The 125,272-nt window shown below is 40.1% G+C and overlaps 10 protein-coding genes and 1 long non-coding RNA gene across 14 annotated transcripts; 3 read left to right on the top strand and 8 right to left on the bottom strand.

Annotated features, from left to right (window-relative positions):
* Positions 1-7,700: 7,700 nt before the first annotated feature.
* On the top strand, positions 7,701-18,279 carry si:ch211-154o6.3 (uncharacterized protein LOC563854 homolog). The gene is made up of 13 exons (XM_063486456.1): positions 7,701-7,951; positions 12,488-12,606; positions 13,052-13,281; positions 13,622-13,745; positions 14,007-14,128; positions 14,605-14,691; positions 14,882-14,971; positions 15,265-15,353; positions 15,990-16,212; positions 16,312-16,434; positions 16,856-17,021; positions 17,764-17,852; positions 18,013-18,279. The coding sequence occupies exons 1-13, from the start codon at positions 7,862-7,864 to the stop codon at positions 18,117-18,119; spliced, it is 1,659 nt and encodes a 552-aa protein (XP_063342526.1). The 5' UTR covers positions 7,701-7,861; the 3' UTR covers positions 18,120-18,279.
* A 476-nt stretch (positions 18,280-18,755) lies between these two features.
* On the top strand, positions 18,756-27,788 carry pianp (PILR alpha associated neural protein). Of its 3 annotated transcripts, XM_063486457.1 has the most exons (6): positions 18,756-18,920; positions 19,426-19,482; positions 19,681-20,072; positions 20,456-20,534; positions 25,422-25,568; positions 27,109-27,788. In XM_063486457.1, exons 2-6 carry the CDS (start codon positions 19,472-19,474, stop codon positions 27,209-27,211), a joined length of 732 nt encoding a protein of 243 aa, XP_063342527.1. In that variant the 5' UTR covers positions 18,756-18,920; positions 19,426-19,471; the 3' UTR covers positions 27,212-27,788. The 3 variants fall into 3 exon arrangements, with proteins under 3 accessions (XP_063342527.1, XP_063342528.1, XP_063342529.1); XM_063486458.1 differs by lacking the exon at positions 18,756-18,920 and having other exon boundaries at positions 18,933-19,482; positions 26,249-27,221; XM_063486459.1 differs by lacking the exons at positions 18,756-18,920; positions 25,422-25,568 and having other exon boundaries at positions 18,933-19,482; positions 26,249-27,221.
* A 1,410-nt stretch (positions 27,789-29,198) lies between these two features.
* On the bottom strand, positions 29,199-48,509 carry cops7a (COP9 constitutive photomorphogenic homolog subunit 7A). Of its 2 annotated transcripts, none has more exons than XM_063487824.1 (8): positions 48,411-48,509; positions 41,959-42,081; positions 37,222-37,297; positions 36,420-36,508; positions 35,398-35,600; positions 35,201-35,306; positions 31,111-31,280; positions 29,199-29,801 (listed from the first exon to the last, which is right to left on the bottom strand). In XM_063487824.1, the coding sequence occupies exons 2-8, from the start codon at positions 42,079-42,081 to the stop codon at positions 29,762-29,764; spliced, it is 807 nt and encodes a 268-aa protein (XP_063343894.1). In that variant the 5' UTR covers positions 48,411-48,509; the 3' UTR covers positions 29,199-29,761. The 2 variants fall into 2 exon arrangements, with proteins under 2 accessions (XP_063343894.1, XP_063343893.1); XM_063487823.1 differs by having other exon boundaries at positions 31,119-31,280.
* Positions 48,510-49,807: 1,298 nt separating this feature from the next.
* Positions 49,808-58,432, bottom strand: LOC134637604 (C-type lectin domain family 4 member E-like). Its single transcript, XM_063488059.1, has 6 exons — positions 57,988-58,432; positions 56,106-56,216; positions 53,183-53,317; positions 52,929-53,080; positions 51,538-51,659; positions 49,808-51,264 (listed from the first exon to the last, which is right to left on the bottom strand). Exons 1-6 carry the CDS (start codon positions 58,076-58,078, stop codon positions 51,102-51,104), a joined length of 774 nt encoding a protein of 257 aa, XP_063344129.1. The 5' UTR covers positions 58,079-58,432; the 3' UTR covers positions 49,808-51,101.
* A 958-nt stretch (positions 58,433-59,390) lies between these two features.
* On the top strand, positions 59,391-62,643 carry LOC134636481 (CD209 antigen-like). The gene is made up of 5 exons (XM_063486481.1): positions 59,391-59,453; positions 59,541-59,735; positions 59,844-59,995; positions 60,083-60,204; positions 62,410-62,643. The coding sequence occupies exons 1-5, from the start codon at positions 59,432-59,434 to the stop codon at positions 62,570-62,572; spliced, it is 654 nt and encodes a 217-aa protein (XP_063342551.1). The 5' UTR covers positions 59,391-59,431; the 3' UTR covers positions 62,573-62,643.
* Positions 62,644-62,957: 314 nt separating this feature from the next.
* On the bottom strand, positions 62,958-83,479 carry cd4-1 (CD4-1 molecule). Its single transcript, XM_063486480.1, has 11 exons — positions 83,443-83,479; positions 69,855-69,978; positions 66,192-66,262; positions 65,940-66,095; positions 65,697-65,843; positions 65,106-65,342; positions 64,644-65,018; positions 63,690-63,935; positions 63,443-63,543; positions 63,281-63,324; positions 62,958-63,065 (listed from the first exon to the last, which is right to left on the bottom strand). Exons 3-11 carry the CDS (start codon positions 66,247-66,249, stop codon positions 63,035-63,037), a joined length of 1,395 nt encoding a protein of 464 aa, XP_063342550.1. The 5' UTR covers positions 66,250-66,262; positions 69,855-69,978; positions 83,443-83,479; the 3' UTR covers positions 62,958-63,034.
* A 711-nt stretch (positions 83,480-84,190) lies between these two features.
* LOC134636931 (uncharacterized) lies at positions 84,191-89,090 on the bottom strand. Its single transcript, XM_063487202.1, has 9 exons — positions 88,774-89,090; positions 87,834-87,874; positions 87,422-87,580; positions 87,196-87,333; positions 85,636-85,878; positions 85,484-85,552; positions 85,252-85,388; positions 85,062-85,126; positions 84,191-84,845 (listed from the first exon to the last, which is right to left on the bottom strand). Exons 2-9 carry the CDS (start codon positions 87,859-87,861, stop codon positions 84,770-84,772), a joined length of 915 nt encoding a protein of 304 aa, XP_063343272.1. The 5' UTR covers positions 87,862-87,874; positions 88,774-89,090; the 3' UTR covers positions 84,191-84,769.
* A 4,925-nt stretch (positions 89,091-94,015) lies between these two features.
* On the bottom strand, positions 94,016-98,546 carry cd4-2.2 (CD4-2 molecule, tandem duplicate 2). The gene is made up of 7 exons (XM_063484866.1): positions 98,519-98,546; positions 98,055-98,189; positions 97,829-97,966; positions 95,586-95,828; positions 95,469-95,501; positions 95,192-95,293; positions 94,016-94,703 (listed from the first exon to the last, which is right to left on the bottom strand). Exons 1-7 carry the CDS (start codon positions 98,544-98,546, stop codon positions 94,687-94,689), a joined length of 696 nt encoding a protein of 231 aa, XP_063340936.1. The 3' UTR covers positions 94,016-94,686.
* Positions 98,547-103,610: 5,064 nt separating this feature from the next.
* Positions 103,611-104,120, bottom strand: LOC134637194 (uncharacterized). Its single transcript, XR_010095086.1, has 3 exons — positions 104,018-104,120; positions 103,830-103,934; positions 103,611-103,717 (listed from the first exon to the last, which is right to left on the bottom strand). It is a non-coding gene; the product is annotated as an uncharacterized LOC134637194 (long non-coding RNA).
* Positions 104,121-111,177: 7,057 nt separating this feature from the next.
* LOC134637722 (uncharacterized) lies at positions 111,178-114,201 on the bottom strand. The gene is made up of 7 exons (XM_063488226.1): positions 114,145-114,201; positions 113,345-113,385; positions 112,893-113,051; positions 112,667-112,804; positions 111,690-111,932; positions 111,538-111,606; positions 111,178-111,416 (listed from the first exon to the last, which is right to left on the bottom strand). The coding sequence occupies exons 2-7, from the start codon at positions 113,370-113,372 to the stop codon at positions 111,283-111,285; spliced, it is 771 nt and encodes a 256-aa protein (XP_063344296.1). The 5' UTR covers positions 113,373-113,385; positions 114,145-114,201; the 3' UTR covers positions 111,178-111,282.
* Positions 114,202-117,504: 3,303 nt separating this feature from the next.
* LOC134635484 (uncharacterized) lies at positions 117,505-122,222 on the bottom strand. The gene is made up of 8 exons (XM_065471716.1): positions 122,161-122,222; positions 121,215-121,255; positions 120,775-120,933; positions 120,556-120,693; positions 119,749-119,964; positions 119,557-119,649; positions 119,340-119,444; positions 117,505-117,545 (listed from the first exon to the last, which is right to left on the bottom strand). Exons 2-8 carry the CDS (start codon positions 121,240-121,242, stop codon positions 117,505-117,507), a joined length of 780 nt encoding a protein of 259 aa, XP_065327788.1. The 5' UTR covers positions 121,243-121,255; positions 122,161-122,222.
* Between the last annotated feature and the right edge of the window lie 3,050 nt (positions 122,223-125,272).

Below are 125,272 nucleotides of genomic sequence, written 5' to 3'. Positions count from 1 at the left end.
TTATTTTTCATTAAAGTCCCAGCATTATGGCTTTAAAAGTTAACTTCCAAACTAACTTGTTGCCTTTTTCTAAATACCCATTTGTTCACTTAATGTTTTCCCCTTAATTTACTCTCTTACTTTAGCCATTTTATGTTGCAAATATTTTAATGAATCTTCTGTACTTGACCTCCTCCAGCTTTCAGTGGATACTGCAGAGGTCCATGCAGCAGGGGTCCAAATTGGACTAGACATACCATCTTACTTGGTCCAACTTGGACAGGCCCAGTGGCCCATAATGGTTATGGGCCACTGGGCCTCTGGATTACTGATTTGCCCCACTGGCCCCAATTTCTATTTTAGGTCTGTGGGATTTGGAGGCAAAAAAGAACCAGGAAGACTATAATTTGCCAGCTTCTGCAGGCCAACCAATGCCACCTGTTATCATTGTGCTCATTAAGACATTGCAGCTCACTGTAATAATACAAGAACAGTAAAGATCCCTCTTAAGAATGTTTCAAGAACTGTCATAGCTTTTGGATAAATGCATAAAAATCTTCCAAATTTAATGATTTTAAAAAAGTGAATATCTGGTAAAATTTGCAACCAATATGATGCTCACTGGAAATATTTTTTACCTTCTTCCCTACCTTTATAGTCATCTTGTAACACTGATATTAGATCACAAGGAGGACCACAAATTAAGTTTTTTACACCACAGAATGAAAATGGAAAAGTGCTTTAACAAAGTGAACACCATACAACAAAGGCGTCAAAGTCATTTTAGTGCGTGGGCCACATAAAGTTGCCAGGGTTGTTTGAACTTAAGCAGGCTGAACCACTAAACCATTTTCAAAATAATAATTTTTTCTTTGAATGTAAAAAAGTAAAAATGTTTTTCCTGTTTAGTATCTATAAAACTAATAAAGCTGGAATTGTGATTGTGATATCTATCTATCTATCTATCTATCTATCTCTCTCTCTCTCTCTCTCTCTCTCTCTCTCTCTCCCTCTCTCTCTCTCTCTCTCTCTATATATATATATATATATGTGTGTGTGTGTGTGTGTGTGTGTGTGTGTGTGTGTGTGTGTGTGTGTGTGTGTGACAGAAGAAGGATTGTTGAGTGTGAGAGAAACTGACCTGAAAAGATAGGATCATGGTGAAGCTTGAAACCTGGATCCCCCGTAGCCCGTTACCAAGACTAAGATGACTAAGACTAAGATGAACCGGCACATGGGTCAATACATGAGTGGGGCACAGAAAGGGATTGGCAAGAATACCAGAGGTGCAAAACACCAGCTACTGGTAGACCGAGCAATCAGCCGAGACCGCAAGACTGGGCTGGCCAACCTGTGCACTGCCTGGATTGATTACAAGAAGGCCTATGACTCAATGCCCCACACCTGGATCCTGGAATGCCTAGAATTGTACAAGATCAACAGGACCCTAAGAGCCTTCATCAGGAACTCAATGGGGATGTGGCGTACAACACTAGAGGCCAACTTCAAGCCCATAGCACAAGTCACCATCAAGTGCGGGACCAAGGAGATGCTCTGTCCCCACTGCTGTTCTGCATAGGCCTGAACCCCCTCAGTGAGATCATTGAAAAGACTGGCTACAGATACCGACTACAGAATGGACCAGTTGTCAGCCATGTCCTGTACATGGATGACATCAAGCTGTATGCCAAGAGTGAACGAGACATTGATTCACTGATCCACACTACCAGGATATACAGCAATGATATCGGAATGTCATTCGGACTGGGGAAATGTAATGATAATAACAAAGAGAGGGAAGGTAGTCAGAACTGAGGTGATCAAACTACCAGAAGGCAGCATTGCAGACATAGAGGACAGCTACAAGTACCTGGGGATCCCACAGGCAAATGGGAATCATGAAGAGGTCGCTAGAAAAGCTGCAACCACCAAGTACCTGCAGATTGTCAGGCAAGTCCTGAGGAGTCAGCTGAACGGTAAGAACAAGATCAACACCTACGCCCTGCCCGTGATCAGGTACCCTGCTGGGGTAATAGGCTGGCCAAAGGAGGAGATAGAAGCTACTGACATCAAGACAAGGAAGCTCCTGACCATGCATGGAGGGTTTCACCCATAGATGGACTGGCCATCGGGCATACCGGGCATTTGCCTGGTGGGTCGATTGTGATTTTTCATTTTTATGTGCCGATGATTTTTTTTTTTTAAGTAACGGTATAAACAATGAAAGATGGTGGATTGGCCAGATGCTGGCAGATGTGTAAAAATAACTCAGTTGGCCAGCAGGTGGATGAGGGAAAGGGGAGGCAGGAGGAGGAGAGACCCGAGGCGGCCGCCGGTCCGAGTGTCAGGTGAACTGAACTTCAGGTAAGACGTTATGACCCGCAGTCTATCTGGGTCAGATATAAACCAAGTTTAGGTGTAGTTTACTTTTGTTATGCTGACTTTTTACAGTCAGTTACAATAACTCGTACTGCGTACTAGCATGATGGAGTTTCTATACAGCTGCCAGCAGCTGGGTGGGTGCTATGATGTTACTGATAGTGAACTTTATTTTATTCATAAGGTTAGTTAGTAGAGTTGCCAACCGTCCCTAAAAAAATGGAATGGTCCCTCATTCAGTGAAAATATTACGCGTTTCGTATTGAGGTGAAAAGGAACACAGTTTGTCCCGTGCTTCAGCTACAATGGAAAAAGACACAAAGCTGGATTTCTTCTGCATCTTTACGCTGTCAGCTGCCTCTTCTTCTCTCATTCTGTCCCCTCCCTCTCTTGTTGCTACTTCAGTCATGAAAACTGATCAATGATCAGCTGATCAGCTTTTCTCTCTTGTTTGTTTATCTCCCACTTTGAGCCAGAAAGAGGAAACCAGTGGATGTCGCGCTAAACAACAGCAGCACGTTTAAGCTTGATCAGCTGTTGTTAGAATTTATTTAATATTCATTTCTAGTATCAGCTGATGTTTGCTGGAGCCAGAGCTGTAAAAGCTGCTGGTCATGAGTTTGGTTTGGATATGTGGTGAGAGGGAAACATGAAGATGAAACCAGGAGATGTCCTTACTGAATCATCAGAGCTGAACAGGTGATGGAGAAACAGGTTTACCTTTTAGGTCAGCGGTCCCCAACCTTTTTTGCGCAACGGACAGGTTTATGCCCGACAATATTTTCACGGACTGGTCTTTAAGGTGTCGCGGATACAACAAAATAAAACTAGTACCGGTACCGAAAAAAAGAAGATTTATTCATAACACACGTGAAAAGACCCAGGAAAACCGAGTTAACGATAAAAACGATAACAAAACAACGCTGAAAACCGATAAAAAAACTGAAAACCATACATTTCACACCTGAGCCTCAACTCTCCCGGCCCGGTACCAAACGACTCATGGACCGGTACCGGTCCGAGGCCCGGGGGTTGGGGACCACTGTTTTAGGTGACATGAATGAGTTGAAGGGAAGTTATGAAATGTTTCTGAGAGACAAATAACACCAGGATCCTTTTCTAAGTAGCTGACAGCTGGTAACTGTGCAGGGGCGGGTCTAGCAAAGTTTTGCCAGGAGGCCAGGTAGGGCATTAACAGGGAAAGGGGGGCACAAAGAAATACTTTTCTTATTCTTATTCTCATTTAAAATGTCTAGCTTTTATTAAATAATTATCTGAATCTTACAACAAAAGTTTTTATCTGACGTAAAATGCAATGTTCCCTCTAATTTTTAATGTGTCTGAGCGATCACACAAACTCCCTGAGCGATCCCTTGGACCACTGTGAGCGACATCAGACGTGTGCACTGTGGTCATGCCAGCATCTAATCCATCCAAGTTACATGGTTTATTAAAATAATCAAATTACAGCATTTACATTTATGTTAGACTACTTTTAATTAACTGCTTTAGCCCACTTACAATGAAAATGTAAAAAAATCTTGTTCATGACATGTATGTTAACACTACTGGAAGTAAAAATAACTTGAACTCCAAATTTGAAAACACAACTTTCTTTCTTCTTCTTCTTCTTTTTATAAAGCTCTGACTTGTATTATGACTCTGTGGTCTGGGAGAGAGCCCTGTAACTCTCTGTCTGCAAAATACAGTATATAATGACCAATGTTGGGCAATTAATTATATAGTTACTTCTTCAAAAAAATACCTCAGTTTGGCAAACAACAAATTTTTTTGCAGCAATTTTTTTTTTAAAACGCAGCCAAGGCGTTTTTAAATAAACATTATAAACTATTTACAGAACAATCAGCTGTTCTGCATCAAATCTGATGCCACACAAATTATTTGTGCCACTCCAGAAAATAATTTCTGTCCACTATGAGATAAAGGAGAACAACAGCCTGATACCTGCAGGCCTGACAACAGGAGATGTATCACTCCTGTAACACCTGTAACATTCAGCAGTCGCCTCATTGTTCTGACACACCAACAAAACTATTGACTACACTACACACTAACTACACAAGATTTGCGCTAAACGTCTCAAATCTCTCACATCTCAAAACACCGCCGTCACTCCTAAAACTTCCCCCCGTTTCTTAACAACTAGATGCCACTTTGCCATATCATTTTTTGATTGGTCCACATGGTACATTTTTCGACCAATAGGAAAGGCTGTGGGGGGGACGGGTGGGGAGGTTGTTTTTGCTCACAGGCGGAGACTGCTTTCCAGGGTTTTCCTTATAAAACGCCGTTTTAACCGTTTCTTCCCGCAGTAAATATAAACAACGATATTATTCAGGAAGAAAAACAAACATTGCATATATTTTTTTTAATCATAACTCTGGTTTTACGTGGCCTATCAACACAATTTAAAAACTGGTATAAAGTTCACACTTTTTCAGTCAATTGTTCCGTCTGTCCTGCTCACATCTCCAGTGGTTGTACATGTTGTCATTAACGTGGCTTCACTCCACATCATCACGCCGCTTTGCTAGCTAAAACACCGGTGTCGGCACATAAGGACGCTGTCATAGCCTGTCAACTACGTTGATTAGCTGCGTATATACGAATGTGAATCGCATCATTGGCTGGACTATGGGATAAGGTGGCATCGTTCTAATCCCATACGGGAGCAGCCAGTCACTTACTGACGAACACTTTAAAACAGAATTTTTGAAGTTTTAATTTTAATTTCAATTCAGGTTAGATTTTTTTTTTGTGCGCAACTCAGTTTTAATGTGCGCAACGACCGGGCCAGCAGTGCGCAATTGCGCACGTGCGCAGCTTAGAGGGAACATTGGTAAAATGTATAGAAATCATAAATATACCAACAAAACAGTGTAAATCACTGTCACCACAGCGTTTGTTTTCATTCAAAGGCTTTATGGCTTTTTCTATAATACCTGGTGGGCCGATATCTAGTCAAAATGCCCGGGCCGATTTTTTGTCCCAGTCCAGCCCTGGTTTCACCCCAAGTCCAGCACCCTGAGGCTGTACGCTAAGCGAAAGGAAGGAGGCCGGGGACTGGTGAGTGTCAGCACCATGGTCAAGGATGAGACAACAAACATCCACGAATACATCAGTAAGATGGCCCCAACTGACCGCATACTCAGTGAATACCTCAGGCATCAGAAACCCAAGAATGAGGAGGAAGAGGAGGACCCATCATGGAAGGACAGGCCCCTGCACGTTATGTACCACCAGCAGATAGCGGAGGTGGCTGATATCCAGAAATCCTACCAGTGGCTGGACAAAGCTGGACTGAAAGACAGCACAGAGGCACTAATTATGGCAGCACAGGAACAAGCTCTGAGCACAAGATCCATAGGGGCTGGGGTCTATCACACCAGGCAAGACCCCAGGTGCAGACTGTGTAATGATGCCCCTGAGACAATTCAGCACATAACTGCAGGGTGCAAGATGCTAGCAGGCAAGGCATACATGGAACGCCATAAAAATGGGAGACGCCCCCTAGGGTGGTGGAGAATGACCAAGCTAAGATCCTGTGGGACTTATGGTGGTACCTAAACAACCGGACATAGTGGTGGCAGACAAATAGAAGAAGCAGCCATAGTGATAGATGTAGCGGTTCCCAATGACAGCAACATCAGGAAGAAGGAACACGAGAAGCTCGAGAAATACCAAGGGCTCAGAGAAGAGCTCGAGAAAATGTGGAGGGTGAAGGTAACAGTGGTCCCAGTGGTAATCGGAGCACTAGGTGCGGTGACTCCCAAACTAGGCCAGTATATATGTATATGTATATATATATATATATATATATATATATATATATATATATATATATATATATATATATATACATATATATATATATACATATATATTAGTAGTATAAGAAACAAATTAATTGCCCAAGATAAAACAGATAATCCTGTCAGTTCTCTGGCAAATGTCAATGCAGATGCGTGGTGCTGGTCTGTGAGCACAGGTGAAATATGCACATGAGTAGTCTGCTGGAGGTCATTCTGTAGGGCTCTGTCAGTGCTCCTCCTGTTCCTCTTCACGTGAAGGAGCAGATACCAGACCTGGTGGATTAATGCCCTTCTATGGTTCTACGGCTTCTGCCACTCTTGAGTCCATGAGGAGGAGGTGGAGTACCTCTGCAACCTGAATGGGCTGCAGATATTGTCTCATGCATTAATGACAAGCACACTAGGAAAAAGCAAAATTAGAAAAAAAAGAAAGAAAAATAGGACACAAACTGAATGAGAGAGCAATGATCTATGGGCACCACATGCAAAATGAGTCTGTTGTGGGCCGTGCTGTGCTGTGCTGTAGTGTGCTGGAGCAGCAGAATGTGGGAAGTGGATAACAACAGAGTGAATAAACTGATTCGCTAGGCCAATAATGTTGTGTGTGTGGAGCCTGATTCTCTGACAGAGGTGTCAGAAAGGAGGATACTGTCTAAGTTATGGTCAATATTGCACAATCCATCACGCTGTCTTCATCTTGTGCTGGAGCGTGTTCAGGAAATACTCATTCAGCCACATGCACTACAGAATTCTACAGGAAATCGTTCCTACCTATGGCCATCTTTACAACTTTTCCTTATCATAAATTGGCTATTTTCACTTGCAATATCCTTTCTATACTCTGCATAGTATCATTTTAACTTTGGAATATTAAAATTAATATTGCACTTATGTTTACTTATTTTTTTATAGAGAGTTCACTTTTTTAATCTTTCATATTTATATTTAAAGTGACCACCTGTAACAAAACAATTTTCCACTGGGATTAATAAAGCATTTGGATAAAATGCATACCCTTTTTGGGGGGAGTGCTGTTTGTTGTTGCCTCTCCACTATTCATGTTGTCACTTTCTTTGCACCAAAGCAGGTTAAATGATCCACAATGGTTAGTGCTTCCTAACTGGACACATTGTTATCTCTGAATAATGAAGTTTAACTGACTTTTTGTTTCCTTAAATTTTTTATTTATTAATTTATTTTTAACCAGTGTCTTTCACTTGTCGGACGCTCAGAAATACAAGCTCTAGGGAGTACATTTGAATGCAGCACAGTTTTACAGCGCTATCCTCCAGTTGTCATGGTGACCCTCTGGGCCTGGATTTTGAAGAAGAGCTTCACGGAGTTATATCATTTCGTGTATGTGAAACCGTACATACGCATTACAGTGTTTTTAAGTAAGAACATGGTGTACTTTTATTATTTATTAACGGGATTAAGCGCCTCTTTCTGAACGGGCCACATGATGGCGCTGTAAGGACAGTAATACACCTCTAACACATCGTCAACATCCGGCGACACGTCTCTGAGACACCCTGCTAAGCCTCTCGATGCATCTTTATTTATTTAAACCGCTTCAGACTCTTTATTTAAAGGAAATGCTGTTTGTTTGACGCTCTCTTCCAACTTGAAAGCCAGTTTTAAAGTGTAGCCAACCGGGTTAGACAACGCCAATGGGGGAGGTGAGGAAGCTGCAGAAGAAGTTGAGACAGATTGAAAATCTGGAAATAAAAATCAATCTCACCCCAGAGGAAAGATTCAAGGTACAGAAACACTTCATTCGCCTTTCCCTCTTCATTACATCTCCGTGTAGCCTGTGTGTAAATCCTGAATAAATTTCCCTCAGGTGAAGCACGAGGTTATACCTGCAAGAGCAGCACAGACACACATTTAGCCTAAATTAAAAACATCAGATAGATATCGACCTGCTGACAGTCACTACAACAAAGCTGTCTATTCAATAGACCAAACAGTCAATGTAAGCATTAGAGGTTTGCCACGCAGTACAAGTCAGCTGCAAAAGGTGTGAAGTAAGGCTTCTTAAAACTAACAGTGTTTGCATCGTAAAGCCCTGATTAACATGCATTAATAATAACCGTGCAATGAATAATTTGACAGTTTTCGCCCCAGGAACAGCAGAAGATCACAGGTTGAGCCGAATGCATCTGGAAAATATAATAATCAGAAACTTCAGGAGAGCCTCTGCGTGTTAAAGACCAGAATGTGAATGCAATAAGAGAGTGGCCGAGCCCCACAGCAGTGATTTCCGTGTACTGAGGTGCCCCTGGTTCTGGCAGCAGGACTGTAAATGCATGCATGCATGGCGTGACACACATTTCCAGCTGAAAGGCGTTTGGCAGCGTTTTTCCCCAAACATTTTGCGCATAAACAATGCAAGCCAATATTTCAATTTCAAGACACACCTGCATTCATAGTTGTGGAAAATAGCCTGCACATCATCTGAAATAGGATCGTTCTTCTTTTAATTATATATTCTCAGATGAAGGCACTTTTAAAAGCACATGTAAAGGATCTGGACGGAGTTTGAGAATCTTCATTCAATGAAAAACAACCAGTGCTTCCCACCTGACCCCTCGGAGGCAGCTGATTTGATTTGTGCAATAACTTTAGTCTATTTAATGAATCCATGAAAAGTTTTTATCTTCTTACTACATAAGCATTTTATGAGTTGCAGAGCCTCAGGTGGGCTGAAATTTGGAGCTTTTTCATTTTTATATATAAACTCTATCTCGATCTCTCTCTATCTATAACTGTATATATAATAACATATATAAAACTAAAGTCTAAAGACAAACTTTGTACATCATAGTTTTAATTGCATGGAACCAGTTTAATCTCTGTGACATGGAGTAACACAAACAAGCAATGGCATCCTTCATGTTTGATTTGTTTTCTCATCATTTACTGAAGAAAACATCAAACATTGCATGCTGGGTAAACCTTCAAGAGTCATATCAACATTTGAGATAGCCAGTCAAAGCACGTGAAAGCTGTAATATTTACCTGCGTTTAGATACCAGGTTCATCTCCATCATCTCGCTGTGATTCCCTCTGTGCCAAAGGCATTTTCTAATACAGTCACATTTCAGCACTTACGAATGCAGGGTTTGGCTGTGAAATGAAGAAACAACATTGGTACTGACATGTTCTGTATAATCAAATTCTGTATAATTTCTTGGCTTAAACCTGGCCTTTATGGTGTAACTATGCATATTTCCAGCCAGCTATAGTTAGGGTAAAAAGTCTTTGTTACCTTACATAATAGAAGTTTATGCATATCTGTCCATTTAAGAAACAGAAATGGATGTTAAACTAAAATAAATGAGCCCTACTTATGTAAAATACTGGTTATAATATTGTGTTGCCAGAATTATGTATATGCAGCAAAACCCTCTGTAACAGTTTGGAAAGATATCACAAAGAGGATCCTGAATATATCTATTCTGAAAATGAAGTAGGACCTGGATCACAGAGGATCAGAGGATGATCTGAGATGAGCCAGCAGATTAGGGCACTACAAGTATCACAGCAACTGGATGCTTCCCGCCGGAGTTTTTTGACATTTTGTTTTTAATTCAATTTTGTTTCAAAGAGTGATTGTGTCAGTTTAGTTCTTTTTTTAGTTTCACTGTTAGCATAATGACCTTGCTTCCCTCTAAAGTTTAATAAAGTGAGTGAAAGGGACACGCCATCTTATGCAAAAAGAAAAATGGCACAAGATTAACAGGGAATGAGGCAACAAAATGCAGCAGGAACAACCACTGACATATTTAATGGTATCATTGAGCAAACCCAAATGATAAAGTCTAAAAAATCAGCTGATTATGAGGAAGTCAGTCAGGAGCATTTACACTTTACTTCATAAAAAAACTAACCAAAACATAAAGGTAATATGAAACGGTGACAATAACAAACATATTGTGCAAATTAAATCAGTTCTTACTTATTTATAACAGATCGTCTCTCTATTGCAATGTGATGCAGCGTCTTGACGGTGGACTTCTGCAGACTTGGGCGACCCACATAAAAGAGTAGCAAGATTTTCTCTGTAGTGTTGTTAAAATGCAGTTATATTCAGAGTTTTTAGTATTGCATCCTTTGCTTCACAATGTAGTGGTTTACACACTCGCCTAACAAGTGAAAGATCCTCAGTTTGATCCCAGGAGGAGAAACCAATCCCCTGGGGGTTACGTCAGCAAAGGCAGCCAGCATAAAAAAAACATCTGCAAAGCCACCTGCCGTGGCGACCCCTTGTGAATAAGGAAGCAGCTGAAAGTGGCTTTATTGTGTCCTTTACTTAATGTGATGAAAGTTTAGATAAAAAAAAACAATATAGGTAATACAGGGAAGATGATATCGACTTTATGTGCAGGAAAAGATCAAAATGGGTACAATTTCAAATCAATTACAGTGTAAATTTAGGAGTAAATGCACATGCTACTTCTGCAGTCTTTTAAAAAATAGCTTAAAAATCCCCATACTAACCAGTTTTACAACTCAGTTTGTTCCATAGGAGAAACCAGGAAGAGGAGCAGGTGCGTCTGACTTTATTTCGACTCTGCAAGCAAACATTCGTGGTTTAAACACATGTGTATTTAAACCAATCAGAGGAAGGAACGAGGCCAAGGAGAGATTCATTTATAACAGCCTGCTTTAGTCTTTGGACATATACAGCTGGCTTCTTATCACTTTAGAGAACAGTGTTATGTGCAGTTTTCACAGCTAGTAATAAAAGGTAAAGCACAATGGTTTAGAGTATCCAACGTAGTGGGATTCTTTCATAAAGAGCAGATCACAATAATCCAATAAAGGTGAAAAATGAAGTGTTACTTTGCCGTGTGGGAGAAGAAACTTAATTTTGATGTGCTTTCCCTGAGCATTACCATTTATTTCTCTACTTCGCTACATTTTAGAGCAGTGGTGTCAAACTCATTTAAGTTCATAGGCCACTAGGAGCCTAGTTTGATCTCAGGTGGGTCCTACCGGTGAAAGCACTTCATAGTAATCATGTAAAAGCAGACTTTTAAATTCTCCTTTTTTCTTATACAATGTGAAGATCGACTTTCTGAGCGCGTTTAACAAGCCACCCATTCACAAAACAGATGAAGTGCAACCTGAGATGTTTTAGAAAAATAAGTGCAGTTTTTCCACATTCTGTTATTACAAAGAAACTTGTAACTTTGTGATCATGGATCTTCATTCCAAAACATACTTCACCGTAACACGCCACAGGGAATGTCTTTGTTTATAAGAAGCCTGTAAAAATGAGAAGAATGGATCATGTCATGATCTTAGAGGTCTGAATCATTAACCACTTACAAAACAATTTTTATCCAAAAAAATACAATCTTCTTCTTCTTCTTGTTTTGGCTGCTCCCTTTAGGATTTGCCACAGTCGATCATCTTCCTCCCACCTATCCTTAGTATCCTCTTCTCTCACATCAGCCCTCTGCATGCCCTCGTTCACTACACACAGCTCCACATTCAGCCTCCTTTGTCCAGTATCTCCACTATCCCTCCCCTGCACAATTCCAAATCTGCTACCTCTAGCCTGCCCTCCTGTCCATTCTAGATATTTATATATATGTGCAGGCCACAATAGGTGGTCCAGTTGTGGCCTGCAGAGGCTGCATGTTTGATACCCCTGTTTTAGAGTGAAACGTTGTGCCTTTTCTTTAAATAATTGATCTGACAGATATATTTGCTGGTTACATTTTTAATTAGAAAAGTAGACGGCAGTGTGGCCAGCTAGATTAAAGTGGCACTTCCACAGCTGATAATCAAATATTACGATTATACAGCAACACTTTATTGTTCTGTTTTAAGAATACATTTCCCACAATGCAAAAGTGTGTTAGATGCACTGCGCCTTGGATATTTCCAAATGCCTGAACCCGTGTTTTAAAAATCTGTATTCCGCAACCTCCTGCTGGTAAAAACCACGATAATTTTGGTTGCATCGAAGCTCCGCCGAGAGCCACAAAAGATACAAACACTGATTTTCACAGGCGGAGTGAAACACTGACAAATAAATTGAGAAATAAAAACTGGGGGAGTGCTCCTTTAACCGAGGAACCAGCCACCTAATCTAAAATTGACACGCTTGATTCACTCATTCATGCATATTTCAAAGCTCACAATCTGACAGGAGTATGGTGTATGTTGTGGGCTGCAGTCTAATAAATCGAGACAGGCCGGGTATGTTGGTTGTGCATATAAACAACTTGTGGATTTAGCAGCTTGGTTTACAACCAATCTCGTGCCTCTTCCCTTCTCAGATCTCCAGGAAGGCGGAGCTTCGTTCCAGATTGGCTGAGCTTCAGCTGCAGCTTTCTGGCCCGCAGCAAACTCTTGGGATTGTGGGAGACGGAAAAAAGGAGAAGATGAAAAGACAAGTGTAAGGAAGTGAGGGAGAGGTACCAGCCACGGGTGGGGGGGCAGATGAAGAGAAACATAATTCTTCAAAAGCAACAACATTCACTTTGAAGCCTTTGATCTGTTTTGTATGTCTATCCAAACACATTGCAGGTCAAATACTGTCATGCTTTAGGAAATTTGGAACTTTCTCCTGCTCGTCATGTGTAAACATCATTCAGGGATGCCGTTGTCCTTATCGGAGCCCCTAAGGAGGGAAATCCGCATGTGTGGACATTAACATAAAACTGAATGAAATACGCTGATTTTCTCCTGGCAGGCAGACTAGGAGCTCTTACAGGAGTATTATTTTAGTTTGTATGACACTTGGAGATCCTCCACAGGTATCCTCACTGTCACCAAGCTGTGACTGTGTGCAGTTTGCATCTTGATTATATATTCAGCACCTGCTTTCTGCACTGGCACAGGGAGGATGTCCCTGAGGCCCTTCCATCACAGACGCCTCCAGCCTCCAAGATCCTTAAGGGAGAAGAGGAGTCCAGAGCTCAAGCAGCGCCAGCCCCGGCTGCCAGGCAGAGGAAGGCGGAGATGGGCAGAGAGCGGGAAAGGACAGCGGCGGCCAAGGTGTCAGATAACTGTCAGGACGTGTCAGGTGACTGCGCGGGCTCTGACGAGGAGCGGCTACTACGGCAGGAAGGTGGGATAATTAAGAAAAGTAGCTGGAGAGATTGCCGTTACGATTTGTCACTGGCAGTTAAAAGCACAAAGCGGTGCCCTAATTTGTGATTAACATCTAAAATCAGATTATTCTTCTTTGCCCCGAAGGAGTCCTAACAAGCTCACGAGGCTGCCAGTTTTAAAACCAACTGGCTGCATATGCTTCCCTGAAGACAGGGCCCACGTTTTGCATCCTTGGAGCTAATTTAGCCCCACGCTTTGCAGTGGCAGACTAATCCATATTGAAGAAGTGTGTAGATTAACGAGCCAGGGTGCTGATGAGTCAACACTGCTAATTGCACAAATCATTTCTTTTACAGAAGCTGAATTTACATCCCTCAAAGCGTCGTGGGAGAAGGCGAAGTTTCGCTTGAGGCTGTTGCAGGGTCACAGTGACATAGTCACCTGCGTGGTTGCTGTTGACAACCTGGTGGTTTCTGGGAGGTAAAGCAGGAAAAGAAGACTCAATTTGCATAATGGATATGCAAAGTGAACATTTCACCTAATTTATCACTTAATAGGCTCTTGCTCTCTCCCTCGCTGTCTGACATATATTTGGTTTTCTTCCTCCGCCTGATCACTTGGCGCAAATCTCTTGTGGTTTATGTGGAACGCCTTTTAACTTTGCTTGTTTTCTCCCCCCTCTCTCTTTCTTTCCTCCTGGGCCCTCCCTTTTTCTTCCCGTCCGTCATTCTCACTCTTAAGTCGAGATACGACAGTGAAGGTGTGGCACGTTCCCACTGCAACAGAGCACAAGAACTTAGGAGGTCACACCGGCGGGGTCACCTGTCTGGCAGCACCTCCCCCTGAGTATTGCAAGAGGCTGGGTGAGAAAACACACACACACATCCTAACATGTGGGCCGAGCAGAGCTGAGTAATGCCTCTGTCCTGCGGTTTGGTAATTATAGGAGCAGTTCATCAGATCAGCCCAGAGAGAGGTAACCACAGTGGACACTTTAGAGAGTTCACTGTCTGTCTGAAGCAGGCAGCCTTCCATCATTTGCACTCCAACACATCTCCAGCTCTCCTCCTACATCCTCTCCCCACCTGCTTCCCCAACTTAAAATACCAAGTCTAGAAGTGCACTGATGACGCAGCTCAGTCGAACCATAGTCTCTCTTACTAATTACATGGTTCCTTTTTAGTCATTTTCAGTCTTTGTCTTGCGGTCTCCTCTTTTTTATTTTGTGCATCATCACTTATTTACAGCTTTTTGCCAGCGTAATCTCTTTTCTCTTTCCGTCTCCCCTCCTCTGTCCCCATTCTGCTCTTTGTTTGGTCTGCGCGTACCCCCTCGACAGCCTGGTCCCTGTCTTTGTCCGACAAAGAGAGGTTTATCTTGAGTGGCTCAGTGGACTGCTATGTGAAGATCTGGGCCCTGAGTATTGGTAGGCTTAACCACACAAACACACACACACACACACACAGCGACATAGAGTGATATATATATATATATATATAGGTAGATGGAGCCTGAGGGTTGTGTGTGGGAAATGTGTGCATCGTAATCAATGTTTGCCTGGGTGACTGATAGCCTGCGCCCTGTCAGTTAAATTAGATTTTTACTGTTTCCTTCAGGGCAGTGTGTTAAGTCTATCTACACATTCAACGCTGTGACCGCGCTCTGCTTTGTGCCGGAGGAGGATGGCTACATCATCACTGGATCAGGTGTGTTTTCCTGAGGACAGTAGGTGTTGGTGACATATCTATTTTTGTGCATGTATGTGCCCATTTTTTTTGTTGTTGTTGTTGTTTATGGGACTAATATGCATGCAGAGTCTGACAATGTGGCATCATCTGCCAGTGAGTTAGGGAGAGCAGCTCAGAGTTATCGAGCTGAATCACAGAGATGGAGGCACACAGTTTAGGCAGCCAGGCTCAGGTGGGTCAACCGTAACCCACAATAATGACTGCCAGTCGCCTGTCAGCGCGTATTAACCTCACACTCTGTCACCCCGCAGACGGGGGGAAAGTTCAAGCCTGGAGCTGGGACACTTTCCAAAACTGCCAGTCAGTCAATGCTCACCAGGAAGCCGTCACCTCCATCCAGGTGGGTGGGTCACTCACCTGCTGACCATCACGCTCTCTTCACACGGAGGATGCTCAAGCTGTTTTCATTTTCAGCCTATTTTTAACTTGAAGAGTTTTTGTTTCCCTTCTGTGGATGTCTAATGTAGTTTTTCGAACTCTTGATTAGTAATTTGTGAAAAAGCCTCTTCCCCGGAAATCAAATGGCTATATTTCTTCACATCATCCTCACGCAAGCTTTCCTTGTTTATTGCTTTCAAATGGAAATCAAAGATATTTGTTAAGATGTAAGCTGTGGAGCTCGTCCAATTTTAGAGCATACTGTATATATTTTGAGCGAAAAAAGGCTTTTTTATGAATATTGAAACCCAGAGCTGGATATGCACATTTTTTTTTCAATTTGCAATCATCATAATATGCCTGAAGCATTAAAGCGTAGCACATCATTGTCATCCTCTTTGTTGTTTATCATGCAAAACGCAAAATCCATTTATAACCAGCAGCAGAAGCACAGAGACATTTTAAAACTGTTCACACACTTCTCTTGCATTTGCACTAACATGCATACACTCACTCTAAGACACGTGTATGCAGACACACACACACAGGGTAAAGACTTAAATCACCATGACAACTGTGTCTCTTGTGCCCTCTGCAGTCTCAGGGTCCGCTGGTGTTCAGCGGCTCGGCTGAGGGAGGGTTGTCTGTGTGGGAGAACCGGGGTTCGGATAGAGACCCCCTGAGGCTGCTGCACCACTGGAACAGCCAGGTGACAGGCTGCGGAGGGGAGGCGTGCGGGCGTCTAACCCTCAGCCCGCGGGGAGACAGAGTGTTCCTGGCTTATGGTCGAGCCTGGCTCAAGATCCTGCACTGGAGGACCGGTAGGCTGTGTGTGTGTCAGAGAGAAAGATCCAAAAAGGAAGGCAGATTTAGTGAAATCTGCATAATCCTTCCACCTAACATCTGTCCAATTATCACAGGAACGATGACCAGACTGACCAATCACAGCAGTATCACCGGAGTAACAGATTGTATTCACCAGACGGGAGGCCTCCTAATTGGATCCTGCTACGATCTGGCGAATGGAGAGAGCAGGCTAAATTGTGAGTCCCACATCCCTCTTTTTTACCATTGCAGGTGCTGTTGCAAAGCCCGCACTGCTTTGGTATCTTCAGAGAACCAGACCATTTTTTGGCACCTTTGAAAACCAATAATTATGCAGTGTTGCTAACAGAAGCTGGGATAATTACCGTGGGAAGGAGATCATTGTGGACAGAGTCTGGGGGCTGCATCCCGCAGCAATTCCAGCTTTGAGGCCAGCAGATTGGTGATGGTGTGTTTATGCCAGCTATTCTTTAGTGGAGGGGAAATATGCGGAACTGGTTCTAGACTGGGGACCAGTCCTGCATTGCTGGAAAACGAGCAAACTAATTTTAATTTACCGAGAATGTAAAAACGCAGTTTTACACACTTTATGTTCCTCCGTTGACCTCCGGTCCCATCATGTCTCTCTCCTCTCTCTAGTGTTCTCTCTGCCTCAGTGTCGGTACCTGGCCTCTCTGACCTGGCCTGACGCTCCCAGAATCATCTGCTTTGCGGCGTGGACCACTGGGAGCGGAGACCACCGATGGGTCACCGGAGGTCAAGACCTCATCGTTTGGGAGCAGCTCCCGAGTTCCGGAAGGCAAAGGTGGGAGCAATACTTGTCAACACCACTGGCTTAAAAAGATTATAGATCCAAGCTGCTCAATTATCTTCCTCATTTGAATATTCATTGTTTGTTCTGAGGTCAGCTGCACTGTTAATTCTAAAGCTATAATTGGATTTAATGTGCTAATGGGTTTAATTGATTTTGACACACACATTTATCTTGATATCATGCTTTTGGTTCAGGGGGTGTTAAATGTAAGGCGAATATAAGGGGCTAGAACCAGCCTGCCAGAGGGCCCAATCTGGTCCACTGGACGGGTTTGCAAAGAAAAGTCATGAATGCTTCCAATTTTTTGACGAAATCTCGGTGCAGTGGTACCAGCTTGACTGAACCGGGAGTAAAAATCTGTGAAAAGTTGAAAGTATTTCCAGGACACACCGAGTTTGAGGACTGAGGAGGTTGTTCAGTTGTGATTTACTCCACATATGAATGTTTTGTGCCTTTGTAGATCAGCTGTGTAAATTATAATGCGCATCTAATGAGAGTAGATTGAGTGAACATGCAAAATTGAGACGTATTTCTACAGCTGCACCTTTTTCCTCAGACATCTCAGGCTGTTTTTCATCTGTTTTCTAAATGCGAGTGTTGCCAGAGCGTGATCTGTAGGTTGCTATGCAGTAGTTTTACTGTTTGGTCCACTTGAGATGAAATCGGGCTCTTCTGTGAACTATAACGAGTTCAAAACGCCTGCTTTATTTAATTGCGGGTGTAAATGTTACAGGGGTGATGTCACGGCAAGGATAGACAGTCTAATGGATTCCTGTTTACTGGAGTCAGAGGGAGACACTGAAGATGACGAGGAGACTGATGGTACACACACACACACTGCAATTTCACACACATTCACATCTTCATTTGCTGCCTCACACGTTTAATGAGCAACCGTGGAATTGCCGAAATGAATACGGTCGTGTTAATTTTAGATGATGCTTGTCGTGAAAAATCGTTATGACCCCCTCGTCTAATTTAGATTACGAGGATAACGACGAAGGCGGCGATGAAGGAAAAGACAGCCGGTCCGCCGCCGCGGAGGAGGACACAGGGTCCGGCTCGTGGCTCCGCTGCGCTCTCCAGTGAGCGCCGCTTTCTCGTGCCGAGAACACCGCGGCCTGCAGCCATGAAGAGGAAATGAGAGGGTGGGAGCGAAGTGACAGCGAGGGAGGGTGCAAGGGTGTGAAGTGTGACAGACCGAGTATCAGTGTTGGAAGGAGAAAGTGAGCGAGTGTGCGTGTGAGCGCGATAAGCAGATTGTTTTCTGTGTAAATATTATTTTCACATACAATAAAGCTGTCACACTGTGACTCTCACCAACAAATTTGCATCTCTTTTTTTCTCTTTTTGTATTTCCGTCTGACCCCGTCTCCTCTGGAAACACCAGTTCCTTAGCCTCCTCTGCCGGCGTAAATGAATGTAAATTAAATTTTATTCCCGTCATTCCTTTCTCTCGCGCCTCTTCCTCTTTACTGTCTGTATTTCTGTCTCTTTTTTTCTCTCTGGGGTGTCCTTGCTGTCTTTGTAAACACAATTGGAGAGGTTTCTTTTTTTTTTAACCTCCGCCTCCAAAATGAGCTTATTAATGTCGTCCTCGGTATCATTTCTGTTTGGCTCGTCAAATTCATTTCTTTTTCCTCTGTGTCCGTTTAATTGAACCCTTTTAAAAAAAACACATAATTAGCATTTAAATCTCTTTCCTACAGTCTCTTGCCCTCCCCACGTCGCTCTCTCTCCCCTCTCTTACTCCACCAGACTCTACATGTCTCAGTCGCTAAGGCAACCGATGCTTTTTTTTCCTCCCTCCCTCCCTCACTCTCTCTCTCTCCCTGTATCTCCCCCTTTCTCTCTGTCTCCCTCTCTCATTCCCTCTCTCCACAGCCAGAGGTAGGCATGATAACTGATATGTGTCGGAGCGCGTGTGTTCGTGTGTCTCTGAGTGACATTTCTGTGGCATTTATGCAGTAGTTGTTGATAGGAAGTTATCTCTCTCTGCTCAAAGTGACTTATAGAGTGCCCGCTCCATGCATGACGACTCTAATGATGATTAATGTGCCGTGCTCAGGTGTGTGTGCGCTGTGGATGTGTGTGACAGGGCAGAGCAGACGGCCAGTGTGTACTTCTGGATGGTTTTTTTTACCATGCAGATGTGTGTGAACATGTGGCGGACAGTTGAGCTTTAAATTGTCATGCCCCGGGGAGTCCGCGTGTGTGCTTCTTTCAAAATGTGACAGAGTTGGCTTTTCGCCAGCACTCTTGCTGCTGTCTGTGTTTACATGGATTTTATGTGGCAAAACACAAGAAGAAGAAGAAGAAAGGAGGCGACAAAAAGCAGGACCCTCCCCCCTTTCTGGCTTTTATTCCTCTCTTGCCCCTCTGTTTTATCTTACAGAGAGAGATGATCGGAGAAGAGGAGTCTCAGTGAACAGAGTGAAGCGATGGAGAGATGGTAAGATGGATAGTTTCTGAGGTGGAGAGATGTGTGGGACGCAGATGCATAAAATGTCATTCTGAGTGATGGCCGGCTTGAGAATCAATGTCTAAGCTGTTGAGGTTGTGCAGGGCGGCCGCGGACAATGCATTTTCTCAGATAACTGTCCTGTCACTCCACCCTCTCTCATCCTTTCTCCTTCACCTTTCCTTCCAGCTCCATCTCTCCTGTCGCACGACTGACTGGCCTCATCTCTCTCCTCCTGGTTGCTTTGGTGACACAGCCCTCCACCTGTAACCGTGACGACAGAGAGGCCGAGGAGCAGGTGGACGCCCTGTCGGTCCAGCTGTCCGTCACCGCCCAAGTCACGCCCACCCCTCTGTGGGCGGTGGTCTGGGGTCCCACGCAGCAGCTGGAGGACGAGACCTACCACTTCCTCTCCAGCCAGGAAACCGATCACCTGTACCTGCACGGGAACCAGCAAGAGGCCAGCACCGCCACGCCTGAGAACTGGCTTTACCCCGACGAAAGCATGCAGCCACCACTGGAGCCCAAGAAGGGAGTGGAGGATGGTGGGACGGAGGCAGAGGAGACAGAGCCCGAGGAAGGTGGGCATCAAGAGATGAAGGATTTCTAAATAAAGGTGTCCATGAGTTGCAGTGAGCGAACACACTCACATGCCGGGAGTCCTCTAGGGAATTAGCTGTCATCAGGGTGAAGGCTGACACCCAGCTGCGTGCACCCGGCTGTGTCTGCGGCGGGGATTGCCTAATAAAATTCTCATCACTCACAGGGAAGAATTAGCCGCTGTCATAACTGCAAAACACAGAGGAGACGTCATCGGATGGGTGTGATAGTTGGAGGCTAGAGTCTTGCACGTCCAATTTGATGTTTCAGCTGGCTACACTGTTTTCTTCTTTTGTTCTGGATACAGTTAAACAATCTGAGATGAATAACTTCGTGAGTGTGTGTGTAAATGTGTGTGTTACAGTGGACCCACAGTTCTACGTCACCGTGACCATCTCCTCGCTGCTCATCCTGACAGCAGTCATCATTACAGCCAAACTCTGGTAGGAACCAAAATTCTCTCCTCCACCGTGTCGTGTATGTGTTTGTGTCCATGACCACGTAAATATGAGGTGGGCATTGCTGAGTAAGGATGAGGTGACTTTCCTTGTGTGAGCCTGACACGCAGCAGGGTGGTGTTACTGGATTCTTCTGATTAAAATACCTCAGGGCCTTTTTTTTTTATAATGGTAAGAAATAGAAACTGGGTATTTTCCAAAAACTGAAATTGCACGCTTCAGTGGAAGCGTATGAATGTAGCAGCATCTTGGACACTTTAATGTTGAGAGAGGTGTATGAGCTGCTAATTATCATCTTGTTTTTGTTCTTTATTTTAAAATCATGGTTCTTTCCATTAAAGCAGGGATGTGTTGAGGCCAGCTGAATGTTTGATTAAAACAGTCCCAACATGGGGATTTGTAACCCCACCAAGGAGTTGAAAGAAAAACCTGAGGCGTAATGAGATGATTAAAAACAAAATATTCTGCTACAGAAAAAAAAATTGTTTTCTGTCTTCAGACTTTTATCTCATTAATTACTAGATAATTGCACTTCATTAATATTTTAATAATTGTAAGTGGACTAATCTCGATTTGATGACCTGGTTGTTATCCAAAGACAGTGAGGAGAGGGTGCAGAAAGGCAAAATCGTAATCTTGGCTTAATCTTCACTGTAGGTTATACCTGACTCAGAAACTTGTCAGGACAGGTCATAAGTGTTAACAGAGTAAAGCATATGTAAAAGAAAAATGGGGTTGAAGGTCTCTGGAGGCCATAGACTGTGATGTCACCTGTGGGTTAACAAAGTCTTCACTTGTGCTGAGTCCTTGAGATGAGTGTTTTCGGATGTCGCTCTCTTGTTTTTTTAGCCACTAAGCAAGTATGCGTGCTAATAGGTAACACCGTGTTAATCACATGCTAGCCACGGGCTAAATCACAGCCTGCTTTATTGATTATTTTACTCTGAATGGGAGCATGATTTGCTAAGTAAAAAGGTCATAATCTTCTCTTAAATTAATAAGACCAAAAACAAACTCATTAGGATAGACTTTACATAGGAAGTGGACATACCTATGAAGCCATGATGTCACCCATTGCTTGGTGGAAGCTTCAAATTTAGCATTTTGGCTGCTGACCATTTTGGTTTGTGGAGCCTGTATTTGCTGTATTTGGGCAAGTGGACGGAGTAATTGGCTAAGGCTAACGAACTCTGGTTAGCAAGCTGAGCAAGTAGCATCCATAAACTGTATGTGAGCAACACAAAGACACAGACATCTGCTAATTAGTCTTAATTAACAGACTGATTAAAATACTGCTGTGTATTTCACTCATTAAAACTGAAGCACAGACTTGCACCGTCGCTGGAAGTTCCTGACGGTGCTCCACTAGAAACTTCCTTGTGATTACTTTGTCTGCTAGCATGTTACCACAGTCACCCACAGTTGACATGAATAACACCAGCTTGACTGCGGTCTCTGCATTTACTCTCTGAGCAGTAATTGCGAAAAAATATGATGGAGTTCACAAACAGAAAACATTCGCCTTCATTGTAAAAGTTGTGCCTTACTGCTCCACCCAACACATTTTAAACAAACAACTTCTTTTCTAAAGGCAGAATATCATTATTTCCGGTTTGCATCATTTACAGGCAACCTGCTGTTTTCCATGCAAACTGAGGGAACCACAGTAACCTGCTAACAACCAAAGCAACTGCAAGAAGTTTTTGGTGTAGCACTGTGTATCTCTATTTCAACCAGTTTTATGCTAGCGACTGCTAGCAACCTCCAGCTACTGCATAATACACATTTTTTTCTTTCAGGGCCTGTGCTCACACACTGGTGTCTAGGCTTGTGTGACTCAAGCTTAAAGGCAGCTATTGACTGAAGCTACCTGTGTTGCCACACCTTTTTAAGCCTTAAAAACATCAAAACAGTTGACTTATAAAAACATGTAATTGCTGTACAGTTGCTATAAAGGTTAAATAATCCATAGATGCCAAAACTGTATTTAATACAAGGCTGCAAATATGCCTTTTAATGGTGTAATGTTGGCCATTTAAACATAGAAGTCAGTGGGGACTGACTCACTTTTGTAACCAGCCTCAAGTGGCCACTAGAGGAACTGCAGTTTATGGACTGGCTTCATTTTTCAGCTCTGAGGTGAGCATCATTACCACTTTATCTTAGACTCCTGTACAGCCAGGCTTCCTCTTGGACCCAGATGACTCTCCCCCTGCTGGAAATAAATTAAAAATGCAGGTTTATGGCACCATCTATGGAACTTGTTTCCATCACTGAGTTTTTTCCCCTTTTCTTTCTTTCTCTTTTTTTGCCAGGCAGAGTTCATTTTGACTTAACTTTGGATTTTTAACTCAAACTTTTGAGTAAGTCAAAATTTTGACATATGGGTGTTTTTCATTGGCATAAACAAGCTTTAATAACCACCTAATTGTCTTTAATTTTGAGACCTATAAGTTAAATCCATCATAGAAAACCCAGATGCCTCATGTTTTATAGACAGTTTAGGAGAGTGCTGAATTTGCTTTTTTATGTAGTAGTATTTAGACTTTTGTTGTTGTTTTTTTAAATAAAGCGAGTAAGCAAGAGACACCATTTTTCCCCACACATGTGTGTAATGGGACAGATGCATGGGGTTTAGATGAGTGGGGGTTTTTTTTGAAGAGGAGACTTTAATGGCTGCAGATGTGTTTGCCCGCACACGCTGGCCTGCCCGTCTTGTCTGTGCGCCTGTCGCCGATGATTACGTTACGGGCCTTAATGAGAGCTGAGTAATTGCTCACTAATGACTTTATTAACAGCACTTGTGTTCCCAAAAGTCACGATTGGCACAGATGTATCATTTAGAGCCATTAAAGTTGCAGTGATTAAGCATTAACTATAACCAGTGATCTCTTGTCTTATAGTTTTGAGTGTTCACGTGGCGTCCCCGAGCGTATAGACGCAGAGTGGGTGGTGTGTGTGTGCATGTGTTATGTTTTCAGGCCGGGGAGGCAGGTAGGAGGTGATCCGTACACACATGGCCATTATCTCTCCGCGATGTAGTGAAGCACTTCTTCGCCTTGCTGATCAAACCAATAACGGCTCATTTATTTGACCGCTGGGACCCCTCTCTTCCCACTCTCACACTCCCCCCCCCCCCCCCCTTCTTGCACTCCTCCTCCTCTTCCTTACTGTAATCTCATCTGCACATCTTACCTGAATTTCTGTTGTATCACTTTTTTTTTCATTGCCTGTATCGGTATGATTTGTTCTCCCTCATATCCCCTTTTCACGCTCTCTCTTAATCTCAATTTTGCTCCCACACTCGTACATTATCTACCCCTCATTCCCCATCTACCCCTCCCCTCCTCGTTTCTCCTTCCCCTTCGGCTCCCTCTGGATTTTTTTCCTCTTCCTTTCGTTGAATACCTGTCCCCCCCCCCCCCACACACACACACACACTTCTTTTAGGTTCCTCGCTTTGTTCCAGTTATCGTCAGTGCCTTGCTCTAAAGCTGCCTGTCTCTGCACAGCCGGTACTTCTCTTATCTCCCCCACCAGTCTCCTATCTCTCCCAGCACCGCCAGTCCGGCTGCAGATCCACAGATAATCCTCCAGCTTGCCGTGAGCTGATACATGATAAGCCCCCCTTTCTCTCTGTTCCTGAGACTGGCCTTCGCTCTTGTTTCGATAACTTACTTCACCTGGCGCTGGCAAAAAAACAAAAAACAAAAAAAAACCCTACACTGCTTAGTGAATCCCAAGTGGTATTAGAATAGCGAGAACTGCAGGGATTCAGTCTGGAGACATGGCAGCAGCTCCTCTCTATAGACTGGCTCGTACTTCAGTGTCATAAATGTGTAAATAACACCATGTGTTAGAGGGAGAAAGTGCTGCGGAAGGAACGGGAAGGGGGTACAGATGGACCGAAATGATAGCCTATAGTGGAAATTGGCCACAGTCCAGTTCATTATGATTATAGAAGAGCGGCATATGTGCTCAGTGATTTTCCCAGCCCTAAAATCGTCAGTGTGGCTAATGTCATCAAGTGTGTGACGGTGTGTGTTTGTGTGTGCGCGTACAGTGAGAGAAGGAGTCAGCCAGGAAAGAACAGGTGTTACTGAGGGACGATGAGGGTGCACGAGGGCTTTTATGGCGGTGAGAACAGCTTTGTTGTGCGTCTAAGTGTTTCAAAGAGCCCGAACCTGCGCCTCTCAACTGCGTCTTCACCAGAACTCCCCTCTCCTTACAGGAGTAATGGCACGACACCTCAGTCACGCGCCACTGCTCCGTCCGTTTCTTCGCCTTGTTGCATCCTTCCCACCTCCAACCTTCTGACTCCCTCCCTCTCTCCCACATCTCACAGTGAAGTCTCCTTCCCCATTTCTCGCTCTGCCTCCCTCCCTCCCCTCTCCGACAGTGTTTTAATGAGTCCGATGAGTGCACTAATTCTCTCTCACAGTGGCAGGATAATGTGTTCGCTGATGCTAAATGGATCGACTGTTCCTGATGTTCTCTGACTTTGTTTCTCCCTCTGTGTCTTTCATTCTGATCGCTCTCCTTATCGTTCTTCTCCGCGCCTCTCTTCATTTCAATCTCTCTGTCGTTTCCTCGTATCCGTCTCGCCCTCTCTAACCGTCTCTTACTGTAATATCTGTCTCAAACTCAAACTAACTTTATTGCATCTGTTTATGCCCCCTGCTCCTCTTCTCGTTTGTCTCATCTCTCTCCCTCCTCCTCGTCCTCCTCGCACTTGTGTCCCACTCCACGCGAACTGCTTGCCTCTTTAACTCTTCATCCCTTGCAAATCTTGTCCCCCTACTCCCCTCCTCTTCCTCCACCACCACCACTTTCTTCCTCCATCTATCTATCTGACTATCCTTTCTCTCCCAGTTACGATCGCAGCTGTTCCCAGCATCCGCCCCCGCTTTCCCGTGGCGTAGCACCCCCCCTCTCCCTCGCTCTCCCTCGCTCCCTTGCTTCGGAGGACAGCCGGCAGACGCTGCACAGCACCTCCTCCTCCTTCACCGACAGGGAGAGGTAATGAGTCGCCTCACCAGCTCTACACGGCCCGAGTGTGTGCGCGTGCGTGCGTGTTTGTGTCAGTCTCTAAGCCGTATGTGCGTGTGCGAGTCTCCGTGCAACCCCTGGATTGAAGTTTTCTTCCGTGTCTGTGTGTGAAGCAGCCGTATTACCTTTTCGCATGCACTGTAAGGACGTACCTGGAGTGTAATTGGACGGTGGTGCTATTCTCTGTGGAGTATTCAGGCCTGAAGTGTTGGCGCTGCTCTAAGATGTATCAGTGTTTTAAACTCCCTCACCAGATGAGTCATCCTGGGCCTATCAAAAAAGGCGCCCAACCACCCTCCATGAAATGATGCTTATATTCGAGAGTATTTAAAGTTAATCTCAATCAGGATAATTATAGAGCTACACTCCAGTGCTCCCCCTCTCACTTCCTCCCCTCCCATCAGCTTCACCTCCACCTTCCTCTCCTCCTTCCTCGCTGCTCTTCCATTTCTTCCTCCCCCCCGCCACCCTCTCCGTCCCCCTGCGACGCAGCGTTCCTTTTGCATGTACACAACTTTTCCAGCTTCAGGCTTTTGTGCTCCACTTCTCCTCTCTTCTTCTGCCTTTTCCTTCCATCGCCGGGCCTCCCCAGCTTCTTTCTTTCCTTCTATCCCTCTCACTCTTCTCCTCTGTGTCTCTTGCTGTGTCAGGATCCCTGTTGTGAACCTCTGAGGTGACTGTTTTTCCATATGGTAAACATTTCTACGGGGCCCGAGGAGGAGCATCAACAAGACCGGAGGGTGCGCCCGCAGCACCGTTTTTATTTTCTCTAAACTGTGAAATGAATTCAGGGATCCCAGGTATCCAGCCATCACAAAACACTCCTGCTTCCCTGAGGTCTAAAAAAAACAAAAAACAAAAAAAGGAACATCTGAACTCATCTCCCTCCTTTCCTCCGTCCGTCCTTCCTTCCTTCCTCCTGGTTTGGTGTAAATTTCTTTTAATGTGGATCTGCGTCACTGTGACATGTTCTCCGTTTTCCAGCCTTTATTTGGCCCCGAGCTCTGCTAAGCTTCGACCCGCCACGACTAATTCACAAACAACCAGTTTAAACAACCATGAAGCATCCCATTATCCCCGAAATGCCCTACCTGTGCTTCCACAACCGTTCCCACCGATCCAGCCCCACATGTGAAGCTGTTTAGTATTAATGGCAATCCCGGCAGAGTCTTCTTTTTACATAACATGACACTCAAATTTGGCTCAGATTAACAGGCTTGTAGATGGTTAAAAAGCCATTCTGAGCACCTCCACACACTGAACGGGGCATTTCACAAAGCTGTTTGGCACGGCTGTAGCCAGCAGCCAATGTGTTTAACATGTCACGCTCCAAAAACTGCTGTTTATTCCCCGCTTTGGGCGCCCAAAATGCAAATAGTGTGGCTATATCCCTCTGCACTATGCAGAGGAGCCTGTTTTTGTTTCAGTTTTTCCTCATGATTTGTTCTTTTAATTATCTGGCCGACGTTCACCTTTTCTCGGCGAACCTTTTTTCTGCTGGACGCTGCAGAGGTACTTCAAATATTCAGGACGTGAATGGAAGCGAGGAACCGTTCCTGCTGAAAATCGATGTTTCCCAAAGGTTTGGATGGTACACTACAAAGACAGATTGATGTATCAGTGAACTGCACATGTGATCAAAGGACTGATGTTACCACAACAAGATGTTTTTCTTCTTTTTTTTCCCCCCTCTTCTTTTCACCCGACAGCCAAGTATCTCAATCTGGAAAACAAAACCACCATCGTTCCCTCTCACATTATTATTGTCATCATTTTTTTAGCTGTCTTGGGTGCACCAAAGGAAAGTAGAATATCAAGGAGCATCGTTTTTGTATCTCCTGTGAATCTGCATGTATACAGTAAGACAACCTGTGAGAGTTGCTTTGAATCTATTATTTATAAAATGTCTATTTTACCTATCAGTGAGTGATGTCTTTTAGACCCTTTCAAAGCCAAATGTCATTTTGTGTCTGGCAACTTTTCTAAGCAGCTTTGAGGCATGACCCCCTCCTCCCCTCCCCCTACCAGTTACACACACAGATTTCCACTACACACATAGTGCTGGTGGCATCATGCGTAGCTCGTGCAATCCTCCAGATATCCAGTCTTGTGATTTTTAGTAGCATTCCTGTAGAAATGTGGTCTTTCTGTACCATGGAAGTTCAATAAAGACTCAATACTGGCGTTTTAGCTCTGCCTATCTGTTTATTTCTGTGCATGTTGAATAAATTCCCCCTGGAGCGGTGCGATCGGCAATGCTTTACGGGAAGGATAAAGCTTACACCGTGCATTTTAATAGCTACCCCTGTATCCTAATCTTTTTCTCCCTGAAGTGAACATTTAGTCCACTGCCTTGCATTGATTTGAAACCACAAGCTTGGCATTGAAAAGTCTTGCATATGCCAGCCACGGTTGGCTGTTTTTACACCATTGAGGAGCAGATGAAAGAAGGTGAAGAATAAGGCGCTTGCTTTTGTCTGAAACTTCTTCCTTATCTCCTCACCTCATACGGATTTCTCGCGCTTTACAAAGATTAACGGGGTGCTAAGCAAGAATTTCCTCTGTGTAGTTTCTCAAACAAATGTCAATAAAATCAAGGCGGGCACGAGTAGAGAAATGCCACTCGAGTGTATTGAGATTCTGCGGCAGCATTGCCGCACAGCGTTTCCATCTCCTCTGGGCATTTTATTGATCAATCAAAGTAATTGATTGGCTCGGTTCCACGTGGAAGTTTTAATGGTGGTCTAGTTATGAGACGTACCAGCAGGCGTTGCGGCAATTTAGGAACCATGATGGGTAAACAACAAACATTAATGTATAAGTAAAAAAAAAAAAAAAACAGGTGTGAACTTGTGCATGCGGTCTCTTGGTCACATGATCACACCTATAATAAAGCACGCAGCTGACACCGTCGACTCATCTGTCACTCGCAAACACCTCCAAAGGTGTGCAGCTGTTAGATTTCACAGATCCAATCTAGTAAAAAAATTGAACTGATGAAACTGAATCGCACTGACTGAAATTAACACCACTATTTATAAAGGTGAGGAGAAAAGTGGCAGGAAGGAGGGAACGGAGAAAAACGGGAGGTTAAATGAAAAGGGCCTCACAATTTCCGCCTGCTGCCCTTTCTCCATTGCTGATGGTCAGCTAATTGCAACCATTACTGTCACACGGGACGACGAGCGGAGAATTTAGAGGAAACAGAATCAAAAGAGTGAGAGACGGACAGAGCGGTGAAGATGAAGGCAATTTTGACTGCGTGATGGAGGTACAAGAAAGGGTGGCAGGCAATTTCAACAGGCAATTTTGACATTGAAATAGAAGCTCTGGGCAAAACATTCTCATATGAAATATGGATGCTCTTAGAGTTTGTGTGTGTGTCTGTGTCTGTGTAGCCATGCTGGTAGCGCACAGGGGAAGCCTCAGCTCTATAATACATTAGTCTCTTTGGGGACATGCCCTAATTAATGGCTTGACCTCCTAACGGGTAGCCCCCTTCTGCGAGTTAACATTTAGCAGCGCACCCTCCGGAGATAGACTCTGAAGTGCATTTAATAAAAGAAGTGACAGTGACATTAATGAGACAGTCGAGACAAGTACAGGGCTTCGTTTTATTTTCCAACAATTTATATTCAGATTTTTTTTCCTTTTTTACATGTCTCACCTCAGAAGCGAGCGAGAGAGACAAATAATACAAAGCAACATAGAATTAAACTAAACCAAGAGAACAATTTAGACCAAAAAAATGCACACACACACACACACACACACACACACTCGCGCACGCACACAACACACACATACACATACACAAACAAACAGGCGTCAAATACACTGATCCTGTTTCTGGTCAAAGGCAACTGACTCCTGCTGCAGACTGCTCTGTCTCCGTGTATTTACACCAACAGTCCGCCCGTTAACGACTGCAGGAGAGGATGTCACGCCTGCTTTATCCATCAGCTCGGTGTGTGTTTCTCAATCCGTCAGGGTGAGATTTGGTTAGAAGAAAAAGTTCCCGTGAAGCTCCCTGGTTGTTCTGTGGTAAATGAACTGTGATCACATTTTATTTATTTATTTATTTAAATGTTTGTTTGTTTTCGTCGACACCGTGTGTGCCCGTCGATTAGTGAGTGTCCATCAGTGCCGCTGTCCCCTCGTCCTCAGTTGGACTTGGACCAGATCTTGCCGCTGCCGCGCAGCCTGGACAGAAAACAAATAAAAAACTCAGCTGGTGTTTTTTTTAATTTAAATAATTTGATGGCTTACATGTTTACTTTCTGCTTGCTCTACTGAAGCAACAAATTACTGATGCAACCTGGGTGCAAAAGTGTCTTTATGCTAAAATTCCCAACACCAGTATTTACAGTTTTGTTTTTTTTCGCAGTGGCACTGATCACAGTGGATTTTCTTCTTCTGCATATTTTGGCAAAGAGCAGATTTCTAATAATAACAGCTGCAGTATCAGTCCCATCTTTAAATAGCTTCATAAAGAAATGGTGTCAAAACTCGTTTTCATTCGAGGATTGAGGTTAAGCTATCATTAATTTGGATTTTAAAACACTGAGTGGATCTTCATTTGAATGATGTGTGGTGCTGAGTGATGGAAATTACAGGGCTCTATGCTTCGTCAAAATGTGACAGGCAGCCAGAAAATAATCACTGCTCTCTGTTCGGCAAGAACAACATAAACAGCAGCCAAGCAAAGCATCTCGGCCGGTCACTGGAGGGGGGAAATGGTTCTTTCAGGAAGGAAACACGCGGGGCGTTTGTATATCCACTGACATTTTACAATCCAGGACAGATGTGAAATTAGCCACTGGTAATTAGGCCGGATGGAAGCAGAACAGAAAGAGAGTTCCTGATAGCGGGGTTATGGTACCGCTGCAAAACACTAATGTGCATCTGATAATAAAGCTACTTCATGCAGACACACGCTCAGGCACAGACAAGCCACTTACAGCAGCAGCTGGCTTTTTACTGTTTATTAGAAAAATGGAAACACGGTGGTTCTCGGCTGAATTAACTTTTGCTCTCTACAAGAAACCCGGACTAATGGCTTTAATTTAGTGTTTGAAGTAGTCTTTATAGTTTCATGCTTATAAGTAGGGAAATACGTATTTATGAAGCACCTTTCAAAAATCACAGTTACAAAGTGCTTCAAAGAACAAAAGGAGGTGCAGCGATAAAACAAACCTAATGGAAAAAACCTCCATATGAAGCTTTTTGTTCCAATTTTGTGACTTGTAAAAATGAATTTCTTATTTGGAGGGGGGTGGGGGAAAAAGAACCTCAACAACAGAAACTTCATTTAAAAGCGTACCAACCAATTTGAATAAAATGCGTTCAATCTGTAAAATGTTTAGCCATGAAAACAATAAATGCAATTTCTATGCAAACTCCTGGTGGGTGCTTTTGTATAACAAAATAAATAAATACGAAAGCAGCTCACTCAAAATACTCTGCTGCCCGTTATGTGCAGCCACTAAAAACACAGCGGTACGCCACTCACCCTTTCACCTTTGAGCTCTTTTTGCCTGGTTGTCTCGGTTCCTGAGAGGAAGCGGGGTCTCGTGGCTCGGCGGGTTGGTCTGCGTCCTGATTGGAGGCGGCTCCAGCTGGAGCGGGGCCTGACGACGGAGACGCGGCGCTGGCCTTTAACGTCTTCTGTAGATTTGAGACCTGGTGGAGAAGTGAAGAGAGAGGGTAAAAACTGAAAATTAAAGGGACCAGCGTGGGTGTCCTCTTGTGTTAGTGACACCAGGAGGCCGTGTCAAAAATATTTAGAACAACTGGTAACGTAAAACTCTTGTGTCTGGGCTGCTGTTGGTCCTTCAGCCTGCTGTGGAGAAGACAGCAGTCATAACAGACAAAGAACTTCTTTGTAGTGAAGTGAAACTGAGTTAAAAATGATTAAGACGGTCCACTGCGGCTGCCGTCTGTGTGTCTCGTGCTGATTGTTTGGTCTTTGATATTTTTCCCATCTTCTTTCCCATTGCGCTGAACTCTGCTGTCACTCCCTTTCCTGTTCAAGCCAAACTTTCAACCAATCAGCATTCTACCTACATACAGCGTCACTGCTACATGTCTTTGTCGGCTGCATACCCAGAATGAAGAAAAGGATCTACACAAGTGGACAAACACACGTCAGGGAGCAGATCTTGTTTTTTTTGTGCATGTAAAAAGTTACAAAAACCAAACTCCACTCTAATTATCCTTTTATGGTCGCGTGCTGAATTTTGTAGGCTGGTGTACTGGCCGTGTTGGACACCAGAGTGTATGAACGTTTCTTTCTTTAGTGCCATTTCAATGATATATCAGTACAGGAGCTCAGAGATGGTCTGATTACAGAGTGGGAGATGCTGCAACAGCTTGAAAGCTTGCTTCCTACTTTAACTTTTTCTATTCCCATACCAGCACTGATGCTGAGAACATGCAAGTGACAACTGCAGTGAGTCAGGTGCACCTGAACCAAGAAGTGTCAACGATCACAGGACTGTGGTGACATCACAGTTGACGCACAAAAACAAATGCTTAATAACAGGTTTTTCTTCCTCAGAAAACATGTCGCTGAAAAGTCTCTTTTGTAGTTGAGGATTTTTTTCTTCCTGTTACTTATCTACATCACTGTGTAACACACGATGTGTAAAACAAAAAATGAACAACTGCCTCAGTCCCACATTACTCTAAAGGGCCATATACAAATGGATGTGATGGTGAGAGGTAATGGACGGTGAGTTCTTAGGCCTGACCAGGAGGTATCCCACCCCTCTCCTACGACAACACTCGACATCACTTTAAATGTGGGGAGAGGTTATCTGTGTCTTCTAAGGTAATGAAGAGCCAGTGGATGACTTCTGGAGGGAACAATCTGCATTTAGAAGCTTTAAAGTAGATTTTGTATCAAAGGAAACTTAAAAAAGCTTTTATGTTCCACTGATTGTAATAAGTTACCTTTAAATATCCGCTGCTTGCCATCTTTTCACTTCTTCAAACATGCTTTGCTTTGTCGCCTCAAACCAGATTACTTATGCTTTCAGTAATTCAATCAGTGTTCTTCATTTCTTCTTTTAGTGAGTGATTTATTGGATGATTTGTTTTCTATAAGGTTGCAATTTGTTTTCTTGTTTCTTCTTTTCTTTGTTGTGCTATTTTATTATGTTTTTTCTTCTTCACTTAAATATAAAATGTTACATCTCGAGCAGTTTAACCGCATGTAATAATTGTCAGCACAGTGCACGGCAAATGTGGCTAACACTGCAGTGTTGTTTACTTCTCCTGTTACTCTCTCTGCTTCCATAAACTGTATTTTAAAAGAGCCGAGTTCCCAATAAAGCAGTTCTCATTTACATACCTCTATTTTTCTCTTGTCAGACAACAGGACAAGCATGAAATAGTGACACAAACACGTCCCATTATACTGATGTTAAGCAGCCTTAACTGACAAGCCATTATCCGAGCTGCTGCACTGCTAAATCCTGATTTTATAACGACAATGATGTAACAAAACCACAATTCAGAAAAGTTAATGGCAATGTATAAGCTGTGATATTGTCCATATTTACATGTTAATCTCTCAGAGCAATGCATTTAGTTAATCTTATGAAAACACTGTGCACTGTGTTAACTTAAGCAGTCTGAGTCCACTCATGTGAACTGCAGGTAGAAGCAAGTTAAATTTAGGATGTTTTAAGACCTTTTCAAGAGAAAAAAAAGAGACCAAGCATGGAAAGAGAATACACATTCATTCATTTTTGGCACGTTATCCATGGTTGTCTGTCTCTATGTGTTGACCCTGTGACAGACATCCTGTGGCGACCTGTCCAGGTCGTTACTCGCCTCTTGCCCCGTGACAGCTGGGATAGGCTCCAGTGCCCCCGTAACCCTGATGGTGTCAGTGGGAATAGACATTATTCCCACTGCCACCGATACATACAGGGTGTATGAGAAAGAATTATCGTGATTTATTTATCGTATTGACGCATGCTGTGAGCCCAGAGGGGCAACACATCGAACACTTGTGAACATTGTTTAAGCTTTGTATGTAAAACTTATTAAACTAATTTTCCTATTGTTACATGAACTGTTTTCTATACATATAAGAACAGCCTCATATAAAGCAGCCACATCTAAATATGCATCAGTGCCAGAAACAGTGGTGTTGTCTTATCCATACTAACGTCAACACTTTCAAAGGTCATCTTATAGTTAAAGTACACTAAGAACACTTTCACTTTAAGAACACTTTGAGGGCTTGATGCAGCTTAACTCTTTGTGAGCAAACGAACGCTTGTAAAAGGGTACGTCTGTGCCAGGAGAGCGGCTCGCTGGCACGATGAAAGCGAGGAAATGTTGATTTGGTAAGTAATTCCTAATTGGGAAGACTGGCCAGGTTTCAGAGTATGGACAGATGTGAAAGGGGAGTGGCAAATGTCGCCCAGCGGGTCAACAGAAGGTCAAAAATTCCATCCCGGGCTCTTCCATTTCATCTGTTGAAGTGTCCTTGGGAAAGACACTGAAGCCCAGACTGCCACATACACTCAGATGATGTTTGTTATGATTAGAAAGCTCTCAAAGCCATAAAATAATCTGCTGCTTGAATGTAGTTTTAATGTAAAACTGCTTTGAGTGCTCAGATGGAGTAAAGAAGTACTATGTTATTATTGGTCCATTTACATGTGACACATGTACAGTTTGTTTAGTGAACATGTAAAACTAATCTAGTTACCCCCTATCAGTCTGCAAATATCTGTAAGTCTACATTAAAACAACAGTGAGGTACCTACATGAATACAAAAACATGTTTGTGTAGCTGTTCACACTGCCCATGAATGCCTTTGAAAGTCCCCTCTCACTTTTCCATGCAAATTTGCAGTGAAAAGTTTACGTGAGGCTTCGGCCCTTTTTCCACAGACAGGACTTTAACCTTGCTGAGCTGCTCTCTTGCCCGGAGAGGGAGTTTTGTACTAAGAAAGCTTTAACCTTGGAAGATGCCCACTTGATTTGTCAAGCTCGAGCTAGTTGGAGCAATCACACATCATCAGTGAATTTACTGTCTAAATCTGGCATGAATACTAATAATAGAGGGGTGTGTCAGTGCCTGTGTGACTGACAGCATCTGGCAGGCTGCCTGAGTGTTGATGAAGGGAACATGAGAAAAGTAAACAAACTTGCACCGTGGCTTCATGTCAGTCAATTTAATGCAAATCTCGAAAAAATGTAAAATAAAAATGCATTCATTATCTTTTCTATTTTTTAACCACACCAAGCAATTCACAGAGCTGCGCTAACAGAGAATAAAAATGAAGTTTAACATCAGCTGGACATTTAAGGGACTGCAAGTTTTTACTGACACAAAGTGCATTAGAAAATAAATCACTTTAAATGGCCGTTATGAAATTGTTAATCGCATTCCCACTGATTACAGACTGATTATAGAAACGAGGTTGCAAATAACAAAATATGGAGTCAGGGTGAAACTAGAATATCACAAATGGCTGGGAGGGAAAAAAGGGGAGATAGTAGCCAGGGAAGAGTCACATTTATGGAATTTCTAAGCGGAAAAGAGACAGAACTGAGGACTGAAGGGAGGAAGGACTTACTTCTGTTTCCACTTGGACTTTGACCTTTAGCTGGCTCTCTCTGTATTGGTTTGCCCTCGAGACTTGCTCCTCAATACCACACAGAACTGCCTCACAACCTGCACACCTGAGAGAAAACAAAAGCACGGAGTAAGAAAAACAGATAATTGAGACATAAATCTAAAGTGTGTCCACAGACACTTAGAGGTGATACTGACCACTCCTGCAGCGTGTTGATTATGTTTGGCAGCTCATTAGGGCCGAGGTCGCGACCCACGCTGCAGTCTACCTCCACCTGCTGGTTCCTCTGATCCAGTTTCCCCTGGATGATGTCGCAGTAAACAGCTTCAATCAGCAGGTCCTCGAGTTCCCGCACGTTCTTCAGATCGAGCTGTTGCAGGAGCAGCGAGTACGGCAGGCACTGAGGGGAAAATAAAGAGAAGAGGAAAGTGTAGGTAAGCAGGCAGCTAATTTGATTCCACTTCAATGCTCTGATGGAAAATGACTAAAAAAATGTTACAGTGAAAACGCTCATTTGTGTAAATGTCACTGCCAGAGGAAGATGAAAGGAGCTCAAAACTTTACAATCCTTCGTTGGGCAATTAGTGAGTTTAAACCCACATGTAGGGAGAGCGGTGACACATTAAGGAGAAAAACAAGGGGGCAGGAGTGAAAGGAGGGATGTTAACGGACACAGAGATTAAGTTAGAGGAGGAAGAAAAAAAAAAGACAGCACTGGTGAGAATAATGAATCTATTATTTATCAGGAGCAGAGAAAGAAAAGGGCACAAGGAGAGGTGCAGGACAGTGGAGAGATGCTGTAACAAACCACATAAGATGAATACTTTATCGTGGACATGGAGTGCTGGCACTGAAATTTCAAATGACACGAAGGGTACAAGTTGTGCTGGTAACTTTTCTTGAGAAATTAAGAGACTCGTCTGTTGTTTTCCTCCAAATTTAGCTGATATATTTACAGCCACAAGCTTAGGATCACAGCCAACCTCACACGAGTGTTAAAAAGAAAAAGAGAAAAAAATCTGATTATGAGCCCGAAGAAAATAGCAAAGCCATCTAAAAGCAGAATTGCCCACATATCATTTATATCAGGGCTTGCTTTATGACGCCTGCAGCAAATTTATTTTCTATGCTTGAGACAAAGAAAACAAGAATCAATACAACACCACAGCTCATCTGCACTTTTATGTAAAACCTGGACGAGAGAATAATGGACCTGTACCTTGAGATTGGAAGCCAAGCTGATGATTGACAGATGACGGAGTTTGTTTCTCTGTGGCGGGGTCAGCTCGGGAAGTGAGGCTGCTCTCTCTACAGCAGCAGACGAAAATAATAATACACAAAAAAACAAATAGAAACACAATGGGAAACATTTACCAGAACAGTGTGTAAGTGTTACTTTACAGAGGGTCAAACAGTCACACATAATAGAGGCAAAACTTATTACTCTGAAGTGTAATGTTACACAGCGAGGTGCAGGTGAGTGTGGAGCTGTTTAAGCAGTCAGAGAAGTCCATTTCCTGCAACTGTGCCTCCTGCTGACTCGCTACCCTGGTGACAGGACTCACGCCCCCTGAGACGGCAGCTCTGACAGCTCCTCTAAGGGATCCCCTACACAGCTCTATGAAAGTAAATGTGCTCCCTGACGGCAAGTCTCAAAAGGGAGAGAACAATAAAGCAGGCTACAATCTTTTTCCAGGCTATTGGTTGATCTTCAGTACAAAATTAGTCATAATTAGGATTCCATTTCTACTTGAAGCTTCCTGGTGTATTACGCAGAAAGCAATTTAAGTTGGAAAAGATTTGTTTACAGTCTGTTTGTGACACAGACAGTCATCAGTCTAAATAGGCTGAGGTACTCCAGCAATTTTTATCCATGAACCACCTGCCTGCAGCATTTCAGGTGAGGGTGTTTAAAGCCTCTGTGTCAAGGTGCCTGCCTTGAAGCAAAGAAATACGGCTCATAATAAAAGAGTTGCAGGGCCACCCTATTACTTATTTACATTGTGCTGCCGCTGCAATACCTTTGTAGTCGCAGTAGGTTCCATAGGCAAAGAGGTTCAGGAGCTGGTACACTGGTGCATGAGGACCGTTCTCCAGCTGCGGTTTGGAGAGAAGATGAAAGAGAAAATGATGTGCCAGAATATTGTAAGTAATGAGACTCTCTACATAAGAGCTATGCAACGGCATTTTATCCATGGACAGAACAGAGGTGTTTCTGTGAGTCAGTAAAAAAGAAAGAAACACAACAAAAAGACCTGACTGGTATACTCAAATGTGTTAGGACTATTCTGCATTCATACCAGGCTCCAAAATCCATCTCTGGTGATCTGTGGGTCATTCCATCTCAGTTTATCACAAAAAAAAAAAAAGAACTTCCCACATGACAGTTTCACAGTTTTGCCTGAAAAAATAAAGTAAAGATGGACTATTTAGGAGGAATTATGCTGAATTTCAGCTCCCTATTGAAATTAATTTTTGCAGAAAACATACTTTAAGATATAAAAGGTTTTAGATGTTTTATAGCATAATTTTTGAGTGGCAACTTTAAAATTCTAGAAAATTACTTGAGCTGTATCCTTCAAATATTTCAAGGTAAATATCTGGTGCTGTCTCTCTGACTCTCAGGAGTGTAGCTCAGGTTAACAAAGAATGATGGATGTTTGAAGCATCATAAATATTTGGATGTCTAATCTCTTTCAATTTGGAGTCCTGAAGAAACTGCAAGTTCACGTAGGGATAGCTTCTTTTTTTTTTTTTTTTTTGTCTGTTCCATTTGGTTCTTTAGCCGTCAGAATTGTTGTCTGAAGACCAACAAGGATACCAAATGGATTTATTTTGCCAAATGGATCATCATGGCATTGCCGTATTGGTCCATTTGATCAACTTTTGTTGTTATTATTTATTTTATTTTCAGTAGTTACAGATGAGACAGACATGATTGGGGGATAGGAAAGGGAGAAAGAAAGAGAGGAAGGAAAAGAAAAACAGAAGGGAAGAGGGACAGTGAGAAAGGGCACTTACAAGGTAGGGATAGCTTCTCATATACAAGACATAAAATATTCTTTAAATCAGTCCAGATCAGCTGAATGGTTTCACTGATATTCAAGCTTCAATATGGAAAACAAAAACACATTTTCATTCAACTTCATTGTGATATTCCCCAGGCATGACCCCATGTACCAAATCTAAATTACCTTTTTTTGAAAGAGGACATTTCTGCTAATAACATATCAAAATTTACGAGAGTGTTTTCTCTCACTGTCCCAGTATGAATTTTGAAATACTCATATTTATGTATGGCAGTTGAGGATTATAATAAATTCAAATATTTCTAAAATTTACTGGATCTAAGACAAAGGGCCTAAATTTCACCCGCTGCCTTTCATTTTTAATAACCGAGATAAAATTTGAGAGATTGTCCTTATCAGATTATTGTCTACAGAGATACTGGGGCTTCAAAAGTGCATTTTAACATTCTTATTTAAGTATTTCCGAAATATAATTTTCAATCACTTGATCATAAATTCTCAGTCATTCAGCTAATGACATTTTTTTTCAAAGAAATTATAAATACTACACCAACAGCATTTAATTCATTTGAAGAAATATAATACAACACCACATGCATTCACATGCATGAATTCTGTTACCTGTAAAGCTTGCATCATCAACGTTAATGAAACAAGTTATCTTCAACAGCAGAATGTAACTAAAAGTTGAATTCCTTCATGTAAGTCTCTGCCTTTTTATGTCGTCCTCCTTAATTACATATCTGCATCCAGTGTACCAGGAACTCCTGCCTGTAATCATGTGCTTATGGTACTGAGCACACATCCTCTCTTCTTGGCTAGAAAAAAAAAAAAACTTCCTGCTGGGCCCTGAAGGTGCATAAATTAAATTAAAACATGTTGCTCGGCTTCTGAAACAATCTTTGGCTCCCGTACATAAATTTAAGAGTGTCAAAAAAAAAAGAAAACACCTCATACTGAGAAAATGAGACAGAACACCATCACAAATTTTGATATATTATTAACAGAAACCTTCTCTTTCTAAAAAAGGTAATTTGGATTTTGGTACATGGAGGCATACCTGGGGAATGTCACACTGAAGTTGGATGAAAACGTGTTTTTTTTCCCTCCACCTATATTCAAGCTTGAACATCATTGAAACCATTCACCCGATCTTTTAAAGAATATTATATGCCTTGTGTATGAGAAGCTATAAACAAATTATCAGCCCTCTACTCTCCCCTTCCAGAATTTGTAGTTTCTACAAGCCTTCAAATCTGCTGTCAGAGATTAGACATCCAAGTATTTATAACACTTCAAGCAGGCATCATTCTATGTTAATTTAAGCTACACCCCCAACAGTCCATATTAATATTGTCATGGTACCAGATATTTACTCTGAAAAATCTAGCTCAAGTAATTTTCTAGATAAATGAACTCTAAAATATCCCCTCAAAAAAAAGATGCCAGAAAAACGTCTGACAGCAGGGACCTGAAATTTAGCATAATTCCTATTAAGAGACTATCTTTGCCCTGGCAAATCTGAGATGGTCAGGTGGGAGGCATATGATGAACTGACACAGAATGACCCCCGTCTAATATTTCCTGGTCCTTAACATTTAAATAGTAATCACATCCATCCATTTCCTCACCAGGGTTTTTTCTTGGCTCAGAGTTGGCCTTAGGCGGGTGACTACACACAGCATGATAAGGAAGATCGCCTGGAACAGTTACCTTATACCTTATGTGGCCATTTAATAAACAAACGTGTCATTTATATTTTAATTAATAAAAACCTGGCTAAAAACATGCATGTTAAACAGTCCGGTACTAACATAGTGCTTTTCTACTAAATCTGATCACTCTTTGCTACTCCAAGCCTCCTCCACCCGAAACACACACATTCATACAAGTGCTTTCATCGTTCACACACTTACACTCTGATGGATGAGGGCAACTCTGCAGTCAGTTTCTTGCCCAAGGATACTTTGACAGGCAGGTTAAAGGAGACAGGGATCGAACCACTAGCAATTAGCAGACAACCTGCTCTACCTCCTGATGCACAGCTTCCCCATGGTTTAAAAAAATAATTTTAATATAACTTAAAAAAAAAAAAAAGAAAGAGGGCAAGTGAAATTCTTCTTTGCTAATGTCCAGCTGCTCTATTGCAGAAATCCTATTCCATTTCAAACCATTTTCCCTGTCCTTATAAATAACTGGAGGCCATCTATTACATTTAACAGAAATTATAGGGGGGAAAGGAATGACCGCAGTGGCCCTTCATCTGACTTCTGTAATTGCCTACGTTGATTTGAGTGTTGTGCATGTCTGGAAAGTAGCTAAGAGGAAAGGAAAATATTCACTGCTGTTAAAAATACAAATATTGTCTGATGAAAAGAGAACACTTGTCTTTGTCCTGCCAGAGGAAAATCACAATAGAACTGAATAAACTCACACAGGATGTTTGGAATAGATTATTGTGTAAATAGATGCACAGTTAGAAAACAGTGAGGGAAAAAACACAGAGGTAAATATTTGTGTAGGCTGTTGTATTGTTGCTCTTCTGTCTAAACTGACTCCAAACTGACATTTTTAATTTCCTGCGGTATTTATCACTTTGTCTGAACTGTTCAGAAATCTCAACTTTAGCTTTTTTCTCTTGTCTTTTTACTGCAATCTGTTAGTTAAAATGTCCTCTGCTATATTTCTTTAGGACTGCTTGTCTTCTTTTTTTTCCCACCTTGGTATGGTTCTTTATTAAATAAGGACAAATGCAATTTATCTGTTTAGCTCCTAAAAAAGGGTCTCAAATCCTTAGCAAATATTCCCACTGGTCTGGCTTTTTCTCCATCCTTTTCATGGCTTAACTTAAGTAATGGATGAATGTTTCTGCTAAATCACACTCTCCTTTAAAAGCAGCATTTCGCTTCAAAAACAGGGTATTAGCTGTGTGTGTGTAACGTGTTATCCTGCAGTTGATGGTGCCTTCAGGAGCTCGATGCTTATTATGTGTTGTTGTGTTGATCGGAGGGTGAGTTCTGATTTCAGTCACTGGAACATAACTGTGGTGTTTTTCCACTTGCACGGATGGCAAATGTGATTCAGTTTGTAAACACTTGCAATCATACTACACACAAGCTGTGCAGCCACTGGTTTGGCTGATCAGCTTCTTCTTGTATTCATTAAAGGACATTTTTGTAATTTCCCTCTGCAGTTTTTAACTTAAACTTTCACCACCAGGGGGCAGCATTAAGACAGGAAGGTCTGCCATTTACCTGGGCACAACTGTAAATAAGACTGTGCTTAATCACTTTCCTGGTTAAGTGATTAAGCTTAAAGGTTATAGTGACTTACTGCATAATCTTGTGGGACCAGCTTGGCTCTAGTTCATCTTCAGTTTATATATCTTCAGGAAACTGACTTGTTAAGTCTGACATCATTATCACTTCAGGATCCAAAAGCTCCTTCAGATCCAAAAAGCAAACAAGCACCGAGGCACCACTGAGGTAAAAATGGTGCAAATTCTTTCAGCTCCAATAAAATTATCAGTGTGGTTGTTCTCTGTGGTGCTGTTGGTAGCTTTAGTTAGTTTTGGAAGAATTTATTGATGGTGTATTTAAACACAAGACTTCATTTAAAAAATCCTTTAAAACTAGTAAGTTTAACTAATAATGATTTTCATTCATGCCAGGACTGACAATATCCCAAAGGGCAGAGTGTGTGGATAAAGCGTGAGGAAAGTGCATTTACCTCTCTGACATTAGGCAGCTCCAAGATGTCAGAGAAAACATAGAGGCCTGGGGTCTCCAGCAGAGAGCTGACAGCCTGGGCCAGTGCTGAGCCTGACAGAGACAGGAGCTGCTCCACCTCCATCTGATGCCGGGAGGACACAGGTACCAGAAACACAGTTAGCAGGTTAGACGAGACAAGAGTACTACAGAGACAAGGATGAGCTGCAGAGCAATCACGATAAGAATCAAAGAGATATCCTCTCTTATTGCCTTAGCTCTGCCACTTTATTAAAGCCCTCTGGGGACATCATATCAAAATCTTTGAAAAACACAAGAACAAGAACCACAATGGTCTATTAATGAAGCCTCAGACCCCACAGCATCTGTGTGTAATGCCATGCCCTTGTCAAACCTTCCAGCCACTCATCACTTGTTGAAAAGATATCTATATAAATGAACAATACTCACTCTAATTTAATGTCCAACAGCCAAGGGCTCTTGACCAAAGCACTTAACCCTCAAACTACCTGGAGAGCTCCTCAGATACTGAAAGAGCAGCTTAACTGGGCAGTACCAAAGCAGGCAACAAGTGAAACGAATGTGAAGCAGGGCATGTATATTCATCAGCCCACTCCCTCAATAGAAATACGATGCAAATGCACTTTGGGCTGAAGGCAGCACCAGAATAATTACCTAAGTACTGACATGAATCTATCTGCGCCTCAAGCAGACACTTAAAATCTGGAAAGAAAACAAACAACCTAATAAACATCCAGGACCATTCCCCGATCTAACCCGTCATATTTAATGTTGTCTTTACACTCTCTTGTTATAAAAATCTAAATGATAGCACAGCTGTATGCCAGTTTGATCCCACTTCCTCCTGATTCAAATGAGCCTCAACTGAGCAACTGATGGGATATTTTAAGATCTTAATCCCAGTAGACACATCCTGGGACACAAGGGAAGTTGGTATTACAGATGCATGATTAAATTATTGCAGTTGCATCATACTGGCATCATTACCTTAGGCCACTTCCTAAAATTTATGCAACAGTGTCTGGATACCCATTGTGGTGCTAATACTACTCTGCCTGCTTCTGCTGATGGCACCAATATAGTATCTTATCCCCATAAATTGGACACATTTAGATGCACATTTTCTGTATGTCGCCCCATCGCATCACCATTGAGGAGGTCCAAAGTGCACATTCCCAGATGAGCTGAAAAGGTGAGTGGACATGCGATTCAATCAAACAAGTTAACCTACACCGTGCTTTAGAAACACCGCCTCTCGTACTTTCAGGGCTTTCTAAAAGTCAAATCAAGCTCGAAGTGTGAGGCTGAACTAGATCCATCTGTATACCTCAACTGAATTTAAAAGATGGCCAAAACCTGCATATCAGTGAGAGGTGGTATGAAGAATTTGTTGATCTGCTCAATATGAGAGATGTAGCTGTCCAGACACAAGATACTGTGATATAATAAACATGAATAAAACAGAAAAAACCCCACTGTCATTCATGAATAAATTTAAACGGACAGACAGCTGCAAATTAAGATATGTGGTTTTAACAAAGACTTTAGGTAATGCCTGTATTATTCTTTTTAACAACTTATCCTTAATTTTGCCTATTCATTTACTTTAATTGTGTATTAATGTTAATACAATGTCCCTGTCCTACCATATTCAGGCATTACAAGTCCTACTCAAAACATTCAGTTCTTTATATTGTTATTGCTGAGAGGAGCTCTATATTTGCACAGCTAGAAAATCAAAGTGACTAAGACAGTTTATTAAATAATAAAAAGTCTATACTGCAACCAGAAGAAATACAAAATTGAATTTTGGAGCTGCAAGCTTCCACTGTTTTCTAATACCCCAAACTCACTAAACAGCTCCCTGTGCTATAGACTTTGCATCTCAACCAAGACACATGCTGAAGGTCACTGCAAACCACTGCTAAGGCTTGAGTTTTTGTTTTGACACTTCACATAGTCAGCTTCTTATTAAATTCTGAGGCAAACTGAGCCATAAAAACACAGAGGTTACAGCCTGTGCAAATACTAAAAACCTAAAACAAAGAACAGAAACTTAAATCATTTTAAAGCTACTTAAAGGAAAATAACTGATGAGATGTTTGGTTCTAGATTAACTAAGACCATATGGACAGAGGACAGAAATTATCACGATGTGACAGTAAAGTTGCTTGTTTTGGTTAGGCGGGGTTTGTGTCCTCTTTACCTTTCTGCAGGCAACTTTGGGAGCTGCATATGTTTTATGTTTGACTGCTGTCTAGACCAGGGTCACTGCATATAAACACATTGATTTGTGTCATTTTAACAGCATTTTTGAGCCCTCATAATCTCTTAAGTACAGGAGGAGCTGTAGCATGAAATTTTCTGGGCTGGAAAACAAATTTAACATCGAGTGAAGAACTGCAACCAAATTAACTTTACACCCACTCCAAGTGTCACCATCTAAGGCTAAAATCAATTTTTTGTTAAGCACAGTTTTTTCTGTAACCAACTTTGAGGATCATCATGGGATATATCACTGTTCAAATAACTAAACTGCATCAATGTAATGTCTATCACATAGAATAACAGAAACAAGCACTGGTACCCAGAAAAAAACTTCAGGAAGTGCATTTTGGATAAACTCTCAAGGGTTATACCACTGTGTAAGGCATCTGGCTGGTGAAAACAAGCTATGAAAGCTATCCTATATACCTACATTTTGGTACCAGATTCATTTTTAGATGCTACTCAAACTATATGCTTTATGTCAGTGCAAATTTTCACCCACTGAGGGCTTGAAAAAAGACTTTTTCATAGTGTGAAGGTAAATTTAGCATAGGTTCTTAGAATATTGAATGGTCATTAATAAAAAAGAATCTGTTTATTCGGAGAGGCTCAGGTGGGAGCCACTCACTGAATTTATCGTTGAATGACCCACCAACCTGATTAGCATGTTTGCTGTTTCTCAATGCTAATGTTTTCTTTCTACCCTTTCCCCAACCAGTAGAGACAGATGGCAGCCCTCACTGAACCAGTCTGGTTCTCTCTGAGGTTTCTTCCTGCTAATAAGACCGGTTTTCCACCCCCTACTGTGCTTGCTCAAATGAAAATTGTTGTGCTTTACTTTAAGCTACCGTATTTTCCGCACTATAAGGCGCACTTAAAATCCTTTAATTTTCTCAAAAATTGACAGTACGCCTTATGTATGAATTCTGGTTGTGCTTACTGACCTCGAACCGATTTTATGTGGTACACAGCGCTCAAAAATCTGTCAAACAATGTTTTAGTACGACTTAAGCTACGAAGCCGCACAGCTTGATGGATTGTTGGAGCATTATGGCTACCATAGTCAGGAACCTCGCGGAGTAATCTGGGTACAAAACTCCGTCCGCATCAGGTCCCAAAGTCAAACGAACACTGCAGCATCACTGAGAGTTAAAAACTGTCTAAATTCTTTCCTCTGTAATAAAATGATCAGTGTCGCTGCTTTACCGGGTGTAACAGTTAAGTTTAACATCCAGGCATCCATGAAAACAGAATTTATTACATTTAACGGAGTTAGAAGTTGTCAGGAAGTTAGCTCGCTAGTTTCCACCTAAACAAGATATACCATGTTCTGACAGAGAGATTTCTGAAAAAAATAAAATGTACAGCTCTGCTATCACTTCCAACATAAATGAAGACAGAAAACTAAACAGCAGTGACGTTTGTAGCGTTACTGAAGTTGGGCTAGCTGGTATATAATGATGTGCTACATGATCGCTAGCAGCACAGCTATGCTAGCATAACATAAACAGTGAAGCTAAAGGATGAATGCTAACGCTTGTTTCGCTTAATGCGCCTTATAATCCGGTGCGCCTTATGTATGGAAACAGACCCGTTCATCGACAGTGCACCTTATAATCCAGTGCGCCTTATGGTCCGAAAAATATGGTAGTCACTATTCTGAAATCCCCTGAGATTACTTGTGTTATAATTTTGTAGCATTTTAAGTATCACCTACGTATCAAATCTGTGAGAGTTAAAACATTAGTAGACTATTTAGAAGTAAGGCCATAACTATTAGTCTGTCAATTGGCTTCATTTGCTCGGAATATGAAAATTAAGGATTAACCAACTGTGGAATTATGGGCCCATATTGGTGCTAATTATCATTATTATCTCATTTTGAATTTGATAGTAGCAAAACATATCAAAAAAGTTCTTCTTTTTCATAGTGTTCCAAATGTTTTCAGTCAGCAAAAGAGCTGGATTGCAGGCAGTCCAGTTCAGCACCCGGACTCTTCTACTACAAAGTCACGCTGTTTTCATAGCAGCAGTAGGCAGTTTCACATTGTCTTACTGATTTATGGAAGGACTTTTTTGAAGAAAAAAAAAAAGCCAGATAATCCCTCTCCTCTTTAGTCAAGAGGATACAGTGTCCACGTTTTGCAAAAAGAATTTCAAATTTCAATTCATATGACCTCAGAACAGTTTTCTATTTGCCTCAGTCCCTTTTAAATGAGCTGTGACCCAGAGAAGATGAGGTTTCTGGATCATGTTCACATATGGATTATTATTTGCATGATAGAGCTTTAATCTGCATTTGTGGATGTGATGTTGAAGTGTGTTAAAAGACAGTAATATCAACAAGTGTTCCTGAACCCATGCAGTGATTTTCAGAATAACAGAATCCTGTCTGTTTTTAATGCAGTGTTGCTTGAGGGGCTGAATGGCACTGGCATCCAATAGTGATTATCGACATTGTCCCTTGAGCACTTTGAATCATTTAATATTGTTGTGGACTGCAGATGATGAGATACTCAAAGTCTTAACAACTTTTTTATTGAGGTACATTACTCCAAAACTATTCTCCAATTTGTAGATGCAGTTTTTGTTTTTTGGCAACAGATCATGTTACTGACTTTTTGCCAATTAATCCAATTAGTTACAAAATGTTCCTCCATCTGTTTCTTCTTCATTCCACTTACTTTTTTAACCTTTAATTGCTCCCAAGCCAAATTTATGGAAACATGTTTCTGACATGAAATTCAAAACGAGCGAATATTTTTCATAAAACAGTGTCTCCATGTGAATAAAATCTGGGTTTGTGAGATTTGAAAATCATTCCATTCTGTTTTTAGTCACATTTTACACAATGTTGGAATTGGGTTTGTGCTTGCCAATACACTGATATTCCCTTAATAAGGCTAATACTAGCGCTTACTAATATTCACTTCATGTTTATCAGTGTACCCTTGAGAAATTGTCTTTCACACTCTACCAGAGATAAGGGTGACACCTTCAAATAGCTTGTTTAGTCAAACGAGCAGTGTACCACACAAATTATATTTAAAGTGTTATAAATACCTCTGGGAACTAAACCATTTTTGTCATGTTTGTTTTATGGATATATTTAAATTGACTGTTCTGCATGAAAAAGGAGTACAAATACATTTTAGCACTAATTGACATTCATAAATAAGAGCCTTCTTTGCTGACAGTTTTCTTTCAAAGTCACAAATGAATCTGCAACTTTTCAGGTCATTAATACAATACTGTTTGAATCAACTTGTGTGCATAAAGTTTGCATTTAAATATGCAACTACTTCAAGCAAAGTTCCTTCAGCACTTGGAAGCCACCTTGAAACCTATCCGTGCGTATATTTCCAAGCATCATCTATAATTATCTGTAATTTAATTGTTCAGCAGCACAAAAGCTGCATCTACAGAGCAAGCAGTCAAACCTGACTATAACTGCTTAAAAGAAATTGCAGACTTTGCCCAGAAATTGGGTCTTTAAAAAATTATTGTTTCCTTGCTTGAAGTTTTACTTCTATCACCATGTTTATTTTTGTTAAATTCTTTGTTAAAATTAAATTAATATCCGTCTTTCAAGTCTAAAGCAGTAAACAGAAACGTCTCTGTCATTCTGAACTGATTCAAGACCTCAATTTTAAACTTGTTAATATTAAATAACAATAACAACAACAACAACAATAATAATAATAATGATCTATTTATTCAAACAGAAATCAACTAAAACATAAAGTGGCGCTTACAAAAACTTAAAGGGTCATGTGTTGTCCTGAAGTAAGTAGTTAAATTCAGGGTGCACTGATATTAAGCTTATACGCTTATCCGGGGCGAAACATCAAATCAGCTGTCAGATAAAGTGCTAAAGATACACATTATAACTGTAGTTTTGGGTAGCTGCCCGACTTTAAGCTCACTGTTTACGTAAACATTACCTATTATTCAAGCTCAATGTGTCATGCTAGCTCGGCTGCTAGCGGCTAACTAGCAGCCGACAGGCTTCATCTAACCGCTGACTTCAGGCCTCAGTCCATTTTAAGGCTTCATATTGACTTCAAACATGCCACCATCGTATTCAGCTAGCCAATAAACTACATATGCATTGAAATATTAAAACAAAAATGGTAAAACGCGGATTAGCGTGTTAAAATTTACCTTGTTGTGTTGGTTTCTGGCAGACAGCTTTCCTTTCGAGTGCTCAGTTCCGCTACAACAAAGTGACGTAATCCGTGATTGGACACTAGCTCAAAGCAGGCGGGACAAAGGCAGCTGTCAATCACGATTTGTTGCAGCGGATTAGAGAGGAGAGCACCACTTAGCGGCGACTGGGTATACTTCACGCAAATGTTAGCGGACTGTACCGAGTGTCAATGTTCTCATGAACAGCAGCATTTCAGAGGGAAACTCTAGACAAGCATGATATCTTTATCTTCTTATTTTGGCTGCTCCCTTTAGGGATCGCTACAGTGGATCATCTGCTAGCTCCTAGCATCCTCCTATGTTACACCAATCCTCTGCATGTCCTCCTTAAACAACATCTGAACCTACGCTGTGGTTTGGTTCTTTCCTTTAACATATTTCCTTAGGAATTAATAAAGTATTCTGATTCTGAATCCTCCTGCCTGGATGCTTGATATTCAACATTTTCTCAGTGATATATCCACACGCCCTCCTCTGCAAATAAACCAAACCATCTCAGCTCTCTTACATACCCTCTGTTGCTTTGAATGGTTGGCCACAGGTATTTAAATCTTTACTATCTCTACTCCTTTTATGATCCCTCACACACACGTATTCTGTCTTGCTTCTGCTGACTTACATTCCTCTTGTCTTCAGACTATGCCTCCATCACTTCAGGCTCTCCTTTACCTCCTACCTACTCTAAGTACAAGTCACAATGTCGTCTGCAAGGAGCATCCTCCATAGAGACTGCCTGACCTCACCTGTGAACCTGTCCATAATCATTGGAAACAACATAGTGTTCCCCATACCCTTCACCACATGCTTTTAAATTACATAACTGATCAGTAGATATAACTGTATGTAAGTACTCGTGGCCCCAAAAGGTTGATTCTGTTCATCTGGACGTAACATGGCGAAACGTTTCTCCAATTGAAAACGCTACGTCCAGATGAACAGAATCCACCATTTAGGATTTACTTACCTGGATCATTGAGCATGCATCAAGACATTAAGTACTCGTGCCTTTTTAAATTGCACCAGTTTTCCAGTATATGTTGTTAGGGCTTGTATCTATTTAAAAGTTATGTCTGTTTATTAAAAGGTGCTCTGCTAGGGGGCTTGTATATGACATTCTTGCAAATCATAAAACTCTAATTCTTGTATAATAGTCAAAAAATGTATCAAAAATAAAAAAAAGAATGTAAAGTCTGTAAGAGATCCGCGAACTCATATCTACACGAGGGCATCAACATTTAACAAGAGGTCAGTAATTTAGCTTTAAACAATAAAAAAAAGGTTGGTAAACTGTTATATCTTTTTTATTTGTTCATTTGCCTGTAAGCAGCATGGAATAGACAGAAAGCAAAAAGGTAGATGATAAAATATAGTTTATTGATTTACAAGTGTACATACATAAAAATATAGAATACTCCAGACCAGCAACATGGTTCATCATAAAGGGAAAATACTAAGAAACTATACTGTAGCTGAAAGTAGATATGAAGGGCCAGTTCAGCAGAGCAACACACACACACACACACACACACACACACACACACACACACACACACACACACACACACACACACACACACACACACGTGCGGGTTTGCTATCCTCGTGGGGACATCCCATTGACATAATGCTTTCCCTAGCCGCTTACCCTAACCCTAACCATCAAAAATGAATGCCTAACCCTGACCCTTACCCTAAACCTAACCATAACCTAATTGTAACCCTGACACTAAAACCACATTTTGAGTGTGAAAATTGCTTTCAACCCCGTGGGGACCTGGACTTGGGTCCCCACGGTGCAGAAAGTCCCCACCAGGATAGTAAATGTCAGGTTGTGGTCCCCACCAGGATAGTAGAAACCCGTACACACACACACACACACACACACCATATCCACCAGATGTTTCAGATGTAAGTCGAAACACTTGACCACGTTTACACATCAAAGCATTGCCGAGATATTATCTCATTTCCTGTTTTGCAGCCATTTTCGACTGAAATTCAATTGAAATCCTCAGTTTTAAAAAAACGCAACTTCTGTGTATGCACAAAACTCGATTAAAAGAATCAAATCACCTTCATAACTTTTTTTTTTTTTTACACAGGGTTTTACGGGCTGTCATGGGTTTTGTGTGATAAGGTAAGGTGGATTTCTAAGATAAGGTCAAAATAGGACATCCGCTGCTTGGCACCCAACAAACCCTACTGTGCTATTTCTAAAGCATTTTGCAGCCCTCAACAGCAGACAGATTAAAAAAATGTGACACAGTGACAACATTCATGCTCATTTCCCAGCAGACCGTGCAACTCTGAAACTACACGAGTTCATTGTAAAGTCAAAAATTGCCACCTGATGTCATGGTCTCACATTTTTTAAAAAATATTCACGTCCTTGTGTAAAATCAGTGCACTACTAAGCAAAGGATCTCTTTCAGTGAACAGCTTAATCTCCAACAAGCTTTCTCAACATAATGTGCAGCTTTTCAGCAACTGTGAGCTTACAAAAAACAACCCAAAACAAAAAAGCAAAACTGTGCTTATTTTAGTGCCGACATCTATTTTCTGTAATCCCAAACATGTCCTCATTCATTTTCTCGTCTTGCATATCCAGCCTTCGCAGGTCTGCATCATTTTTAGTGGTGTAGGGATTCAGTTGAGCTGAATGGCATCCATCTGGCAGATTCGTTTATAAATGTGATCACAAGGAACATCAAACCATGTCTTGGAGTGGCTGTCTAAGGTGGCACAGTCCTCTCCGTGTTCCCCTCCTGAGTGGTGGTTATCTGGCTCTGAGCTCACTTGATCCCAGTATCTGTGACAGAGGGAGAGAGCAGAAAGTGTGATAGATTGGTGAGCTATAAATAACAAATAAACATGTCTGACAAATGATAAAAACAAGTTCACCTTGGCCAGCAACCTGATTTATTGATGATGAAATGTTTGATATACCTGAGGCTTTGATATAAGTGTGGGCAGAGTTTGCCATTTGAATTTATATAGGTTGTTCCTGGACAGATTGATTGGTGTCATAATTGAAAATAAAAGTTTAAAAAAGAAAATAAATGCATGCATTAAATTTTGTTACTTGTGTTCGAGTGTCGTGTTGTCCACCCATCTCCACTCTCCTTCAGTCTCTATGTCAGACAGGCCGATCCAGTAGTGGTAATAAAATCCACCAATTCTCTTAGCTTCCTTTGCCAGAGCATCCTGGAGAAAATGAACACACATACATAACTCAGAGTCCTTTCTTACACCTAAAACCTTAACTCAACCTTAACCTTAACTTAGAACCTGTGTTCCTTGAAAACTGTTGATGTAAAATTTATGTTGCAAAACGTACACCCGCAAGGTCGAAAGCTCAAAATACATTCTCTTAATATTGCACTATTGGGGAATGATCTCCAGTTAATGCAGTAAACCAAACCCACATAGCTCCTTAGACATTTTTCTAGAAGCACAACAGCAAATCTAACAGCATATAAGACTAACAGTGTCTCTGTTGTGTCCGGCAAACCATTAGTCATGATGCAAGAATGCCAGGAAATGGAACCTGAAGGTGATAAATGGACTTTAGCCATCATAAATCTTATTATTTACACCCATGCCTTTCCTTTTTGTGACATGTCCCAGAGTCTTTCTTGACAAATTAACTCAGTTTACACTGTGATGTGGTGCAACAAAGCCAAAACGATAGTCGAACATGGTCTATTCGGATCACCTGTGTATGTTTATTTTCTTAAATTAGCATTGTAACTAGGTGTTAACCTCTGGGGTTCCACTCAGCCAGTCGCCACTTGAGGCTGACGCCCTAAAAAAGTCAAATAGTGAACATCAGCAATGAAATGAGCATTTTAAAAACCTGATATAAAAAGGTTTTTGGCCTATTTAACCAATTCCCCTTTCATAATAACTGGACAAGAGGAGATTTTTCTCTCTTCTTTTCTTTTTTTGTAACTCAGTCACTCAGCTAGTTGGCTAATGTGGTCTTATCTGGTTCCAAAAGACCAAGATGGTGATCACATGAAATCACACACTAAGTAAATATTACTTACACTGTGGAGTTTAAACAATTGACTGCATTATCTGCTTGTAGCTTCGTTACTGTTTTTTTATCAAATTATGTTGAATGTTGGCTGAGTTTTATTTTTTCGCTCCTATTGCAGCATCCTGGTATTGTGCATGACTCAGCTCACTGCCACACTGACCATGTTAACTGTGACACTTGAATAGAAGGAAGGCATCATTAATGTTATCACTGAAAAATCCAGTGGTCCTCTTAACTTCAGCAGATAAAATAACCTTGCCTCGCAAAGATATATGAGTGTCATCGCTCCTTCCACCCACATCCACTCCTTCGCCAACAGCATGCAGTAACCCACACAATTAGGGGGAATGAGCAACACCTGTGCTGGTCAGCAGGGTTCAACACACTCACACACACAAGCACACGCACACAAAACACATTAACTTGCATACATGCTGTTCTATGGTGTGCAGTATGGTGAGATGGCTGCCCATTTCTTCACAGCTGTCTCTGCTCTTCACCCAGTCCAGCCTGTCATTGCTGAAATAGTAACACTGATTCCCGATGTGAAGCCAACCTTCAGGACACTCCCTGCACTGCTTAACTGTTAATGAGAAAGAGCAAGATAAAGGGATGAGGGGAAAGAGAAATCAAAGACAGCAGGAAATGAAGACTGTGTTCATTTGTTTGAACGACTTCCTGCCACCTGTCTTTGAACAGTCCTGTCCCAGGGCGGTGTAGTCTTCACACAGCTGGATGTAACGCCTCTGCATCGATTTCAAACCCAGAGCTGAAGAGGAGGAAGACTCCAGTGGGGCCGGCAGCACCGGCCTACTAATCACTGAGAGAGATAGATAGATAGATAGATAGATAGATAGATAGATAGATAGATCGATCCAGTTATTACATGGAATGAAAAAAGTCCTCACCAAAGAAGAACAGGAATTTACGCTCACTGGCCACAATAGGTTTAGCTAATTCAGCTAATTGCTAATTTAAACATCGAATCAGCCAATCATGTAGCAGCAACTCACTCACTGCATTTAGGCAATGTGACATGGTCAAGAAAACTTGCTGAAGTTTAAACTGAAAATCAGAATGGGGAAGAAATATATGCATGATTTAAGTGACTTTGAATTTCAATGACCTTTTGACTTTGGTTGTTAAGTCAAAAGGTCATGGCGCCTTATCCCGCTTTCAGCAGCGCCATGTCACAAAGCACAAATCATCACAAGCTGGTTTCTTAAACATAACAATGATTTTCCTGGACTCAAATGGCCTCTGTAGTGCTCCACACAGAGCACTGTTGAGATGTTGCACATCACTGTTGATGTGATGCTATCACGTCAACATTGGCCAAAATCTCTGATGAATGTTTCCAGCATATCCAGAATTAGGGCAGCCGTGAAGACAAAAGGGTGTCTAAACCAGCAGTGTGATGAGTGTATGTACCAAATTTTATGGCAATTCATGTGATACTTGGTAAGATCAGTCTGGAAAAAAGCGATGGACCCACCAGCAAAGCAATCCACAACAAATGTGATCGTTTGGTGGAGCATCCGCTGGCATGCTTTGCTAACAGCTATCAGAGTGCTCGCACACTAATGTTTGGAAATTAGCAGGTTGATAGGAACATTATGAGGAAAATCTAATTGTTGACTCAGTGATGATATTGATGAAAAGAACACGGATGCATGTGCAAAATTATATGAGACAGTGAAGACATTTCAATCAACACAGCCAATATCTCGGGGTCGATCACCAGATAAATCCATCCAGTATTTCTCGAGTTGGACCCGCATAAGACTGAATATAAACAAATGCAGTTTTTATACTGTTGTGGTTTCTCATTTGCCAATAAACCGCTCCCTCTTGAAGCATATAAGCCTTCTCTTTACAGTCTGTGACTCTGTACGGTTTCATTGCTGCCCTGGCTGGAATAATTGTGTTTACATGAGATCCCTTGCGGCCAGAAGAAATTATCATTTGCAATCTGGTTTCATTGCCACATATTTTTCCATTTGTGTGTCTGCTCTCTTTTATGTTGCCACTTCCCATTTGAGTACTGAAACGTTTAAAAAATATATTCATCTAATGACATAAATAGAGATAATGGTTACTATAGTTACTTCACAGTCATTAAGTAGTACCATAAGAAGTGGTGACATCCTTCAGGCCCAATCAACATATTACCTTTAAGAAGTGTCGCAACTGGTCATGTGTTAAGGAAGTGAAAGCCAAGGTGCTTGCAACAGCTGAACTAATTCAAAGTTATTTTCAGCATGTTTACCTTGATTTACTGTAAGCTGAACTGTGGTTAGTAAATCACATCAGAGATAATATGTGCTAGAAAAATGAGTTGGACCTTTAACACTAATGACACGTAATCCTTTGCTGGAAAGCCCTCTCAAAACACAGGTGCAGGTGCTGCTGTGAGGTAAAATGTGGCTTGCATGATGTCACAAAAAACTTTTCTACAAATGCATATGCTGCAGATGTTTGTGAAATGAAATGTGTTAACTTTTCATACGGCAGCTGTGATTTAATCTGCAGCTACTGTATATACCATTATATACCATTACATTACATTTAATTTGTTTTACTTAGGCAGACTTGCTCTACAGAGTCATAAAGTGGAATTAAAGCACTCTCTCTTTCGAAAGTCTTAAAATATGTTAGAGATCCCGTTGTCATAGGAAGTATTTCTTTTTATTTCCTCCTCTTGCTGCAAGACATGCCAGTCATCATTTTCAGATCTGAAAATTGTACTCGATAGCTTGCGAGTGTGCGTCTGAACGAGTGTGTGTGCGCGCGCGTGGCAATAGATCAAGCACGTACGGCCCCAGTGGTGTTTGTTTTAAATGAGAGAGTGTCCTCACAAGCACATTATCAGGCTGAGCTGCCAGAGACTCTTGGCCCTGCAGGAGAAATATTTCACAATTATGGACTTTTGTGCTTTTTCTATTACATGACCCTCACTGGACTGGAGAGAGTGCTTTATCTTTTTTATTGCCAATTCTAGGTGTCCAAAAGCACACTGAGCTGAAATAAAGAGAGAATAATCAGCGTGGGATAGAGACCCAAAGACACAGACACAGACAGGCAGATGTAGAGCACAGTGCAAAAGTTTTAGGCACTTCAGATGTTTTTTGGGGGTCATTTTCTATCAACCAATACCCGAGGGAGACATCAGGTTGGTACTAAATTCAGACTGCAGCACAAAAATGACTCCAAACATAGAGCCAGAGTCATAAATGACTATCTTTAATGACAACAAGAGCAATGAGTTTTGCCCCTAAAGAGGCCTGATCCCAACATGGTGGAGTCAGTCTGGGATTTCATGAAGAGACAGAAGATACTGAAAATAAATCCACTGATCAACTGAGGGAAGAGCTCCAACATATACATCCTAAATACTTTAAAGCTGTGTACATATGCAGGGGAACTGATGGTAGTTGCTTGCAGCAAATATTGATTTTTTTTCCTCTTTCCTACACTCTTTATGAAGTAAAACTGATAAATATGGACTTTTTGTTACTAAGCTTTTTATTTTAAGTACCAGTCTTTTGCACTGGACCCAAAGTACAGCAGGAGGGGGCATGAGGTTCTGAGACAGTATTTATACTTACAGAGCACAGCGAGTACGATGTTGCCACAGATGGAGGCCAAAAAGCCAATAAGTATCAGGAGAGAAGTCTTACTCCTCAAACACTCAACGCCTTGCTTCAGTCCCTGGGAGCCTGATTAGACACAAAACAGTCCACAGCATGCAAGCTGTCAATTCACCACTTTAATTCCTCTGGTGTAACAGCGAGAGCAGACTTTAAAGGAAATTGTGGGGCAGAACCGTTTGACCAGAGTTTAGCTTCATTATATTTTCAAATCCCCAAAGATAGCAAGTCAGTGGATACTCTCCGCCTCATGTTGTCACATATGTACACAAACACTAAAATACAGAGTTTCAGATACTTCACTCAAGTAACATGTAGCAGTTGTGCATCAATTTCATCCTTAGAGATTACAGTCATGGCCACAATTTTTGGCAGGGTGCTTTGACGCCCCAGTTTTTACGGCGGTGGCTCTCAGCATTCCTGTATTATTATGATCAGAAGCAAATATGTTAATTACAAAGAGCTTCTGGATTTGTCCTGGCAGCTGATATCAAACACACTGCAGAAGATACAAAGAAGACAGATCAACATTCCCCATGAAATGTATGAAATGTGTTTGATTGTTTCTTCACTAGATCATAAAAACACACGCAAAAAACAGTTTAAATAAAGCTGAAGCAGCAGCTTGTATGCAACAAGAAATTTGTGCCACTGCCAACATTTTTTGGCTGTGATTCTATAAGACAGTTGGACTTAAAGCATAATCTGCAGCCACTTCCTTTATGAGATGATCTGTTTGTAAAACTCTTCATCTGCGAAGTAGGATTGTAGACCAACTCTGTTTAATATAAAGAGTTCTTAAAAAAATCATTTAAGCAGGAAATAAAAGTTTAAATGAATTTGATGAGAGTAATTTGAGCTAAGATAAGGAGGAATAACCTAGCAACATGAGCTGAAGATGCACAATCCACACAGAAAGGCAGCACCTAGCTTTGAACCCTGGATCCTGCTGTTTGAAGCAACAGTGCTAACCGGAGTCCCTGGGCTGCCAGGAAAGCATAGACACGAGCATTCAAGTAAAATTTACTTATGTTAAAACTGCTCAAGCACAGCACTAAATTAAAGATAGTTCAAGTTCTTTCCAACATCACATGGACTTCTGCTCATGATAGCTGTGAAAGTAAGCTAGCCTAAAGAAACTGATTCCAACTGTGTTTCTTAATATTTTATTTTTTGTACTACTACATCTCTACTCCACTACAGTTCAAAGGCTACTTGTTTAAATAGTCTTAACCTCCTGAGATAGCTCCGTCCTCATGTGGGGACATTACATTTTTGGCTGTTCTCCACCTTAAATTTCAATCTGCTCAAGAGTTTTTTCATGCTTTAAGCAATGTTAAATTTATTGTGTTATGCTGCAAAATAAACCCACTATCCCTGTGTGAGAACATACTATTTTAAATAATAAGGTATAAAAAACTTTGTAGCAAAGCAACAACTTTTTAATCTGAGGGAAAGCTTAACTATTAGACTAGACTATCAGGAGCAGCTAATCACAAATAAGATCACAAATAGCTCGGGCCTCAGGAGGTTAAAACGGCAAAATCTAAAATCAGGTAACACTAGCTACACAATAACTTTACCACACAGCAGCTGTAATAACTTATATGAATGCATTTGTTACAAAAACTCTGCTATAATATATAAAAAAGTAGCATTAATAAAGTCAAGTAAAATACAGGTAAGTACTTTGTATCCATATTTTATTCTGCATCCAGTATAAACATGGGTACAAAATAGTAGTCTAGTACCATGTAAATCATAACTGAGTTTAGCAATTAAGTAAATGTACTCAAGTCCACCTCTGGCTCTCACGCATCTGTTTGTTCACACAAATTACCGTCGCTGTGTTGTGTGATGAGCCTGTTCGCTCCCGGTCTGGGCTCCTCTGTGAACTCGTGCAGGCTGCTGTAGTTTTCTCTCTGCTCCATGTCTGTAGTTTCCTTCTCAACCCTCTTCCCCACTTTGTCCTTCTTTATATTCTACCTCTTCAGGTCCCTAAAGGTTTTGGTATCTCTTGTCTGGAGAAACAATATTTCTCCTTAAAATTAAATTTGTCCCTGCTGGTTGAATTATTGAGGCACGTTCCCCTGAATCAAAGAACGTTGCAGAGTTAAATATATTTGCTCAGAGAACTACACAACACTACTCTGTGCCCTCCACGAGATAACTCAAGCTTTTCTGTGTCATCTGTTTCTTAAAAAAGGAGGATTTGTTAAGCCAAACAGGGAGGCTCTTTCCTCACATTTTTGGCATCGTGTGCTGCTCATTGGTGGGGCATCTTGTCATCAAGCCCCATCTTGCGCAATCCCAGAAGTTTCCTCAGCTCTGTTTGGAGTGAGCCACCGATTCTGGAAATTTGTTACGGATGAGTCAGAACGGGGGAACGTGTTCTTTAACAGGATCTGAAAAAATACAGTGTGTACTTGCACTCCTCCTGACATTAATTAAAGCAACAAGAACTAGAACTGGAGCTGTGACAAGGTTGTGATGGGAAAGCAGTCGAGAACAGCGTGTTTTAAGAAAGAAGAGCCAAGCTGTGGCTCAGCGAGAAAAGTACAGGAAATCAGAAGAGAAGAATTTCTGGTCATGTGCAACCACAAATTTCAGCACAGCAGTCACTGAATAAGACACAAACATGAAACACCCCTCCTCTCTGCTTTAATTAGTTTGGTTTGAATAACAAAAACCTCATGAAGCACAAGAGCTGACAATGTCTGTGGGAATAAGGTGCCAGGAAAAAAAATAACTTGGACATGTACCAGAAAAAATGTTGACAGTGTGCTGGAAGAACAGAGTGGGCATCTGGTGTGTGTGTGGTGAAGAGGTGATATTGTTACAGCTGTTCTGCTTATGAAGAGAATACAAATAACCTTAAGTACACACGCACATGTTTACCAGCACACACACACACACACTTGCAGTGCTGGTAAATGCTGAGTCATACTCAGTCCTAACATTTTGGCCAGTTTTAAAAAAGTTGGGGACAGAAAGAGAACTTTGCTCATGTTTTTGGTAAATAATACTGAACCTACATGCCAGCTCGCCATCATCAAATGTTTGTTTGTGCAATCCAAAATGGCAGGTTATTACTAGTTTGGCTACAAGAGATTGCACCATCTGAGTTTACATGGTTTGATAGCCATGAAAAGTCCAATCTGTCTGGAAGATTTGTGCAATCTGTACTTTTCCCTTCTCTTTGATACACAAACTGCTATATAAAACATCAAGAGGGCACAGAGAGGACACCAAAGTCTGCGATATCCTGCAAGCTGACAGACACCATGCATCTTATCCAAAAGAAAGGTAAGAAGCCCCGATGCAGCTCCAGATATTTGTATGTCCGGATCTGTTTGCATGTGTGCTAGTGCTGAGTCTGCTGTCTGTCATCAGCAACCCTGGGCATTAAAGGCCTCGCCATCCTCTGCGTTGTGCTCGGCCTGTTCGCTAATGCTGAATCTGCTCAGGGTGCAGACAACACAGAGGGAGAGCTGACCTTTCTAAAGCTGAAACTAGAGTCTATGAAGGACCGTTTCAGACACCTGTGTAACCAGTACTCCGACCTGGCACACAACTGTTCAGCTCCAGGTACCGAACATTCAGCAGATGAATGATAATCCAGTGCTTGTTTCTTGTTCTGCACATTTCTATAAATGTTTAACTTGTATATTTGTCTGTCCCCGTGTCACCCTACAGCGATCAACTGCACAGAGTGTCCTGACGGGTGGGTTCATGTAGGGGATCACTGCTTTTTCCTCAGCAACGATACCGACGGTTGGCTTAACAGTACGCTCAAATGTAAGGATATAGGCGGACATCTCGCCATCTTGACCACCAAAGAAGAGCATGTGAGAGTTTCTTTGTACTTTAAATGTTTCGAATGTATTTTTTTGGAATTCACAAGTGCTAAAGAATTTGATTGTACATATTTTTAGGACACTCTTGAAAAAGAAGCCAGGAGGATTGGGACGTTTAACCCATTCTATTGGCTTGGGCTGAGTGACATTGAGAACGAAGGAGACTGGAAATGGGTGGACAACTCAACGCTTCAAGTTTCGTAAGTATGAATTGATTGATTCAAATTTCAATGGTCTTCTCAGGATGGTATCATCATACAAAAAGTGGGTGATCTAACAAAAAAAAGGATAAAAGAATAAAGTACAAAGCATTTCTGATGGTTGTTAATAGATGCAGTTTACAAATGATCATCAGTTAGAGAGGCAAATAGTTCTCACTGTGGATTGTGTGATAGGGAAGCTTGTGGACATTTAAAAATATGTAAAAGCTAGAAGTTTAAAAATGTCCATCTGATGCTTTGTTAAAACAGGTTAAATCAGCTGCTATAGCTTTTGTGTAAAAAACCCTAAACAGTTACGGGGTTTCACTTATGAGTTTTTCCTCACTGTAACTCGAGTGCAATGTCTGCACCTACTGTGAAGACCACACAGGCTTTGTTTCATGGATACAGGAACTTGCATTCTCTCAAATGGCCAGCAGGGGGCACCTCATATAGACGCAGAAAGAAGTCAGACTGTATGGAAGTCAATAAAAAAATCATGAATCATGAACACTTTCCTAATGCTTTATTGTTTCAATTGATAGTTATTTTAACACAAAATTATGCATTTTGTTATATAACATCAGATTGTAGTCAAAAATGAGGATTAGGCCTGTGTTAAACCAGAGTGTGGTTTAGCTCAGGCCTAACTACTGATTGATACGCTGCTGCCTTAAGAGCTGCAGTGCTCCTCGGGTCGCTCATCGTCATTGCTAAACTCAAGGTTTCATGGCAGGACTTTGCAAACCAGTGGGTGACACCATACTGGCTGTGTCCATTTTTGATATACAGTTTATGGCTGGTAGAGAAGCAGTTGGGAAACAGTAAAAAAAATGTTTTTTTGCGTGATTGTTGTTCATGTCAGTTAAAGACTCCTTTGGCCACTGCTAGATAGATGTACGGATCAAATTAGAGTCTGTTTGGTAGTGCAGATTGTGCAAAAAATGAAGGATAAAACGTTTGCTGAAAATATGAATTATTAATTTTCAGTTTATAAAACAAAATGAAAATGCTGACGCTAATTCTGACCATTTTGCTCTTTAATCATATTTACTTAGTTAAACATTTTTAAACAAATATTTCTATTATTATGACAAATGACAAACACGACATTTCTATACAATCCTAAAACAAACATTTATAAATGAACACGCTAGTCTGAATAATCATTAAGCAACCTATCGTTGGTTTAACGGCAAACATTGTTGCATGGAGCTGCAGCACCTGCCTGCCTACACACTGAGAGCTTTAGAGACTTAAAATGAAGGCCTGGGTGCTTCTGTAACGTTGCCATCATCTTTTATTTAGGTTTCATATGCTGTAAAGGAAACATACAGTTTGACACCTACACAGAGTTTTGGCTCATGCATGTTCACTAAAGACTTAACAATAAATGTACTTCTTTTGAGAAAACGGTGATCGAGCCAGAGGTGAGGATCAGCATCGATTAAAATCAACCAAGATGGGTTCACAGAGCTCGCCAAGACCTTAAAGAGCATTTTCAGCCTGTTAATCGGGCTTTTATACACAGCAAAGGTTTCTTGGCACCAAGTACATAATTACTGGTTTAGGTAATGTGGGGTGTTTATATTTTTATAGGTGTCATATTACTAATAATGCTGAAGAGGTTGCTGAAGTCTCTGGACTAGCCTATGGTGTATGTGAAATTCCCTCCAACAGATGGTGTTTAGATTTATAGATGTTTTAATATAATTGCATGTCTCATTATGTCATGACATTTTTCCATCAGAAAACTGCTCGAAGAAGAAAACTACTACTGTTTTCATGAGAATATCACCATATTAGACATGATGAAAAATACAAAGCATAAACATTTATTAAATAACCTTTGTGGCAGTTCCCTGAAAACCCGATGGTAGCACTGGAGGACAAGTCAATTTGATCTTTTTTTTTTTTGTGCAAAACTTCACAGCAATTCATCAACTAGTATGTAGGTGTAGGCATGTTTTGCATCAGTTCCTGCATCCTTCAAACTAACTATAGTCACAACTAGAAATGTGCACAAAATAAACAGGTCCTTTAGCTGATGATGGCTCTTGAAGAATAAAGAATTACCTAAAAGTAATGCATCTTCCCCTTAGCAAGACAGCTGTTAAAACAGTGCACAAACTTAGCAGGTGAAATGCCACTTCAGAAGAATATTAATGAAAGTAATGTTAATCTTCTTCCATCTGCGTTGTAAAGATTTTGGGACACACTGAAGTCTGAGCCAGATAACAACAAGTCTGGTGGGGAAGCTGGAGAGGACTGTGCGGTGGTGGACACCCAGAATAAGAACTGGTACGATGTTCCCTGCTCCTTCCAGTATGGACGAATCTGTCAGATGGATGCCATCCCGCTAAATTAGCCCAAGAGGACCTCTACAGGAACATCACTCAGAAAGATTTTGATGCTTTATTGAAAACATCTGCTAACGTTTTTACAAATTACAGTTTTCATCTTTCCACTTTTAGCAATAAACTATACACAAATAATATGCTGCGTATGTAAATTTACAGAAGCATCTACACATCTGAAAGCATTACAGACCTCCTCAAAAAATATACATAAGGGTACAGGAAATTTAGTCTACAGATAGACTCAAAGTGTAAATGATTTAAAGTTACAGATGGTAATAATCATACATAAAATACATAAAATCAGTCCAGATTGCCTGATATGTTTGATCCTCAATCCAACAAAACTCTTTTGTACTTTCCAATATGGCAAAATGAGAGATGTAAATCCAGGTAATCAGGTAAATCAGAACATATCAGATCAGAAATTCAGCGTGTTCCCGTTTCTTCTTAAAGATCCGGTTTGTGAGCTTTCATGTTCTGTAAAATCCTTTTGGTTTGGGGCTGAAAAAGAAAAAGTCCCAGGTTTCTGTTTGAGTTATGGAAACTGACGCAGAACTACAAAAGCCAAATCATAAATGCTTATTTAAGTAATGTTCGTACTTCAAAAAATATCTCATGGCTCAAAGTGTCATTCAGATTTTAGTGCTGATAAGTGTGCATGCTTGTAAATGTGGCTTTGGAGAATTTTACCAGTTCAGGAAATGGTTAGTACGTACTTTTTGCATTGGCAGAGTCGATGCCTGAGGAGTCTCATTTTCTGCTAATGTGAGTGACAAAGAGGCAGACAGAGAGAGAGAGACATAGAGGGATAACTCTTAAAGCTGAACTAATAACTCAGTGTGATTGAAAAGAAAGGAATATGAACGGCTGAACTGTACTTTTCTGCGTCGGTAGTGGATGAAAGCGAGCACGAGGAGGAGGAGAAGGATGACTGCTGCGCTGCAAATGATCACCAGCATCCACACACTCAGTCTGGGTTCTGTACACAACAGAGACAGACAGTCATCAAACAGTATACAGTATAGAAAGAACACATCATGTAAAAGAAGTTTCTGTCTTAAAATTTTGTGGTCACAAGGTCAGGCCCATGTCACACTTCCTGCTCGTCTCACTTCCCGTGCTCACCGATCTTAAGCAGTATCTCATCTGACGTCAGCTTGTTGCCGCCCTGCCATAGCTCACACCCCCACTTTCCGTTATCTTCTTTGCCCACTTCCGGGACAGTAATATGGGTGGGGTAAAGGATGTAAGATGACGATGTTTTAGGTGAAGTCCAATTTAACTTCATATCATTGGGCAGCTGTTCACCAGTGCTGCAGGACAGATTGACCTGCTGACCATAGATTAGCTCTGGTTTTGGGTGGGCGATGACTGGAGATGAAGCAGAAGAGAAAGAACAAAGAAATAAAATGAAAAACATGCATTTTATAAAATAAATTGCTTCTAAGAAGTTGTCTGTAACGGCATTTTCCTGAAATCATACTAAAACTTTGGCCATGAAAGCAGCAATGATGTCTAAACAAGACATTATGATTTTTTTCCCAAATAAAGCTTTTAAAAAAACAAAAGGTTTGGCTTCAAACCTCCACATGTGAATGCTGTAGAAATTCAAAATCTCACATCAATATTTAAACATAGCTTTTATCATTTGAATATAATGTGAGTTGTGGGTTTGCTTGAGAACAGTCCAGAGAAATTGTGTTATAGGAGCAATTTCCTGTGAATTAATACATCAGATCTGTATTTGTTTCTGGTTCTACTTTAAAAAAAACATTCAGCCGAAACTGAGAAATCATAGTTTACTTCATAAATTCTCATAACACACGGTCCAATTAAGATTCACTGTGTTAGCACGCTATTGTGGCAGAGGGGATGCTTAATATACCCAATTAAAACAAGAGGAGCTTGTGAATGAGAAACATGTCATACTGTGGACACTTGCAAATAAATTCAGTAGCAGAGAAATGAAAATACTGGCAGAGCAGGGAGGCAGCACGAGCGGTCATAAAGAAAAAATAACCCTAAATATAACAGAGGTGAGTGCAACACAGAGCTGGTCTTGTCAAAAATATGACTTACTTTCCAACACCACTACGTCTACTGTGGTCTCCAGAGTCCTGCCATTTTTAAATTTCATTGAGCACGTGTAGCGTCCTCTGTCTTCTACTGTTGCCTTTGATTTGGTCAAAGACAGATTTCCGTTTTTAATGTTATATACAGGAGACAGTCCTTTGCTTTTGTCTTGAACCTTCTTCCAGGTAAATTTTTCCAAATCGAGGGAGAAGAGCTGCTGTGGCTGGTCAGGAGAGGTGCCTGAGGAGAATTTTTGCCACTGAACTTCCTCAATCTCCTTTTTTTTCACTTGTTCCCAGGTAACAGGAGAAATGAAAGAACAAGGGATGGTGAGAGACGAATCTGTGGATGTATACTGATGCGAAGGCACAGGGGCGAGGTCTAAAAAGGAGGAGAAACTGTTAGAAACATGATCTTAAAGATGAGGATACACAACTGCGAAACAAATGCAAACACACAGAAACTCACCCACAACTGTAACAGAAACTGGGAACTTCTTTTCATTGCCATTTTTTTTCACTACACAGTCCCACTGGCCGTTGTGTTCTCTACTGGCTTGAATGTTGACTGTTCCTTGGTTTCCTTCTCTGTTTCCCTGGGGACTGAGCCAGTAAATCACAGGTGTATTTTGAGGACCCCGTCCCAGACTGCAGGTCAGTCTCAGACGATCGCCAGACAACAGAGGAGAGGCTGATTTCTCAGTCACTAGCACAGAAAACAAGCAGAATAAAGGAAACAGACAAGAAGTGATATATTTACATTTTAAAATAAACATTTTTCACATCTGTAGTTTAAAAATAACAGATTGTCATGTCTAATGAATTTATAAAGGCTACGTTAAGAAGTTAATAAGTTAAACTGCTCTTACATCAAACATCTCAGGACACAAATTAAAAACATGCACTATATTTGAACAACTTGTGTAGGACTGTTGAATATGATGCAGATATGTAAATACAGTGGTTTAAAGTTTAATAAGCCATTAATTAAAAAATTTATGTGAAACTGATCAACTGACTTAGGTCACACTAATCATGTGACCTTAATTGTTGCTCTTACCATTGACTTGAATAACTTTAAATGCAGTGATGGAGTCATGACCGCCTGCACTGATTTTACAGACAAAAGTCCCGAAGATGTCTTTCTGTATATTGTTTATGATCAGCGAGGCACCAGTTAAGGACAACCTGTTTTTCCACTTCTCATCTACAAGGCAGAAAGTTATTGTTAAAAATATTTTTTTATTTACCTGTTCAGTAACAATAAATAAATAAATAATATATACATAAATATATGGTTTACCATCACTGAATCCCTTTCCACCTAAGGGGTTGAGCCAGGCAAGTTGATGACCATCCTTTTTTTCAAAATACCAGTACACATAAGATTGTGCTGGATAGGACGCTGGCACCAAGGTAATCGTCTCTCCCTGCTTAGCATAAATCTCTTCCTGAGCACCTACGAGGATGAGAAGGATGTTATGTGTTAATATGGAATACCAAATAGTCCAGTTTCCAAATCAAAATAAATCAGTCTGCAGTCAGGGCGTCTTACCGGTAGTTGACACAATCACAGCGATAAGAAGGAGAAGGGACTGAATGAAGTTCTTCATCCTTGTTATATGTCTGAAAAATATAATAAAAATACAGTTTATAGATTTTTATAGTAACTATAAGCTTTATTTTTTATAGCTTCTTTCAAATGTTAACTTTTTTAATTAAGACTTCAAGCCTGATTTTGTACAACTTTCTTAAAAGAGCAGAACAATAACCATGAAAATTATTACTTTCTTTGCATCAGAAAGCCCGAGGTATAATTGTTATATATTATTTGATCACAAATGCATGTAGTCCTTTGAAACATATACAACACAGCAGAAAACAATAAAGAAAATCTCCATGGAATTAAATTCCACATCAGCCTGCTGTACATTATTGATGTGTCAGAGCAAATACAGTGAAAAGTGAGTGGGCCGAGTATGGAGCCTTGTGGAACACCACCAGCACTTTTTTTGTTTCAAGTATTGAATTATAACAATTGATTTCTTTGACTAATAAAACACAGCTGTCTATATGACTTTGCTGATAAAGAGTAGACAGAGAGCAAACAGGTCTTAGGTGATTCAAAAATTAATATTAAATATATACACCATAATTCTTCAGTTTATATGGCAAACCCAATTTATTGTTCAATTGTCTGAGATTTGCTGCCTGAACTCAATATAATACTTTTTAAAAAAGCATTGATTGATTGATTTGAGGGTGTTTAGTAGTGATGTTGTACTTCGCTGCATAAGAATCAATCAATAAATAACTCTCTATGTAACCTGTAAATGAAACTTGAAGGTCTTTCAGAGCTGTTGAACAGGTCTGCAATACATCGTAAATATGTCGTACTATATTTAATAATTTAGTGACAAACAAGAAGAAAAGTAGATGTTGAAAAATAAGCATTTCAGTAAAAACGAGTCTTTAGTTTAGTTGTAGCGTCCTGTGTATATTGAAGTCTGGTGCAAAGTGAAATCATTCAACAGGAAGCAAAGGGGGGTTTGTGGTGGTCTCAGATTTTGAGAGATTTGAGAAGATAAAAGACAAGTAGTTCAGAGAGCTGAGAGTAGGCGGCCTGTGGTGGGCTTTGGATGAAAAGAAGCAGACAAATGTTGGAGGGAAGAGGCACAGAGCGTAAGCTGGCTTGTGGTGGGACTTGATTTAGTGAAGGGTGCAGATTCTTATCCCAGTCCTCCCTTCTTCTGCCTCTCACACCCCCTCTCTTCCTCCTGTGTTCCACGAAAGACGGATCTCTCCACGCTTAAAAAGACCACAGCACCGGCAGCACACCTATACTGTGGTTTAAGGTAGATGTTTCTCTCCTTTTTTTTCTGTGTTTCACCTCTTATCTCTGTTTTTCTTCTCTTTGCCTGTACGCTGTGTTATGGTTGTGCACAGAAACTCTAAAGGTATTTTTGTGTAAAAAGATAAATAAATTAATATTGAAAAAATGTTAAAAGAGGGCATTTATGTGCCCTCCCAACAAACACACTCTTGAAGGGGAAGCAGCTTTAAAGTAAGATTATGAATATTTCTTTAATGTATAAGCCGATGTTCATTAAAGACTTTTTATTTTGAATGAGCAGATTGAGCGAATCAGATTTATTTGTGTCACACTCCACAATTTCCAGAGATCTTAGGAACTATCTGACTTTTAAATGATAAGACTTGAGTTCTGTATCAGAGTTTTCTTTTTTGGATTAAACACTTTAGATCAAAACATAAATCGATCAAAAATAATAAATTATTTTGATGAAAGAAAAATGGCAATGCTGTGTCTATAACGACACGATTCTCTATGAGACGTGGATAAAGCTGTGGGCTCTTTATTCATGAAACAGACGAAGATCAGAGAATTGTTTATCAAAATATTCTTCAATAGTGAGGTAAAACATAACTTTACACCTAAATACATGTTTTGTTTTGTTTTTATCAGAGACCGAATGTGTTTTCAATCTAAATTTAATGCGCTATAATGTAGGTGGAAACACGATAACTGCTCGTGTCCAGCTATTTTGAGTTATTGTTTAAGGTTTAACTGCTAATAGATATTTAAACTTACGCCTAAATTAAAGGTTTGCGGAGTCTCTAGTTTGGGCCAGCCCGGGCGCCAGCTCTCCATGCCTCTGTGCAGTAAAGCGCCCCCAAATACCTTTAATAATATTACAGGTTTTCACAAGTTTCACCATTGGAGGGAAAATCAGCTCCATGATGCATAATGTCCTCTGGGCTAAATGTGCATAAATGGGTTGGGATAAATATAAAAGTCACCGAGTCCTCCTTTATCCTACTAATAGCCTCATTACTCACATGAAAATAATAATATAAATAATTCTTGTAACAGCTTTAGAGTGCAATGATCTCTCTAGGGCCTCACTCTTAAAATCTTGAATTAAAAAAGCTAATTGTTAGCGCTCATAGATGAGCCAGCTACCGAAAGAAGAAAATCAACAGGAAATAATAAAATCTGGGGTGTTTTTGTGTTGAGGGAGAATGTCTCAGAGAATTTATGCTCCAATATAATCTATTTCACTCGGCTGACACTGCATAGTCTTGCAGCATTTAATATGAATTGTATCAGAGTTTGTAAGAAAAAATAATGAGGGAAGATCGGTGATGGAGTGAAACTGATGACAAACTGACGTTCAAAGTCATCGCACCTGTGGAAGTATAACCCAGAAACCAACATGATTGTATCTGCAGTCAGGAGGGAGCTACAACAACAAATACAGAGACGGGGGGGAGGGGAGGATGAGGGTCAGACACAGCAGAGAGATGAAGGGGGGGGAGCTGAATGAACAGAGACACCAGATTAACAGCAGCATTTCATTTCATTTCATTCATCTCATTTTTTTTTATCTTCATTTGTCTTCTTTTTTCTTTTTTATTGGCCAGGCTTTAAATTAATTTGACAAAAGGTTTTCTTAAATTTTTTCGCCATCACCTTAAACATATTTTATTTATGAAGCTTAAGAAAAAATTGAAGTGTTAGATTGTTTGTTTTTCAGAAAAATCAGGAATACTTGTGTGTCATAAAGCGTGAATTTGTGTGTAACTTAAAAAATAACTGTGATACACAACTATCGCTAATGCTACGTCAACATATTTATTTCAAGCTAAAATAATCCACCGGTGTAAATGTTTATATCCTCTTTTATTGTAAATGTATAATTTGAAAATTACACATACATTTTATGCCCAGCGGTCATCTGTTTTGTACGGGTCAGTTGCTCAGCGCTTAAACGATTATACGTTTTTTAAAAAGTTAAATGTAAGAAAAAAGAAATACAAGAAACTGGATTAGCATTTTAACATTTTTAATAATACGATCTGAAATTACATTTTCAGGCAACATTTAATGAGTGTGTTTTAAAATCCTCCAAAAAGTTTATTATTTAGTTTTTTATTTCAGTTTTTTCATATCTGGAGAGGATCGTTACTGCGCTGTCAATTTATAAAACTTACCTTGGAGCTCTAATTGCATAAAACTCAGCGTGATATTCTGGCTCCACTGGGCCTGCTGAGGCTTTACATGTTTATATTTCAAACTTATTATTTAAAAGAAAATGTGATACTGATAATTCTAGTATAAATCAACTTTATAACGTCTGCCGTGGTTCTGAATTATGTGTGTATTAGGTTAAAATCTGAAAAATTACACAATACTTACAGCGGCTGCTCAGTGCAGAGTGTCCCTCTGTGCTCAGTGATCCGGAGTCGGTCGGAAGTGTTGTATATTTATCAAACGAGCCCTCTTTTTAAATGCCGTTGCACCTCCCTCAGCACTGATTGGCCTGGAAGACACACACACAGATGTTGATCAGACCCAAAGTCAGAAAAATGACCTTTGATTGGTTGTTAGACTCTACTCAAGATCAGTTTTCTAAACTTTTCTACCCCCTTAAACTGTTTACCGTTGGGTACTGTTTAGAGTAAACAAAATATCTAAGATTCATATACACAAAACACTGAAACGCATCGCTCTGGCAGTGTAATCATGTCGTCATTTAATCAGTAAAATTAAATGGTTTTTTTTGAGTCTCTGTTTTTACTTTTAATCTGTCCAGTGGCTATAATAACAAATAGAGAACAAATCTTAATGGGGTAAAATGTCTTAGCTCATTAAGTTTGAGATGCTGTTTATGTCATAAACTCTGTGAAGGGTCTCTCCGGACTCATTATCTATCCTTAGCACGTTCTAAGCGGCACATGAGCCGCTTACAGACTAATTTATTGTAATTTTCCACTGGTCTTATAATTGTACCAATTTAGATACATAATTAGTGTATCAGAATTCAAGCATGAACTGCTGAACCAATCTTCACAAAAACAGTTGACGGATGCAAATTAAAAATGCGACATTTCCTGGAGAGAAAGTCGGATAAAGTGCAGAACGGGATGAGAAAAGCAAAAAGTTTAGGGATGTTTTTTTTCCCTGGAGAGCGGCATATATGAGATTAATTTATATATGACGGATTAACAGACTTCATGGACTTCAAACCTTCAAGTCTATCGACGATGGTGCAGTGCAGCGTCTCTTCTGTAAGGTCTCACTCTCACTTCCATGACCAGTCCTTTTCAGAACCTTTTCGCACTTTAAAATTGCCCTTATCGTTCATTTTTTTTCCATCTTTGACATGTTTAGATTTCTTCCAGAAAGCAAACAAATATTGCTGTCTGAACACGGCGAGCGAATCATCAATCAGCCAATAATCACGGCCTAAGTTTTAAAGTTCAGAACAAGATGAATGGATGTTAAAGTAGAATAAAGTCAACAAACACAATTACTTTGTGAAATTTATAAGTCCACCCAGCCGCGCGTGTAAAGGTGCTAAAAACACAATCGTACAAACATACCCGCCAGAATAAATGTTCACAATATGTCTTCTTCAGTTGTTACTGAGTAGCTTAAATGTTACTCATTTTTCGATGTTTATAATCTGTTTGTGCTTGTTACGGCGCTCCGCCGAAGCTACAGCATTGAGGAACATTCAAATCCAACATACATAAAAAATAAAAATCACTGTGTCATATTATTAGGCGGTAACTAGCAATAAATTGAAATTTCCTTTCAATCTAAGATTCTATGAACTAACCTTGGTGATAAAACAAACTGTACTGAAAGGTAAAGATTTGGCGAGTAAAGAAAATCTTCCCGTTGTGTGTTTGATAAGAAAAGACCCGCCAAACGGTCAGCGCCGGTGAAAGCGATCAATAGTTTTTTATTGAATGTTTCCGTCTTACATAATTCCCGTTTCTTTATGTCTTAACAGCAAATTTGTATTAAACAGACAAACTGATCAAACTTCATCAGAAAAATACTGGGTGCGAGTTTTAACTTCAAATGACCGCGTGGACTCATCTGTGACGTTAGCGTTGTAGAAATATTTGTCTTTAATCTTTAGTCATGAAAACATTTCCTACCATGAATTCATCGGTCTACTTCACTCATATCTTTTCATAGATTACAGGAATTGGAACAATGGTGTGTCAGGGATAATGGAAAGTTGTGTGGGGTCATGTATGATGATGGAAATGTTTCTGGTTTGTTTTATTTAAATGTTTTTACTTGGAATCGCTGCATTATAATGTTTTACAGTGAATGTAGCTAACAAACTCAGAGAACCAAAGCTGCAAAAGTCGAGAGGCACATACTCGGTGCCTGATGACGATGAAATATTGCTAAAGCGTTTGAGTTGGGTAAACTTCAGCATCAAAATGATTTAAAACCGTTACTGATTACATTAGAATAGAGCCATGTAAATTAGGTTTTGTTGTATAAAGTATAAAGGGGTCATTTTAGTTGCTAAAATATCTCGGACCCCTTGTTAACAGACAAACACGTGAATAAAAGGTTGACCAGATTTAGGTCTATGACGGCCAACATTAGTCTGTAAATGTAACTGTGCTGAATGTAATTATCAGCAAACTACTTTGTTCATTTAAAAAAAGGCAAGCAGCATCACACAATCCAGTTCATTTTACCAGAGTGTGATCAAATTCATGGTAGAGGCAATATTCTTCTTTTCTCTGACATGAAGGCAATCAATCGTCATCAGTCAATCTGCCATGCCACTAAAATTCATTTATACGTATAGCTTGCAGAGTTCGGGCAGTCCGGGAGAAATATAACAACGCCTTTCTCTGAATCTCCCTTCTTGACCTTAACAGTGATATAAAGAGTCCCACAGATGACTCTTGTTGGGGATCAGTATCATAATTTTGAGCTTAAGATTTCAGATTCTGTGCACATTTCACTTTTCTCTCTGTACGGCACTCTGATTACTTATTGCTTTATTACTTAATAATAGTAACTGTCCACCTGTGAGGGAGCTGATCATCTGCTTGTTCTTATTTGCACTCCTAAAATGCAGCCGAGTCACATTTGCACTCGACTCAACAACAACATCTGTAGATTTCTGTGTTTTCTCACTGTTGTCAGCTTCTCAGAAGTTGTACACACGAGCTGTATGGGTGAGTACAGTATCGCCTTGTGCATCGCCTAGAGCTACGGCAGCTGTGCTGATGTGCTAGATAAAACGTTAAACTGCAAACTAATTACAAAGATCTGAGCATCTTTGATGTCTTCAGAAAACATGAGAGATCCTGTGACTGGAAGATTACATTAAATCGAATCAAAACTGCTTAAAATTTGGGCACCATACCAGTAAAGTACTACACTTTGAAGGGCAGACCTGAGAGGCTCAGCAGCATGTTAGATTCAGATGCACTGACTCTGTAAAGGGTTAACGTTTGGCTGTTTGTTCTGCTGAAATAGAAGCTAATCGCTTATTTTTCATTCAAGAAATCAGATGATCTCTTCCATCACAGCTAATGAAGGCTACAGGGATCAGACCGGTGCTGCAGAAACACGCTGCTGAGGTGGTTTAGATACAGGAACCACAACAAGGACAAAACAAACATCTCACACACGTCTCATGTGTCTCTCTGAGGTTTCTCTGCCTGCCTCTGTACTGCCTTCATGAAGGGCTCACACCTGCTTCTGTTCCTTCTGAGCTCGAAATGAAACAAGCTTTTGTTCACTCGTAAAGCAAAACCTTCAAGTCTGTGCTGCCTCACCGAAACGTTTGCTTACAGGCCTAAATGAAATGAGCTTTTAAATGGAGCTCCTTTCAGATTACTCGGATATGAAAGCTGCTGCTAAGCCTGCGATCAGCGTGACACCCCTTTCTTTCCTCGGTGGATGCATATTTGTTTATGAGCTGTGATTTTGATGGAAAACACCTTGAAAGTGAGGACTCCCTCATTAGTCACACACGCCTAACGAGGGGGTGTGCACCACACTGTGTCATTACTGAAAAAGAAAAAGACAAAGTGTGGGCCACAAGCAAGAAAGACAGGGTGATTCACTTTTTTCATATGCCTCTCATGCTTCCTCAGCCTCCAATCTCTCCTACAGAGGGTTTCCCTCGGCAATCGATCTCTATTTCCTGTCTCTGACTTGCGCTGGTTTTATTGTATTTGATAAAATTACAGGTTAGACTTATGGCGTGCGATTTAGCCAAAGACGGGAGGATGTGCTGAAGGTGCTGGGTGTGTGCTGGAAGTTTAAGAGTCTGTGGCTGTTTTTGTGTTTCATAAATAAACAAAATGTCAGTGGAAAAGAGGTTAAGAATCAGAAACAAGTGACATTCTCCCTCAGTGCCTGAAAACATTTAGTCTGTTTCATCATGAGGGGAACTTCATTCAAGCTTCTTTGAAACCTCAAACTTGTGAAACAGTCGCAAAGACAGAAAAGTTTACTGTCTCTCCCACTCATCGCTAAAACCTCCATCATCAGTATCTGTAAGTTATTTTTGGTTTGTGGGCCGCTGGATGATCGTTTTTATCAAAAGGAAAATGTAGATTTTGCCACAGTTCATGTAGATTTTCTAATTCATATGGACTGCACACGACTGCTACTATAAATCTGTGATTAAGATGATGAGGTTAATGATGACGTTTGTTTGCAGTGGAAACACTGCTGTATATTTCCACAGCGCCTACAGACGTGTATGCAGCATTTGCGCTGAGCGTAGCTGAAGTACGTTACTGCATTCCTGTAAGTAATCGAGACAATATGATTATTCGCTTATTGTAATAAATGAATAAACAAAATGGAAACAAAAACCATTTGATGTCAGCTTTAGAGCATTTCTCAAAACAATGACACAGACAAAATTCAGTTTTCAGTCAGTAATGTTTTTCTGTACATCCTACAGTTTATATCCGGAAATTATGGAAATGTTTTGCAATTTTTTTTCCATCAACATGCATTCAAATAAGAACTAAACGTCTACTCCTGCATTTTAATTGCATAAACAAAGCATTAGGGACAAAACCACTATTCCACTACTCACATGTTGCCACTCATTGTACAGACAGCCACATTCAAAGTGTCAGGAAGAGTTCAGTGATGTTCCTTTGCTACATCTGCCCAATAGCTAAAAAACACACTAAGCTGCCATTAGATTAAACAATCAAATCATTTTAAAAATATGCCTCACATGTGGATTTGTGGAGTTTTTTTGTTCGCTGCAGGCTCGGCCCCGCGGCGTTGATTTTGAGGAGCCTGCTTCCTAATGCCGCTTCAGAGGCAACAGATGAGGCAGATTTTTTAATGGGTAAAAATCATCTTCAAAGTTAAAGGTAAACTAAAAGATATAGAAATAGAAAAAGTGTTTATATTGCCTTTGATAATGATGATCATGACCTGCGGTACGAGTCAAAAGTTTGGACACTGATGTTTCAAAAGTATCTGTGACAAATTTAATAAAACATCTGATTCGCAAATATACAAAATAAAACACAGTCAACATGAAGACAGTGTGCCTTTTGGAAGATGTAAATGTAAACATCATTAATACGGAAGTGAGAAATTTAAAGATGCAATTGTCGTTTAGTTTTCCACTTGCTGGGCTGCTGCTGATTTTTCGCAAACAGTTATTTAGTAGCAAAGCAAACTACAAGCAAAACACACACATATTTGGTAAAAGACACAGCTTCCCGGCTCTGTAAGGTAAAAGAGGCTTAACTTACTCAGCTGATGTCGTTCTGTATTTACTCTTGTTACAAAATGTGGAGAAATAAAGAGATAATTCACTGTGACTGTTGCATTCACTACTAATTTCTACCTCACAAAACAATGTTTACTCAGTTCACTCTAAATATCTTACGACTGTATAAGGAAAACGTCAAAGAGTCAATCACCTGAACATGAGACATAAACATTTCGCTCTAAGCACTTTCTATTTATTTTCCATGTGGGTAGTCAAATCAAGTGACACTCTTTTTAGCACAAAATCCCCCCCTTCATGTCTGCTGCAGCTCATTAAATGTTAGAAAACACTGACAGAGAAACACAAAGAGGGAAAGACTTAATGGTACCTGCGTTATTTGTCACATTAACTTTAGGACGTGTTTTAAGAATGAAGACAATCTCTTACATTAGAGCTGTATTAGACAGCCAGTACAGGTGTACAGTGAAAGAGTTTCTATTAATGTGAACCTACTGAAACAGGAAAACCAGAAAACATTTGTTACACAAACAGAGCTGAAGAGCATTTAAAAAGCCGGCCCTAATTTAACCATTATGCTTCATTTCCTGATTCACTGCATGTTACCCTTTGCCTACTAACAACACTTTCACTTCTTTAGTTTTAAAAGCCAACAACACACAGCAAGACGAAGGGGAGCAGCTGAGATGCCACCTATGAGAGAACAACAAACAAGAAAACAAATGATTTTAGCCTGCGACCGGTCACTGACCGATCCCCCTCTGCAGGTTGCTTTAACAGCGATTCCAGTCATGAAAAGCTGCTCTGACACTAAAACCTGTGTGGAAGTGAAACACGAGGGGAGTTTACAGCAGGGAAATCACCCGGCACACGATCATTTCAAAAAGAATCAGGAAATTCGGTTTTTTTAAAATGCAGAGAACCTAAAGGAGTGCACCTGCAGTGGGGTTACAGCTGGCTGCTGTGTGCTGCCTCTCCCTGCTCTGAAAGCTCACACACCATCCTGCTGATTATTGCAACTGTTTTTTGTTTGTTTGGTGTTTTTTGCAACAATCTGCTGCTGTTTGGCATTTAACATAATATGAAACAAATTTGTAATAATGGTGGCTTCATTGCAACTTGTGTCAGGGTCATTATGCAGTCTTTTCTTTTCTTTTTTACTGGTGTTTGCAAAAAAACCCCTCTCCAAATACTTCAATCTAACAAACTGGAGTTGAAATCAAGGACAGTTTACAGAGTTTTGCGCTGTAGTTTGTGCCGATTCCTTTGTACAAAAAAATATAAACAGGAAGCTACTGTAAACTGTAAAAAGTATAATTCCTTTTTCTTTGGTGTTCAGAGTATTAATTCAGAAATGTTATGGTGGTTATTTTAAGCTATTACGTGTTGAGGCTTTACCACCGTCAACGAGACTCCTGTAGGGTTCAGTTGTGCTCACTTTCGGGGTAGATGCTCTGAAGTTAAATACCAAAGCATTCCCCTAACCATGTTGTGGAAGAAAAAGGGGAACTTCTACAAAGCTGATATCTTGTCATAGTTTGACAAAACCAAGAAACTAAACTCGGGGTGCCCGAGCGAGGAGATGCTGCTACAGTCATGTGAAAAAGATAAAAACACCCTCTTTGATCTCTAAAGTTTTAATGTATCACACATAATAAGAGAGATCTGGTTCTTAGCAGTACTTAACATTATTTAAATACAACCACCAATGAACAGCAACATGTGACATGACATATTGTATCATTATTTATTTAACAAAAGTTAAAAGTTAAAAAGAAGTTTATGAATAATTAAATCCTTAAACAGTAAAGGGCCGTTTCTTATATAGCGCTTTTCTACTCAAGGACTCAAAGCGCTTATACATTTTGCCCCATTCAGCATTCACAGACAAGCACTTGTTTCTACGTCTACAAGCTTGTTAACTTACTGGTATACAAATTGGAGCAGGGAGGGAATCAAAAGGGATCCAACTTCCGATAAGTAGATGACCTGCTCTATCTCCTGAGCTACAGCCCACATAGCAAAACTGGTATGGCTCGGATCTGGCCCACACAATGTGCTTACACATGGCTCACATACCGCAAAGAATGACGGCCCTTTAGTGGCTGAGATCTGGTTTTCCAGAGGTGGCCCACACATAGGCCAGCACAAAGCCAGTTGTAGACACACTGCTGGTCCTGTGCTGCCCCAGATTTCAGCCTAATGTGTACCTTAATCAAGCCGTGTAATAACAACATGTGCCGGAACATAATAGTAAGTAACATGATGAAACTCTGTTCAGACAGTGAATGGACTGATTCTTATAGCGCTCCTCTACTCTCCCAGATTACTCAAAGTGCTCTATACAACATGACACATTCACCCAATCACACACTTTCTCTTAACTGAGTGCTTCTTAACTACATTCATACACATTCACACTCTTGATATGCAGCCTGGAGGAAACAGGGATGGAACCACTAACCTTCTGATCAGTAGGTGACCTGCTCTGCCTCCTGAGCTACAGCCACCCTGTGATAAACATGAGTAAACCGTCACTAGGTTTTGGTAAAGTGTACACTCACAAACCTGTCAAACCTGCATTTGAAATGTTAGCTACCATAGCAGTATCGTATTGCAACATGGCATTTGGGTCTTCTAACTAAAATAGGAAAATAGGAACATAAATTATGTCATCATTGGCAGACCTGGCCCACATCTGGATGACATACACCCTTCCATGACACCAGTCAGTCAGAAGTGCCAGCTTGATGCCGGATCCAGACCTCTTTTCTATGAGCCTGGGCCACATAACCCAAAACATAATCGAGCCAGATGTGGCATGCCATCACATAGTCAGTGCCATCTACGCCAGGCCTGGCCCATATCTGGATGACGTACCACTCATCATGCCAGAAGTCAGCCAGCAGTGCTGGCTTGATACCAGATCCGGGCCAGACCTGCTTGCTATGTGGGAGCCACCACTTAATTCCTTCGTCATAGGAATTAAGAGGTAAGTAGCAGCCTGGTGCTGATAATCAAATGCACTTCATTAATTAATCATGGTAAAGACTGAGCACCTGTATAAACACAGCTGTTTTAACAGTTTACAGGTCTGGAGCATTCAGGTTTGTGTTAACAACAAGAAAGACATCAACAGTGACCTCAGAGAAGTCATTTTTACTGCCGATCAGTCTGGTAATCTAACTAACTGCTATATGTAAATGCTATAAATGCTTTAAGGCCATTTCCTAACATTGTGAAGTTTATTATTCTACACCGAGAAAGATTGTTCGTCAGTGGAAAACATTTAAGACAGCTGCTAATCTTCCCCGCAGTGGATGTCCCAGCAAATTCACACCAAGGTCAGACTGAGCAATGCTCAGAGAAAGTGCCGAAAACCCAAGAGCTACATCTCAGACTCTACAAGCCTCAGTTTATTAGATGTAAAAGTTCATAACAATACAATCAGAAAAAGACTGAACAAGTACATCCTGTTCGGAAGAGTTGCCAGAAGAAACACTGTCTAAAAAGAACATGGCAGCATGGCTTTGCATCTGAACAAACCACACGACTTCTTTTAGACAGATCGAGCTAAAATGGAGAAGTTTGGCCATAACGCTCAGAAAAATGAAACACAGCTTATCAGCACAAACACCTCAACTGTCAAGCACAGTCAGGAGTAATGATTTAGGTTTGTTCTGCTGTCACTGTCCTGAGTTGACAGTTAACTTTATACGAAACACTTTTAGAAATGTGAAGCAATCTGTCTGACAGCTAAGTCATGCAACAGAACAACAATCGCAAGCACAGCAGCAAATCAAAAATCAAGATGTTGCAATGGCCCAGGAAAAATCCAGCCCTCAACCGGACTGAAATGATGTGTTGGGACCTGAAGAGAGTTGTGCACAAATGAATGCCTACAAACCTCAATGAACTGAAGTAAAAATGCAAAGAAAAGTGGGCCAACATGATGTGAGACACTGATAAAGTCATACAGAAAATGATTATTGTTAAAGGTTGTTCTGCAAGCTCCTGAATCGTCTATTTCACACACAGTTTCTGCTTTTTCTCCTAGTTTTTGTTAACTAAACAATGAAAGAGTTTAATCTGTCACATGTTGTTGTTTTCTTAATCTTTAAGGCTAATACCTTATAACATCCCATATTTGTGTTTTATAGTTTACTGCAGAGAAGTTTTGGAAGTAGACTGTTACTCTGATACTAACAGACGCAAAACTACCTTACAACAACCTCACAGGTATGCGGCCATACAGCTGCTGTTATAATATGCACATTTCTTTAACTCTACTGGCCTGATTGGAGGACAGGATGTGGTTGCCGTGGTAATGGGAGTGTTGCCTGCAAATCCCTGCTGAGGATCAGATGATATTTTATTATGTCCTGATACATAAAAGTTCAGAATGGGAAAACGGTCCACTTCCTTTTTTCACATAAGCGTAATTTCACAGTAATATGCTGTTTATGGAGGTTGCACAAAACAATAAGTACATGTATAGCAACAATGTCCTTTAACAGTGACATTTCTAACCTGCTGATATCAAGAAGTAAAAAATTCAATTTGCTGACCTGAATTTGGCTCCTGATGGTTTGTAGCGATGGAATGACAAGACAAATGGAAATAGCAGAAGGAGGGACACACCCTGGTTCAGAAATTGCAGTTTCACTTTGAATGACTGCATGTTTGTGTCTATGAGTGTGCACATTTGGGTAATACAGTGAAAAAGAGAACTGACTAATGCAGTCCCATGAAAAGGGAATCCTAATGTCTCATATGAGAACACCTCCAGTGTAGACAGGTTATATTTTCATAACAGGGTAAGGGAAGCACATCTCAGTAATCGCCTACAGAGAACAACAAAATACATACAGTGTGTGCCTCTAGGAGAGTTTTTGCTCACTACTAAAGTCCAAGAAGAAGAAACAAGTACACTTAATAACTCTTTACAATGATATGCAACAAAAAGAGTAAATCAGCAGCACTTTATTTAGTCTGTAATAAACGATAAACGGCTTTGAACTGCTCTGAACAGCTTTATGGGTGTTTCTGGATAAACAGAGATAAACAATTCAGTCCTTTGAATTGTAGGAATAGCATCCGGAGCACAAAGCTGAAACAACCAAGAACCCGGGGACATGGGGACGACATTCACAGGCAAAATCAGCCAACCAACCTCGATCCTACTGAGCAAACTGAAAACAGACAACCCTCAAAATGAGAAAGGCAAGAAGACAGTTCAGCAAGTAAGAAGTGCCTGCTGACACCTGTGAGGTGCAACATTCAGCTGTACGTTAACATTTTGGTGTAAAAAATCCCAAACAGTCAACACATTAAGCTCAAGGTAGCGCTTCTGTTTCAGACTGTGCTGCAGCGCTGTGCTGTTGGCCACTGATGGACTGTATCCGACATGTATGTTGCCAAATTTAATTTGTGTCAGAAAACATTTAGTTTTAGAGCAAACTGGAACATAAAATGTGCACACGCAGCAGAAGTAACATCATACAGATATGTGAAAAGCAGCAAGTGTCTTAGTTAGAAGTTGGGCCGCAACGTGCCGCCTGAACAGCTTGGGTGCACTTTTCTACACTATTTGTGTTAAATCTTTGAGACTCTGCTGGGGGGATGCTCGCCACTCTTTTCCAAGATATTCTCTCATTTGATGGGGAGAGCAAATCAGTACATCAGCCTAAAATCATTCATACTGGGTTAAAATCGCGTGTCTCGGGAGGCCGTAGCACATCGTTTTATATTCAAACCGTTCAGTGACCCCTCGTGCCCTCTGGACGGGGGCATTTCCATCCTGGAACAGACCGCTCCCATCAGGATAGAAGTGCTCCATGAAAGGATAAAGTGCAAATCAACTTTTTGGTTGCTTGATTTCTAGTGACGCTTTGCTCTCGAGGGACAAGCCCCTCAAAGTAAAAAGGGGCCACTGCATCGCATCGCTTCGCTGGCAGGGTCGGGGGTATCCAGGATTTTCCTTTAATTTGTTACCACTTTGTAATATCACTTTTAAAATTGTGAGTTATATGACTCCTTTTAAGCTTTGGCAGTAGATAAAACATGGAGAAGCTGAAAGGAGGCGATCTATTAAAGCGCTCACGCAAAGGGAGCCAGGTAAATTTATTTTTTAGTATTTTATGCCAGATCTTTGCCCGTCTGCAGCCACTTTGCCATGTTTGCTAGATCTAATTTTAATGGTGCTTATCATGAGTAAAATTTAAAATACTATGAGCCACGGATTAGTGAAATCTAGACTGTTATCCTGATATAATGTTCAGAGATAAGAAAAGAAGCACTATCTAATCTCAAGTGAGATATCTCTAAGACTAAATTATTGCCCATTTTTGTAATATTAATCAAAAAATTTGAGCCTGTTTGATCCTACACTTATTTTATTTTATATTCGAGTGAGAGTACAGCGCTTGGTAAATTTCATTTCATTCATTTATTTATTTGTTCATTTATTTTATATCATCAGTTTTCATAGGAAGCATTTTAAGTTTAAGGGTCCTCCTAAAACAAAACCAGCAGGACCCCGAGGCCACGCAGGCTCACTGCGTGCCTTCACGACTCTTTGGGACCATTCAATAAAACAAGGCCATCATTGATGTAACCATTGTACGCGTCACCTGTCTTTAACGAGAGGTAAGAACTTTTATTTTCTGAAGGTAACCTAGTTTGGATACCTGAGTAATACCTCTGAGTTTAGAGTTTAAAGTAAACATGAGATTTTACCACTTAGTGTGATCTAAAGTTTAATTTCCACAGTATAACAGCTGAACTATGCTCTGCGTTACAGTTTACAAGGAGATTTGCGTTAAACAAGCAATTTTTTTTATTATATTACAATCATATGTTGTCCACCACATGTAGCGTTTGAACTAACCCTGCTATAAGTTGATTTTTTTGGTATCGTCTGACATTGTATTTCTGAAGAGTACGCACGCTGGAAGCTTCTCAGAGTTAATTGTTTGTTAAAGAAAACAGCAGATGAGGTGCGATCCACACTCAGCTGTAAATGGCCTTTACGAGGGAACACTACAGGTCTTATTTACCTGAACTAAATAAAAGCGGTACGTTACTGTCAACACTATCAGTGCCAAAAATATAAAAATAAAATAATCTGTGAGGGTTTTTTTCCTTTTTAAGGCTGTTTTAAGTCAGAAGTTTAACCTTGTGAAAACATTTTTAACGTTATATACTTAAAAAGAGAAATACTTTACTACAGTGTACTTCAGTAATTTATAAATGCCGTAAAAGAAACACTTTACCAAATGTGTTAAAAATATTTGAAGGTATTTGAAGCTTTTTGAATAACGTTGCTATTTACTTGCAAAGTTAAGCGTTCTGCATGGCACAAGGCCCTCAGCAAAGCTAGCACTATCATATTTTAAAAGGAATAACACACACACACTAAACTTAACGTTCAAGTAAACCTGCCTGATTTTAAACTGTTAACTGTACTTTAACTTTCTTTACATTTTTTCCAAAAATTAAAATTAGTTTATGTCCTGATTGCGTAAGATCAGGATAAATTTAGCATCTTATTGCAAAATCAACAACGTGTTGCTGGCGCTGCTGTTATTGCATAAATTTTGATCTTTACATTTAAAGAGACTGCAGAGCAGAAAATTCTATTTTAGGCATTTCTGATGTGACATTTTGAAATCCTCCTCAGGGTTGTCATTAGGTTTAAGCACATCAGAGAGACTAATGAAGGCTGAAAGACGTCCCATAGAGGGTAAAATCTACAGATCAGGACCGGCTCATTTGAGAATTATTTAAGTTTGATGATAAAACAACCATAAATCTTTCAGTGTTGCCGAATTTGATTCAATTCATGTGTTGACAGTCAAACACACTGAACGCTGGCTACGAACTGTGGATCGTCATTTTCTTCTAATGATATAAATATATATGAAAATAATTGTGCCAGTTTTTCAGGCAACAAACACAAACACGAGCAGATCAAATTCAAGACAAATCAGTCAAATTGTTTTTTAAAAGCGGCCTCTGTTGGGACCACATTTGAATCTTGACCCTACGTGCCCCTTTGCGTCTATCAGAGTGGATCTTTCACAGCGTCTCTGACATTTGTCAGCATGTAGTTATGATTCGAGCCCCTGACATGTTGTTATCCTGATTAAAGTATCATCTCCCTTGAAGAAAAGCTTTTAAAACCTGCTACTATCACGTAAAACACTAAAGTATACATACAAAGTATTACAGAGTACTTACATGGGATCTTCTCAGTACAGCTATGAGTTCAGCTTTGACACTTGGTAGGCTGTGTGCACTGCAGGTGTCTCTTTCAAACACACACACACACACACACACACACACAGGAAGTCAGCGTTCACTATGATCTCATCCCCTCTGTTATGCACTTAATACATTTTACAGACTAGATTACATATTCAGGCACAAGCACAAGCCTGGAGGACACATTTAGAGGTTTGATAAGCTCAACTTCGTGCAAAAAACAGGGGCTTTTCTTAACTCATATAAAAGATTGAAAATACTTCACTTTATGAGCATGTATGTATGTATGCCACGGGTGGTCGTGTTATTGAGGTAAACAGGTGTTTACTGTTTATTCCATATCATGTAGTGCTGCTCTGGTGTCAACAGCTGCATGGTATTGCACCAGTTTTAGGGAATTTGTGAGCTTTGAAACCAGTGTAGGCACGGTCTAAAGCAGAGAAGAGCAAAAGAACAAGGGTGTAAAAGTTTTAAACTATAGTATTTTAATAATTTTGTTACTTGTTACCACTAAAGCACAATGAGGATTTACATGCACAGTCTGACGGTGTTATGTGACCCTATGATTGTGACATGCAGATAGAAATAAATGAGCAAATGTTGTCGTCAAGTAAAGTTTATTGAATTGAGAAAAAAAACATATGATTTTAAAGCAATACAAGAAGAAAAGGAATATCTTACATACGAGCAGAAAAACACAAGAAAGACATTCTCTTTAATCGGCTCGATAAATGCGTTAAATTTAAAATGACGTATAAATGTTGACCCGAGTGCAGCCAAACAGGCAAAACGAGTGCAGATCTTTAGTTACAATTGTGCTTAAAAGGCAGACAGGCCAAAAAAACAAAAAACACACAAAAATAAAATAAAAAAGAAGCAACAACACTTGGAGGAAGATTGACAATCTGACAAGGAAAACAGCCGAGGAGGTCACGGCTCACTGACTGGAGACATGCAGGTGAGCGTGGGGAGTCAGGTGACAGGAATTGGGAGGAGAGCCCAAGGACATCCGGTGGGTGGATGGAGAGGGGTGGAGGTGGGGTGGAGGGGTGAAATGTTTAAGACAAACAATGTTCAGACGGGAATTATACTTGCAGAAAGAACGCCTACACAAAAAGTTCCTACATCGTTACATTTCATTTTTATTTGCATTAAAAGCCTAATTTACATTCACGCCGTGTCCGCACTGGGGTTCTCCATCACTCACTCCTTATCTCCATCTATTCCTCCTTGCCCCTCCTCTCTTTCACTCTTTATTCTCCTGCATCTCCCCTCCTTTCAATCTGCCTTTCATGTCACTCCATTAGGCGGGGTGCAGAGGGAGGGCTGATGGCTTCTCTCTCCGGCGTCCTTGCTTCGGTTTTGCTGCAGCTGTTGGGCTGTGATAAAGAGAGCAAAGAGGAGAAGTTTTCACACTAATTACAACATAATAATGGAGTACTCGGTAAAAGCCACTGTGAAAATGAAGGTCAAACAGTCATTCGTATAAAGTGAATAGAGTCTATTAGAAAGCATCTGTAAAGTGAAGAGAGATCGCTGAAGTGGGGGTAAAAGGGGATTTTTTTATGAGGTTGAAGTAAAATGAGAACATTTACTGGTCACACTGGCAGTATTTCTTATGCCTCGGTCGTTGTTGGCCCTTCATCTTCAGAAATCTCTTCTATAAAAAACAAGAGAAGAAAAAAAAATGCATTTTTGTTTGCTACAGAGAGCCATTCTTCTTAGTTTCATCTTCAGTCATCACAGCACCACATAAAGATGTGATGAATGGATCTCCTTTCTTACCTTCCTTCTTTTGACTCTCACGCACAAGACAATGACACAAACCATCAGGAGAATCGCAACCAGGCAGCCAACGCCAATGGCAACCCACACCCACCAGGCGAGCCCCAACAGCCCCGCTGAAGCAACATCGTTACCGCCTGAAAGCCAAACAGATTATTGAAGGATAAAAAGTGTCAGATACACATTCAGTGAAGGATCACTGTGAGCAGAAGTCGTGATAAACTGTACGCACATGTGTCGCAGGTTTTCTTACTGTTGCTGTCCGGTTTGGATGGTGACTTTGTTGTTGTAGTTGGAGGCTCTGAAGAACAAAAACACACATCCTTATGTTTCGTTGACCACATATGTAAACATGGGTCTTCATTCCTAGTACCTGTGTATTACCTTGTACTGTGATGGCCAGACTCTGACTAAACGTATTGCTGCCACAGGTGATGATACACTCCCAGGCCCCGTTATGTGAGTTTGTTACAGGTTTCAGTTGAACTGTTGATGAATCTGTGGGTGACTTTGTATTTGGAGTCTTCCACTTCACTTCACAACCTTTGTGCTGACCTTTCACCTCACACTGGAGCGTTGCCTCATCGTTCAGCTTGAGAACAGCAGAGGGATGGACAGAGACCAAAACTGAGAAGGACAACAGATGGACAATAACAGATACATGAGAAACACAAAGAGAAAAGGAGACCATGCTGAACAAAGTGCTTCATCCAAACTCGCTACACACATGACAAAGCTTTATAACATGAGAGGAAAAACAATGAGAGCATATTACACTAAGTATTAAAGAAAATGTGGTAACTCTTTCACACATTGGAACATTTTTGGTGATATGAAAATATCATAGAGAACCATTTAACTGTAGAGGGATTGTAATAAGTAGTGACCCAGCTAGTGACAGAAAAAAATCAGGCCTGGACTGTTTATTACGTCACCAGCTGATGTTTATGTCTTTTTCCTTTACTACAAATTAGTGTAGTCCAAATTGTATTTTTTTTGTCACTAACTGTCGTAATTTGCTTACACAGGCATCACTGTCATATAGAAACACAGCATAAGCTTTTTTGTTTAAGCAGCCGTTCACTAAAAAAAACCAAAAACTTAAGACTGTGGTGGTCCTGCCCACCCTGTGTCTCCACTCCTGTTTAGGGAGTTTCAGTGGTGTCCCATGTTGGGATTAGAGACATCAAACAAGGAAAGCTGCCTGTACAACAGAGTTTGTTAAAGAGGTTGTTCCCCGTACACGTCTGAAAGGGGACAGAGCCTTTCAGTCTGTGGAACAGTTTACACCACAACTACGTTTGGCTGACTCTATGGAATCCTTTAAAAAGCAGTGAAAAACGTATCTTTTTAAACAAGCCTTCTGTTGATCAACGCTTTTTAAATTTTACATTTTTATTTACTTTTAAACTTTTATATTGTATATATTGAAAATTCTGTGATTTAACTTTCTGTTTATTTTAATCTTTGTGTACAGCGCTTTGTGATGGCCTGTCTATGAAAAGCGCTAAATTAATAAGCTTTACTTACTTATTTAAAGATGCTGAAGGTTGAATGGGAAAGGATTAAGTTGAATTAAGAGAAATTTGAACTTTTAGCTTGATTTTTCAATAGTATAATCTGGATTTTGGTCTCTGTTGCTTTGAATTGTCTAATGTGAGTCTCCAAACTTCACCAGAGTGCAAAACATGATGTGTAAGTAATGCTTTGTATATATTTGTTGTATATCCTTTTACCTGCTATAGTAACAAAACCATCAGTCACATTAAACAAAATTTCCCCTCATTTCACAGCAGTGATGTTTTTATTAGCCTGATTATCAGTGTAGCATGGAAGGATCCAGAAAACAAAACCATAACTGTCCTAATATGTTAAACCCATCACTGTTCCAATAAATATGAGCATTTATTTCTAAATGTATATTTTCCAGGGTCTGCTGTTTACCTGAGAACACAGCAAGTGAATGTTCATGACGTGTCCCATCTGTCGAACATGTGAACTCTCCAGCATCTGTTTCTGTCACACTGGAGATTTCCAGATTCGTCTGTCTCACGACTGACCTCCGTACAAGATCAACACCGCCTAACACAAAAAATAAAAATATGTTCTAATATAATGTAATCATCATATACTGATGTTTACTGTTAAGTATTTCAAGATAATCAAGTACCTTTGCGAGGGAAGCCTCTCTGATCAACACTATGAAGAAGGTCTTTTCCATGATGCCACTGCAGAGAGCGTGTGTAGCTGCTGACCCCACACTTCAATGTGACTTTCCCCGCGACTTTTGCAAAGAAATCTTCACCTGCAGCAGAGAGTGCACCCAGCACTGAAAAGAAGACAATCACAGTTAATATATACGCATCTTGTATATGTACAAAACCAGTCAAATTCTCTTTATGTCGTCGTAAACTTGTACAGTGACACTAATGAACCTGAGATCACTAAAACACCACTGCAACCATATTTATAGATGATTTTTCAGTTTGATTAAACATGAGGTCACACACCATCTACAACATGTGTGTGCAGTATTTTAAAGGATTATTCACAATATTTACTTCACAAGTATATTCACTCACCAAACACAAACAACACAATCACCTTCATTCTGAAAGTTGACCTGAGGGTTTAAAATAAAACACAAATGAACATTACTGTTAACACGAAATCATAACAAGAAAACTAATTAAAAGTGAACACTTTCATTTTATACACAGCCACAGAGAGATTCTTCTTCACATGAACACTTTACAGAGAAACCACCAAGCCCTCGTGCTGTTTCCGTCCTCTCTCTGTGTCGTATGTTAAAAATGATAAAACTCTGTGTTACACTTAAAAACTGAAAAAGAGTGTCACTGAGAAAGTCAAACATTTCTTGTGGCTCTTTAATTTAATCTCACCAACAGCTCATGTGAAGGTGTTTCCTGTAAAGCTGCTGTAACTTTATCTGACTGCTCATCAAAAATGAGACGTTTTTAAGAAGAAAAATATAAATTTGTTTCCATTGAAGTGACTTAAATAAATTCTCCTAAAAAACAGCTTAACTGAGATCATTATACGTCCAACCAAATTGCATCAAAATGAATATTAAACAAGAATTTGCTGCCTCCACATAAGGTGCTTCGATGACGCCAAAAAGAAAAACGTTAAAGCTCAGTTTCAAACTCATCATTTGAAAAATTAAATCTCAGTGACTGAACCACAGAACTAAACTCGCAGCTTAAAGGATCTTTAAGCCAATTAAATTAACATGATCATACACATCAAAGGCTTTGAAACAAGATTCAACTGATTTTTCTTCAGTTTTGTTTAAAAGCTTTTAACTTCGACTCCGTACAAACAACAATTTCTGAAACACTTAAAACATTTCATCTGTATTTGCTCTTAAACTGGTGCCTCTGCACTAACTTTGAACTCCATTACGGAGCAAACAGAAAGTTTCCGGGATAGTCGAGTTAACTCCTTTGAATTTATTCTGAAACATAAAACCCAATTTTAAAATGAAGGTTTAGATCTTACCTTAATTTTGAGCAGATTTTGTGTCTTTTAGTTCAGTTATTGAAGGCAAAATCTTTCCTCATCCTCTCCGTGCTTCAGTTCACTGAAAACAAGAGCTCAAGGATGCAAAAGTGTAGAAGGCGGAAGACATCTGAAGAGAGAGCTGCACTCTGGAAAGTTGTAGGCCACTGCAAACCCCAGATCTTTGTGGGTTTGCTACTCATGTCTGTGCTTTCCTGCAATCTAGGCCTGGCATTTTCTACTCAGTGCAGTTCTTACAAAAAGCTGAAGAAAGTTCTGCACAGTGACTTAAAAAAGGCTCAACTGCACACGTTCAGTCAGATTACGCTCATGGATCCACAATGATTCCTGTAACAGAGAAGTGAAAATAACTTGGAAATAAACAGAGAAGTCATAATAGGAAGAAGAGAAAGAACACGGAGTTTGAAAAAAGACCAATATTTATTAATCACAGCAGAAGTAACAAAGTATTTGTTTTCAAAATAAAAGAAACTGAAGGTAAATGAGCTGATTTGCTGTTTTTTTCTTTTTTGACAGTCATTTGTTGTAATTCTTTTTTATTAAATGACATCTTCTCTTATTGTGGATGTTAAAGTCTTTCTTTGTCTTATTTCCTCACACTAACAGGCAGAGGAGGAGGTGGCGTCAGACTGAAGTGATGACAACAAACTCCAATTGTCCAATAAACGAAGAGAGGACCCGAAGCAGCCGTGGGTCTTGTTCGTTTTCTGAAATAATTTGTGAGTTAAACCTGATCAGATGTCTGACAATATCTCAGGTGGTTCTCAGTTTTACTCAGCAAGGCCCAGGAAACAAACCGAACCTGCTCTGTGAACAGACCTGAGGTTTGTAATCAGAGGATTTAAAGACAAATATCACCTCATTCAGCCTTGCAGTAGAGGTAGATCCCAGGTCTCTGTGGTGCACACCTTCACCTGATCATTGAAAGTCACCCATCTGTGAGACACAAAGAGAAAACACACAAAGGCCTGTTTAACAGCACCTGCTGCCTCCAAATGTACAGCTCAGGTACAGATGTCATAATAAAAGTTAAAGCAGGACTCATTAGTAGAAACTGATCCATTTTCTTTTATTCACACATGACACAAACATTTTTCTTCCAGGTATGTTGGTGATAGATGGATATAAATCCTTCAAATCTTCACTTCTCTGACAGATTAACATGTCAGACTGTGCACATCAGCAGCCATGAAATGAGTTTTGTCAGAGCAGATGTGGAGTATGGTGCCCCCTGCTGAAGAAGCTCAAAAGTTACCTCATTTTATTTTAATGCAATTCTTTCCTGATATTTGCCCTGAACTAATAAATAACTTAAACACTGTCCAGAAAGGAGCAAGCACATATATAATAAGCAGTTTGTAAAGAAGTCAGGTGCTCCTTTCAGGGTCTTTACAGCAGATCATCTCCATCTCCAAGGATTTTTTTTTAACAGAAGAAATGTTCACAACCTCATGTCTTTGTAATCACTGCACTGATATTGTCTCTCCTATGACCTCCAAAGAGGATTTGCAGATTTTATCAAATGGCTCCACCAAGTTTCCACATTCCTCTTTTTCACCAGTGAACAATTGCTTGTTGTTTTGCTTTATGTAAGAAGTGATTTTAATGTAAATCCTGTACTTTTAAACTTGCTGTGTTTCCCATAAAAGCAGACATTGTGTCTGATATTTGCGATAACGTTGCTATCACTAGCTCCATTGCAGAGATTAAAGGAGTTAAGAACTCGCATAAAATGGCACATTTAGGGCAGTAGTCAGTAGTCATTTATTAATGATATTTGTCTCTACACCAGAATAAAAATAAATACAGGATGTAAAGAATGAAAATCCAGTTAAAATTTTAGCAGTGAAACAAAGAACATGCTGCATTTGCTTAATTCAATAGTGGACATTGGTTTTACTTTGACAGCAACTTAAAGAATCAAGTTAAATTGACGTAGTTATCCATATCCAATGAACCGGTGCATTTTGTGTTGATAAAATGTAATTGTGACGTGTTTTATTGTGGCGGGGCGTGGTTCGTCGCACAGCTGCGAGGGAGGCTGTCACACCTGGGCCGCATCAGCTGGTCACGCCTCCCCTGCACATAAGAGGGAACTGGGTCCTGAACGTGGCTTGTTCTTGATGATGTGTTCGACAGTGAGCTGAAAAGCTGCAGCTGTGCGTGTAAAGTTACAGCACCCATCAATAAAGTATTCTGAAAAGCATTGCTATGTGGTCGCTTCCCACAGGATCTTAGCTCAGTCATTCTCCACCACCCCTGGGGGCATCTCCCATTTTGACCTCGAGACATCCAAGCCTGATTCAGCAGAGATGTTTGTGGGGCCCGCCCCCTAAGGGGGGCGCAGAGCCATTGCAGGGGGGCGCGGCATGAAAAGGGAAAAAAAACAAAACAATGCTTGGACACTGCTAGCACGGGGCGCCTACACAAACGCAAAGCAGGCGATGAAGCATCGCTCAATATGTTTCCAAACCAACTTCATTCTAAGCCAAAGACTAGAAAATATGGTGAAGCAGATCTTCCCTTTGGTCTCCCCTGCATAATTGATTTTCCCTTAGTCGGGAGCAGCGCTGGGCTGTTCAAATCATGGACAAACAGTAATTCGTGATTTTTAGTTCACAAACACTTGTTGTAATGACTAACTACTCCTGACATTTTGGAGATGTTAGCTCTTTATACAGTAAAGTTACAGCGGGATACAAATAACATCGGGCTGATCCTGCCACAATTTGTTCCCCCTGTTCAAATCCCGGACAAACAGTATCCCACAGTTGTTTATGTTTTTGAACCCATTTTGCAGAGGGATTGAAAAATGTATTGATAGCAATGTTGAACATTATTACACAGGAAAAAAAAAACAACTAGTGTAAAATAATCACACCGTGAGGCCTCTGCCTTTCTAAATGGAGGGACAGTAACTGCGTGTTTATATGTAAGCGTGTAAAACCTGCAGATAGTCAGATTAACAGTATTGTGTCTCTATCTGCCATTCTGCAATTCATCTCATGTAAACAATAACGTGGCGCACAGCATGGTGAAAAAAGGCACATACCTTTGACGTTGTGTGAGGAACTCTGTATTCCTCATCCACACGTAAACGCAAAAAAGGAGTTTTAAAAAAATCTCCGTTCTCGGTGATTCGAAACGCCGTTTACGTGTGGACGAAACAGTTGCGTTTTCAAAAATACCCGTGTAGGTGCGGACGTAGCATAAAAGAGTTAGTAGTTTATTTTCTTACTACCTGTAATTTATTGCAGATTACTTGTATTTGCTTAATTGTTTACTAAATGTTTGAGGTGTGAAATAAACCGCAATGGAGCGCGCGAGGGGGGGGCGCGAACATTTTTCTTGTAAAACAAGGGGGGGCCAGCAAAAAAAGTTTGGGAACCACTGCTCTATACTATGCCTGCTAGCATCTTGCACACTGCCGTTATGTGCTGGATTGTCTCAGGGACATCTTTACACAGCCTGCACCTGGGGTCTTGTCTGGTGTGATAGAACCCAGCCTCTATGGATCTTGTGCTCAGAGCTTGTTCCTGTGCTGCCATGATTAGTGCCTCTGTGCTGTCTTTCAGTCCAGCTTTATCCAGCGACTGGTAGGATTTCTGGATATCAGCCACCTCCACTATCTGCTGGTGGTACATATGTGCAGGGGCCTGTCCTTCCATGATGGTTCCTCCTCTTCCTTGGGGCCATCCTCCTGATGTATTCATGGATGTTCGTTGCCTTATCCTGGACTGTGGTGCAGACACTTACTAGTCCCCGGTCTCCTTCCATCCTCTTACAGCCTCAGGGTGCTAGACTTGGGATAACCCTCCCTGCATGGTCAGGAGCTTCCTTGTCTTGATGTCAGTGGCCTGATCTTGCCACTGACATCAAGTGGCAAGTCCTGAGGAGGACTTGCCACTGAGGAGGACTTGCCTGACCCTCTGCAGGTACTTGGTGGTTGACCCCTCTCCTCCCTGTGCAGCAAGCAGCAGCAGCACCCCTTACTCCCTGCAAATGGGCAATGGAAAACCGATCGGTGCCTATGATATTCTCAAAACGCGCTGGCATCATGTCAGGGCAGCATGGGTGTGAGCAACTCTTTTTTTGCCAATGCCCATGATGTGACCCCACCACAATGCTGCCCTGGGCAACAGCCCATGTCATCCATATCAAAAACTGCCACTGGTTAACACATAGTATTAACAAAAAGATCAGGCCTTGATTCACAAATTTTTGGCATTTCTCAACAATGCTTCATCTGGTGGCAGAGTGTTGCCAACATTTTGGACAATTAATTATCAATTTTAACTACTAAATTGAACAAGAAGTAAATCTGGGACTGACTAGTGACAACATCAATGATTAGTCGCACACATCCTGAGTTCCAAGTAATAAACTAATAAAACACTTGAATTTCACTCACCTGAACTGAAGCACAGACTTCTAGGTTGGGTATCAGTTATGAGAATATTAGTCACACAGTCCATTAAAACTTCCCCAAAAGGCACCAGCTGGTCATATCGATTGACAGGTGAGCCTTATTTATCTGATTTTCATCTAATATTCTCCCCTACTCTCCATGAGAAAACCTTCTGATTGGTTGCCCCTCACAAATACAAGAGAAGAAAGGCAAGAGGGTGGGGCTTATGAGCTCAAAGCTAAAGATATACAGCTGAGAAATTAACAATAGCATTAACATTATCCACTCTTTTTGACATCATATAGGAAAAAAGTAGAAAAAAATATCAGAAACAAAAATTGAAAAAGCACACAGCCTGACAGAAAAAAGTTTATTTATCACGGCAGAAGTAACAAAGCTTTTCTTTTTGAAATGAAAAACAAGACAAAACAAGAATCATCAAAATATCGCATCTCACCAAACCAAAGAAAAACAAGTTGTTTTGGTGCTTTTTTGTTGTAACACACTTTTGTTGTTATTCTGTTTTTTTGTTTGTTTGGATATTTTGCTTTTTCCTCAGACTAGCAGGTGCAGAAGGAGGCTGAATGCTGAAGTGCTGACACCAAGCTGTATTCGTCCAATAAACGAAGAGGTAGCAGTGACAAATTATGGCAGTGGAAATAAACAGTCAGGATGTGAGGAGGCTCAGAAAAGTTGCTCTTGTTTGGGACTTCTTATTATACTCAAAATATTCACTCAAGCATCCAAATCATTAAATTCAGATGTTTTGGTCACTTCCATTTCTAAATTTCAACATTAGTAAATATTCCAGGGTCAGCTGTTAGTGGCATTATAGCAAAGTGGAATAACAGAACCCCAGCCATGAAGATGTAGGACACATAAAATCACAGAGCAGAGTCAATCGCTACAGACCGCCAACTTCATGTGACCTTCAGATCAGCATAAAGCACAGTACAGCTGGACTCTGGAGCAGTGGAGACATGTTCTTTGGAGTGACGAATCAAGATTCTCCATCTGGACAATGCAATGGACGGTTGCCAGGGGAACGCTTCTTGTCAGATCGTATTTGGCCAAGTGTAAAGTTTGGTGGAGGGGGTATTATTGTGCGGGGTTGTTGTTCAGGAGTTGGGTTCAGTCAGTTAGTTCCAGTAAAAGGAACTCTTAATGCTTCAGCATACCAAGACGTTTTGGACAATTTCATTCTTCCGACTTTGTCAGAACAGTTTGGGGATGGTCTCTTCCTGTTCCTGTTGGAACAACGTGACTGGCCTGCACAGAGTCCCGACCTCCACCCAACAGAACAACTTTGGGATGAATTAGAGCAGAGACTCCGAGCCAGGCCTTCTATTCCAACATCAGTGTTTGACCTCACAGTTGTGCTTCTAGACAGGAGTCCAGGTGTACAGAAGCACCAAAAACTCCTATAAACACTCCTAAACCTTTGGAAAGCCTTCCTGTAAGAGTTTCAGCTGCCACAGTTGGTCCTACATCATATTAAACCCTATGGATTAAGAATGGGTTGTCACTCAAGTTCATATGCGTGTCAAGGTAGACGAGTGAATACTTTTGGCAATAAAGTGTAATTTGTGTGTAAAGCCGGAACTGATGTCTGAGAGATCTTAGTTGGTTCTCAGTTTTACCCAGGAAGGCCCAGAAAACAAACTGACACCTCATCTGTACATCTGCACCAATTTACTGAAGAGTGTAATACTCAATCTGAGACACTCATTTAGACTTTTGCCAGTTGTGAAGTGTGCAAGGACTTTTGTAAAAGCTTGGTGGAGTGAAATCATGACTCTGATCAGCTACACAGTCAATGAAGAACTTTAAGTAGAAGTTCACCATAATCTGTAAACACAATGGTGCAGGGGGTGTTTAACCCATTTTTTGTTTGTTTGTTTGTTTGTTTCATTGTCAAGAATCAACTCTATACATAAATATTTGATGAACACCTTTCCTCACATGCCCTCCTTCTTCTCATGTACTTACACAAGACAGTGACACAAACTATCAGGAGAACAAACTGGCAGCACACCCCGATTGCAATCCACATCCAACAGGAGAGTCCCAGTGGGCAATCGTTGGCAGTACCTGAATGCAGCACAGATCATTGGACAAAGTGAGAATGACAAGAATGAGTTACACATTCAGCAAAGGATCACTTTGATCAAATTTTCAGACATTTTGCAAAAGCTGGATGCACATGTTGTACATGTTGTACATGTTTTCTTCTGAACACTCGTTACAAATAATGTGATGTTCTTACGGGTGGTTGGTGGAGTTGTTGTAGTTGGAGGCTCTGAAGAACAAAAACACACATCTTTATGTTTCTTTGCACCACATATGCACACAAAGGTCTTCATTCCTAGTGCCTGTGTATTACCTTGTACTGTGATGGTCAGACTCTGACTAAACGCATTGCTGTCACAGGTGACGATACACTCCCAGACCCCGTTATGTGAACTTGTTACAGATTTCAGTTGAACTGTTGATGGATTTGTGGGTGACTTTGTATTTGGACTCTTCCACTTCACTTCACAACCTTGGGGCTGATCTTTCACCTCACACTGGAGCGTTGCCTCATCGTTCAGCTTAAGAACAGCAGAGGGATGGACGGAGACCAAAACTGAGACGGACAACAGATGGACAATAACAGATACATGAGAAACACAAAGAAAAAGGGAGACCATGCTGAACAAAGTGCTTCATTCGAACTCGCTACACACATGACAAACCTTTATAAAATGAGAGGAAAAACAATAAGAGCATCTTACACTAAGTCAGTGGTTCCCAAACTTTTTTTGCTGGCCCCCCCTTGTTTTACAAGAAAAATGTTCGCACCCCCCCTCGCGCGCTCCATTGCGGTTTATTTCACACCTCAAACATTAATAAATGTTTGAGGTGTAAATTACAGGTAGTAAGAAAATAAACTACTAACTCTTTTATGCTGACTATCTGCAGGTTTTACACGCTTACATATAAACATGCAGTTACTGTCCCTCCATTTAGAAAGGCAGAGGCCTCACGGTGTGATTATTTTACACTAGTTGTTTTTTTTCCCTGTGTAATAATGTTCAACATTGCTATCAATACATTTTTCAATCCCTCTGCAAAATGGGTTCAAAAACATAAACAACTGTGGGATACTGTTTGTCCGGGATTTGAACAGGGGGAACAAATTGTGGCAGGATCAGCCTGATGTTATTTGTATCCCGCTGTAACTTTACTGTATAAAGAGCTAACATCTCCAAAATGTCAGGAGTAGTTAGTCATTACAACAAGTGTTTGTGAACTAAAAATCACGAATTACTGTTTGTCCATGATTTGAACAGCCCAGCGCTGCTCCCGACTAAGGGAAAATCAATTATGCAGGGGAGACCAAAGGGAAGATATGCTTCACCATATTTTCTAGTCTTTGGCTTAGAATGAAGTTGGTTTGGAAACATATTCAGCGATGCTTCATCGCCTGCTTTGCGTTTGTGTAGGCGCCCCGTGCTAGCAGTGTCCAAGCGTTGTTTTGGTTTTTTTCCCTTTTCATGCCGCGCCCCCCCCCTGCAATGGCTCTGCGCCCCCCCCCCCCCCCCCCCCCCTTAGGGGGCGGGCCCCACACTTTGGGAAGGTCTGCACTAAGTATTAAAGGAAAATTGGTAGATTTTTCACTTTCACACATTGGAACATTTCTGGTGATATGAAAATATCATAGATAACCATTTAACTGCAGAGGGATCGTAATAAGTAGTGACCCAGCTAGTGACAGAAAAGATCAGGCCTGGACTGTTTATGTCACAAGCTGATGTTTGTGTCTTTTTCCTTTACTACAAATTAGTGTAGACCAAATTGTATTTTTTTTTGTCACTAACTGTCATAATTTGCTTACACAGGCATCACTGTCATATAGAAACACAGCATAAGCTTTTTTGTTTAAGCAGCCGTTCACTAAAAAAAAAAAAAAAAAAAAGCAATCTAGCTAAAGCGAATTTTTACGTAAATTATGTTTACAGGGTTAATAAGATAACTATATTGTAATAGTTATGGATGTAATTCTAGAGCCCTGATTATGTGTGTAGCCCTTCCAGTGCTTCCCACTCATCTGATGGACTTGGCCACACCTACCCACTCCGCGGCTCATCTCCTGTTCAGGAAGTTTCAGTGGTGTCCCACGTTGGGATTAGAGACATCAAACTTTTAGCAGGAAAGCTGCCTGTACGACAGAGTTTGTTAAAGATGCTGAAGGTTGACTGGGAAACGATTAAGTTATATTAAGGGAAATGTAGTACTCTGAGCTTGATTTTTCAATAGTATAATCTGGATTTTGGTCTCTGTTGCTTTGAATAGTCTAATGTGAGTCTCCAAACTTCATCAGAGTTCAAAACATGATGTGTAAGAAATACATTGTATATATTTGTTGTATATCCTTTTACCTGTTATAGTAAATGAAATATCAGTCACATTAAACAAAATTCCCTTCATATCACAGCAGTGTTGTTTTTATTAACCTGATTATCAGTGTAATGTGGAAGGATCCAGAAAACAAAATCATAATCCTAATATGTTAAACCCATCACTGTTCCAAAAAATATGAACATTTATTTGTAATTGTATACTTTTCCAGGGTCTGCTGTTTACCTGAGAACAGAGAAAGTGAATGTTCATGACGTGTCCCATCTGCCAAACATGTGAACTCTCCAGCATCTGTTTCTCTCACACTGGAGATTTCCAGATTCGTCTGTCTCACAACTGACCTCCGTACAAGATCAACACCGCCTAACACAGAAAATAAAAATATGTTCTAATATAATGTAAGCATCATATACTGATGTTTACTGTTAAGTATTTCAAGATAATCAAGTACCTTTGCGAGGGAAGCCTCTCTGATCAACACTATGAAGAAGGTCTTTTCCATGATGCCACTGCAGAGAGCGTGTGTAGCTGCTGACTCCACAGTTCAATGTGACTTTCCCCCCGACTTTTGCAAAGAAATCTTCACCTGCAGCAGAGAGCGCACCCAGCACTGAAAAGAAGACAATCACAGTTAATATATACGCATCTTGTATTAATGTGTATTTAAAGGAGGATACAAGAAACGTCTCTACATGAAGACAAAACCAGTCATATTCTCTTTATGTCATTGTAAACTTGTCGAATGACATTAAAGAACCTGAGATCAGTAAAACACCACTGCAACCATATTTATAGATGATTTTTCAGTTTGATTAAACATGAGGTCACACACCATCTACAACATGTGTGTGCAGTATTTTAAATAATTTAAATTTTAAATATTTTAAATAATATTTATTTAAAATATTCACTCACCAAACAGAAACAACACAATCACCTTCATTCTGAAAGTTGACCTGAGGGTTTAAAATAAAACACAAATGAACATTACTGTTAACACGAAATCATAACAAGAAAACTAATTAAAAGTGAACACTTTCATTTTATACACAGCCACAGAGAGATTCTTCTTCACATGAACACTTTACAGAGAAACCACCAAGCCCTCGCTCTGTTTCCGTCCTCTCTCTGTGTCGTATGTTAAAAATAATAAAACCAGGTGTTACACTTAAAAACTGAAAAAGAGTGTCACTGAGAAAGTCAAACATTTCCTGTGGCTTTTTATTTTAATCTAACCAACAGCTCATGTGAAGGTGTTTCCTGTAAATCTGCTGTAACTTTATCTGCTCATCAGAAATGAGAAGTTTTTAAGAGGAAAAATAAAAATTTGTTTCCACTGAAGTGACTTAAATAAATTCTCCTAAAAAACAGCTAAACTGAGATCATTATGCGTACAATTAAACTGCATCAAAATGAATATTAAACAAGAATTTGCTGCCTCTACATAAGATGCTTTGATTTTGATGACGCCAAAAAGAAAAATGTTAAAGCTCAGTTTCAAACTTATCATTTAAAAAACTTCAATCTCAGTGACTGAACCACAGAACTAAACTCGCAGCTTAAAGCATCTTTAAGCCTATTAAATTAACATGATCGTACACATCAAAGGCTTTGAAACAAGATTCAACGGATTTTTCTTCAGGTTTGTTTAAAAGCTTTTAACTTCGACTCCGTACATACAACAATTTCTGAAACACTTAAAACATTTCGTCTGTATTTGCTCTTAAACTGGTGCCTCTGCACTAACTTTGAACTCCATTACGGAGCAAACAGAAAGTTTCCGGGATAGTCGAGTTAAATTATATGAATTTATTTTGAAGTATAAAAGCCAATTTTAAAATGAAGGTTTAGATCTTACCTTAATTTTGAGCAGATTCTGTGTCTTTTAGTTCAGTTATTGAAGGCAAAAATCTTTCCTCATCCTCTCCGTGCTTCACTTCACTGAAAACAAGAGTTCAAGGATGCAAAAGTGTAGAAGGCGGAAGACATCTGAAGAGAGAGCTGCACTCTGGAAAGTTGTAGGCCACTGCAAACCCCAGATCTTTGTAGGTTTGCTACTCATGTCTGCGCTTTCCTGCAATCTAGGCCTGGCATTTTCTACTCAGTGCAGTTCTTACAAAAAGCTGAAGAAAGTTCTGCACAGTGTCTTAAAAAAGGCTCAACTGCACACGCTCAGTCAGATTACGCTCATGGATCCACAATGATTCCTGTAACAGAGAAGGGAAAATAACTTGGAACTAAACAGGGAAGTCATAATAGGAAGAACAGAAAGAACATAGAGTTTTAAAAAAGACGAATATTTATTCATCACAGCAGAAGTAAGAAAGTATTTGTTTTCAAAATAAAAGAAACTGAAGGTAAACGAGCTGATTTAGTGTTTCTTTTTTTTCTTTTTCGACAGACATTAGTTGTAATTCTTTTCATTAAATGACATTTTCTCTTATTCTGGATTTTACTTTCTTTCTTTGTCTTATTTCCTCACACTAACTGTTGGGTCTGTGTTTCCACAAGCCCCGCTAGTTTAGAAACTTCTTCATCATGAAGAAAACAAGACAGTCAGCGATCGATCGAAAAGAAACTGAAGGTAAATGAGCTGATTTGCTGTTTTTTTTTTCTTTTTTGACAGACATTAGTTGTAATTCTTTTCATTAAATGACATCTTCTCTTATTGTGGATGTTAAATTCTTTTTTGTCTTATTTACTCACACTAACAGGCAGAGGAGGAGGTGGCGTCAGACTAAAGTGATGACAACAAACTGCAACAAAAGAGTAGATTGCCGGAAGCAGCCGTGGGTCTTGTTGGTTTTCTGAAATAATTTGTGAGTTAAACTTGAACAGATGTCTGATCGATCTCAGGTGGTTCTCACTTTTACTGCAAGCAAGGCCCAGGAAACAAACCGAACCTGCTCTGTGAACAGACCTGAGGTTTGTAATCAGAGGATTTAAAGACAAATATCACCCAATTCAGCCTGCAGTAGAGGTAGAGCTATCCCAGGTCTCTGAGGTGCACACCTTCACCTGAGCGTTGAAGATCACCCATCTGTGAGACACAAAGAGAAAACACACAAAGGCCTGTTTAACAGCACCTGCTGCCTCCAAATGAACAGCTCAGGTACAGATGTCATAATAAAAGTTAAAGCAGGACTCATTAGTAGAAACTGATCCATTTCCATTATTCACACATGACACAAACAGTTTTCCTCCAGGTATGTTGGTGATAGATGGATATAAATCCTTCAAACCTTCACTTCTCTGACAGATTAACATGTCAGACTGTGCACATCAGCAGCCATGAAATGAGTTTTGTCAGAGCAGATGTGGAGTATGGTGCCCCCTGCTGAAGAAGCTCAAAAGTTCTTCTTTTGTTATTTTTTCACTGAAGTTGCCTCCAAAAACCAAGGGTGACTTTTCAGTAGCCAATGTAAACATGGAAAAATCGCTGATCCTTTCTTTTTCTGTCAGCTGCAGCTTTCTGGGGTCTTTACAGCAGATCGTCTCCATCCTCCAATGATTTTTTTCAACAGAAGAAATATTCACAAGCTCATGTCTTTCTAACCACTGAATTGATATGGTCTCTCCTTTGACTTCCAAAGAGGATCTGCAGATTTGATCACTAGTAATTACAAATAAAAATGGTTTTATTAAAGTACAAGAAAACACAGCTGTCTTTTTGGCACAACACCAAACACCCAGGATGCGACAGCCTTAGCGGTCTCCTTTCGATGTGTAGGAGCAGCGGCTCTACTCTGAACCATCCATAATCACTGAACTCCTCATCCTATCGCTAAGGGAGAGCAATTCACGTTTTGGAGGAAGTTCCTGCAGTTAACAAATAGTGTTAACAAAAAGATCAGGCCTTGATTCACAGATTTTTGGCATTTCTCAACAATGCGCCATCTGGTGGCAGAGAGTTGCGTAACATTTAGGATAAAATAAGTTACCGGCATTGGGCATCATTTTTGAATTTTAACAATTAGATTAAACGACAAGTAAATGTGACTGACTAATGACAACATCGATGATTAGTGTTTCACATCCCGAGCTCCAAGTAATAAACAAGTTGGATTTCACTCACCTAAACTGAAGAACAAACCTCTGGGTTGGTTTTTAGTTATCAAAATATTAGTTACACAATCTCATAAAACTTCCCCAAAAAGCACCAGCTGACCAATTAGATTGACAAGTGAGGCTTATATATCTGATTTTCATCTGATATCTAGCCCTACCCTCTGTGAGAAAACTCTTTTCTGATTGGCTGCCCCTCACAAATATAAGATTAGAAAGGCAGGGGGGCGGGGCTTATGTGCTCAAAGCTAAAGATATATATACCTGAGAAATTAACAACACCATTAGCATTATCCACTCCCCTTGTCATCATATAGAGCAAGAAGTAGAAAAAAGTATATCAGAAACAAAAATTTAAAAAGCACACAGCCTGACAGAAAAACATTTATTTATCACAGCAGAAATAACAAAGCTTGTCTTTTTGAAATAAAAAATAAGACAAAACAAGAATCATCAAAATATCGCATCTCACCAAACCAAAAGAAATTAGGTGTTTTGGTGCTTTTATTGTAACACAATTTTGTTGTTTTTCTGTGTTTTTCTTTTTTCTTGTATTTCTTGCTATTTCCTCACACTAGCAGGTTGAGGAGCAGGCTGAAGGCTGAAGGAGTGTAATTAAGCTGTAATCGTCCAATAAAAGAAGAGGAAGCAGTGACTAATGATGGCAGTGGAAATCAACAGTCAGAGTTAACAAAGAGTGAAGAGACTCTGGGAAGTTGCTCTAATGTTTGGGACTTGTTATTATACTAAAAATATTCACTTAAGCACCCAAATCGTTAAATTCAGGTGTTATGGTCACTTCCATTTCTGAAATTTCCTCTCTTCTAAATTTTCCACGGTCAGCTGTTGGTGGTATGGTGCCAAAGTGGTATCACAGCACTACACCCATGAAGTGGAAGACCACATAAAATCACAGAGCAGAGTCAATCACTACAGACCTCCAAACTTCATGTGGCCTTCAGATCAGTGTAAAGCACACTGCGACTGGACTCTAGAGCAGTGGAGACATGTTCTCTGGAGTGACGAACCAATGGATGGTTGACAGAGGAACACTACTTGTCTCACTTTGTTGTGCCAAGTGTAAAGTTTGTTGGAGGGGGGATTATTGTACATGGTTGTTGTTGTCCAGTAAAATGAAGTCGTAATTCTTCAGCATACCAAGACGTTTTGGACAATTTCATTCTTCCGACTTTGTGGGATTGGGGATGGTCTCTTCCTGTTCCTGATGGAACAACGTGACTGGCCTGCACAGAGTCCCGACCTCAACTCGACAGAATACCTTTGGGATGAATTAGAGTGAAGACTCCGAGCCAGGCATTCTAGTCCAACATCAGTGTCTGACCTCACAAATGTGCTTCTGGAAGAACGATCAACAACTCCTATAAACACTCCTAAACCTTTTGGAAAGACTTCCCATAAGAGTTTAACCTGCCACATTTGGGCTTACATCATATTAAACCCTATGGATTAAGAATGAAATGCCACTCAAGTTCATATGTGTGTAAAGGCAGACGAGTGAATACTTTTGGTAATAAAGTGTAATTTGCAAGTAAAGCCTGAACAGATGTCTGATAGATCTCAGGTGGTTCTCAGTTTTACTCAGCAAAGCCCAGGAAACAAACCGACACCTCATCTGTACATCTGCACCAATTTACTGAAGAGTGTAATACTCAATCTGAAACACTCATTTGGACTTTTGCGAGTTGTGAAGTGTGCCAGGACTTTTGTAAAAGCTTGGTGGAGTGAAATCATGACTCTGAACAGCTACACAATCAATGAGGAACTTTAAGTAGAAGTTCACCATAATCTGTAAACACAATGGTGCAGGAGGTGTTTAGCCCATTTTTTGTTTGTTTGTTTGTTTCATCGTCAAGAATCAACTTTATACATAAATATTTGATGAACGCCTTTCCTCACATGCCCTCCTTCTTCTCATACACTTACACAAGACAGTGACACAAACTATCAGGAATATCCCAAACTGACAGCAGACTCCGATTGCAATCCACATCCAACAGGAGAGTCCCAGTGGGCAATCGTTGGCAGTACCTGAATGCAACACAGATCATTGGAGAAAGTGAGAAAGACAAGAATGAGTTACACATTCAGCAAAGGATCACTTTGATCAAATTTGCAGACATTTTGCAAAAGCTGGACGCACATGTTGCACGTGTTGTACGTGTTGTACGTGTTGTCTTCTGAACACTCGTTACAAACAATGTGATGTTCTTCAGGGTGGTTGGTGGAGTTGTTGTAGTTGAAGGCTCTGAAGAACAAAAACACACATCTTTATGTTTCTTTGAGCACATATGTAAATATGGGTCTTCATTCCTAGTAACTGTGTATTACCTTGTACTGTGATGGCCAGAGGCTCAATAAACGTATTGCTGCCACAGGTGATGAAACACAGCCAGGGACCGTTATGTGAGGTTTTTACAGGTTTGAGTTGAACTGTTGATGTATTTGAGGGTAAATATGTATTTAGACGCCTCCACTCTACTTCACAACCATGGTGCTGACCTATAACCTCACACTGGAGCGTTGCCTCATCGTTCAGCTTGAGAACAGCAGAGGGTTTGACGGAGACCAAAACTGAGAAGGACAACAGATGGACAACAACAGATACAGTGAGAATCAAAAAGAGAAAGGGAGACCAACAAGGTGCTTCTTCCAAACTCGCTACACACATGACAAAGCTTTAAAATATGAGAGGAAAAACAATGAGAGCATCTTACACTAAGTATTAAAGGAAAAGTGGTAACTCTTTCACACATGGGAACATTTTTGGTGGTATGAAAATATCATAAATAAACATTTAACTGTAGAGCGATTTTAATAAGTAGTTATAGAGCTGGTAAGACAAAAGAGCAGGCCTGGACTACTTTGTATTATTAGTTTTTTTTGTTGTCTCTGTCATAATTTGCTTACACGGGCATGACTGTCATATAGAAAGAGAAAGTAAGTTTTTCATTGAAGTATCTGAAAAAATAAATTAAAAATTAGGAATACAGCTAAAGTAAATTTTAAAGAAAATTATGTTTATCGAGTTAATAATGTAACTACAATAGAATTATTAATTAATAGTTATGTCTTATGTAATATGTAATAGTTAGTTCTGGAAGTAATTCTACAGCCCTGCGTATGTGTGCAGCCCCTCCAATGCTTCCTCTTCTCCTGATGGACTCCAGCAATGACAGGGTGGCCACACTTAAAACTGTGTCCTGCCCAACCCATAGCTCCAATCATGTACAGGAAGTTTCTCATGATGTCACAGTTTGTAATCAGAGAGGACAGGTTTAGCAGGAAGGCTGTCTATAGGAAAGAGTTTGTTAAAGCATCACAGCAGTGATGTTTTTATTAATCTGATTATCAGTGTAACGTGGAAGGATCCTGAAAACAAAAACATAATTGTCCTAATATGTTAAACCTCTCACTGATCCTTTACATGTGAACATTTATTGGTAAATAAATGCTGTTTACCTGAGAACAGAGAAAGTGAATGGTTATAACGTGTCCCATCTGCCGAACATGTGAACTCTCCAGCATCTGTTTCTCTCACACTGGAGATTTCCAGATTCGTCTGTCTCACAACTGACCTCCGTACAAGTTCAGCACTGCCTAACACAGAAAATAAAAATATGTTCTAATACAATGTAATCATCATATACTGATGTCAACTATTAAGTATTTCAAGATAATCAAGTACCTCTGCGAGGGAAGCCTCTCTGATTAACACTATGAAGAAGGTCTTTTCCATGATGCCACTGCAGAGAGCGTGTGTAGCTGCTGACCCCACAGTTCAATGTGACTTTCCCCCCGACTTTTGCAAAGAAATCTTCACCTGCAGCAGAGAGCGCACCCAGCACTGAGAAGAAGACAATCACAGTAAATATATACGCATCTTGTGTTAATGTGTATTTAAAGGAGGATATATGAAACATCTCTACATGAAGACAAAACCAGTCAAATTCTCTTTATGTTGTCGTAAACTTGTAGAGTGACATTAAAGAACCTGAGATCAGTAAAACACCAGTAGAACCATATTTATAGATGATTTTTCATTTTGATTAAACATGAGGTCACACACCATCTACAACATGTGTGTGCAGTATTTTAAAGGATTATTCACAATATTGTCTTCACAAGTATATTCACTCACCAAACACAAACAACACAATCACCTTCATTCTGAAAGTCGACCTGAGGGTTTAAAATAAAACACAAATGAACATTACTGTTAACACGAAATCATAACAAGAAAACTAATTAAAAGTGAACACTTTCATTTTATACACAGCCACAGAGAGATTCTTCTTCACATGAACACTTTACAGAGAAACCACCAAGCCCTCGCTCTGTTTCCGTCCTCTCTCTGTGTCGTATGTTAAAAATAATAAAACCAGGTGTTACACTTGACAAAGTCAAACATTTCTTGTGGCTTTTTAATTTAATCTCACCAACAGCTCATGTGAAGGTGTTTCCTGTAAATCTGCTGTAACTTTATCTGCTCATCAGAAATGAGAAGTCTTTAAGAGGAAAAATAAAAATTTGTTTCCACTGAAGTGACTTAAATAAATTCTCCTAAAAAACAGCTTAACTGAGATCATTATGCGTACAATTAAACTGCATCAAAATGAATATTAAACAAGAATTTGCTGCCTCCACATAAGGTGCTTTGATTTTGATGACGCCAAAAAGAAAAATGTTAAAGCTCAGTTTCAAACTTATCATTTAAAAAACTTCAATCTCAGTGATTGAACCACAGAACTAAACTCACAGCTTAAAGAATCTTTAAGCCTATTAAATTAACATGATCATACATATCAAAGGCTTTGAAACAAGATTCAACTGATTTTTCTTCAGGTTTGTTTAAAAGCTTTTAACTTCGACTCCGTACAAACAACAATTTCTGAAACACTTAAAACATTTCATCTGTATTTGCTCTTAAACTGGTGCCTCTGCACTAACTTTGAACTCCATTACGGAGCAAACAGAAAGTTTCCGGGATAGTCGAGTTAAATTATATGAATTTATTTTGAAGTAATAGCCAAAAGCCAAAAGCCAATTTTAAAATGAAGGTTTAGATCTTACCTTAATTTTGAGCAGATTTTGTGTCTTTTAGTTCAGTTATTGAAAGCAAAAACTTTCTTCATCCTCTCCGTGCTTCAGTTCACTGAAAACAAGAGCTCAAGGATGCAAAAGTGTAGAAGGCGGAAGACATCTGAAGAGAGAGCTGCACTCTGGAAAGTTGTAGGCCACTGCAAACCCCAGATCTTTGTAGGTTTGCTACTCATGTCTGTGCTTTCCTGCAATGTAGGCCTGGCATTTTCTACTCAGTGCAGTTCTTACAAAAAGCTGAAGAAAGTTCTGCACAGTGGCTTAAAAAAGGCTCAACTGCACACACTCAGTCAGATTACGCTCATGTATCCACAATGATTCCTGTAACAGAGAAGGGAAAATAACTTGGAACTAAACAGAGAAGTCATAATAGGAAGAAGAGAAAGAACACGGAGTTTGAAAAAAGACCAATATTTATTAATCACAGCAGAAGTAACAAAGTATTTGTTTTCAAAATAAAAGAAACTGAAGGTAAACGAGCTGATTTGGTGTTTTTTTTTTTCTTTTTTGACAGTCATTAGTTGTAATTCTTTTTCATTACTGTTAATCTGACAGATTAACATGTCAGACTGTGCACATCAGCAGCCATGAAATGAGTTTTGTCAGAGCAGATGTGGAGTATGGTGCCCCCTGCTGAAGAAGCTCAAAAGTTACCTCATTTTATTTTAATGCAATTCTTTCCTGATATTTGCCCTGAACTAATAAATAACTTAAACACTGGCCGTTTGGACGTTTGTAAGGAAGTCATCTATTTTGTTTTCTGCTGGAAGAAATGTTTTTACTTTTGCTATTATTTGACTAAAGTTGCTTCCAAAAATTTTATTAAAACTATGAAATATCCCTTAAACCAGGGGCGATTGGTCAATAACAAATATGAACATTGAAAAATAGCCGATCCCCTCTTTTTCTGTCAGCTGCTCCCTTCAGGGGTCTTTACAGCAAATCATCTCCACCCTCCAAGGATGTTTTTAACAAAATAAATGTTTAAGACTTCATGCCTTTGTAATCTCTATACTGATTTGGTCTCTCCTTTGACTTCTTTGAGCGTAGATTTGATCAAATGGCTCCACCCAGTTTCCACATTCCTCTTTTTGACCAGGGAACAAGTGCTTGTTATTTTTCATTATGTAAGAACTGATTTTTATATAAATCCTGTACTTTTTAACGTTTTCTGTTTCCCATAAAAGCAGACATTGTGTCTGATATTTGTGATAACGTTGCTGTCACTAGCTTCATTGCAGAGTTTCAAGGAGTTAAGAACTCACATAAAATAGCACATAGAGGGCAGTAGTGAGCCACCTAAAATAATCCAAATGTACAAGTTATTAAAGCTTGCATGACACTTGTCTCCACATCAGAATACATTTTTTTTAAGTTAGACTCCAGGAAACAAAAAAAATATGATTTTGACTAAATGCTGCTATTGTAAACTTGATTTGTTACTGCATCAATTCAGATTCTATGTTAATACAAATGTAGTTTAATCTTTAAATGTTTTAAGACATTTAAATGTTTGAATCATATCTTTCAAGTAGGGGCCAGGACTGCTATCGGTAGGCCTGAGTGATTGTTTGCCAAAAAGTAATTGTTTGTATTATATCTGCTTTAAATAACTTGTTGGCCTATAATATGTGAAACATATGTCAACTGTGTCCCTGATTAATTATATCAAGTCATCTTGAGCCACAAACAACATTCCTATCACAAGGTAGAAGCTCCAATCAGTTTTTTTGCAGTGGCTTATATATATGCTTTATTCATTCAGGTAAAAAATCTTGTTGACATTAAAAATGTCTTTAAAAAAAAAAAAAAAGTAATCTGGCCAAGTGGAATTGCAAAAAATATAACAATAGTTCTGTAAACATATTTGCCAAAAAGGACATATATACAATAACATGGAGCCATAAAGATACTTGAAAAACAGGTAATTATTCAATTTTACATAAAATGTTTGTAAATCCTGTTCACTAAAGTTTGGGTCGATCGTGGTTCAGAGGGCTGGGAAGCTCATCTTGTAACCGGAAGGTTGCCCGTTCGATCCCCAACTCTGTCTGTCTTGGTCGTTGTGTCCTTGGGCAAGACACTTCACCTACCGCCTACTGGTGATGGCCAGAGGGGCCGATGGTGCGATATGGCAGCCTTGCTTCTGTCAGTCTGCCCCAGGACAGCTGTGGCTACAACTGTAGCTTGCCTCCACCAGTGTGTGAATGGATAGTGGAAATGTAATGTAAAGCGCTTTGAGGGTCTCGAAAAGCGCTATATAAATGCAATCTATTATTATTATAAAGTGTATTTACCAATATAAGTAAAGACATTACACATAAGAAAACCGTGAAAACAAATCAGTTTTGGACAGAGGATCACTTTTTGGCACAACACCGAACATCCAGGGGGCGACAGCCTTAGCGGTCTCCTTTCGATGTGGAGGAGCAGCGGCTCTACTCTGAACCATAATCACTGAACTCCTTATCCTATCGCTAAGGGAGAGCCCATCCACCTTTCAGAGAAAGCTTATTTCCTGTCGTTGCTTGATTCACAGATTTTTGGCATTTCTCAACAATGCGCCATCTGGTTAGAGTGTTGTCAACATTTAGGACAATGGGCATCATTTTTTTAATTTTAACAATTAGATTAAACAACAAGTAAATGTGGGACTGACTAGTGACAATGACGATGATTAGTCCCACACATCCCAAGTTCCAAGTAATAAACAAATAAAACACTTGATTTCACTCACCTGAGCTGAAGAACAGACCTCAGGGCTGGTTATTAGTTACCAGAATATTAGTCACACAATCCATTAAAACCTCCCCAAAAGGCACCAGCTGACCACTTAGATTGACAATGGAGGCTTATTTATCTTTCATCTAATTTTTCATCTAATATTAAGCCCTACCCTCTGTGAGAAAACCCTTATCTGATTGGCTGCCCCTCACAAATACAAGAGAAGAAAGGCAGGAGGGTGGGGCTTATGTCCTCAAAGCTAAAGCTATATACCTGAAAAATTTACAACATTAACATTATCCACGTCCTTTGACATCATATAGAAGAAGAAGGAGAAAAAAAATATCAGAAACAAAAATTTAAAAAGCACACAGCTTGACAGAAAAACATTTATCACAGCAGAACTAACAAAGCTTTTCTTTATGAAATAAAAAACAAGACAAAACAAGACTCATCAAATTATCACAATGTCAAGCTGTAATTGTCCAATAAAAGAAGAGGAAGCAGTGACAAATGATGGCAGAAATCAACAGTCAGGGTGAAGAAAGAGTGAAGAGACCTGGGGAAGTTTCTCTAATGTTTGGGACTTGGCATTATACTAAAAATATTCACTCAAGCATCCAAATCATTAAATCAGGTGTTCTGGTCACTTCCATTTCCGAAACTTCCTCACTTAATTTTCCACGGTCAGCTCTTAGTGGCATTATACCAAAGTGGTATAACAACACCACACCCATGATGATGTAGGACACATAAAATCACAGAGCAGAGTTAATCGCTACAGACCTCCAACCTTCATGGGACCTTCAGATCAGCATAAAGCACACTACGACTGGACTCTAGAGCAGTGGAGACATGTTCTCTGGAGTGACGAATCAAGATTCTTCATCTAGACAATGCAATGGACGGTTGCCAGGGGAACGCTTCTTGTCTGATTGCGTTGTGCTAAGTGTAAAGTTTGGTGGAGGGGGGATTATTGTGAGGGATTGTTTTTCATTAGTTGGGCTCAGCTGGTTAGTTCCATTAAAAGGAAGTCTTAATGCTTGAGCATATCAAGACATTTTGGACAATTTCTTCTTTGGGGATGGCCCCTTCCCGTTCTCCTGTTGGAACAACGTGACTGGCCTGCACAGAGTCCCGACCTCCACCCGACAGAACAACTTTGGGATGAATTAGAGCAGAGACTGTGAGCCAGGCCTTCTGGTCCAACATCAGTGTCTGACCTCACAAATGTGCTTCTAGACAGGTGTCCAGGTGTACAGAAGCACCAAAAACTCCTATAAACACTCCTAAACATTTGGAAAGCCTTCCTGTAAGAGTTTCAGCTGCCACGGTTGGTCCTACATCATATTAATCCCTATGGATTAAGAATGGGATGTCACTCAAGTTTATATGCGTGTCAAGGTAGACGAGTGAATACTTTTGACAAGAGAGAGATCTTAGTTGGTTCTCAGTTTCACCCAGGAAGGCCCAGAAAACAAACTGACACCTCATCTGTACATCTGCACCAATTTACCGAAGAGTGTAATACACAATCTGAGACACTCATTTAGACTTTTGCCAGTTGTGAAGCGTGCAAGGACTTTTATAAGAACTTGGTGGAGTGAAATCATGACTCTGATCAGTTACACATTCGGCAAAGAACTTTAAGTAGAAGTTCACCATAATCTGTACACACAATGGTGCAGGAGGTCTTTAACCCATTTTCTTTTGGTTTCTTTTATCATAAGCTATCACACCTACACATAAATATTTGATGAACGCCTTTCCTCTCATACTTTCCTTCTTCTCATACACTTACACAAGACAGTGACACAAACTATCATCAGCATCCCAAACTGGCAGCACACCCCAATCGCAAACCACATCCAACAGGAGAGTCCCAGTGGGCAATCGTTGGCAGTACCTGAATGCAACACAGATCATTGGAGAAAGTGAGAATAACCAGAATGAGTTACACATTCAGCAAAGGATCACTTTGATCAAATTTGCAGACATTTTGCAAAAGCTGGACAGACATGTTGTACCCTGAACACTCGTTACAAATAATGTGACGTTCTTCAGGGTGGTTGGTGGAGTTGTTGTAGTTGGAGGCTCTGAAGAACAAAAACACACATCTTTATGTTTCTTTGACCACATTTGTAGACAAGGGTCTTCATTCCTAGTAACTGTATATTACCTCGTACTGTGATGGCCAGAGGCTCACTAAATGTATTCCTGCCACAGGTGATGATACACTCCCAGGCCCCGTTATGTGAGGTTTTTACAGGTTTGAGTTGAACTGTTGATGTATTTGTGAGTGAATATGTATTTGGACTTCTCCACTTCACTTCACAACCTTGGTGCTGACCTTTCACCTCACACCTGAGCCTTGCCTCATTGTTTAGCTCGAGAACAGCAGAGGGTTTGACGGAGGCCAAAACTGAGAGGGGAAACAGACAGATAACCACAGATACAGTGAGAATCACAAAGAGAACAAAAAGAAATAAAAAACGAAAGAATACAGCTAAAGTAGTTTTTTAAAGAAAATTATGTTTATATAGTTAATAGTATAACTATAATAGAATTGTTAATTAATAGTTATGTCTTATGTAATATTTAATAGTTATGAATGTAATTCTAGAGCCCAGCATATGATCGTGGCCCCTCCGATGCTTCCTCTTCTCCTGATGGACTCCAGCAATGGCAGGGTGGCCACACTTAAGACTGTGGTGGTCCTGCCCACCCCGTAGCTCCGCTCCTGTTCAGGAAGTTTCTGACATTGCCACAGTTTGGAATCAGAGAGGACAAAGTTTTAGCAGGAAGGCTGCCTACAGGACAGAGTTTGTTAAAGATGTTGAAGGTTGACTGGGAGAAGACCAAGCTTGATTATGGGAAATGTAGTCTCCAAACTTCAAAACATATACAGGACATGCTGTGCAAGAAATACATTTTATATATTTGCTGTATATCCTTTTACCTGTTATAGTAACAGAACCATCAGCCACATAAAATAATTTCCCCTCATTTTTCAGCAGTGATGTTTTTATTAATCTGATTATCAATGTAATGTGCAGGGATCATTAAAACAAAACCATATTTGTCCTAATATGTTAAACGCTTCAATGTTCGGTTATATTTGAACAGTTATTTGTAAATGTGTATTTTTCAGGGTACCTGAGAACACAACAAGTGAATGGTTATGACGTGTCCCATCTGCGAAACATGTGAACCGTCCAGCATCTGTTTCTGTCACACTGGAGATTTCCAGATTCATCTGTCTCACGACTGACCTCCGCACAAGTTCAACATAGCCTAACACAGAAAATAAAAATATGTTCTATTATAATGTAATCATCATATACTGATGTTAACTGTTAAGTGTTCTGAGATACTCAAGTACCTTTGCGAGGGTAGCCTCTCTGATCAACACTATGAAGAAGGTCATTTATATGACGCCACTGCAGAGAGCGTGTGTAGCTGCTGACTCCACAGTTCAATGTGACTTTCTGCCCGACTTTTGCAAAGAAATCTTCACCTGCTGCAGAGAGCGCACCCAGCACTGAAAAGAAGATGATCACAGTAAATAAATACTTGTCTTTTTGGAATGCTTATTTAAAGCAGGATATAAGAAACGTCTCTACATGGACCCAAACAAGTCATATTTTCTTCATTTTGTCGTAAACTTGTAGAGTGACATTAAACAACCTGCGATCAGTAAAACACAAATACAACCATATTGCTACATGATTTTTCAAGTAGATTAAACATGAGGGCACAAACCATCTACAACATGTGTGTGCAGTATTTTAAAGGATTATTCACAATATTGTCTTCAGAAGTATATTCACTCACCAAACACAAACAACACAATCACCTTCATTCTGAAAGTTGACCTGAGGGTTTAAAATAAAACACAAATGAACATTACTGTTAACACAAAATCATAACAAGAAAAATAATTAAAAAAGAACACTTTCATTTTATACACAGCCACAGAGAGATTCTTCTTCGCATGAACACTTTACAGAGAAACCACCAAGCCCTCGTTCTGTTTCAGTCCTCTCTTTGTGTCATATGTTAAAAATAATAAAACCAGCCATTACACTTAAAAAGTGAAAAAGAGTGTCACTGAGAAAGTCAAACATTTCTTGTGGCTCTTTAATTTAATCTAACCAACAGCTCACGTGAAGGTGTTTCCTGTAAAGCTGCTGTAACTTTATCTGCTCATCAGAAATGAGAAGTTTTTAAGAAGAAAAATATAAATTTATTTCCTCTGAACCGACTTAAATAAGTTCTCCTAAAAAACAGCTCAACTGAGATCATTTTACGTCCAATTAATTAGCATCAAAATGAATATTAACACTTATTAAGAATTTGCTGCCTCCAAAAAGGCGCTTTGATTGAAGTTTCAAACTTAAATCTGTGAGTACCAATTGACAAATTAAATCAGTTTTAACTTCGACTCCGTACATACAACAATTTCTGAAACACTTAAAACATTTTCATCTGTATTTGCTCTTAAACTGGTGCCTCTGCAGTAACGTTGAACTCCATTATGGAGCAAACAGAAAGTTTCTAGGATGTCAAGTTAAATTATATGAATTTATTTTGAAATATAAAACCCAATTTTAAAATGTTGGTTGAGCTCTTACCTCAATTTTGAGCAGTTTTGGTGTCTTTTAGTTCAGTTATTGAAGGTAAAATCTTTTTTCTTCCTCTCTGTGCTTCACTTCACTGAAAACAAGAGCTCAAGGATGCAAATGTGCAGAAGGCGGAAGACATCTGAAGAGAGAGCTGCAAAGGTGTTAGCCACTGCAAACCCCAGATCATTGTGGGTTTGCTACTCATGTCTGTCATAACAGGAAGAATTGAAAGAACATAGAGTTTGAAGAAAGACCAATATTTGTTCATCACACCATAAGTAAGAAAGTACTAGTTTTCAAAATATGGGAAACTGAATGTAAATGAGCTGATTTAAAGAGTTAATCTCAGTTTTATTCTTTTGTGTTGTGTTTGTGTTCAAATATTGTGTTCAGCATTTCGTCACTGATCTTCCCCTCTTGTCTTACCAGGCTTAGGAGAGTGGACAGTGGAAATCAAGTGTTGGAGTTGTTTGTCTGTCACAGGGACACGGGCATAGAGCGGGACTCGGGAATCATGTTACTGAAACTGTTTCACGTTGCTCACTAATTGCCACTATAAATAAACGCACTGTCTTGGACTGGAAGGTCCTGCATTTGGGTCCCGTTCTTGCCATGCGCCCTGACAAACTCAGTTACAGATGTCATAATAAAAGTTAAAGCAGGACTCATTAGTAGAAACTCATCCATTTTCTTATTCAAACATGAAACAAACCTTTTTCTTTCAGCTATGTTGGTGATAGACGGATATAAATCCTTCAAACTTTCACTTCTTTGACAGATATACACATCAGCAGCTATGATATTGATCTCTGTTCAGAGCAGATGTGGAACATGGTGGCCCCTGATGAAGCACTTCAAAAGTTACCTCATTTTATTTTAATGCATTTATCATCTGTCCTACATTATAGGTAAAGGAAGCAGAAAGCACATATAAAAAACTTTTAGGCTTTATTATTAACTAATCTATTTTGCTTCTGTGGGAATAAATACATTGTTTTTAGGTTTTATACCATGCATTTAATAAATAAATTATGTAAATGTTTTTGAGTAAACAAACAAAATTAAGATTCTATATTTCTAATTTAATCTTTCATAAAAACTTAAATGGTTTAGGGCAAAGGGTTTCTATGCGATTTACTAGTAAAGTTGCCCAGTATGCTGCATTTTGGTCCTCATCCCTCTCTTGCACTGCATTTCTCTTAGATGGCTGTTGCCACGATGACTTAATGGTTGTGAAATCTGTATTCTGAAGCCTCATTAGCCTTCCCCAGGTGTTAACAAAGGCAAACATCATCATTTTTAGACCATATTCAGGGTGGTCAGTTGGTTCTCTGCTTTCTTAGTTAAAAAGCTGCATCCAAAAAACTGTACAGTATGACGCACATAAGACACATACTTACTGATATGTGTTTGAGCTCTATATGCTCAAAGTAATAAACTAATAAAACACTTGAATTTTACTCACCTGAACTGAAGCACAAACCTCTGGGATGGTTATTAGATATCAGAATATTAGTCACACAATCCATTAAAACTTCTCCAAAACGCACCAGCTGACCACTTAGATTGACAGGTGAGCCTTATTTGTCTAATACTATCTAATATTTAGTTAATTTTTATCTAATAGAAAGTTTTACCCACCTTGAGAAAACTTTCTTCTGATTGGCTGCCCCTCACAAATACAAGATTAGAATGGCAGGAGTGGGGGGCTTATGTGCTCAACCCTAAAAGCTATTTAGCTGACCAATGAACATTAAGATTATCCACTGTTTTTGACAACATATAGAGCAAAAACTAGAAAAAAAATATCCGAAACAAAAACTAAAAGAGCACACAGATTGACAGAAAGACATTTATTTATCATAACAGAAGTAACAAAGTTTTTTTTTTAAAGTAAAATAAAACAAAACACGAATCATTGAACAATCACGATCACCAAACCAAAGGAAAACAAGTTGTTTTGGTGCTTTGTTTTCTTTCTGTAAAACACATCAGTTGTTATTCTTTCTTTTTTTCTATTTCCTCACTCTAACAGGTCGAGGAGGAGGCTGAAGTGATGACAGCAAGCTGCAATTGTCCAAAGACAGAGAAGGGGACTGAAGGTGACTACTGATGGCAGTGAAAATCAACACAGTCAGAGTTAGCATAAAGAGTGAAGCAACAACAAAGTCGCTCTAATGTTTGGGACTTGTTCCCTGAAGGAGTTTTTTGTGACATACACATTATGCTAAAAGCAATCCCTCACACATTTGAATCATCAAATTCAGGTGTTCTAGGCACTTCCCTGGCCACAGGTGTATAAAATAAGCCACGTAGGCATTCAGACCTCTTCTACAAACTTTTGTGAAACAACGAATCGCTTTCAGGAGCTCATTGAATTCCAATGTGGTGCCATGATAGGATGCCACCTTGCAACAAATCCAGTTGTGAAATGTTGTTGTTACTAAATATTCTACAATCAGCTGTTAGTGGTATTACGAGTGGTCTCGTTTGGCTCTCAGCAAAGGCGGTCGCACTTTTTCTCCTCTCCTCTCCCTTGTCTTCCCTGCTTAGCTTCTTATGTCCTTGTCTTGTCTTGTGCTTTTTATATTACTTTTCCCTGGAACACTCTCTCACAGTCTGTTCTCTAAAACCTAAAAGAGGAATTATGGATTTGATCAACTGGTCTCTGAATGCAATTGACACCCCTTCTCAACGAGAAGTCTGGGCTTGGGTGAGCCTGAGTGCTGAAGATATCTACCTATTCGGAACCATGATAACAGGGTTCTTGCTGATTGGAGCTGGCTCGGCCCTGGCTTATCGAAGAATTAAGGAAGTGGAACCGGCTGTTCAAACTCCCACAAAGCTGCCCGCTGGGATTAAAACGATGGGACGAGGCGTGAGTTTCTCAAAATGGGTCATTGAGTGCAACACGGATGAGATCTTGGAGAACCGCACGACTGCCGTGAATACTCAGAACAAGACTTCTGAGTGCAAACTGATTACATCTGGAGGGGCTCGCTCGGAATAACACCTCTGGGCAAAATTGATCACATCTTGGGAAGCACACCGCAGTTGTGAGTTCTCAGAATCGGCTCTTTGACCACAAGAATGACAACACCACGGAACATAAGTTTGGATAACATCATAGGAAGCTCACGGCTCTCCAACGGGAGATTGAGAGACCAGTGTTGGACTGTTAGAACAGCTTTGAAATTCTTATGAGTTGTTCGCACTAAAGCAAAAACCATCATCATTTCATGCGGCTACCCCTTCGGCACCAGCTGTGGGCTCAAGGCTGGAGCCGAACAAAAACTCCCTGATAACGACTGTGTTTTGTCTGTTCCTCCCCATCCTATGCAAGGCCACCTGGGTTGGCTGGCAGACTGTTTACTTAGCCTGGCAGGGCGAAGGACACTGTCTCAGCTGAACTATGGACACGCACACACATACACTTACACTGATAAGCACTCACTGTCCCCCCCTCCCCTTCCAACGCCTTCGACGCTTGACTCCTCTTGGGGAACACGAGGCGGGTCTGGGCCCGCGCTGGAGAGTCGGCGCAGTGGCAGGACGGCTGCTGTGTTGCCCAGGATTACTCCTCACCCCCTACCCAACCCTGTTGCTGGTCACGTGCTCCATATTGTTGTACTGTGGACATTTATGTGCTTTTCTGTGCAGAGGAGTTTTTTTGTTTCCTGTTCTCATGCTGTCCTCTTATAGCCCAGCATGAGTAGAGGTCTCTTTTTTTCCTCTTGTACTTTCCCATTGTAGTGTACATTTCAGTGGTTTTCTGTAATACAACCGTTCTCTGACTTGTATCCCCATGTGATGTCTGTGCTGTGTGTGTAAGGTCGGGGGGCGGGTTCATTCCACTGCAGGGCAACCTGCCACTGCATGTGGCGAATAAAATTTGAACTTGAACTTGAACTTGAACTATTATAACAAAGTGGAAGCGATCGGGAATGACAGCAATGCAGCTATAAAGTGATAGGTCGCGTTAAATCACAGGGTAGGGTCAGCGGATGCCGAGCTTCATAGTGTGCAGAGGTCTCCAACTTTCTGCACGGTCAATCGCAACAGACCTCCAAACTTCAGGCCTTAAGATTAGCTCAAGAACAGTGCACAGGGAGCTTCAGGGGATGGGTTTTACACAACCACGCAGCTGCATTCAAGGCTCACATCAACAAACACAATGCAAAACATCACATGCAGTGGTTTAAAGTATGCCACCACTGGACTCTTGAGCAGTGGATACATGATTTGTGGAGTGACAAATCGTACTTCTCCATCTGGCAATCCAGTGGATGAGTCTGGTTTAAAGGTTGCCAGGGGAACGGTACTTGTCTGACTGCATTGTGCCAAGTGTAAAGTTTGGTGGAGGGGGGATTATTGTGTGGGGTTGTTGTTCAGGAGTTGAGCTTGGTCACTTAGCTCCAGTAAAAGGAACTCTTACTGCTTCAGCATAACAAGACATTTTGGACAACTTCATGCTCCCAACTTTGTGTGAACAGTTTGAGGATGGCCTCTTCCTGTTCCTCTACAAGACACCTCAAAGCAAGGTCTATAAAGACATGGATGAGCGACTGTGGTGTGGAAGAACTTTTGAACAGAACACCTTTGGGATGAATTAGAGCGGAGACTGCAAACCAGGCCTTCTCATTGCAGTGTTTGATCTCACAAGTGTGCTTCTGGAAGAACAGTCAACAATTCCCATAAACACACTCCAAAACTTTGTGGAAAGCCTTCCTAGAAGAATTGAAGCTGTTATAACTGAAAACGTTGGGCCTACATTATATTAAATCCTGTGGATTAAAAATGGGATGTCACTCAAGTTCATGTGCGTTTGGAGGCAGACGAATTAATACTTTTGGCAATAAAGTGTAATTTGGGAGAAAAGCCTGAACAGATGTCTGAGAGATTTCAGGTGGTTCTCGGTTTTACTCAGCAAAGCCCAGGAAACAAAACAAATACTTTGTCTATACATCTACTGATTTACTGAAGAGTGTATTAGATAATCCAAGACACTCAATTAGACTTTTGCCAGTTGTAAAGTGTCCAGGACTTTTGTAAGAGCTTGGTGTAGTGAAACTATGACTCTGATCAGTTACACATTCGGCGATGGGGTTAGACCAACATAATCTGTAACCACAGCTATCAACACTATACATAAATATTTGATGGAAGCATTTCCTCACATACCATCCTTCTACTCATGCACTTACACAAGACAGTGACACAAACTATCAGGAACATCCCAAACTGACAGCAGACCCCGATTGCAATCCACATCCAACAGGAGAGTCCCAGTGGGCATTCGTTGGCAGTACCTGAATGCAACACAGATCATTGGACAAAGTGAGAATGACAAGAATGAGTTACACATTCAGCAAAGGATCACTTTGATCAAATTTGCAGACATTTTGCAAAAGCCGGACGCACATGTTGTACATGTTGTACATGTTGTCTTCTGAGCACTCGTTACAAATAATGTGATGTTCTTCAGGGTGGATGGTGTAGTTGTAGTTGGAGGCTCTGAAGAACAAAAACACAAATCTTTATGTTTCTTTTGCCCACATATGTACACATGGGCCTTCATTCCATGCACCCGTGTATTTATAGTAATACTCTTACTCAGTTGTTTGCCATCACAGGTGACGATACACTCCCAGGTCCCATTATGTGAGCTTGTTACAGGTTTGAGTTGAACTGTTGATGGCCATTCAGGTGAATCAGCATTTGGGCTCTTCCACTTCACTTCACAACCTTTTAGCAGATGTTTCACCTCACAGTGGAGCGTTGCCTCGTCACACAGCTTGAGAACAGCAGAGGGAGTCACAGAGACCGAAACTGAGAAGGACGGAGGTGAGGATACAGTGAGAATCAGAAAGAGAAAGGGGAGTCATTAGACACATGGCACAGCTTTATAACATGAGAGAAAGAGTTAAGAAAAAACAAAACATATTACACTGCATGTTAATAGACAAATAACCATTTCACACACTTGTCAGAATTTTATGGATATAAAACCGCCAAACATTTAACTGTAGCAGGATCACAGGATGTAGTTGGTGAAGATAGGATCAGGCTTGGACTATTCATTACATCAGAAACTGATTCTTATTTTTGCATTTCAAACAATTGAAGGCCAGACTGTAAGGTTTGTTGGTTACTCTCTCATCATTTGCTTATACAGGCAAGACTGCCACATAGAAACACACCATAGGCTTTTCTCTAAGCAGCAGTTTACTGAAAACAAATACAACAGAAAATAAGGACACTTTTATGTTAAAGCTCATACATTATAGTTACAGAACCATTAGTCACATTGAAAAAATTCCCCTCATTTCACAGCAGTGATGTTTTTATTAAACCCATCACTGCTCCATTAAATGTGAACATTTATTTGTAAATGTATATTTTCCAGGGTCTGCTGTTTACCTGACAACACAACAAGTGAATGTTCTCGAGGTGTCCAATCTGCCGAACATGTGAACTCTCCAGCATCTGTTTCTTTCACATTGGAGATTTCCAGATTCGTCTGTCTCACGACTGCCCTCCGTGCAAGATCAACAGTGCCTAACACAGAAAATAAAAATATGTTCTAATATAATGTAATCATCATATACTGATGTTAACTACTTCAAGATAATCAAGTACCTCTGTAAGCGTAGCCTCTCTGATCAACACTATGAAGAAGGTCATATCCATGACGCCACTCCAAAGAGTGTCTGTAGCTGCTGACTCCACAGTTCAATGTGACTTTACCCCCAACATTTGCAAAGAAAACGTCCCCTGCTGCAGAGAGTGCACCCAGCACTAAGAAGAAGGCAAATAAATTAAATAAATACTCATCTTGTATTAATGTGTACTTAAAGGAGGATATAAGAAATGTCTTTACATGGAGACAAAACCACTTACATTCTCTTTATGTCGTCGTAAACTTGTAGTGACATTAAACAACCTGAGATCACTAAAACCACTTTTATAAATTATTTTTTAATTAGATTAAACATGAGGTCACACACCATCTACAACATGTGTGTGTAGTATTTTAAAGGATTATTCACAATATTGTCTTCAGAAGTATATTCACTCACCAAACACAAACAACACAATCACCTTCATTCTGAAAGTCGACCTGAGGGTTTAAAATAAAACACAAATGAACACAGAAAACTAATTAAAAGTGAACACTTTCATTTTATACACAGCCACAGAGAGATTCTTCTTCACATGAACACTTTACAGAGAAACCACCAAGCCCTCGTTCTGTTTCCGTCCTCTCTCTGTGTCGTATGTTAAAAATAATAAAACCAGGCGCTACACTTAAAGTAGAAAAAGAGTGTCACTGAGAAAGTCAAACATTTCTTGTGGCTTTTTAATTAAATCTAACCAACAGCTCATGTGAAGGTGTTTCCTGTAAAGCTGCCGTAACTTTATCTGACTGCTCATCAGAAATGAGAAGTTTTTAAAAGGAAAAATAGAAATTTGTCTCCACTGAAGTGACCTCATCATTGTTTTCTTTAAAAACAATTTTACAAATTTCCTTAATTGAGATTTTTTTTTAAATCCAATTAATTTGTGTCATATTGAATACTTAACATTTAAGTTGTTTGTTTTTTTTTGTTTTTTTTTTGCTTAAAACTACGTTAATCAGTTACTCCAAACAACACAATGAGACCAAAAACTAAATTCTGATTCTCAATTCTGTCATTCATATTGTTGTATTTAATCTCAATAAATACATTCACATCTCAAAATGAGTGAATTTATGTCTTTAACATCATAAATTAATGTTATTGTACACATCAAGGCTTGGAAACAGAGTTTGACAATTTTTTCTTATTATTTGTTTAAATGTTTTTAACCTGGACTCTTTTATGCAGCTCGTTCTGAAACACTACTCAATCTGTATTTGCTCTTAAACTGGTGCCTCTGCCAGTAAGCTTGAAAAGAAAGGACAGCCACATTAAATCCATTTTACAAGATAAAACAAAAAGAAACAAATGAAACTTAATTTGAAAATGAAGCTTGAGCTCTTACCTTAATTTTGAGCAGATTTTGTGTCTTTTAGTTCAGCTATTGAAGGCAAAAATCTTTCTTCATCCTCTCCGTGCTTCACTTCAACAAAAACAAAGATCTCAAGGATGCAAAAGTGCAGAACACAGAAGGCCTCTGAAGAGAGAGCTGCACTCTGGAAATTTGCAGGTTGAGGCAAACCCCAGATCTTTGTGGGTTTGCTACTCGTGCCTGCACTTTCTGCAATCGAAGCAATGCATTTTCAAAACAGTGCAGGTCTTTAAAAAAACTGAATGAAGTTCTGAACAGTCACGTTAAAGTTCATTTACAAAACACTCAACTGGAGACGTGTGCTCAGATTATTCTCACAAAAAAGTGATGCCAATTTATCACAATTATTTTTATAACCAGGACAGTAAAATAAGATGGAGAAAAACATGTCAAGAAAAACACAAAACACTGGTTTTTATTTATCACAACAGAAGTAACAAAGTATTTCTTTTTTTCTTTTCAAGATAAAAATTTTCAGAAAACACAAAAAACAAGCTGACTTTTTGCTCTATTTTCTTTTTGTAACACATTTATTTTTATTATTTTAAAATTTCCTCCATCTATTGGATTCTAAAAGTACCAATTTATAAAAATGTGTAAAGTGAAATGCGAGAGACTCATTTCCTTTCTCTCTGAACTTTGTATAACAGAAGAAATAAGAAAAAGAAAAAAGGACACTTCAGGGAAAATATATAACAATTAAACCTATGTACAATAGCATGAAAGCATGAGGAGCATTAAAGTGAAAGTGAAAGTAAGAAGACCTCAGCAGGAGTTAGTTTTAAGTGTTTTTATCAGTTTGGCGTCACACTGCAGTAATAAAAAATATTCACGTTTTCTGCCATCTGTACACAGTTTTTCTCACTTTGCTTACCTTAGATGGCTGAAAGGTTTTGCTATTTATTGTGTGAAATGGATAATGTTTGTCTTGCGTATACGTGTAATACTGCAAGTGCTAATTTTAGGACATGAAAAAAACAATTTTCTCTGAAACAAGAAAAATAAAAAGGTTTTCCCTACACTTATTTTTTATTTTATTTTGTTTTTAAATTTGAATATTGAATAAGTCACATGAAGCCAAAAGATGAATTGTTTGGGATCATTGTAATGTTGAAAAATAAAACTGTTGCCAGTCAGAAGTTTTATTTGAAAACCTAATGGCACTTTTGTGTGTTAATAATTCCATCAATCTTGACAAGATCTCCAACATCTCTGTTTAAAAATGGCCAGGTACTAAAACCGCAAAAAATAGAATATGTCCAAATAAAAACTTTGAAAGATATACTTTTATTTCAACAGTCACTGATTGTATTCCTGTTCTATTTATACCTGTAAACACTTTCAAAAATAAGGTTAAAAAATCTGGAAGTGCTATCATTTATATTTATATTCAGAGTGATGACCTGAGCTTTGCTCCAAATGCTAAACTTTTGTCACTTTGCGTGGAACACAAAGGGCTGTTAAAGCAACCCAAAAAAACAAAAAAAATATTTAAGACAAAAAATTAAAAAGACTTCAACAGAAGTGGAAAAAGCCAGATTAGAAAGACTGGTACATGTAACAACCCCAGCACTGTAAAATGTCACCAGCTTACGTAATAAATGTTTTTTAACACCTACAAGCTGGCAGACATCACAGCTAACACTATGACTCATGTTCCAGCCACAAATGTTTTTGTGTGTGGTTCCTATCACTTGTTTCTCACGACTTTTTAAATAATATAAATACAGTTGATTTTAAATCACTGAATCATCAAACAACACTACAAACAGAACAAAAAAGCCAGAAGTGTAAGACTGTAAAACTCAACGTGAAAAGATCAATGTTAAGCTTAGATGTGTACAGATGTATTTCCCTCAAATGTTGAGTTTACCAGTCTCAGATACACATCATTTAAAAGTGCAATTAAAAAAAAAGCTCAGGAAATGCTCACGATATTCTTTTTTCTTATCTGACTTCATTTACACTTACATATGTCCACATCAAACAGGTGGCTTTATCAGCATCTAACCAATCCCGAACACTGACAGCAGAATTCACATTCAAACTGTAATATTCAAAAAATATGAAGAGTTTCAAAACACAAAACAAGCTGAAAGAAACACAGCTCCAACACCCAAAGGAGCAGTGTGTGTGTGTGTGTGTAGGAAAGGTACTCTATAAACCCAGTCATATGAAAACACTGTTCAGGGTAAGCCATGACATATAAACACAGCTGTGTACACCATTACATTATTATGATGCTTGATTTTATACACCTGTGGCCGTGGAAGTGATTAGAACACCTGACTTCAATTATTTGCATGTTGTAATCATGCAAATGATTACAACATGCTTCCTGTCCTCTCCTCTTTTATAGGACAGCCACAGCTTAGTGTAACCAGAGCCGTTCACTAAGTTATCTCAGTGACTTCACCTTGTTCTCTACCTGTTATGTTAAAGTGAAGAAATAGAAGGAAAACAAATGATAGATTAACAAATGTGTATTACCAAATAAACAAACAAACAAAAAACACCCAAAACTGAAGAACTAAAATGACTTGTTTTCTTTTGTTCTGGTAAGGGGGGTATCTGGGTGTTTTATTTTTGAACAGAAGTGATTTGTTTGCTGTGGCAAATAAATAAATGTCTGTCCATTTCAAATAAATAAAGTGTGTTCTGTCCTTTTGGTCTCTTTAACTTCTCTTTTTATTTTCACTTCCTGATTACAGGAATATTTGTGGTGAATTGGCAGTTTGTGCCTGACAATAATCTGATAAAACATTTACAGTTTAGCTTTTCAGGCGTGTTTACAGTGGCCTATAACTTACCAAAGAAAGGGTTTCTCTTCAGACGTTCTCCGCCTTCTTAAAATTGAACATTAAAAGCTTTAATGTGATGATCCTGAAAAAACTCCCACCTTTGGCATTCAAACTTTCTGACAGAGGCACCGATTTCAGAGAAAATATATATTTGAATAGCTGAAATATTTCCGAAATAGTCACGTTATCATCTGTGATTTGAAAATTATCATAGTGATTGCAGTAAGTTTCAGCCACAAATGTTTTGTTGTAGCTGTAGCTTGTTTCTCTTCTTGCGGGACCTG

The sequence above is a fragment of the Pelmatolapia mariae genome, linkage group LG10_11, assembly GCF_036321145.2.
Source record: "Pelmatolapia mariae isolate MD_Pm_ZW linkage group LG10_11, Pm_UMD_F_2, whole genome shotgun sequence".
Lineage (NCBI taxonomy): Eukaryota > Metazoa > Chordata > Actinopteri > Cichliformes > Cichlidae > Pelmatolapia > Pelmatolapia mariae.
This window is presented reverse-complemented; position numbering and strand designations above follow the sequence as displayed.

What these genes read in the sequence shown, in the direction of transcription:
- si:ch211-154o6.3 (XM_063486456.1), top strand. Translation starts at nt 7,862, where the DNA reads ATGGGGGAGGTGAGGAAGCTGCAGAAGAAGTTGAGACAGATTGAAAAT. An exon ending in CCCCAGAGGAAAGATTCAAG is followed by an intron (nt 7,952 to 12,487) that starts GTACAGAAACAC and finishes TTCCCTTCTCAG; the next exon opens with ATCTCCAGGAAGGCGGAGCT. An exon ending in AGATGACGAGGAGACTGATG is followed by an intron (nt 17,853 to 18,012) that starts GTACACACACAC and finishes CGTCTAATTTAG; the next exon opens with ATTACGAGGATAACGACGAA.
- pianp (XM_063486457.1), top strand. An exon ending in GGAGACAGAGCCCGAGGAAG is followed by an intron (nt 20,073 to 20,455) that starts GTGGGCATCAAG and finishes TGTGTGTTACAG; the next exon opens with TGGACCCACAGTTCTACGTC. An exon ending in TCCTTCACCGACAGGGAGAG is followed by an intron (nt 25,569 to 27,108) that starts GTAATGAGTCGC and finishes TGGACGCTGCAG; the next exon opens with AGGTACTTCAAATATTCAGG.
- cops7a (XM_063487823.1), bottom strand. Translation starts at nt 42,081, where the DNA reads ATGGAGGTGGAGCAGCTCCTGTCTCTGTCAGGCTCAGCACTGGCCCAG. An exon ending in AGCTGCCTAATGTCAGAGAG is followed by an intron (nt 37,298 to 41,958) that starts GTAAATGCACTT and finishes TCCAAACCGCAG; the next exon opens with CTGGAGAACGGTCCTCATGC. An exon ending in AACCTACTGCGACTACAAAG is followed by an intron (nt 36,509 to 37,221) that starts GTATTGCAGCGG and finishes CTGCTGCTGTAG; the next exon opens with AGAGAGCAGCCTCACTTCCC.
- LOC134637604 (XM_063488059.1), bottom strand. Translation starts at nt 58,078, where the DNA reads ATGGAGCAGAGAGAAAACTACAGCAGCCTGCACGAGTTCACAGAGGAG. An exon ending in CATCACACAACACAGCGACG is followed by an intron (nt 56,217 to 57,987) that starts GTAATTTGTGTG and finishes GTGTCTAATCAG; the next exon opens with GCTCCCAGGGACTGAAGCAA. An exon ending in AACACGACACTCGAACACAA is followed by an intron (nt 51,265 to 51,537) that starts GTAACAAAATTT and finishes CCTCTGTCACAG; the next exon opens with ATACTGGGATCAAGTGAGCT.
- LOC134636481 (XM_063486481.1), top strand. Translation starts at nt 59,432, where the DNA reads ATGCATCTTATCCAAAAGAAAG. An exon ending in GCATCTTATCCAAAAGAAAG is followed by an intron (nt 59,454 to 59,540) that starts GTAAGAAGCCCC and finishes GTCTGTCATCAG; the next exon opens with CAACCCTGGGCATTAAAGGC. An exon ending in AACTCAACGCTTCAAGTTTC is followed by an intron (nt 60,205 to 62,409) that starts GTAAGTATGAAT and finishes TGCGTTGTAAAG; the next exon opens with ATTTTGGGACACACTGAAGT.
- cd4-1 (XM_063486480.1), bottom strand. Translation starts at nt 66,249, where the DNA reads ATGAAGAACTTCATTCAGTCCCTTCTCCTTCTTATCGCTGTGATTGTG. An exon ending in TGTGATTGTGTCAACTACCG is followed by an intron (nt 66,096 to 66,191) that starts GTAAGACGCCCT and finishes TCATCCTCGTAG; the next exon opens with GTGCTCAGGAAGAGATTTAT. An exon ending in AGTTTCTGTTACAGTTGTGG is followed by an intron (nt 65,019 to 65,105) that starts GTGAGTTTCTGT and finishes CCTCCTTTTTAG; the next exon opens with ACCTCGCCCCTGTGCCTTCG.
- LOC134636931 (XM_063487202.1), bottom strand. Translation starts at nt 87,861, where the DNA reads ATGAAGGTGATTGTGTTGTTTGTGTTTG. An exon ending in TGAGAGTCAAAAGAAGGAAG is followed by an intron (nt 85,127 to 85,251) that starts GTAAGAAAGGAG and finishes TGTTTTTTATAG; the next exon opens with AAGAGATTTCTGAAGATGAA. An exon ending in AAATACTGCCAGTGTGACCA is followed by an intron (nt 84,846 to 85,061) that starts GTAAATGTTCTC and finishes TCTTTATCACAG; the next exon opens with CCCAACAGCTGCAGCAAAAC.
- cd4-2.2 (XM_063484866.1), bottom strand. Translation starts at nt 98,546, where the DNA reads ATGAAGGTGATTGTGTTGTTTCTGTTTG. An exon ending in TCTGACCATCACAGTACAAG is followed by an intron (nt 95,502 to 95,585) that starts GTAATACACAGG and finishes TTTGTTCTTCAG; the next exon opens with AGCCTCCAACTACAACAACT. An exon ending in AACAACTCCACCAACCACCC is followed by an intron (nt 95,294 to 95,468) that starts GTAAGAACATCA and finishes TGCTGCATTCAG; the next exon opens with GTACTGCCAACGATTGCCCA.
- LOC134637722 (XM_063488226.1), bottom strand. Translation starts at nt 113,372, where the DNA reads ATGAAGGTGATTGTGTTGTTTGTGTTTG. An exon ending in GATTGTGTTGTTTGTGTTTG is followed by an intron (nt 113,052 to 113,344) that starts GTGAGTGAATAT and finishes TCTTCTTTTCAG; the next exon opens with TGCTGGGTGCGCTCTCTGCA. An exon ending in TTCACTTGTTGTGTTCTCAG is followed by an intron (nt 111,933 to 112,666) that starts GTACCCTGAAAA and finishes TTCCCCTCTCAG; the next exon opens with TTTTGGCCTCCGTCAAACCC.
- LOC134635484 (XM_065471716.1), bottom strand. Translation starts at nt 121,242, where the DNA reads ATGAAGGTGATTGTGTTGTTTGTGTTTG. An exon ending in TTCACTTGTTGTGTTGTCAG is followed by an intron (nt 119,965 to 120,555) that starts GTAAACAGCAGA and finishes CGTCCTTCTCAG; the next exon opens with TTTCGGTCTCTGTGACTCCC. An exon ending in AGTTTGTGTCACTGTCTTGT is followed by an intron (nt 117,546 to 119,339) that starts GTAAGTGCATGA and finishes GCGTGTCCATAG; the next exon opens with TTCAGCTGAGACAGTGTCCT.